This window comes from Stegostoma tigrinum, chromosome 37, assembly GCF_030684315.1.
Source record: "Stegostoma tigrinum isolate sSteTig4 chromosome 37, sSteTig4.hap1, whole genome shotgun sequence".
NCBI lineage: Eukaryota > Metazoa > Chordata > Chondrichthyes > Orectolobiformes > Stegostomatidae > Stegostoma > Stegostoma tigrinum.
In genome coordinates, this window is record NC_081390.1 from 1,653,158 (window position 1) to 1,775,053 (window position 121,896).

At 43.5% G+C, this 121,896-nt stretch overlaps 1 protein-coding gene across 3 annotated transcripts; it reads right to left on the reverse strand.

The window, feature by feature from the left end:
- Positions 1 to 11,808: 11,808 nt before the first annotated feature.
- On the reverse strand, positions 11,809 to 120,606 carry pik3ap1 (phosphoinositide-3-kinase adaptor protein 1). 3 transcript variants are annotated; one of them, XM_048563572.2, is made up of 17 exons: positions 120,196 to 120,354; positions 108,005 to 108,406; positions 73,500 to 73,669; positions 71,450 to 71,594; positions 63,185 to 63,327; positions 57,329 to 57,461; positions 56,727 to 56,923; positions 47,165 to 47,369; positions 46,660 to 46,761; positions 46,157 to 46,327; positions 32,064 to 32,147; positions 30,150 to 30,361; positions 26,018 to 26,090; positions 19,764 to 19,922; positions 18,070 to 18,140; positions 17,309 to 17,409; positions 11,809 to 14,753 (listed from the first exon to the last, which is right to left on the reverse strand). In XM_048563572.2, exons 1-17 carry the CDS (start codon positions 120,218 to 120,220, stop codon positions 14,690 to 14,692), a joined length of 2,457 nt encoding a protein of 818 aa, XP_048419529.1. In that variant the 5' UTR covers positions 120,221 to 120,354; the 3' UTR covers positions 11,809 to 14,689. The 3 variants fall into 3 exon arrangements, with proteins under 3 accessions (XP_048419529.1, XP_048419531.1, XP_048419530.1); XM_048563574.2 differs by lacking the exon at positions 108,005 to 108,406 and having other exon boundaries at positions 120,196 to 120,606; XM_048563573.2 differs by lacking the exon at positions 19,764 to 19,922 and having other exon boundaries at positions 120,196 to 120,606.
- Positions 120,607 to 121,896: the final 1,290 nt, after the last annotated feature.

Consider the following 121,896-nt stretch of genomic DNA (forward strand, 5'->3'; position numbering starts at 1 on the left):
ATGTCCCTTTTTATCTGACATCCAAGGCTTTCTGATTGAATCCAGTTAACAGCCCGAATGAGGGAACTCAGATTCTATCAGGTCCAGCTGACTGACCTTGTTACAATCACCACAGAGTTGACCTTCACAGATTGATGACCTTGCATCGAGGCTGGAAAAGGTTAGAGATGTTGTTGGTTTTAACCATATATCATCAGATGAAGGGTCTAGCCCGGAAATGCCGGCTTTTGTGCTCCTAAGATGCTGCTTGGCCTGTTGTGTTCATCCAGCTCTACACCTTGTTATCTTGTACACTCATTTCAGACCGGTGAACATTCTTTGAATTGCTTCCAATGCATTTAAATCATTTCTTAAATAAGGGGGCCGATACTGTGCTCAGTACTCCAAATATAGCTTCCTTATTGTTTGGCTTTTTCTCCATTTGCTGCCTTTCTACTTGTTTAAAATATATTACAGTACCTTTTCCCAGTCTTTATCCAGTCCAGAAAAATTGAAATATTGGCCAGAATACCTGGTTGGCCTGGCTGGACAGCGGCCTGTTAAAATTCCATGGCCGCCTTTCCAGTTGCCTGCCCCAATAATGACCATAACCTAACAGGCAAGGCCTTGGACAACCCATCTACCTTCATGCTAATGGAGGCCCACATTTGGTCAACTGAGGGACTCTTATCTGTAATTTTTCAGCTTGTGGGAGGATTTTGGCAATGTGCAGGAGGAATGTATAAGGTAGGCATGGGGATCTTGGGTAGAAAATGGGCCCTTTTACTGACTTGAGGCTTCCTAATCAAAGTCCATCTGCCAGCCCTGTACCAGACCCAACTCCATATGTCTCCTTTCCCCTGGCTGTGCAGTCTGAAGTGTCTCAGCAGTGTCCCCTCCTCAACAACCTTTGTCCACATTGCAAACATGACCCCACTGTAACCTGTGACCCATATTTGGTGATTGGCACCTGGGTGTCCTTCTTGAAGACAATCCGCAGTTCCAGCTGTGGCCACTGCTCACGATGGCGCTGCTGGTTCAATCTGACTATCCAGTCGCTCCTGGAGATAGGATGCCCTCCCACGTTATTATTCAGAATGGTAAATGGCTGTGGGGTGGCCCACAAAGTAAGACAAGTTTAACTGTGAAATTTTCAGCATTGGGTCAGGAAAACCAACGCTAAAGTATTCCTGTCTATTAACTCTGTTTCCCTCACTAGCCCTCTTGTATATTTGCAGAATTTTCTGTTTTAATGCCAGCAGCGCAGGGTTTTTGCCTTTGTGCGGAGGAATCTTTATTAAGATATCTGCCACGTTGCGTTTATGGCCTTGATTTGAATTGGGAAGTGGGTGGGGATTGTATGTTGAGTCAGGAGCCAGCTCCCCACAGAGAAGTCACAGCGTGAGAGCTGGTCTTTATGAACTGCTTGTGGCAAAGATGCAACCTTTGCTAAGTACTCTCAGCAAATTCTAATCTCAGCCTTGCATGCTGTTTTAACAGGGTTAGGGCATTGAAACTGCAGCCTTTATCCCTGACAGAATTGCTGATGGTCTCTAGCCAATTTGCAATTCATAGGCAGAAGACTGTAATCTACAGGAGTAGAAATAGGCCATTCAGCCCATCAAGTCTACTCTGCTATTCAGTGAAATTGAGGGTGACCTGATAATGTTCAACTCCACTTTTCTGCATTTTCCCCACTATCCTTGATTCCCTAACTACCTCAGTCTTGAATGTACTTACTGATCCAACCCCTACAGAGCTCTGCAATAAGAAATTCCACAGATTCACTACCCTCCGAGGGAAAACATTACATTATATCTCAGTTTGAAATGGGTGATCCCTTATTCTGAGATTATGCCCTCTGGTCCTAGACTCTACCACAAGAGGAATCAACCTTTCCACATATCCTCTGTAAGCCCCCTAAGAATCTTGTATGTTTCATAACTTTAAAATGTTTAGTGGGTGCTGTCTGCAGTGGGCATATGTTTTTTAACACTAACACATGGGAACTTTTGGCAGCCCTGATGCTTGGTCTGTCTGTGTGAAAGAATGACGGGACTAAACAAGCTAGAAGCAGTAGTTCATCCATTTACTGGTCCAGGAGCTTTTGTGTTTTCCAACCATTAACGTTGTCCACATAACAACGGAAGACCATTTTGATTCTTTATACAAAGGCAATCAGGACAAGTTAACACGACTTATTCAGATGATGAAGAATATAAAGATTGAGCTCATAACCTACACATATAGTAATCACTCAGGTCCAGTAATCCTTCAGATTCTGAAGGATCACCAGAAGTATTAACTCCACTTTCTCTCCACAGGTGTTGTCAGACCAAAACAGCAATTCTATTTCATTTCAGGTTTGAGGCATCTTCAGTTCTTTGTTTCATCCATTCCCTCAAGTCCATGATATTTCAGTTCATTCAATGATATCTTTAAGATGATTTCAATAGCATGAATAGCGATTTCAATGATACATTTATAGTCATCAAATCACCAGAGTTTTTAAAGCATGGAAAGAGGCCTTTGGCCCTAATGCCTGACCCAGTCATGAAGCACCTATCTAGGCACTGGACAGGGGTAAGTCAATGGTTAGTAGGAACTGCAGATGCTGGAGAATCTGAGATAACAAGGTGTACAGCTGGATGAACACAGCAGGCCAAGCAGCATCGGAGGAGCAGGAAAGCTGACATTTTGGGCCTTGACCCTTCTTCAGGCCCAAAACATCAGCTTTCCTGCTTCTCTGATGCTGCTTGGCCTGCTGCATTCATCCAGCTCTACACCTTGTTATCCCGATAAGTCAATAGATATTGTTTATATGGACTTCCAGAAGGCCATCTGGACACTGGAGCCCATGGAATGGAAGTGCAGGTTACTGACGTGGATAGGAAATTGGATGAATGGCAGGAATAATGAGTAAGTACTCAAATTGGCAGGACATGACTAGTGGTGTCCTGCAGGGATCTGTTTTGGGGTGTCAGTTATTCATAAGGATTTGGATAATGGAAAAAAAAAGTCAAATATCAAAAAGGTCAACATTGTAGACAATGTTGATGACAGCATAAAATTCCAATAGGATATTGATATGTGTGAATGGGCACAGCTTTTGCAGATAGACTTTAATATAAGCATGTGCAAGGTTATCTATTTTGGACTGAAGAAATTATAGATCAGGGTATTTTTAAGAGGGCACAAAGTTAAAAACCATGGATTGGATTTGGTTGGAGGCACGGGGTCAGGACCATAGCTCTTTTAAATGCCACAAATAGGTGCAGAAAATAGTCCAGGTGGCTAAAGGAATGCTGGCGTTTATACGTAACAGGCTGAATGTTATGCTGCATTTGTATAACCCCTTACTGGACCCCACTTAGAGTACTGTGAGCAAAACTGGGCAGCTCCCTTTAGGAAGGATTTGCGGGCCATAGAAGGAGTTCAACACAGGTTTACAAGGATGGTACCTCGGCTTAAAGGGGTGATCTAATCAAGGTCTTCAGGGTATTAACAGGGAAAGACAGAGTAGATAAAAACAAAATATTTCCACTGGTTGAAGATTTTAAAACCAGGGGCCATGGTCTATGATTTAGGGCCGTGCAATACCGGAGAGGAGTTATAAAGCACTTCTACATGCTAACAGTAGGGGCGGTTTGGAACTCTTTTCCTCAAATGGTGGTCAATGCCAAATTCAACTGTTAAATTTAAATCTGAGATAGACAAGTTTTTATTAATCAACGATATCAAGGGATATGGGCCCAAGACAGGCATACGGCTCATGGACACAGACCAACCGTGACCTTTTTGAATGGCAGAGTGGGTTTGAGGGGCTGAATGGCCTACTCCTTTTCCTATCATTCTTATTTTCCTATGTATCCTAATCCCATTTTCCAGCACTTGATCATACCCTTGTATCCCACACGCCTTCAAGTGATCATCTGAGGTGGGGGTGTGCAGCACTGCCTAATACAAATTAGGACCTCATGGTGATTGCCTCTGGCATATTCTGTTTGTAATTTAATTTTCCATCAGGCACAGTGTTTTGTTTTGGTATTACTGGAGAGGTACACCTGCTGGATTTTTCTCATTATCTTTCGCCTGAGAGCTGTCAAGATAAATCATACACGTCTTGAATATGGTCTATTTTTTTTTCACTATAAGGATAATTAATTTTATACTGAAGAACATCATTAAAAAGTTCCCCTGAAACTACATTTTTATGTTCCTCCTAAGAAAGTTAATTTAGTCACTGAAAGTTTTGTCACTCAATCAAGCCATTCACAACTGAGTTGTCTTTGCCTTAAGCCAATACTGCTCCAGGAGCATCAGGTCCGGAGTATGTCCAGATGCACATTCACTGTCCCTGAGGCTGCTCACTTTGTATCACTAGGGAGGACAACAGCACTCCTTCACCTACATCTACACATGGTAGGTCCTCAAAAGCAGATCCCTGGTGTAGTGACTAAGATCTCCCTCATCATAGACTCATTCTAGATTGGCATCTAATCTCTTAATCCTCCTAAATTTCTTGGTCTACATGATACCAGGGCCTTTCACCAAAACTTACTTGCTTACACAGCCTTTGTAGTAATTAACCATTGATGGTAGGCAACGGCCTAGTGGTATTATCACTCATCTATTAATTCAGAGATCCAGGTAATGTTCTGGGAATCTGGGCTGGAATTCTGCCATAGTAGATGGTGTAATTTGAAATTTAACTAAATATCTGGAATGACAGTCAATGGCAACCATGAAAACATTATTGATTGTTGGAAAAACTCATCTGATTCATTAGTATCCTTTAAGGAAGAAAATCTGTGACCTTTACCTCGTTGTAGAGTCATACAGCATGGAAACGGAACCTTTGGTCCAACCAGTCCATGATTCAAAACCCATAGCAATATGGTTGACTCTTAACTGCCGTTAGGGATGGGTGATAAATGCTGGCCTAGACAGTGATGCCCCCATCTTGTGAAGGAGTAAAACCAAAATTACCAATACAAACCATTGCTTTCATCACCAACTGCAGTCCCCTCTCAAAGCCTGAATCTCACATCAAGAAAATCTGAACTTCTGGCTGGAAGTCCAAATATGGCTCATTTGAATTCAACATGAGAAGGACGATGCTGTAGTGTGTTTGCAATAGTCACACAATATCTGATGTAGTATAGATACATCTGTCCACAGATTGTGATAATCAGACTCATTCTCACTTCTTGGCTCAAGTAAAATCAATGCCTTCCTATTCCCCCTGAATGTCCTTCCGGGTACTTTAACAATATGAGATCTCAATTTCTCTGCTGACTGCCCCCTAATCAGATTTGCTGCCCTGGGTTTAAGGTTGACAGAGTTTTCACCCTGTGTCTAGAGTTGTACTTCCTCAGCTGTTTTTATGCTATGGTTTTTCTTTGGCTTTACCTTTTTGTGGTCTTGAGTGGTTGTGAGTGGTTTGAGGTTGTGTTCTAAAACTGATACCTCTGCATTTAACATCCACCCTATTCACAGCTCAGCAAGCAAGTATCCATTATTCAAAGGTGTTGGCCTGTAACTGAGTTGAGCACATTCTCAGATGGAGTTCTTGAGCCATGGAGTCATACAGCATGGAAGCAGACCCTTCGGTGCAACTAATTCCATGCTGACCATGCTCCCAAACTAAACTAGTCCCACCTGCCTGCACTTGGCCCATATCCCGCCCAACCTTTGTTATTTATTAATTTATCCAAATGTCCTATAAATGTTGTAATTGTACCTACATCCACTACTTCCTCTGGTAGTTCATTCCACACACGAACCAATCTCTGTTGAAAAAAGGTTCTCCTCTTACCTTAAAAGTATGCCCCCTAGTTTTGAACACCCCCACCCTAAGGAGAAGACTCCTGTCATTCCCCTTATAGATATGGTCACCCCTTAAACTCCTACACTCCAGTGAAAAAAAAGTGTCAGCCTTTCCAGTCTATTTTTCCATCTCAAACCTTCCATTCCCAGAAACATCTTGGAAAATCTTTTCTGAACCCTCTCCATTTAACAATAATAACAGAACAAACGGAACAGAACAGTTATAAACCATCAGCTACGTCACAGTCTTGACTGCTCTTTCAACATCTCCATTCGACTGAGGATGGAATGGAGATCTTGGCACCTGGTCAATGCCTGACTCAAAACAGAACTTCCTGAAATCCTTGATAATGGGAACTGCAGATGCTGGAGAATCCAAGATAACAAAGTGTAGAGCTGGATGAACACAGCAGGCCAAGCAGCATCTCAGGAGCACCAAAGCTGACGTTTTGGGCCTAGACCCTTCATCAGAGAGGGGGATGGGGAGAGGGAACTGGAATAAATAGGGAGAGAGGGGGAGGTGGACCGAAGATGGAGAGAAAACGAGATAGGTAAAGAGGAGAGTCTAATGATGACTGTGAATCCATTGTCGATTGTTGGAAAAGCCCATCTGGTTCACTAATGTCTTTTACGGAAGGAAACTACCATCCTTACTTGGTCTGGCCTCCATGTGACTCCAGACCCACAGCAATGTGGTTGACTCTGAAATGCCCTCTGGGCAATTAGGGATGGGCAATAAATGCTGCCTGGCCAGTGATGCCCTCATCCCGTGAATGAATGAAGAAAAAAAAATCACTAAGTTCCTATTCCATGCTCTGTCCCTGAAATCTGCTGCTGTTGAATGAAGCCTTGACACTTCAATCAATTTTGAATAAATATCAAGTAGCTCTAAATACTTCCTTCCCCTAGAATCAAATAAATTGGTGGCTAGCCTATCCCATGATTTTTCCGTAAGTGTCAGTGAAACACCTGGTCACCACACTGAGTGTTGTGGTCTTGCTCTAAACTTTGTGATACCTGGATATCTCCCAGGGAGGGTTCCTCTTTGCATTGATGATGGTATAGCAACCCCATGGTTGCACACCAATGTACGTTCCACTATTGTCCACCAAGTGGTGTTCCTGCTCTTGGTAGCTGTTCATCACTCGGTCTGCTGGTCTACATTTTGACAACCTTTCCAGATGTAGTCTTCTGCCCTTTGTGTACTTTGTCAGAATGAGGCCTCTGTTGCTGGTAAAGTGTTGGTTATTGCTTTGGAATAAAATTCTACTTCTTCTACATGAATAAAATTTCTCCTATTCTGATTGATCTACTGTGCCTTGTCTGGTACACAGACTGTTCCATTAACCTACATCATCAGCCTGTAGTGGGTCAATCATAGTATCATAGAATCCCTACAGTGTGGAAACAGGGCCTTTGGCCCAACAAGTCCGCACCAACACTCAGAGCATCCTACCCAGACCCATCCCCCCAGTCAACACATCCCTGAACACTACAGGCAATTTATCATGGCCAATCCATCTAGCCTGCACGTCTTTGGATTGTGGGAGGAAACCCATGCAGGCACAGGGATAATGTGCAAATTCCACACAGACAATCGCTCGAGGGTGGAATCAAACCCGGGTTCCTGGTGCTGTGAGGCAGCAGTGCTAACCACTGAGCCACCATGACGCCTTAGAGTCAGCCGTGATGATATGGAAGAGCACATCAGTTACTTTAGGACTACTCCTGCAAGGGGAATGGCTTTTTGGAAAACTGGGAGTGGACAAAGCTGGAGGCCACGGGCATGGGACAATGGAGAAGGAACAGAAGAGCAGGACCTAAGTAAGAAGTTTCAGATACTGGCTAGAAAACCAGGAAAGGGATTTGGAGCATGCATGTAATTGCTGCATACCTCACCAGACAAAATGACAGCATCCTGAGTTAGAGATGCCTCCTGGTGGGAGATAGAGAGAGAGGGCAACAGCTACAAATTGCCCTTCTGAAGAAGGGCCAAGGCCCGAAACGGCAGCTTTCCTGCTCCTCTGATGCTGCTTGGCCTGCTGTGTTCACCCAGCTCCAGACCTTGTATCTTTGCTACAAATTGGAATGGAGTTCCAGACTGGTGTGTCAGCATTGGAGAGCCATGAATCATACAGATTAGTGCTGCTGGCAAATGGGAACTGATAGCAGAGTGCGTGAACTCCCTCCCAGCTGAGGGAACCTAAGGTGAACAACTTGGGTAAAACTCCCTATGTTCAAGAGACTGCAGTAAGTGTGAGGCAAATGCTGTTAAGCAGTCACAGGAAGTTTGCAATAGGTGCTTCTCCACATCAACTTGTTCTTCAGCTGATCAGGAGTTATACTCCACAACAACCAGCTCTCTGATGAAGGGTCTAGGCCTGAAACGTCAGCTTTTGTGCTCCTGAGATGCTGCTTGGCCTGTTGTGTTCATCCAGCTTCACACTTTGTTATCTTGGATTCTCCAGCATCTGCAGTTCTCATTATGTCTGATCCTGATGAGGCAATTTGTTCTTCAGCTGAACGTTCATTGTGAATAGTTTATTCCTCTCAGTTAGACACGTCCATTAATGTTTCCAAAGATTCATTGCCAATGGAATAAAGCATCCTCTCGCTCATGCAGGGCAAAGTGAAAGACAGCGTTTGAAAAAGCTGCCCTGTTGGCAGTTGCTGGCAAAATATGCAGTAACCATATAGACAGTGATGGGTCCCAAACCATGGTCAGCGTTGAACTAACTTGCCAGGGAAGCAAACCTGTTTGGTGTTGCGTTATATTAGAGAATTATTCTCGGGCTTATCTGGGTTTGTCTTTGGAATTAAGAAGTAACTTTTCAGATCTTTGCTTTGATTGTTCATGAGTGTTCCACCCTTGAGCGACTGTGTGGAGTTTGCACATTCTCCCTGTGTCTGTGTGGGTTTCCTCAGGGTGCTCCAGTTTCCTCCCATGGTCCAAAGATGTGCAGTTTAGGTGGATTGACCATGTTAAATTGCCCTGCAGTGTCCAGGGATGTTTAGGTTAGACATAGGGGAATGAGTTAAAGTGGGATGCTCTTTGGAGGGGTGATGTGGACTTGTTGGGCTGAATGGCCTGTTCCCACACTTTAGGGATTCTAATAAATTTAAGGTGCTATGAAGGGTCTACAGGTTGTAAAAAGCACTCTACAAATGCCACATCTTTTCTTTCATGGAGCCACCTGTTGCCTGGACTGGGCGGATATAGGAAGTTCCAATCCTGGATGTGTAGAGGCAGCGAGGGAGCTTGAGAGGGTTGTCCTGTGATGATATGCTCAATAATCTGAAGTGGCTTGACAGTTTAGTTCAATGGGTGTGGGCTGTGTGGGGCAGAGACTCTCCACCCACAGGCTAGAAAGCTCCCCTCTCCTCCTCTCCAGCAGGAATCTCAGTCTCTTTAAAAAGTTTACCCTGCAGTAAGTGGTCTATTCAACATATTTTACTTTGTTGTAGACTTTCCTATAAAGGGGAAGTATTCTCTCAACATTTAGTGTCAATTCCCTTAAGAATCCTATACGTTTCCATGAGATCACCTCATTCTTCTAAACCCCGATGAGAACAGTCATAGAGTTATACAGCACGGAAACAGGCCCTTCGGCCTGACTCGCTCATGCCAACCAGGTTTGATAAGCAAGTTCAGTTTTTCTAGGTATGGCCTATATCCCTCTGATCATTTCCTATTCACATGCTGGTCCGAATGTCTCTTAAATGTTGTAATTGTATTTGCCCCTACCACATCATCTGGCATTCGGCATTTATAGAAAGGCTTTATAGAAGGCCTGAATGATATTTGAGAGAGGAGCTGAGGGGGTTTATAGGCAGGCTGAGGGATACACAACGAGAGGCTGAGGAGCACAGGGTAAGTAAGAGTTGAGAGAGCTGAAGACTGATAGTGGTCAAACGAAGTGGAAAATACGCAGGACCCCAACCAAGAGGAGCAGGGGCAGAGATCAGGTGAAAGGAAACCTTGGAGAAATTTAAAGACAGGTGTGAGGTTTTGAATTTCTTATGTTGAGAAAGAAGGAGCCAGTCTCAATTGACTGTAAGAGGTGCTTTATTTTTCTTTATTTGTTCTTAGGTTGTGGAAATCCCTGGCAGAATGGGGTTATATTGGATGATTCTGTTATCCTTGTCTACCCAGTCAATGAAAGTAGGCAGGCAGTTGCAGCAAACCTCTTCATTGCAAGAGGATTTGAACTCAAAAGTAAGGATGATTTATTGCAAACATCATCTGGAGTACTGCACACAGTTTTGTTCTCCCTATTTAAGAAAGGACATATTCACCATAGAGGAAGTGCAGCAGAGGTTCTCTTGGCTTATTCAAGGGATCGCAGGACTCTCCTATCTATAAAGAAAGGTTAGTCCGACTGGGTCTGTATTCACTTGAAGGATGAGAGCAGATCTGATTGAAACGTATAAAATTCTAAGAGAGCTCGACAGACTAGTTGCAGGGAGGATGCTTCCCCTGGTTGCGGAGCCTTGGACCAGGGGACAGTCTCAGGATGTGGGATGGCCCATTTAGTATTGAGATGATAAAATTTGTCTGCACTCAGAGGGTAGTGAACCTGTGGAATGCCACATGGCAAAAGGCTTTGGAGGCCAAGTCACTGAATACATTCAAGGAACCGGTATGATTTTTTTAGATTTTCAAGGCATTGAGGTATGAGGAGAAATTAAGAATATGGTATGAAGATTGAGGATCATCCATGATGATAGTGAATGGTGGAGTAGTTGGGAGGGATTAATGACCTACTCCTGCCCTGAGAAGTTGTTGGTGAGCTGACTTCCTGAACTGCTGCAGTGCTGGGCCATTGGTAACCCCCATAGTGATACCAAAGGACTGATTAGGATGTGTTTGCAGTGTTTATGGAGAACTGGAGGCCAGTGAGATGCACATGAATAAAAGTGCCTGAAGTGTGGGTGAAAATGCTAGTGGCGGAGTGGCCAAGGTAGGGTATATCACAGAGATAGAAAGACGAAAACCTAGTGATACAGAAACTGGATACAGTTTCTGTGTAATCCATGTGAGTTAGCTTGAGCAAACTATTGGAGATGGGCCGTGGGAGGAATAAGATTGATGGGCTGAATGGCCTGGTCTGTCCTTTCTTATTTTAGCAAAAGCTATTATTAAAAATAACTTTCTCCTAAACTTATACTGTTGAATTCAAGAGAAAAAGTTTGCTTACTGACAGCTTTCAAATGAGGTCAGGAATGGATTTAGGAAGATTTTTATACAATACAAGTCTTATTCAGGGAATAAACTTGCACTGCTACAAGGTTACCCATGAGGACATGATGAATCTTCCAACTACAAACCCTGAATGTCTACTGTTATTGAGCAGGAATGAACACACACTGTTTCTTGATTAAAACAAAACGTGCAGATACTGGAGATCTGAACTCCTGGAAACAGGCAACATCTTCACCTTTAACAATGCAGTGTACAGGCATTCCTGGAGGTTTTATTACATGGTATTGATCATGTGACACCCAAACATGTGTGACCCAATCATATGCCATCTGATCACTTCACTTTTACAAAAACTATTGCATTGACCCTAAAAACATATACACAAGGAGCAGGAGCAGGCCATTCAGCCCCCTGCATCTACTTCATTATTTAGTAAGATCATGGCTGGTCTAACCGTAATCTCAAATCTGGCTCTCCCTGATAACCAGCACTATATTCAAAGACACACTCACTGTTCAGTTGTACTGAGACACCTAAATTTATATGTTTCTAAATTAAAGCATTCACTCAGTCCTATTACTGAAAGATACAAGATACTTCAGCTTCTCTAAGTAGAATCAGTTGCACAATCTCATTTAAGCCTGGATACAATTTAGAATATGATCAGTAAATTAATGTCAGATATTAAATGTGAAATCCAAGAGATTAATAATTTCCTTACTTAACAAACTTGCAGTTACACTCCATTTTTTTAATGTTCTCACCAAAAGGATTGCTAGGTACAGACACGTGGATTTTAATTTACTAAGACTGTGACTCTTGTTTTTGTGATTTAACACAAAGTCTGACATGGTATTTTAATAATTATTTAATATTGGTTTACAGAACAATGACCAAGCACAATACCTTATACTTAAAGTGTCAAAATTCTTCAGACTACACATAAAAATGATTAATAAAGATTAAAGTGCACGGTGATGGGCCTCAGCTTCAAGATTAGTTTGATCATTGCAGCAGACAGCTGATCTAAATCATTGATCAGCAAGTCATCTTGTAAAAATGTCAAAACAACTTCGCAAGATGATAAGAATTTCTGGGATTGGAAGCAAGGCTAAACTTCATTCACCAGACCAGCTTCAGAGTTCACCACTTGATCACTTGCCAAATGTCCTCTTTGAATCCTGATTATCTTCTGATCATCCAGACTGTGAGGTGTACACTTTACCACTCCGTTCACAACCAACTCCTGAGTTTCTTTCCATCTCATGTCTCTCTTCTTCCTCACATGAAGATTCCAACTTTCCAATGAACAAAGGACGACACAAATGAGGCAAACTCACGCAATGTCTGCAGCAAGTTCACATGAAGACAATATTCTTCTGGGGTTTGAGAGACGCACTTTGTTTTGTAAAGGAAGCCTTACACTGTGACTAAAATTCTTCATCTCACCAAGCACCAAATTCACAGATAAAACTCACAACGTCCAGAGAGGTTTAAGTTTCAGAACTTCATTGTGAACTTTCCAAACACAATTGTATTTAAACAGAAAAACGTTATTCCGGCTACAGTTAAAAAAAAATTGCAGTGGATTGGAATGTGAATAATTGCAGCTGATCAAAGTGCAAGTTTATACTTTGTCATGGATTTGAAACAGGCATCAAACAATTCAGCTTCAGCTGTGAGATTTTCAGCAGAATTTAAATTGGCCATTGCCACCCATTTTGTTAGGACCACACAGGTGGCAGGATACTCCCAAACATGACCAGTTACTAACTCGGGAACAATATTACAGCCCCAGGTGAAACTGAGCTTCAACCAGCAATGACTCAAATACATTATCCACTCACACTAACTCACTGACACACTCATTCATACTGACACCAGCACACTCACTCACTGTCCTCATAACTTGCACATTGACCTTCCCATTTGATTTTTTTTTTGCACCCCATTCACTCTCTTCACTGTTGACGCTCATTAACTGCATCTACTAGATGCACTGCAGCTACTCACCATGGCTCCTCCGATGACATTTCCAAGCCTGTGACAACTACCACCTAATGAGTTAAGGGAAGCACAGGACGGGACACAAACACTTGCAAATCCACTTCCAAGTCACTTACTATCCTGACCTGGAAATACATTGCTGTTTTTTTTCAGTGTTGCTGAGTTAAAGTCCTGAAACTCACTTCCTAATGGCACGGTCAGTCTACTTACAACTCAGGCGCTGCAGCAGTTCAAGTAGCAGCTGAGCGCCACTTTTCCCAGGACATTTAGGAATAGGCAATAAAGGGGTCGGTCCAGCAAGAGGTACCCACATCATAGGGATAAAAAAAACTTCAAACAATGGCATACTCACACAGACATACTCAGACATATTCCCCACACTGACACTCTTCACACTCACACATACTGGCACTCACTCACACTATCACACAACACACACTCTCACTCACAAGACCTCACACTTTCTCAGGCACATTCTCCTTAAGCACTGGACAGTATGGCCCAGAGCTGGTTATAAATGCTACAACAACAGCAATTCTAAAGTGTTCACGGGGATCCCAACTCTACCACTAGACCCCCAAAATAGGATGGGAGGGATTAAAACCACCCAGGGACAAGGAAGCTCTGAGAGTGGGGCAGAAGATGGGAATGGTCTCATCCACATTGCTCTCTATTGTCATTTTGTTCCTCTGTTGAAAGCTCTTGTCTGAGGATTTTAGATATTAGAGATTCCCTTTGTTTCCAGGCAGACAGAGAATACTGACTGCAATTCCTTTAGGTTCAAAAGCACTATACCCTGATACTCCCTGCTGAATTTATGGGATTGAAGACTTAATTGTTCTAATTTTAAACAGAGGCAGGCAGAAACCCTGACCAATTGCATTCTGCAAAATCATTCAGATAATCTTCAGCTGTAATTTAAATTGGTGAAGCATTGAACATGATCCTCAAACAGTCTGAAGTGCACTCTTTAAGAAGATTTGTTCTTTATCTGCTCTGAACTTGATTTATTTAATTGGTCATTGATTTGAGGTATGGATGAATTTTGTCCCTGATTATCCCATTTAAAAAAAATTAATTCATGGGACATGGGCATCACTGACTGGGCCAACATGTATGGCCCATCCCTAATTGCCCAGAGGGCAGTTAAGAATCAACCACATTGCTGAGAGTCTGGACTCACATGTAGGCCAGACCAGGTAAGGGCAGCAGTTTCCTTGCTTAAAGGACATTAGTGAATCAAATGGGTTTTTCCAACAATTGGCAAAGATTTCATGGTCATCCAGATTTTTTTATTGAATTCAAAATCCGCCATCTGCCATGGTGGGATTCGAACCTGGTTCTGTGGAAGCATTACCTGGGTCTTTGAAATAACAGTCTAGTAATAACACCAATATCTGTTTCATGTCAAAACAGTTAGCTACCATTTCAGGATTGGCAGCTAGATGGTGCTCACCATTTACAACATCAAATAAATAGATTGGCGGGCTAATTCACAGCAAAACCACACTGGGATGTACCATCAAAAAAAAACAAAAACCGCAGCAGACATTGAGCTTAGAAGCTTGGAATTTAACAATGCCTCTGGTCTCCCTCCAAGTGGTCGAAAGGTTCTGTTAAAATGGCGCATTATTGAAAGAGGAGCAGATTCCCCCAGTGCCTGAAATGTGACTATCGACCTCTAGGTGGCACAGGTGGAGCAGGAGTGACTTTCGCCGGAGCCTGGGTTGGGATTCTGAAACATAAAGAGCAGGTTAATTACAATACTGCTGACAATACTCATGTTGCCATACTCTGCCCAGCAACAATAGTGTCCTTCCTATTCAGTCATTCCTCATTCCCCATTCCACTAGCACCCCACTCCACCCATTGTGACTGGTTCTCCACCTCCATAGTATCTTCATGCTCATGATCAGTTTATTTTATTCCATTATATCACCTGCAAGGCCAGCACTTGTTGCCCGTCCCTATGTGAGATTTGTTTTTCGATCAGATTCCCTACAGTGTGGAAACAGGCCCTTCGGCCCAACAAGTCCACACCGCCCCTTGAAGCATCCCACCCAGATCCATCCCACTATAACCCACACACCCCTGAACACTACATGCAATTTAGCAAGGCCAATCCACCTAGCCTGCACATCTTTGGACTGTGGGAGGAAACCGGAGCACCCAGAGGAAACCCACGCAGACACGGGGAGAATGTGCAAACTCCACACAGACAGTTACCCGAGGCTGGAATCGAACCCTGGTGCTGTGTGGCTGCAGTGCTAACCACTGAGCCACCATTCCCATATTGTACCCATGCTCCTGAGATGCTGCTTGGCCTGCTGTGTTCATCCAGCTCCAAACTTTGTTACCTTGTATTATGATTCTCTTTACCACTCTTAACTCACTGCACCTGAAAAAGGGGCTGAACTCCAAAAGCTTGTGATTGCAAACAAACCTGTTATCTTGGATTCTACAACATCTGCAATTCCCATTATCACTGTTGGACTGTAGCCTGGATAACAAAATGTGGGGCTGGATGAACACAGCAGGCCAAGCAGCATCTTAGGAGCACAAAAGCTGACGTTTCAGGCCTAGACCCTTCATCAGAAAAGGGGGATGGGGAGAGGATTCTGAAATAAATACGGAGAAGGGGGAGGCGGACTTAAGATAGACAGAGGAGAAAATAGGTGCTGAGGAGAGTATGGGTGGGGAGGTGGAGAGGGGAAAGGTCAGTCCGGGTAGGACGGACAGGTCAAGGGGGCAGGATGAAGTTAGTAGGTAGGAAATGGAGGTGTGGCTTGAGGTGGGAGGATGGGATAGGTGAGAGGAAGAACAGGTTAGGCAGGCGGGGACGCAAGGCTGAAGAGACCACAAGTGAGTTGCAGTGGGAGAGAGAGATCTCCTGAGGTTGGTTCGGAGGGTGGAGGGTAACTTCTTCAGGGTAGGCATCCTGGAAGAGGCTTCACAGTGAAGTTATAGCCTGGGATCGTGTGATTCTTCACTCTTTAGCAACTCACTCACAAGCGCTTGATGTTTACTATATTGCATTTCCATTCAATCATTCATAAAACTGGGTTAAACTAAATTAAACATTCTTTCCAACCCATTACTGGTTCTTTACACCTTTCAATTTTTACTGACCCTATGCTGCAAGCAATGTCCAGACCTGTTTCTTATCAAAGGCTACCCCTGAATAAGTGTTAATATTTTAATGTGCACAGAACAATGCCATCCCCACCTTCCAATGCCACTCAAAACTATGGAAAACTTGTAATATTAATTAGATCTTAGCAGCTGTCTCTCGGGACCTGAATAGATTGCAGAACATTGAACAGTTTCCTCCACCAGTATGTGCTTTTTAAATACATATTAAAGAGAGCCGCTACCCCTTTAAGAAAATTACAATCAAAACAGCATTTCCATGAAACTGCATGAATGAATGTGTAAGAACTGTCAAAACCAATGACAGTAAATGAAATCTCATATCCAGCTGCAAGAGATCAGATTAGTATCCTCTGTACTCTTATTTAGTACAATATAATTTCTTACTTATTTAGATCATGTAGGTCTAGTATTTTTACTAACATTAAAGACAAATTATGCAAACTCAGACCGGACAGACATTCTAATCCCATCAGGAGTAACAGCCAGCATTTAGCAAGTGCTTTAATCATTTCCTGCCTCCCCAGGACTGATATTACGAAAGCTTGTGTATCACAGATACAACTATGGGATGCCATAATGCTAAAATTTTAATGGAGGTAGAAACGGTGCATAAAATGGGCTGTAAAACTGTGTCTGGACCCTGTCATAAGCCTTGAATTGTGCTACTGCAGATACTCAATAAAGAGGCTATTTTCACCAGTCACTGATCTTGATTGTTTTGAACATGATTCCACACCTAATTACTCTTGAACTTGTCAGGGTCATTTCAAAGGGCAATTAAGAGTCAACTACATTGCTGTGGGTCTGGAATCACATGTAGGCCAGACCAGTTAAGGACTGCAAATTTCCCTTCCCTGAAGGGTAATTTTTATAACAGTTTTCAGTTCGAGTAATTTTCTCCCCCTGGTTTCACCACCTGCCCGTGTTGGGATTTTGACCTACATCCCAAGTTATGTAGTCTGGGTCGCTGGCTCAATGACATTACCAGTACACCACACCACCACCCCTCTACAGGCCTTTCCAATCATGCAATGGTTTGCCCAGAGGGTCCAGGAACCCTCAGGCTTTAGAAGAAGTGGTTGGGAATTGAAGGACACAACACTAGCTGGTTTTCACAGGCAGTTAAAGGTGACGTACCTGGGAGGTATGCGAGGTGGAATTCGAGGAGGTGGTAAACTGGGTGGACAGTGTCGGCTCAAAGGCCTGCTCACGGGCCCACAGTCCACTGCCTCATTGTCCTGAAGGAGGTGGAAACAGGAAAAGACAGAGAGAGAAAATAAAGTCACAATTTGCAAAAGAGACCTGGTGAAACCAGGTGTGTTATACTATCAACAGTTCCATCCTAACTTGGGGAACATGATAGGATTCTCCCAATCTCCTAGATTGTGGAAGCACCATTCCAGCACATTTGCACAGTCCTTGTGTTACTGACATCTAATTTTTAGAAAATTCATTCATGGGATGTGGTGGTCACTGGCTGGACACTAAGCAGTCCAAGAATGCAGTTCACCATTACCTTCAAAAGCACAACTAGAGATTGGCAATAAAACGCTGCGATACTCACAAATCAATATGAAAAGAATTGGACTGAGCAGCTTGCTAAGCCATTTCAGACAGAAGTTAAGAATCGACCGTACTGCAGTGAGTATGAAGTTACACGTAGGTCAGATCAGGTAAGAATGACAGATTTCCTTCCCTAAAGGACACTAACAACCTGGTTGGGTTTTTACAACAATCAAATGTGGTCACCATTTGGCTTTTAAATTCCAGGTTTTCTTTTAAATTAAAATTTTATCATTAGCCATGGTGGGATTTGAACTCGGGTCCCACAGCATTAGCCTGGGGCTCTGGATTATTAGCCTGGTGCATTTCATCATCACAGTCCCATATTGAATTACCTCATTATCCCCCTCCGCTCCACTGCTTAAACTCAGAATGCTCCGTGTACTTGACCGACTACTGAGACTACCTGAGGAGAGAGAAGACAGACTGATTTAGGGAAGGACACAGCATCTGATTGCACGTTTACATTTTTAAAAAATCAGAGCTCAACTCTGTCAAAACTGTTTGTGGAGTTAACAATGGGCTGTGAAAACTGCTAGTAATTGCAACTATGAATTTATATCAGTTAAACAAAGGGAGAAGATTAGTTAACAAAGTGTGGGGCTGGACGAACACAGCAGGCCAAGCAGCATCTTAGGAGCACAAAAGCTGACGTTTTGGGCCTATACCCTTCAGTGTTCATCCAGCCCCACACTTTGTTATCTTGGATTCTCCAGCATCTGCAGTTCCCATTATCTCTGAGAAGATTAGTTTCTGCATGCTCTCCAGAACTGAATTAACTTCACCTCCTATATCAGAGCACTGTACATTGGGATCCAGGAAAGGAGGACTGATTTCTGACCATAGCGAGAACTGCAGACACTGGAGTCAGAGATAACAAAGTGTGGAGCTGGACGGACACAGCAGAAGAAGAGTCTCAATCCGAAACGTCAGCTTTCCTGTTCCTCCGATGCCTTCTGGCCAGCTGTGTTCCTCCAGCTCCACACTTTGTTATCTCTGATTTCTGACAGGTTGCTTTGTTCATCAACCCTGATCAGCGGGAGGGGTTAGAAACTTAAATCAGCAATTTTCCCAGAGGAAAGAGAATTACAGAAAGACAATGATGGCAGGAGGTAACCAAGTTGGATCTGGCTGTTTTCTAGTCTGCTCGAGTTGTTGTTGGTTGCACCTTTTTCAGATCATTCGCGATATCATGGCCTTCCCATTTTTAACCTCTTTCTGCACATTCAGCTATGCCTTTCATTCACAGTTTTCATTCCTGTTTATAAAGCAGGTGGTTGTAAAATAATACTTCAATCTGCAAGATTATCTGTCTCTTTTGGTAAAAAGGAAGTTTGGGAGTACGTTTGTACAGGGGAGAAAAATAGCCAGGCTGTGGGGTAAGAGCAGGCAATTGAGATTAATTGGATCTATCTTTGGAAGACCTTCCCACTATATTTGATAATTCTATGTTTAAAATAAAGAAATAACTAAGAACAAGGAAAAGAAAATGAAAGAGGGTGTATGAGAAAAGGTGGCACAATTCATGATGGGCTGAATCATTTTCTGTATCGTGTCATTGCGTGAGTACTCGTGTGATGAATTTAGCATCTATCTTCTGAAGGATGAGCAGATGAATTTGGAGCCATTAATAAATTAAAATTTAACTAATATATTATGAATACATTAACAATGTAGGCCACTCGGTCCTTCAAGCCAATTCTGACATTCAGTAAAATCATAACTAATCTGATTACTCCACGTTCTTTGGAAGTCTCTACGCCAAAGGGCTGTGAAAGCTCAATCATTGAACAGGTTCAAGTCAGAAATCAATGGGTTTCTGGAGACTAACAGCAGTAGGGGATATGGAAGATAGTGTGGCTGACCAGCCATGATTGAGTGGAAGGGTTGGCTCAATGGCCTATGTTTGTTCCTGTGTTCCTAGCCAGCGAAAACCTTTAACCCTCTTGTTTATCCAGATTCCATCTACTTCTGTCTAAAAGGTATGTGATCAAATCTGACATATATTATGCCACAATCGTGGACATACTTGCTGTGCTAGATGTGCTTCCTGTTTTCCACATCCCCCGCTGTATCCCTTCTCGTGATGTGCAAGGTGGAATGAATCTGGAATTCTCTTCATAAACTCCAAACTCTGCACTCTCTGGAATTTGGTCATTTGATCGAGCAGGAAGTGTGATCTCCAATTCTGGGCAACAATTACAACAGGTACATTTTAAAACATTGATTTCATGGTGATCCTCTGCTCCTGAATAAAGACACTTTATTTAATAATAAAATCAAGCAGATATTGACTCAGGTAAACATTAATCCTTCACTGGCAGATAAAGGAAAATGTCACGATTATGCATCCATAATATGATTGCACATTTAAACAGGCTAGTCACTGTTCATTGAGAGTTAGAAAAATAGGAAATTGGTGTGCCTGATGTTTTATAATAAACTGAAAATGAGGGACATTTCTTTCTGGAAATGTGAAACTGATTTTCCTCTTTTTAAAGAAGATTTTCTCAGGATGTTGCCGTCAATCATTTATTGTCTGTCCCTAGTTGCCCCTGATGCGGTGGTGGTGAGCTGCCTTCTTGAACTGCTGCAGCCTTTGCGCTGTAGGTAGACCCTTAGAGAGGGAATTCCAGGATTTTGACCCCAGTGGCAGTGAAGCAACAGCAATATATTTCCAAGATAGGATGGTCAGTGGCTTGGAGGAGAACTCACAGGTGGTGAGTTGCCTTATCTTTACTGTCTTTGTCCTCCAAGATGGCAGTGGTTATGGATTCAGAAGGTGCGTTCACAGCAGTCTTAGTGAATTCCTGGAGTGCATCTTGTAGATGGTACACATGGCTGCTAGTGAGTGTTGGTGGCTGAGGGAATGGATATGTGTGGATATAATGCCCAATCAGGCAAGCTACTTTATCTTGGATGGTGCTGAGCTTCTTGAGTGTTGCTGGACTTGTGATTTACATGAGGATTGCATGAATTTGGAGTAGAAGTAAGTCAACCTGGCCTTTGAGCCACTTTGAGCCAAGATTTCCTCCTCATTCCTGTCTTATTTATGAACTGTGTCCTTTAGTTCTGGTCTCCCACAGGAGAGGAATATCAGCATCCATCCTATCAAGTCCCCTCTTTCATAAAGACCACTTCTCATTCTTCTAAACTGTAACGGTTCCAGTGCAACAGAGGTTCACTAAATTGATCCTATAGATGGACTGAGGAGAGATTGAGTAAAATCGGCCTACATTCCCCGGAATTTTGAAAATGAGAGGTGTTACCACTGAAATATACAAAATTCTTAACAGTCTTGAATAAAGTTGATGCTGGGAGGACTGTTTCAGAATAGGCAGTTAGCCATTCAGGACTGAGATGAGGATAGGTTCCTTTATTCAAAGAGTTAAAGATCTTTGGAATTATCCAGTGCAGAGAGATGTGGATGTCAGTAATGAACTATATCCAAGACAGAAGTTAATTGAGTTTTAGATACTAAGGCAATTCAGAAATATGGGAATGCATATGGATATGTTATATTTATGATATAAAAGGAGGTGGAGTTAAGACAGACGATTAGCCTTCATTGTATTGAATGCTAGAGCAGGCCTGGTTTACCCCTATCTCTACTGAAGCTCTTATGAGCTCGAGGCTGCTTCCTGTGCTTTAGATTTTGTAGGGCAGCTCATTGCATTTAACATTCATTAGATGCATCGTTGAGGTTTCTCTTGTTTTTTTATCTGCACATTTGTTGGCAGTGCGATTTGATAGCAGCCTAGCAAGTACAACAGGATATTCAGGACCTTGGTAAAGAATTTGACAAACACCTGTCTCTAAGTGGGTTTGACGAATTGGGAAATAAGCAGTGGAAGGACTGAGGAGGGTACACAGAGGGGGTGAATGTTGCCTCAAATCAGGTGCAGCAAGAAAGTTAAAACGAGGCAAAGAAAGAGTGGATTAGGAGAAAGAACAAGAAGGAGTGTCAGTGTAGAAAAACGATTTTTGAATTTTTCAGTTTTCAAATCTTCAGCAGCAATTCAAAAGCTGAAGGAATGAAATACCCCTTGAAGAATTGTCATTTCACAGGCTAAAGAAGCTGATAGGCAGTCAATTATCACACTACTAAAGGGGGAGTTTGAGCTGTTAGTTTCTACACTTTCTGTGGTGTGTTTATTGTAAAATTAATGCACAAATGCAGCAATTTCATGATACCCAGGGGGCTTGCAAGGCTAATGGTGAACTAGGGAATTTCAGCCAGAAACCTACGGCTATTGGTATTTTACAAGGTCCTTGCTGCTAGTTGCTGACTTACTCACACATTCAGAATGATGTATGCTGCTCACATCTGTTCTTTTTTAACAAGGTCTAAGCCGTTGCTGTTATAAAACGCCTCAGAGAAATAACATACAGTAGATCTGCTTTGTAGCCTGAGATGATAAATTATATTCTAAGTTGGTACTGAGGCCTTGATCTCAACTAAAAGCATGTTTTAGTCTATTGATGTGTAACTAGATTCCGTGTCCAGTTGTGAAATAAAACTGGATATGTCTGTGTCATCAAAAATGGTAAAATGTTTCTGATTACAGAGCTCATAATGATCATGTTGGAGGCCAGAATTTGGTCATGAAAGAGTGAAGTATCTTCTACCTGGGATAATGTACCCTGTACTTTGTGACTATGAACAAAAATGACTTATTTGCCTGTTTGTGGTGGGTAAAAGAAACTTGTTCATGTTTCAACATGCTGTTTACAAACCCAGCAAAATTCTTTCAGTGATAATAGTGTCCTTTCCTGTGCCCCATGCTCTGGCAGTATCACAATCAATCTCTGTTTAATTAAGAGTCTGGTGTCCAACACATCACATATGTGTCCCTGGGCTATTACACTTCTCTGATTAACCCAATTAACTGGCATCTTTCACATACTTTGTAACTCACTGTACCTCCTTTACACAACAAATCAGATCATCCTAAATACATTCAACAACTCTATAAACTATCAAACACCTCAAAACCCTTTTCCCCAATGACATGTTTGGAAAATGCAATTGTATTTAGTGTAATGGCTGTCTTGCCACAGTCATAGAGACTCTGTTGTAAAAGGGCCTTTGTGTGCAGTCAATCATTCAACACATTACTGCAATATTACAGATTTACACATTCTCTCATTCATTGCCCTTTCATGCTTCAACAACCTTGTTCCTGAACCCTCTGTTCTGTCCCAAGGATTTTTCCTTATGTTTCCCTAACTAATCAGGTCCCTCCTTGCAATCCAACCCAACCACATCAAATGAGAGGATTTACTATCTCCCTGACCTTGAGCAATGCCATGGGTGATCAATCAGTACACATCAACGGTAAAACTGCCCATTTCAGACCTGAGTAGGTCATATTTCCGTCTCAGATTCGGCAGGTAGTGAGTTTAAGGCTAATTCTAGAGGTTGAACCCATGAACTAGACTAGCTATACTGAGGGGATGCTAACTTTTTGGAGGAGCTGTGTTTTGACTGGGATATTAATCTCAAGACCCATCTGCCTGATCTGGGCTGGAAGCTTTCCCACTGACTTCACAGCAATCTTCCTTCAACTGATATCACCAGAAACATGTTAAAAAAAAGCACTTGAAGGTTAGCTAGACATTGACTTTATTCCTGTTTGTTGCATCTTGTTCTATGTAGAATTATTGCAATGCTTCGCAACTTAATATGCACCTGTTGCGATGTGTCAAAAACCTGAAGATGTTTCGCAGAGATGCAATAAACTGTTCTACAGTCAATTCTTAGAAGGTATTTCTCTTAAATGATTAAATATAAACACTAAGCAATCTCCAATGACAGAGTTAAGAGATGTTATAAATAAAGCTATTACTCATAGGCACAGCTGTGCAGTGGCAGTGTCCCTACCTCTGAGCCAGGAGGCTCAGGTTCAAAGGCCACCTAAACCAAAGATGATTAATAGTATTTCTTGATTAGAAAATAGAATTTGACACATGAGCTAGCTCTCTGAAAGCAGCAGCTCCTTAATTCCAATTCTCTACCCTCTCCCCAGATTGTTTTATTCTTTTTAAACATTTATCGATTATCTATTTAAAAATATTATTCATTCTGATTCCATGACTTTCTGGTCAGACAGTTTTAAAAATTCTTCCATGGGATGTGGGCACCAGTGACAAGCTTGCGTTGGTTCACCATCACTAATTGCCCTTGGATTGAGTGCATTTCCCTGGCCATTTCAAAGGGCAGTGAAGAGTAACCCACATTGCTGTGGTCTGAAGTCGCATGTAGTCCAGGCCAAATAAATATGGCAGATTTCCCTCTTGAAGGACAATGGAAAATGAGGTGGGATTTTTCCGACCGTCACTGATAGTTTCATGGTTGCCATTTCTGAGACTGGGTTTCAATTTGAGGTTTTAATTAAATGAGTTTAAATTCCACCAGCTGCTGGGAGGTGTGGGGGAGTTTTGAATTTGAGTCCCTAGAGCATTAGCCTGATCGCTTAGATTATGAATCTAGTCCTTTTATTGCTATACCACTTTTAACTGACATTCTACAATTCTCCCAGCATCTCTCTCCATTTTCTGGTGATGCTCTTAAAATTAAGCCCAACCCCATCTATTACCAGAGATAATGGGAACTGCAGATGCTGGAGAATCCGAAATAACAAAGTGTGGAGCTGGATGAACACAGCTGGCCAGGCAGCATCTTCGGAGCACAAAAGCTGACGTTTCGGGGGTCTCAGCCTGAAACGTCAGCTTTTTTGCTCCCATCTATTACCAGTTCTCTAACTAATGAAAATCGACGCTTGCAAATAGATTCTTAGAGGCAGACAGAGGCCATTCAGCCCAGGGACCCTCTGAAGGGCATCTCAACCAGACACACACCCCCATACCCATTCCGTGTAATCCTGCATTCCCTATGGCTAATTCACCCAGCCTGCACATCCCTGGACACTGTGGTCAATTTAGCATGGCCAATCCACCTAACCTGCACATTTTCGAACCGTGGGAGGAAATCAGAGCACCTGGAGGAAATCCATGCAGACACAAGGAAGAATGTGTAAACTTCACACACACAGTCACTCAGGGCTGGAATCAAACCCAAGTCCCTGGTGCTTGAAGAAAGCAGTGTTGACCACTGAGCCACGATGGTTCACCATTTACTTTCTCACAAATTCTCAAATTTTCACTGCTCAAAATTTGGAAAACGTTGACAGCGTCACAATCAGTGACCAAGGTCTGAAAGCCCCTCATCTTTGGGATCATTGCGTGAATCTCTCCTCTGTGCCTTTGACGAAAGGACAAGAGGGAATCTGATAGAAGCCATTGTTAAAATAATTGAGATGTATAAAATTCTAAGAGGGCTGGACAGACTAGATGCAGGGAGGATGTTTTCCCTGGGTGGGGAGTCTAGCACTGGTCTGTCTCAGGATACAGGGTAATCAATTCCAAATTGAGATAAGGAAACATTTCTTCACTCAGAGGGTGGTCAACCTGTGAAATTTGATAACCCAGAACAAATACATTTTTCAGGGGCTGCACAGCAGCACTGCAGCCTCACTGCGCCAGGGGCCTGTGTTGAATTCCATCCTCAGGTGACAGTCTGTGTGGAGTTTGCACATTCTCCCCGTGTCTGTGTGGGTTTCCTCTGGGTGCTCCAGTTTCCTGCCACAGTTCAAAGATAAATTTCCCGTAGTGTCCGGGGATGTTTAAGTTAGGTGGGTTACACATGGGAAATGCAGGGTTAGGGGAATGAGTTTGGGTGGGATGCTCTTCGGAGGGGTGGCGTGGACTTGTTGTGTCAAAAGGCCTGTTTCATTGCTGTAGGGATTCTATGAGAAGGCTGTGGAGGCTGGGTCACCGAGTATAGTCACGAAATAGAATAATTAGCTTTGGATATTAAAGGCATCAAGAGATAGGGGGAATGATTGGGAATACGGTATTGAGACAAGGGATCAGCCACCATCATATTAAATGGCAGAGCAGGTTTGAAGTGACGTATGGCCTAACACCGCTCCTAGTTTCCACGTTTCTGTGTTTTTTCACATTTGTCTCAATTGTGGCCACAATCTCAAGCATCTGATTTATCTCCTCCCCTCTATCTAGAAATTACAATCAGGCTTATTGAACTCAGATAAAACTGAGTATTTCAAAGCAGTGGATGGGTGGAACTGAGACTTCTGTTGTGATGAATACCCACCCATTCAATGTATTTCCAGTGTGTGCTTGCTGTATGAGGGAGAGGAACATTTACTTCAAATGGTTTGAAGTTTCTCACATTGATGTACAGGAATGGCTGGAGCTCACCTTGATGTTTACCAGATTTCCCTTTGAGGTTCTGTCTCCGTGTGATACTGTCCCGCAGCTTCTTTAGGTTTTCCTGACAAATAAAAAGTAACATTATATTTGTCAGTTTGCATTCTGGTGACCCTCCAGAGAGCAAGCAATGAACAGATAGAGGACTGAAAGGATTCTGCAATAGGGTTAGGGTTAGGTTTATGTGCAGACTGAATTCCAAACAGTGGAAGATTATTAGTAACATGATCTTTGGTCAGATAAACTGTTACATCTTCCACACCATTTCTGCTTTTGCTATGCTTTTTTCTTGAATTCAATGATGGGATGATTGGTGCCCAGCCCTCAATGACCCTGGTGAAGGTGATTTGGAACTATCTTTTGTTATACAATAGACAATACGCCTCCCTGTAATACACACAATTGTAGCTTGTTAGATCATTTCACAGGGTATTGCTGTGGGTCTGGAGTCACATGTAGGCCAGACTGAGTAAGGATGGCAGACTTCCTTCATGGAAGGGCATTGAATGTAAAACAGATGGATTTTTAAGACTATCAATATGTACATATTGGATGTACTGTTTAGCTACAGGAAACCAGTAAAAACACTTTCAAAGAAATTGGCTGTGAAGGTCTATATAATACTCCGAGGAGGTGCAAGACATGTTTGCAATACAAGTCTGTTTACTTGAGTCAATCCAATAGACCTTCACTATAAATGCAACTAGCACTTTGCTACCCAGGCTTCAAAGCCAGTTTGGTGTGACTGGGCTAGACTTATGAGGCTGATATGGATTGGTTTGAGCTGCCAGGGTGAGGCAGTGAGAATGGGCTGGTGAAATGTGAATAGACTCAGTTGGTCAGGAGAACATTACATATTAAAAATGTTCTTGAGAGGAATCATTTTAGAGGTTCAAGTTATCTGAAAGATGATTACTGCTGTTCAATCCACAAGCATGATCCTGAGCTTCTCGTAACCTGTCATTCTAATTCGCTGTCTTGTTTTTATGTTGATCTTGTTGTCCTTGTCTTCTGCAACGCTCAAATAAATCTCAGTAGAAGCTGGGGATCATTTTACAGCTGAGGCTGTTGCAAAGTCAGTGTAGTGGATTGGAAGGTAGGATGTTAGGACTTGATGTTTGCAAAATGGTGTTGGAGGAGGAAAGAATATGTGGTCCCTTTAAAAGATGATTTTAGTCTGCAGGCAGGAGCAGATGCACAGAGAGTTCTTGAAATTGAAACATTGTTTCAAAAGACTATACTGTTACCAGACAAAGCAATTTTTTTTACCAAGACAACAGGTTTTTGAATTTAGCCAATTAATTTAAACCAGACCCTAGATACCAAAACCCAATTAAATTTAAATCTGATAGTTTTGACAAACTAGGGCCAATCCTAGTGTAAGAAACTGATAGGTTATCAAATGTATAAAAGAAGAGGTTATTTGAAAATCAGTATGACAGCAAACTGTCATCCAAAGAGAAACTCACTGACTCTCATGGAATTCTCTAAGCTCTCAGAGTAAGCACTATTTAATAAGGTACAACTGCACACTTAGTTAACATTCCTGACACAAGAATTTGATGGAGAAAGGCGTTCCTGAATGGAAAACAGCAGAGAAGGCAAGAAAGAACATTCTGGAAGACTTATCCTGGATATAATTTTGAGAGACTTAGTTTTAATTTTTTTTCTCATTTACTTTGGTTTATATAAGGGAGAACTTGTATTTATTGCAACAGCATACCACAAGAATTTTGTTAATTCAGGAATAGTTAGTAGTTAAGGGGGAATTGTTCAGTTTGTTAGTAGTTCTGTCAATTTGTTCACTGTCAGAATTAGATAAATATATTGTTACTTGTTACTTATAAAGTGAGTATCAGGGATTTCTTTCATTTAACCTCGGCTTCGTAATAAGACACTTTACAGCTCTCTGGACTCAAGCATAATCTATTCCCATTTGTTTCCTTTTCCTTTGTTAAGTTTTGGTTCTAATCACTTTCTCACGTTTGCTTTTTGGATACCAGATGTTCTTCTGTCTTTCATTTGCACCTCCTCTGCACATCTATCTTGTTACTTATAATTTCCCATTGTGTTCACCCTTTCTCAAATTGTTCCGTTGTGTGTTTGGGGTCTAACTCGGTTTAATGTTCCAAAGTAATGTTGCTGGGATTCAAGGAGCTTCTGCCAAAGGTCCTTAGTTAAAGCTCAGTCTATACAGTCACTCTCTTCCATTGAGGTTACAGCTTCTGTTCCATTCTTCTCTGAATCATGCAACTGTTACAATAACTATATCATCATTATCATCATGTATCTGTCTGATGTTAATCCTGTCATTCTACGTAGTTTTGCTTTTGCATTCTTTTCCCCATTCTCTGCCTTTCATTTGCTTACAGTCTATTATGTTTGTAGTTATTCCCAGCTCTGATAAATGGCCATCAACCTGAACTATTAACTCTTTCTCTCACCACAGGAGCTGTCTGACCTCCTGAGCACTTTGGCATTTTTTGATTTGTTTTGGATTTTCAGCATCCACAGTATTTTATGGCAGAGATCCACCTTGATGGCATGCTTATCTTTGCTACTGATGTGATGTTGTGTTCCTGTTTGTAAACAATATATCTCAAAAATTAATGTACACATTTCAATGTGCTACACAGCTGGGGTGAGGACCAAAGAAGAGCTGGTTAGTTTTTGGAGAAAATACAGTCTGTATCATGGAATCTGTTTTTAAAAGAATTTATGACTTTTTTTTAAAGAATGCTAATAGAATCCCTACAGTGTGGCAACAGGTCATTTGGCCCAACAAGTCCACACTGCCCCACCAGAGAGCATCCCACCCAGACCCATTCCCCTATCCCTGCATCTCCCATGTCTAACCTAAACATCCCTAGGCACTATGGGCAATTTAGCATGGCCAATCCACCTAGCCTGCACATCTTTGGAGCGTGGGAGGAAACTGGAGCACCCAGAGGAAACCCACACCGACATGGGGGGAATGTGCAAACTCCACACAGACAGTTACCTGAGGCTGTAATTGAACCCAGGTCCCTGGCGCTGTGAGGCAGCAGTGCTAGCCACTGAGCCACTGTGCTGTGGTGTTCTGGTTGTTTAGTTGAGAACATTGACTGGTTTAGAATGTAATGACTTGCCTCAGCTACTGTGGTGGAATTTTGTCAGAGGTGCCAAAATTTGAGCAGAGTTTTCAGAATAGGTTATTGGGTGTTGGATTGGCCTGAGGCTTACAGAGAGAGATGGAAACTTGTTTTATAATTATGTCTTTTCTCAGCTTTATACTTACAGACTACAATCCCTTAGGAGAAAAAAGCCTCATGAAATAGTTGTGTAAACATATGAATGTTGAGGACAGTTAGGTGATTCAGCGGTTAGCGCTGTTACCTCACAGCACCATGGACCTGGGTTCAAGTCCAGCCTCAGGCAGTTGTTTGTGTGGAGTTTGCACATTCTCCCTATGACTGCATGGAATTTTTCCAGGTGCTTTGGTCTCCTCCCACAGTCCAAAGACATGCAGTTTGGGTGGATTGGCCATGCTAAATTGCCCATACCATCCAGGGATGTGCTGGCTAGGTGGGTTCGCTATGGGATAGGGTGGGCGGGTGAGTCGAGGAGGGATGCTCTTTGGAAGGTGTGGACTCAACCAGCCAAATGGCCCGATTCCACAGTATTGGTATTCTATGATGGTGGAGACATGCACTCAATTGCACTCTATTTTGACTTGTCAACACAATTTCTTGACAAGAACATGAAAATTTGGAGATGCTTTGCCTCTCTCTTTGAGTTGCTGGATCCGGTGAAATCAAATGCAGATAGACAAATAATTCAGGATATAGGGTAAATGTGGTCAATTCATGTTTGGCTAGAGGGAGAAACCTCACAGAACTGATCTCCAATAGGTCAGATAAAATAGATCAGATCCAAAGTGCAGAGGATTAAAAACAATCTTGGGAGTAACAGGCTGAGTAATTGCTCTGCTATCAAACCTTTCATTGCCTCTGATTGAGGTATTTGATTGCAGTGAATGACTACAAAGGAGGAATTTAAAGGATCAGCCCTGACCTCAGCATCAGGAACATTCTGACCCTCCTGTTGTACTGGGGGAGGACTATTTAAACAGAGAGTGAGATACCTGCTGGTACCGGAATGACTCAGATCTGCGTTTTTGGTTCAGTTGCCACTCCTTAAACTGCAGGAGAGCCTCATCCACGTTGATTATGCCTAACTTCACTTGTTCCTGCAAAGTGATGAGCTGGCGCTGCCCAGGGGTCTTCATCCCTGCAAATGGGTCATAGTCGCTGGATGGAGCTCTAGATAGTGGCTGCTTGTTGCGTGGTGGAATTGCTGGAAAAGAAATCCCGATGAGCTGGATTAAATTTGCTCATGTTACACATTATTTGATCTCCCCAAACCTGCCATCCTCCTATTTCCTCCTCCACACCCACCACCACGACTGCCCCACAATCTCACACTCTCTCATTATTTGACCCTGTCAATGGTCAATGCTACAACAGAGCCTTCTGCTGAGCTGTAAACTAACCATTCAGGCATGGCAGTCCAGCAGAGATCGAGTGGTTCTCTGGGGTTGAGGTCGGAGTTTCGAACTCTAATCCTCATCTAAACATTCCTTTTTTTCCCAAATTACCAGGAACGAGGAGTGAATTACAGGAGGGGGAGCACTGACCTCCAATTTCAGCAATGTTGGTTTGTTTATGATTTGAAGTTCCTATCAGGCTCCTCTGGATGATGCACATGGGGACTCTGTGATCACATTAATTCTGTCTTCAGTGAGCCCTTCCCTCAGAGCCATCTCACTGGGTAAAGTTGGGAAGAGGCCTGTGAGACTGACTAAGACATGTGATAGGGTTAGTTGGGGCCATTGGAGGAAGAGGGACCCTCTGAGATCCACCAGATTTTTGCTGCTGGCCCAATGGCCACACTCACAGCGACAGCCTGCACAGCTGCAAGACCCTAGCAACAGCCCTAACAACTGTCCACCCTCCCGACAAACCATGATGCTGAGGAATATCCTCCACCTGGGAAATCCCAAACAGTAAGATACAGCTTCAGCAGAAGAGAACAATCATCTTGGACTGGGATGAGGAGAAATTTCTTCACTCAGGGGTGGGCAATCTGTGGAATTTCCATGCACCCCCTTGTGGATGGTGGATCAGTGAATATGTTTGATGTTAAGATGTAAAGATTTAGGTCTTTCTGGGAATCAGGAATACAGTAATGGATAGGAAAGTGGATTTTAAGCCCACACTCATATTGAATGGTGGAGCAGGCTTGACAGTCCTGTTCCTATTTCTAGCGTTCTTACATTGCCTGAAATGGATGACTAACTGATCAGCAAATCATTGGGCCTGTGAAGAAGATTCCAGATTTCTCAAATTGTCACCTGCTTTCACTCAGGATTCACAATTCCGGTTGGACTTTACTCCAGGTGGTATCTATCACCCTCCCTCCCACTTCCCTCCAGACTCCCATGAGTGGCCATATGACCACTACACCCACTTCTATGGAATCCTGTCTTCCCAGGGATAACCTGAAAACAAACAAGTCCCAATATAATCCACTGAATGATAATTGTCATTCAAACTCCCTTTCTAATCCCATCTGAAATATTTTCATAACTAATCATTTTTCAAAGAAAATGACAAAGATCATGCACAAGATGATTTATGTCCCTAAGATTTCTCTCCTTGCTTGCCTGAAGCAGTGTTGTGGGGAGATTAGTTTATATGAATCTAAAGATTCCAAGTGAATCTTGGGATATTGGCAACCTAACTCCAGCAAGAGGCTAACATGGCCTCAGAATCTCCCATTGTTACTCCATGTCTAACAGGGCCTCAGATTGTGCAACATCTTGTCGTCTGCTTTCTTTTCTTTATACAATCCTAGCATTTTAACCACAGGATTTCTTTCACTAATCTTGCCTTTCCTTCTTATCTCTGCAACATTCACTTTTCAATGAAACTTCTAAATTCACTAGAGTAAAACCCTTCCAGCTCTGTGAGATGGGAGGAATTATTGGTTTAAATACCTGGACCAGAGGATCCACCTGCAGGACTACGCAATGCTGTAGTGTAAAGGTTCTCTGGTCTCTTCTCCTCTTTACTGCAGAACACTGAGTCAAATAGAAATATAGAATTAATATTCTTTTCAATGTGCACCTCTTCCTAGTTCTAATCTTGGAAGAGCGAATTGAAGAGGTCATGACAATGATCCAGGGCATGCCTGACCCTCCACCTTCACTGGCAGCAGGCTTTTTTCAAAAATTCATTCATTCACAGGATGTGGAAGTTGCTGGCTGGGCCAGCATTTACTGTCCATCCTTAGTTGCCCTTGAGAAGGTGGGCTGCCTTCTTGAACCGCTGCAGTCCATGTGCTGTAGAAAAATCCACAATGTTGCGAGGGAGGGATTTTAACCTCGCAATAGTGAGGAACACCAACATATTTCTAAGTCAGGATGGGGGTGGGTTGGAAGGGAATTTACAAGGGGTGGTTTTTCCAGGTGTCTGAACCCCATACTTCTAGTTGCAAGCAGTCATGGCTTTAGAATGTGCTTTCGAAGGAGCTTTGGTCAATACCTGGAGTATATTTGTCGATAGTACATACTGCTGCTACTGAGCATCTTTGGTAGACAGAGTTGTGATTGTGGGGCCAATCAAGTGTGCTGCTTTGTCCTAAAGGTGTCAAGCTTCTTGAGTGTTGGAGCTGCACCAATCCAGAAAAGTGAGGAGTATTCCATCACATTCCTGACCTGTGCCTTGTGGATGGGAGTCAGTAAGTGAGTTATTCGCTACAGGATTCCTACCCTCTGACCTGCTCTTGTCCAGTTCAGTGTCTATCAATGGTAACTCTCAGGTTATTAACTATGTAATCACCATTTCTAACCCCAACTTGGTCCCAACATCTTTCAGTGATAATGGGAACTGCACAACATATTTCGTGTTGTTCACTCTTTGTACACAATTGTCTTACAAATGTTACATAAATGCTCCTTCAAACAAGTGTGTGTTGATTACATGTCAAGTGAAATGGCAACATGTTTCCAGTTAAACAGTGAAAGTTTGTACAAATATGCTAGCATTTAACATGTTTGTGACTTGTTAGCTCATGACAGCCATTAAAATTCTTGTAGTAAATATTCTGCAACCCTCACAGTAGTCTTGTTAATTGGCATAAAGTCTGTTTTAAGTGATTGTGTATAGTTTTAGTTTCTGTGTGCTAACTGCTTGAAGCTAAACATTGAAAGTTGACAGCCTCTAATGGCAGGCAACTTTTGGATGGGGCGTCCAACCCCGCACAGGGGGAGGTGCAGCCAGGTTTCCCCATGGAGTACTGCCCACCCCCAACATTTAAGCTTCAGGGAGTGGGGTTGGAGTGTGGAGATTCCAGATCCTTGTATAATTCAGCCCTGAGAGTTGTTGGAGTGCAGAAGGAAGTCATGTGACACATCAAGTCTATGCTGGTTGTCTTTATCCAGTCTGTTAGCCCAATTCCTCCAATCCAGCCCCGTACCCCTACTTCAGATTTAGATTTTATTGTCACATGTATTCAAATACCGAAGGAGTACAGTGAAAAGTGCACAATGTCGCCATCTTAGGCACAAAGGTACCTAGGTGCAAAAAACATAAATACACAGCAGTAAAAGAAACAAAGTTAGAAAGTTAAGCATCACCTCTGTAGAATAAGTAGGTAAATAAAGAAAGAAGGCAATAGTCAACACTAAAGTACTTCTTAATGTCAACTGGGAAAATAAAGGAATAAAATTAAAAATAAAAAGATACATGTTAAAAGTAATTTATTGATATTGCAAATTGTGGAGAGCGCAACCTGGTTCTCAATTAAACAGAAGATTAGACTGATGGTATTAGATGAAGACAGGTGGGATAGAGAGTTGAGAGATATATAAATACCATTGTAGATTTGGTGAGGTGCGGGTAACCTAAGCTTATGATTGAAGTACTTTGTCTTTATGTTAGTCAACATTGGGTGGTATCATTGGGATTGGAGAAGGAGGGTGTATTAATTCGTTGATCAATTATGGACTGTCTGTCCCAAACTGCAGCAGGATCATTAACCAAATTCGATAGCTTTAAGACATTCAGATCAGATAGACGGATTATGGGGAGAATATATGGAGTACAACTTCTCAAATATAATTAGGAATACGAACAGCACATTGGTTAGGCCACTGTTGGAATACTGCGTTCAATTCTGGTCTCCCTGCTAAAGGAAGGATGTTGTGAAATTTGAAACGGTTTAGAAAAGATTTATAAGGATGTTCCCAGGGTTGGATGGTTTGAGTTATAGGGAGAGGCTGATTGTGTTGGGACTGCTTTCCTTGGACGGTCGGAGGCTGAGGCTTTATCAAAGTTTATAAAATCATGAGGGGCACATGTAGGATGAATAGCCAAAGTTTTTTCCCCAGGGTAGTGGAGTCCAAAACTAGAGGGCATGGGATCAAGATGAGAAGGGAAAAATTAAAAAAAGGGATCTAAAGGGCAACTTTTTCATGTAGTGAGAGTGGTGTGCGTATGGAATGAGCTGCTGGAGGAAGTGGTGGAGGCAGCTACAGTTACAACAGGCATCTGGATGTGTATATGAACAGGAAGGGTTTAGAGGGATTTTTTATTCATTCACGGGATAAGAACATTGCTGGCCAGGCAGCATTTATTGCCCATCCCCAATTGCCCAGAAGGCAGTTAAGACTCAACCACATTGCCGTGAGTCTGGAGACACAAGTAGGCCAGGCCAGGTAGGGATGGCAGTTTCCTTCCTTAAAGGGAATTAGTGAACCAGATGGGTTTTTCTGACAATTGACAATGGATTCACAATCATCAATAGATACTTAATTCCAGATATTTAATGACTTCGAATTCCACCGTCTGTTGTGGCAAAATTTGAGCCTGGGTCGCCAGAATGTTATCTAGGTGTCTGGACTAAAAGTCTAGCAATAATACCATTAGGCTATTGACTCCCCTATGGGCCAAATGTTGGTAAATGGGACTACATTAATTTAGGATATCTGGTAGGCATTGATGAGTTGGACCAAAGGGTCTATTTCCATGCTGTACAGCTCTTTGACTGGGTCATTGAGCTGCTCTGCCATTTAATTAGATCATGGCTGATCACTTCCTTCAGTGCCACTATCTCCAAACCTCTCAATGTCTGTTTGTTTTCAAAAACCAATCATTATCCATCTTGAACCTGTTCAATGATTGAGCTTCCATGGCCCTCCGTAATAGAGAATTCCAAAGATTCACTGCCCTCTGAGTGAAGGAATTCCCCTTTACTCCAATCTTCAATGGCCTGTTCATTGTCCTGAGGTTACGTCTCCTGGTTCTAGAGTCACTGGTTTAGGGGGAACATCTTAAACAACAAATGCATCTCTTGCCAAAGATGCCCATTTCCTACAAACAAATGTTATTTTTAAACAACTACTCTAGTGGGTGGTAGAAGCAGATTTAATGATAGCTTTCAAAAGGGAAGTGGATTAATGCTTGAAAGGGAGAATTGACAGGGTTATGGGGAAGGAGGTGGGAAGTGAGACTGGTCACATATCTCCTTCAGACGGCTATCATAGGAATGAATGGCCCTTAGAGCTGATTTCTCTGACCAAAAGTCTCTGCTTTAAAAGTGCTAACTGCTCTTGAAGTGTGATGCAATGTAAAAACAAAACCAAGTTAAAAATAGTCACTGCTAAAATAGGCCAACCATATTGCTGTACTGTACCCCTGGCCAAGGATCATTGAGCTTGTCCTTTAGCACCTACACTCCCTGGTGTGGTCAAAACAAACCAAACATCTTTCGGAAACAGGAAATTGTAGCAATGTGTGATATTTCACTGAAATAAACCTGTCGCTCATAAATTAAGGCGGAAGCATTACAAAAGTCCCTTCAGAATGAGAAAGGGAAGTAGCTGCCCTGTCAGGTGGTCATGTTGTCACACAGATGTTGACGTACATTTTTCCATTCAGGTTCTTAGAAACATAACGGTGGAAGTGGTTTCATTGGCATAATGGTCAGTAACTGGAAGGACATGATATTAAAGATAATTGGCAAAAGAACCAGAATGGCAATGAGGTTTTTACATTGCAAGTTGTGATCTGCAAGGTACTCCCTCTTAGGGCAGTGGAAGTAGATTTGTTAGTAAAGGGATTGGATAAATACTTGAAGGAGAGAATCCTGCAGGGCAACAGGAAAGAAACAGAACTGGAACTGATGCTTCCCTCTCAAGGGAGCTGGCATTTGGGTGATGGGCTTAATGCCTCTGAGCTATAAAATCTAAAGACTCTAAAGATCAGATAATTAAAGCCAAGAATTAGAGTGGAGCAGAGTGATGCATTGACACACGCGTACCTTGACAAGTCTGGAAAGCATTAAGTGAACTCGTAGCAATCAAACCCTGGGGACTTGTAAGAACATGTTGGTTGCAGTGAGTGATAATGGGAAGCGCAGATGCTGGAGAATCTAAGATAACAAAGTGTGGAGCTGGATGAACACAGCAGGCCAAACAGCATCTCAGGGGCACAAAAGCTGACGTTTTGGGCCTAGACCCTTCATCAGAGAGTCTTCATCAGAAGGATCTAGGCCCGAAACGTCAGCTTTTGTGCTCCTGAGATGCTGCTTGGCCTGCTGTGTTCATCCACCTCCACACTTCGTTGCAGTGAGAACAGGTTTGGTGATATCTGTTGGCACTGAATCCTTTGTGAACAGTGATTGTTGCTGTTGAAAAACCTGGAAAAGAGACTGAGGAATGAACCAAAGTCAATATGGGTCATATGGAGCAAGGCTAGGGGGATCTCTCACAGGAACAGGGGAGATTTCACTGTGACCCGATGCAAGTCTTTTAGATCAGAAAGGCAAAGATCATGGTAAACTGGTGAGAGGTTGAAATTGGAAGAAGAAGGAATCAGAGAATAACAACTAAAATGGCAGTGCACATAAGATAAAGAGGCAATTGTTGAACATTGAGAGGTTTTTGGCGGGAAAAACAAGCAATTTTACATAGTGAGAGACTACATAATGGTGAGGTACAGAGAGATTAGGGGATCCTTATACGTGAATCACACAAAGTTAATATGTAGGTTTAGAAAGTGATTAACAAGTGGAATGTTAGCCTTTATTTTAAAGGAGATGAAGTATAAAAGTTGGGTTAACATTTCGGGTCCTGTGACCCTCTGTCGGAACTGATAGTAGCTGGGAAAACATCGGCTTATATGCAGAAAATAGGGAGACGGATGGGGTAGAGTGTAAATGATAGGATAGAACCCGAAGAGAGAGAACAGCAGTTTGATAGACAAGGGAGTTGATAATGATCTGGCTAGAGGGTGAATAGTTGTTAATACGAACTGTTAGTGACTAAGTAATGTGTAAAGGCATGCTATGTGGTAACAAGGCCTGGTAGGGGGCAGGGACAAGAAACAGTTTAGGCCCTAAAATTATTGAACTCGATATTGATTTCTGGAGGGCTGTAGGGTCCCCAAGTGGAAAATGAGGTGGTGTTCCTCCAGCTTACATTGAGCTTCAGTGGAACACTGCAGCAAGCCAGAGACAGAGATGTTGGCCAGGGAACAGGGTGATGTGTTAAAGTGACAGGCAACAGATAGCTTGGGGTCTTTTTTGCAAGCAGAATGTAGATGTTCTGTGAAGCAGTCACCCAGTCTATGCTTTGTTTCCCCAGTGTAGAGGAGACCACGCTGTGAGCAGTGAATGCAGTAGACTAGATTCTGGGGAGTGCAGGTGAAGTGATCCCTGCAGATGGTGGACAAAGGAGGGGAGGGGAATGTGTGTCTGGTGGTGGCACCTCACTAGAGGCTGCGGAAATGGCATCTGATGATCTTCTGGATGTGGATGCTGGTGGGATGGTAGGTAAAGGCAAGGGCAACCCTATTGCTGTTGCGGGTGGGAAGACAGAGGGTGAGGGCAGAAGTGCGGGAGATGGGTCGGACCTGGTTGAGGGCCCTGTCGACCATGGAGCTGGGAATCCTCAGTTGAGGAAGAAGGTGGACATTTCGGCGGCTCTCTCGTTGAAGGTGGCCTCATCTGAACGTACAATGTTCATACATACAATGCTCTCAACTGGGTCCGATCCATCTCCCACACTTCCGACTGCTCTTCTCTCTCTTCGGGCTCTACCATATCATTTACACCCTACCCCAAACCCCTCCCTATTTTCTGTACATAAACTAACATTTTCCAGCTACCATCAGTTCTAAGGAAGGGTCACCGGACCCAAAACATTAACTCTGACTTTTTCTTCACAGATGCTGCCAAACCTGCTGAGCTTTTCTATGCAATTTCTGTTTTTGTTCCTGATTCACAGCATGTGAATTTCTTTTGGTTTCTATACAAGTTGGAGGCTGCAAATGTGTAGGCCATTGGTGAGACCACACTGAGAATATAGACTACTATTTTAGATTCTTACTTAAAAAGGGACTTACATACAATCAAGGCAGATCAAAGAAGGTTCACTTCACTGATTCCTGAGATAAAGGGTTTTGGCTAATGAGGTAAGATTGAATAAGTTTGACTGGAGTTTAGAAGATTGAGATGTTGAAACAGGGGATTTTGAGGATGGTTGACAGGATGGATGCTGAGAAGGCACATTTCCCTTCTTGGGGGAGTCTAGGGCAAAGTTTCACAAATTATTAGATAGATAAAGAGGAATTACTTCTCTCCATGATTCATAAAGTTTTGGGATTCTTGTGCCCAGAGAGCAATGGAGGGTGAGTCATTGAATATATTTAGGGCTGAGTTAGATTTTTGATTGGAAAAGGAGTCAAAGATTATTGGGGAGTGGGCAGGGGAGTCCGGAAAGTGGAACATAGAAGCAAGAATAGATCATTTGGCCCTTCAAGCCTGTTTCACCATTCAAAGACGTCGCAAATGGTCTAGTTTTGTGCTCAGCACATCTTACCTATCTGCCCCTTCACCCTCGACCTACTTGTCTGTTAAAAATATATCCACCTTCATCTTTAATAAACTCAATAACTGAGGAAAAAGCAAGGAGCTGTGGATGCTGGAAATCTGGCACTAAAACAGAAGTTGCTAGATAAACTCAGTGGGTCAGGCAGCATCTTTGGGGAGAAAGTAGACTTCACGTTTCTGAAACCTTGGCTCTGCTTTCCCTCCACAGATGCGGCTAGACCTGCCAAGTTTCTCCAGCAATTTCTAATTTGTTTCAATAACTGAGCCACCACTGATTTCTAGGGAAGAGAATTCCATACTTTAACAGAGATAACAAGGTGTGGAGCTGGATGAACACAGCAGGCCAAGCAGCATCAGAGGAGCAGGAAACCTCTCTTTCTTAATATCCTTACGTGTCCTCTTTTAATTCACATCCTCCCAAAATCGACTCTGTATAGTCCCTGTAAGACCTCCAGTGGGTGAAGGGGCAACGTGTCTAAACGTTCTTCACAAGGAAAGTCCTTCATCCCTGGACAGAATTGAATGAGCTTTCTCTGATTTACCTCTTAAACAATTATATATTTTTTTCAAATAAGGAGTCCAAAACTGTGCACAGTGTTCCAGATGTGGTCTCATCAAGGGTCTGTACAGCTGCAGGAAAACTTGTCCATGTTTATATTCCATTCCCCTTGTAACAAACAAGTGTTCCAGTCTCAACTTCTACTCTGTCATTGCAGAAGATGACAGTAAAATCTTCACAAAAATGCTAGGGAAGCAGAGTGTTTTAGGAAGGAGGAATAGAAGGACATTAGTATTAGTGAAAAAACAGCACTGGTGAAATTAGTGACACTGAAAGCTGATAAACCCCCAGGGTCAGATAATCTACATTCCAGCATACTGAAGAGGACGCCATGAAAATAGTGGATGCATTGGCTGTCGCCTTCTAATATTCTATGGATTCTGGAACAGTGCCAACAGATTCATTCGCTGCAAATGTAATCCAATCATTTGAAAAAGGAGGGAGGGAACAACCTGGAAATTACTGTCTGGTTAGCTGAACATCAGTGACCAGAACCTGTACTAGACAAGCCATATAAAATACTGTGGTTACAGAGCAGGTCTGAAGTTAGGAATCCTGCAGCAATAACCCACCTCCTGCCTGTCCACCATCTACAAGGCCACAGGTCAGGAGTGTGATGGAATACTCCCCACTTGCCTGGATGGGTGCAGCTCCAACAACATTCAAGAAGCTTGACACCGTTCAGGATAAAGCAGCCGCTTGACTGGCGCCACATCCACAAACATTCACTCGTTCCAGCACCAACACTCAGTAGCAGTAGTCTGCGCCATTTACAAGGTATACTGCAGAAATTCACCGAGGTTCCTTAGACAGCACTGTCCAAAACCAGAGCCACTTTCATCTAAAAGGACAAGGGCAGCTGATACATGGGAACACCACCCCCTGCAAGTTCCTCTCCCAGCCACTCAAATCCTGACTTGGAAATATATTACCATTCCCTCACTGGCTCTGGGTCAAAAACTCGGAACTCCCTCCCTAATTTCATTGTGGGCCAAACTTACTTCACATGGACTGCAGTGGTTCAGTGGTCAGTTCACCAGCACCTTCTCAAAGGCAACTTGGGATGGACAATAAATGTCACCACAGTCAGCAACACTTACATCTCATGAATGAGTTTTTAAAAAGTAAGGAAAATGCTACAATCCATCTTAAAAGATGTGATAAGTAGACACAATGATGATAATAATTTGACTGGGCATCATCAGCATGGTACTGTGAATGGGAAATCATGCCTGATGAACCTTGTATCAGAGATAATGGGAACTGCAGATGCTGGAGAATCTGAGATAACAAAGTGTGGAGCTGAATGAACACAGCAGGCCAAGCAGCACAAAAGCTGACGTTTCGGGCCTAGACCCTTCATCAGAAAAGGGGGATGGGGAGAGGGTTCTGAAATAAATAGGGAGAGAGGGGGGGGCAAATAGAAGATGGATAGAAGAGAAGATAAGTGGAGAGGAGACAGACGAGTTAAAGAGGTGGCGATGGAGCCTGTAGAGGTAAATGGGGCGGTACGGAGGGGACAGGTCAGTCCGGGGAGGACGGATAGGTCAAGGGGGCAGGATGAGGTTAGTAGGTAGGAAATGGAGGTGTGGTTTGAGATGGGAGGAGGGGATAGGTGACAGGAAGAACAGGTTAGGGAGGCGGGGACGAGCTGGACTGGTTTTGGGATGTAGTGGGGGGAGGGGAGATTTTGAAGCTTGTGAAATCCACATTGATACCATTGGGCTGCAGGGTTCCCAAGCGGAATATCAGTTGCTGTTCCTGCAACCTTCGAGTGGCATCATTGTGGCACTGCAGGAGGCCCATGATGGACATGTCATCCGAAGAATGGGAGGGGGAGTTAAAATGGTTCGCGACTGGCAAGTGCAGTTGTTTGTTGCGAACCGAGCGGAGGTGTTCTGCAAAGCGGTCCCCAAGCCTCCGCTTGGTTTCCCCAATGTAGAGGAAGCCACATCGGGTACAGTGGATACATTATACCACATTGGCGGATGTGCACGTAAACATCTGTTTGATGTGGAAGGTCTTCTTGGGGCCTGGGATAGGGGTGAGGGAGGAGGTGTGGGGGCAAGTGTAGCACTTCCTGTGGTTGCAGGGGAAGGTGCTGGGTGTGCTGGGGTTGGAGGGGAGTGTGGATCGGACAAGGGAGTCGCAGAGAGAGTGGTCTCTCTAGAACGCAGGCAAGGGTGGAGATGGAAAAATGTCTTTGGTGGTGGGGTCGGATTGCAGTGGCGGAAGTGTCGGAGGATGACGTGTTGTATCCAGATGTTGGTGGGGTTGTATGTGAGGACGAGGGGGATTCTCTTTTGGCGGTTATTATGGGGACGGGGTGTGAGGGATGAGTTGCAGGAAATGCGGGAGACATGGTCGAGGGCGTTCTCGGCCACTGCGGCGGGGGGGAAGTGGAGCTTCAAAATCTCCCCTTCCCCCACTGCATCCCAAAACCAGTCCAGTTCGTCCCCGCTTCCTAACCTGTTCTTCCTCTCAACTATCCCCTCCTCCCACCTCAAGCCGCACCTCCATTTCCTACCTACTAACCTCATCCCGCTCCGTTGACCTGTTCTCCACCAGACGCTGGGTAGAAAAATGAAAGCTCATGGGATAGGTGGTGATGTGCAGACATAGTGTAATTATTGGTTAATAGGCAGAAAACAAAATCTCGGAATAAATGTGTCTTTTTCACATTGGTAAGCTGTGACTAGTGGAGCACTCTAGGATCAGTGGGGAAACTAACATTTTGTCATTGACTTTGTTTAGCTTAATAGTGTGATTATAATTAAAATGTAGGATTCTATTATTCTTGGCAGTAGCTAATGTAGGTTGTATTACTTTACCAACACGCTTAGCTTCACCTGAAAGAAAAGATCCATGGGAAAGTGAACAGAGTGAAGGCAGTAACTTGCCAAAGAGCTGCAGATCACGGAAATTTGAAGCAAAATCAGAAATTGCTGAAGAAATTCAATAGATCTGGAAGCAAGCTTGGATCAGAAAACAGAGCTAATGTTTAGGGGAACATAGAACATAGAACATAGAACATAGAACATTACAGCACAGTACAGGCCCTTCGGCCCTCGATGTTGTGCCGACCTGTCATACCAATCTCAAGCCCATCTAACCTACACTATTCCATGTACGTCCATATGCTTATCCAATGATGACTTAAATGTACCTAAAGTTGGCAAATCTACTACCATTGCAGGCAAAGCGTTCCATTCCCTTACTACTCTCTGAGTAAAGAAACTACCTCTGACATCTGTCCCATATCTTTCACCCCTCAATTTAAAGCTATCAAGTTTCCTCTAAGAATTAAGTCAAATGCTACCTCATTAACTGATGGTTATCCTACTAAAATTTCAAACTAATTCCCCATTAAAAACAAGATATAATTTTCTCTTTGAATAGAACTTAACATTGTGATTACTACTTCTATCTGAGTTGAATTGCATACCTCATTCTTCAGTAAACTACTACATATTTTAGAATTTATATTGCTTCACTTATCGTCTTTTGTGTAGCTGATGTGAAAACCCAACTCTGTACTCCAGAGTACATTTCTGAAGGTGTAGACCAGATTGTAATAATACTTAGGGTGTTATAATGTTTTATGCACGTTAAAAAAGCTATCCAGATGATGCTAATATGCTCAGTGGCTCTTGTCCTTTGGGAAGTGGTTGATCATTTACACCCACTCCAGTAATTTCATGTGTTTAGGATAATTTTCTCAATCAAAAGTCGAGGGGAATCACGAGAGATACTTCTAATCTGGGATTCACTCAAAAAGGGATGAGGATCATAATCTACTATGCAAGTAATTATATGACTGCGGCAAGGTGGACAAAATATAATATCGTCATAAAGCTCCGTAGGAAAGAATCAGTACACTCCGGCACTCGGTAATGACATTGAACTGAAGAAAGTAATCTGCAAAAATATTTGTAACTTTGTTGCAATGAAAGAATCTTAATTCCTTTTAGAAACGTAAAAGAGTACAATGTGATAGCAAGTAGTATATTTGGAATTATGTTCAATGGCATATTTAGTTATTGTGAAAGCAGTCTACTCCCAAATAAAAAACTGACAAAATTAACAATTAGGATTCCAATATATGGACCAAGCAAATTATTTGAAGGGAGTAATTAACAATAAGCCAAAACTCAAATAATATTGTTTAAACTTAAAATATTCAGATAGGATTTCAGGCAAATGATTAAATTACATTCATTAAACTTTTTAATTCAAAAAGGCTGAAAATGTTTTCTAGGCTTCTAGTTAAGCTGCTGGTCTCTATGAATCTCAGGATATTTTAACAGATTCTTTAAAAATCTACCGATTTTGGATTTATTTGACCATACTCAGCCTTCCAGAAAATTAAGTGAGATCCTACCTGGTGACATTGGATCTTGTGTCAATCAGATCATTTTCCACATCCAGGAGGCCAGGGGGAAATCTACATTCTACAGATGTCAGCCTCTTCAAGCGTAAAAGGCCAAGGGACAATGACCTTTCTTCAGAACAAGGCTTTCAGAAAGATCACCAGACCCAGAATCTTAACTCTGCTTTTTCTCTCCATAGATGTTGCCAGACCTGCTGAGTTTCTCTAAGACAGTACTCCAATGTTTTGAGTTACAGATGCAAGGCTGAGGGACCCCTGTCTAGTTCATTCCCATTTCATTTCCCAGTTCAAAGAACATGCAATCTTCAAAGCCAAAGAAGACAAATTTGATATACTCCCAAATCATTGTAACCGTGACTGTGTTTCTCAAATGCTGCATTCTAACTTGCTTTAGAAGTGATACAATTCTGGATAGCCAAAGCAAATATTTGGACGAGATGTAACCCTTGTGTTAGAGAGTGAACTACGTAACTGTATAATTATTGAGACTTTATATGGAAGAATATTTCACATCCTGTACAATTCGTTATTGTATTTTGTGATCTTCTGCACTAGGTTTTTTCCTGTGGTTTTGAAGTTATAAGGAAGCTTTTTATATTACATCTTTTGCCTTTAAATAAAAGGTCATTCAAGAGGTGAAAGTCTTGTCTTATGAGGAGTGATTGAGGAGTTTAGGCCTATACTTGTGAAGCATTAGGAGGATGAGGGGAGATCTGACTGTAGCATATAAGATGCTAAAGGAGTTGACAAAGAAGAAGTAGAAAGGATGTCCCACAAAGGGAAAACAATTTTGGAAGAGTGGCCATAGTTTTAGGATGAGGGGTGGCAGATTAGAAACAGAGATGAGGAGAAACTACTTCTCTCAAAGGGCCTATAAATCTGTGCGATTCATTACTCCAGAGTGCGATGGACACAGAGACACTGAATGAATTTAAGGAGGAGATAGTCAGATTTTTAACTAGTAATGGGTTGAAGGATTACAGGGAGTGGGTAGAAAGTGAAGTTGAGGTCAAGATGAGATCAACCGTGATAAGATTAAATGGTGAAGAAGGCTGAAGGAGTTGCTTGTGTTTCTTGTCCTTATGTTCCATAGTAATGTAAGCTCTTTCCAAGCATTGAAACACAGCAGAAACAGTCACAAACATCAGCTAACAGAATGGCCAGTCGAAAATCTGATTTACCAGGAACATTGCTAAGTAAATGAGAATTGAGACATGAACTCAAGAATATTCATATTGGATCCTGGTTGTATGATCCTCCCTTTTCCCTAACAAAGAACATTTCAATCTATCCTATCTTAGCCAAAAGTCACAAAGTGATAATAAACAGATGACAGTGAAGTTTATGGGGCCATGGATAATTGATAACTTAAGGAATCAGTCAGGAGATAGTAGGAAGTGATTTCAACGTCCATGACCCTTAAGAGCCAATTACAGAATCAGAATGTGTACCTTAAACCAACTATCATCATTGAATCCCTCCAGTGTGGAAACAGGCCCTTTGGCTCAACAAATCCACACTGACCCTCAGAGCATCCCACCTCGACCCATCCCCCTATAACCCATCTAATCTACACATCCTTGAACACTATGGGCAATCCATCTAACCTGTACATCTTTGGACTGTGGGGTGGGGGGTGGGAACCAGAGGACCTGGAGGAAACCCACTCAGACAGTTGCCCAAGGAATTGAACCCAGGTCCCTGGTGCTGTGAGGCAGCAATGTTAACCACTGAGCCGCCATGCCACCAGTTAGCAATAAGGTCCCACCTAACCTTGGCCAATAAGTATGTAATGTTGTAATTGATCATGTTCAGAGTTGTGGATGTGAAAGAGTTAAAAGTAACAGCCTTCTATGATCAGGATGTGCAAGATGGTTTTGAGTGAAACTATCCTGCTGTTAAAATTAGAAGACCCTTGAAGCACTGCAGAAAGACTAGAGACCTAGTGTCAACTTATGTTCTAAGCTGAATCAGAAGGCGAAAGCTGTAGTATTCCTATAAAATTGTTGCCCTGTTTTAATGGGTATGATTTGTAACCTAAGGACAGAGTTTGAGGAGATATGCTCAATATCTCCAGCCACCGCACTATAACAATTAACAGCTGCGGCCAAACGTACATCAGGCATCTTGATCAACCACACTGCTGCTGGCCAGGCCCTATGTTCAAGAGTTAAGACGGACTGGATGAATTTTTTCAACTGTTCCTGACTCCCACTATCCTGCCTTTCAAGAAGAGAATTCTCCTCACCTTTGGAAATGTAGGGCTTCATATCATCGACATTAGGAACAGTGTGTTGGCGAGGGACAGGGAGTGGAGGTCTGCTTGTAGTCTCTTGACGATAGTCATCATCTGGCACGGTATCATAAATGTCCGCCGCTTCCATTTCACCAGGACCATCATGGTCCACAGACTCATTCCCTGCAATATCAAACACACCCTAAATTACGCCTCAGAATCTGGGGCCAAACTCCCTGGTTTAATACAACGCTGTATTGGGTGGTGTCACTCAGGCTAGGAAGATCCCAGATCTGTGTGGGAGAATTGGCCCCAACCCATCCAGAGTACCAGCCAAAGATAGTGTTGCTGGACACCAGCCAGAGTTTCCCCATCCTCTTCATGACTGGATAAAGACAAGGCTATTTGAGACAGTGGCATCTTTCAAGGCAGAATTGGCCTATTCTTTAGGCTCAGTGGAGACAATTTTCGTTGCAGCTACCAGGAAAGGAACTGAAGCAATAAAACATGCCCACCTTGCAGGAATTTCCTTAGTATGCAATCGGTTGTGGTGCCAAAAGGATCTGGAACTCGAGTAGATGCATGGGCTGTTGCCATCAGGTTTGACATTGGCTCATCTACAAGCAAAGTTTATTGAATTATTATCCTCCAAGTCAAATTGAAACCCTTTATGGCCACAATACAATCTCTTACCGCTGACTGGCTTATCCATCAATTTAGATCTTTAATATAGATTTTGTTACAGAAAGCACAAATATTTAAATTGTCTCTTTGTGCTGCACTGCTAGAATTACACAGAAGAAAAACAGCTTATTTTTATAATTGTCTGCAGCAGCCAGTGTGCTATGTGGAGAGTGTTACTGCTTTATATGATGGCATTTATTTTGCACATCGATTGCTTTGCATTCTATGGTTCAGTTGGAATGGGTCAGGAATTAATCCTGGAATCTCTGGCATGCCAGGGGCCCAGTTTTATCCCAGGCACCCATTTGCTCAATGTGTGTTTTCACTCTGACTCACAGGTGCTGTCCATAATCCCTGTCGGAGGCAGTATTTCCATCATTGACTCATAGATGTCCTCATCACAGCCGGGGTTCAAGGTGCATTTCATCAAGATATCTTTGGACACAATTGCCATGGACTCATACAGATCTTCATTCCCTTCCCCTTCAATGTCACCGCACAGCTCCTCTTTGAGGTGAGTCTTCAACATGTCAGCTGTCTCCTAAAAGGAGCAAATGAGACAATCAGCAAGAATCTCCAAAGAGAGGGGGGACTCAAAAACAACGCTCGTAGTTGAAGTGAGAGGTGGCATGGGCGATGGCCAGGAACATTAGGGGGAGTGGAGTCAGCAAAGGGCCCTCAAAGTATCTCTGCTTCCAGGGACCATTCTCAGAGACTGGAGCCATTTAGAGACACGAAAGATCCACTTAAGGGCCAAATCAGGTTGGCATCAGAATTTTAAAAAACGAATGAACTGTGGATAATAGATATCAGAAACAAAACAGAAATTGCTGGAAAAGCTCAGCTTTGGTGAACAGAAATCAGAGTTAACATTTTGGGTCCAGTGATCCTTACTCAGAATTGATGTTACCTCGGAAAAGGTTGGTTTTTACGCAGAAGATAGGGTGGAGGGGAATGGGTAAGGAATAAATGATAGGTGGAGATAGAGCCCAAAGACAGAGAACGGTTGGACAGATAAAGGAGTGGATAATGATCACTTAGGGAGTACACCACTGTCAGGGGAGGGCACTGGGAGGGCATAGCGCTGTCAGTGGGCAGCACTGCACTGTCAGGGGCTGGCACTGGGACAGTATAGCACTGTCAGGGGCTGGCACTGGGACAGTACACCATTGTCAGGGGCTGGCACTGGGACAGTACACCACTGTCAGGGGCTGGCACTGGGACAGTACACCACTGTCAGGGGCTGGCACTGGGACAGTACCCCACTGTTGGGGCAGCACTGAGAGAGTACAGCACCGATACAGGGCAGCGCAGTACCATCGGTGGCAGAACATCATTGTCGGGAGCAGCACTGGGAGAGTATGGCATTGTCACAGGAGCAATCCTGAGTGGGCACAGCACTTTCAGAGACATTAAAAAACCATGATCGTTTTGATTTGGTAATTATCACAACGTTTTACATGAGGTATAGGAACAGAGGAGCAGAAACTCAGCCTCTCAAGCCTGCTCTATAATTCTCGACCACGGCTGAACATCTACTTCAAAACCATATTCCCATGCTCTCCCAATATTGCTTGATGCCATTAGTGTTTAGATACCTATTAATCCATCTCTTGAAATTACTGGATGATTGAATTTCCGCAGTGCTCTGGGATAAAGAATTGCAAAGATTCACCATCTGCAGAGTGATAATGTTCCTCCATGTTTCAATCTTAAATGATTTGCCTGTTCTTCTGAGACTGTGTTCCCTGGTTCACCCAGGGAAATATTCTTTCTGTGATAGCAAAGTGTGAAGCTGGATGAACGCAGCAGGCCAAGCAGCATCTCAGGAGCACAAAAGCTGACGTTTCGGGCCTAGACCCTTCATCAGAGAGGGGGATGGGGAGAGGGTTCTGGAATAAATAGGGAGAGAGGGGGAGGCGGACCGAAGATGGAGAAAAGAAGGTAGGTGGAGAGGAGAGTATAGGTGGGGAGGTAGGGAGGGGATAGGTCAGTCCAGGGAAGACGGACAGGTCAAGGAGGTGGAATGAGGTTAGTAGGTAGGAAATGGAGGTGCGGCTTGAGGTCGGAGGAAGGGATGGGTGAGAGGAAGAACAGGTTAGGGAGGCAGAGACAGGCTGGGCTGTTTTTGGGATGCAGTGGGGGCAGGGGATGAGCTGGGCTGGTTGTGTGATGCAGTAGGGGGAGGGGACGAACTGGGCTGGTTTTGGGATGCGGTGGGGGAAGGGGAGATTTTGAAGCTGGTGAAGTCCACATTGATACCATTGGGCTGCAGGGTTCCCAAGCGGAATATGAGTTGCTGTTCGCACTGGTACACCAGTTCGAACCAGTTCACAATAAGCAACTGCACCTCCCAGTTGCGAACCATTTTAACTCCCCCTCCCATTCTTCAGACAACATGTCCATCATTGGCCTCCTGCAGTGCCACAAAGATGCCACCCGAAGGTTGCAGGAACAGCAACTCATATTCCGCTTATTGTGATTGTGGTCGGATCGTGGATGATTACCATTTGAGCTGAGCTGTAATTTATGGATCTTTTATGCTGGCCTTGGATTACCACCAATTCAGTGACCAGTCAACCAGAGCAATGACCTCCAATAATGCCTGTGCAGAACTTGCTGAATATTGACAAAGACTAATGCAGTATCTGAGGAGTCACAAATGGTACTGAACATCCCCACTTCTGACCTTATGATGGAGGGAAGGTCACTGATGAAACAGCTGAAGGTGGTTGGGCCAAGGACACTACCCCCTGAAACCCACTGATTCCAGTTTTGCTCGGACCGATGGCTGATCCCAGCCAGGATTGGCACTCCCACTACTGACCTTTACAGTGGGGGCCGGGACCACTGACCTCCATGTAATACTCTGCCCCAGCAAAAATTTCCAAAAGCAGGTTGATAAAAGCTCACAGATGAGGAAATTTCAGGAATATCAATACAATACGCAGAAGTAGGGCTAAGCGTGGCTGCTGTTCCATTGATCAGATTAAGAATAATTCACTCTTATTTCTTCCCAGACCTCCTGAGTTTCTCCAGCAATTTCTGTTTTTGTTGCTGTTTCGCTGGTCCCAGTATGGGTATGTCAGGCTGAACAATCCTTTTCTTTGCTGTTAATGTCTATTCAAAAACATGGTGTTGATCGGGAGTGGGTAGCAAAGGACAGCACCCTGAGGAACTCCTGCAGAGATGTCCTGGAGCTGAGATGACTGACCTCCAACAACCACGATCATTTTCTTGAGGAAGAAACCTGAAACGTTAACTCTGATTTTTTTCTTCACAGATGCTGCCAGATCTGCTGAGCTTTTCTTGAAATTTCTGTTTTTGTTCACCATTTTCCAATGCGTCAGGTATAACTCCAACCAGAGGAGAGTCTTCCCCCTGATTCCCACTCTTCCCCCTGATTCCCACTGACCCTGGTTTTACTAAGGTTCCTTGATGCTTGCACGGTCAACTGTGGCCTTGATGTGAAGGACTGTTACTTTCACCTCACCTCTGAAATTTAGCTCCTTGTCCATGTTTGGGCTACGGCTATAATGAGGTCAGGAGCTGAGTGGCCCTGGTGGAACCCAAACTCGGCGTAACTGAGCAGGTTATTGCTGAGCGGGTGCTGCTTGATAGCGCTTTTAGTGACACCTCCCATCACTTTACTGATGATTGAGAGGAGACTGATAGGGCAGTAATTCATCGGATTGGATTTGTTCTGATTTTTGTGGAAAGGACATACCTCGGCAATTGTCCATATTGTTGGGTAGATGCCAGTATTGTAACAGTACTGGAACAGCTTGGTTAGGAGGTATGTGACGAGTTACGGAGCACACGTATTCAGCGCTATTGCCAGAATGTTGTCAGAATCCATAGTTTTTGCAATATCTAATGGCTTTGGCAATTTTTTGATATCACAGAGAGTGAATCAAATTGGCTAAGACTGGCATCACAGAGAGGATTCTGATGAAGGGTCGAGGCCCAAAACGTCAGCTTTTGTGCTCCTGAGATGCTGCTTGGCCTGCTGTGTTCATCCAGCTTCACACTTTGTTATCTTGGATTCTCCAGCATCTGCAGTTCCCATTATCTCTAGAGCCATTACTCCTCCTTTTTTGTTGTCCTGTGCATGTTCTTTGCCGTTTAGATCATTACTGTTCCACATTACTTTACTGTTAGCTATATGCCCCAGTTCCCCAAAACTCCGGCAAATTTTGACAGAGTTACTTGTTCAAATTCTTATTCATCTCATGAATGTCAACGACGACTAACAGTCAGTCCCAGGACTGGTCCCAGTGAAAAATAAGTTTTATATTCCACCAGCCTGAATGCCTGCCCCTGTACGCTCTGCTTTTTTTTTACAAAGGCACTTTCCTATCCATTTCTCCCAATATCTTCACAAACGCTACCACTTATCATGAGGTTACCGAGCGCACTGTATTATAGGTCTTCTGAAAGTGGGGAATGGAGGCCCGGGAGGAGAGATGAGAAGTTAGCAATTGAGTCCATGGGAGTGAAAGGGACTCATTGCTGGTGGTTGGAGACAGCCACTTTGGGGTGGATGTGGGGTCTAGCCTTTCCTGGTGAATGGGAAGAAGCAATAAAATGGTGAGTAGAAGTGGTTTCAAGGCAGGAGCAGCCAGTAATGGGGGAGTGTTGGTGAATGAGAAGGTAGCAGGTGCAGGCCAAGGAATCTTACCTGAAAAATCAAGGGGTGAAATGTTTTGAGCTGAGGGTTTGTCGATGTGGAATTGTCCATTGTTATAGGTACAGATTGCAACTGCATTTTAAAGGGAATGTAACGTACCTTTGAAAACGTATACACGAAAGAATGGGAGGATATGTCTTACCGACTTGATAGAATTCTTTGTGTTGATAGATGAGGGAAGGGCTGTGGATGTCATATACATGGACTTCAGTAAGGCATTTGATAAGGTTCCTCATGATAGGCTGATGACAAAGTGAAGTTGCATGGGGTCCAGGGTGTACTAGCTAGATGGATAGAGAACTGGCTGGGCAACAGGAGACACAGTTGTAGTGGAAGGGAGTTTCTCAAAATGGAGAACTGTGACCAGTGGTGTTCCACAGGGATGTATGTTGGGACCACTGTTGTTTGTGATATACATAAATGATCTGGAGGAAGGTATAGATGGTCTGATTAGCAAGTTTGCAGATGACACTAAGATTGGTGGAGTGGCAGATAGTGAGGAGGACTGTCAGAGAACGCAGCAGAACATAGATTGGAGAGTTGGGCAGAGAAATGGTAGATGGAGTTCAATCCAGGCAAATGCAAAGTGATGCATTTTGGAAGATCCAATTCAAGAGTGAACTATACGGTAAATGGAAAAGCCCTTGGGAAAACTGATGCACAGAGAGATCTGAGTGTTCAGGTCCATTGTACCCTGAAGGTGGCAACGCAGGTTGATAGAGTGGTCAAGAAGGCACACGGCATGCTTTCATTCATCGGACGGGGTATTGAGTACAAGAGTTGGCAGGTCATGTTGCAGTTGTATAGGACTTTGGCTCGACCACATTTGGAATACTGCATACATTTCTGGTCGCCACGTTACCAAAGGATGTGGATGCTTTGGAGAGGGTGTAGAGGAGGTTCACCAGGATGTTGCCGGATATGGAGGGTGGTAGCTAAGAAGAGAGGTTGAGTAGATGAGGATTATTTACATTAGAAAGACAGAGGTTGAGGGGGGACCTGATTGAGGTCTACAAAATAATGAAAGGTATAGACAGGGTGGATAGCAAGAAGCTTTTTCTCAGAGTAGGGGACTCAGTTACTAGGGGTTACGATTTCAAGGTGAGAGGGGAAAAGTTTAAGGGAGATATGCGTGGAAAGTTCTTTACCCAGGAGATGGTGGGTGCCTGGAACACGTTGCCAGTGGAGGTGGTAGAGGAGAGCACGATAGCGTCATTTATGATGTATCTAGACAGATACATGAATGGGCAGGGAGCAGAGGGATACAGATCCTTGGCAAATAGGTGACAGGTTTAGATAGAGGATCTGGATCAGTGCAGACTTGGAAGGCCAAAGGGCCTATTCCTATGCTGTAATTTTCTTTGTTCTTTGATAGAGTTATAGGAGAGAGAATCAGCAAAAGGACCAAATGGTCACTTCCACTGCTCTAATTTCAATCCTTCTGTGAAAACATCATTACTAAGATTGAGGCCAGAGAATAGTTAAGAAATGTTAGAGTTCTGAATTTAGGATGATGTGAGAAATGCCTCAAATTGAGGACTCTGTCCTCTCCATAATCTTGAGGTTTAGTTCAGGTGGGTCAGTGGGGCATGAGGTTTAGGATGAACACGGCAGGCCAAACAGCATCAGAAGAGCAGGAAAGCTCTCCCTATTTATTTCAGAACACCCTTCCTTGCCCCATTTCTGAAGAAGGGTCCAGACCCGAAACATCAGCTTTCTTGCTCCTAAGATGCTGCTTGGCCTGCTGTGTTCATTCAGCTCCACACGTTGTTATCTCAGATTCTCTAGTATCGGCAGTTTCCACTATCTCAGAAAGAAGTGGTGTTGTGTCCCTTGAAGAGCATTAAGGTGGATAAGTCCCCAGGGCCCAGTGGTAACCCATGTTATTGAGACAGGTCAGAGAAAAGATAGCTAGGACAACCTTTGAATCCTCGCTAGCCACTGGAGAGATCCCGGAGGACTGGTGAGTACCTGCTGTTGTTCTTCTGTCAAAGAAGAGAAGTAGGGATAATCCAGGAATCTATAGACTGGTGAGTCTCATCTAAGTTTTTGGAATGCTGTTGGAGAGAACTCTTAGGCATAGGATTTACACGTATTTGGAAAAGGGACAGTCAGCATGGCTTTGCCTGGGCAACTCATGTCTTTCTAACTTAAATTTTTCAAGGTGATGAAGGTGATCAATAAGGGTAGAGCAGTGGATGTTGTCTACATGGACTTTAGTAAGGCTTTCAACATAGTCACTCATTGCATGCTCATCTAGAAGGTTATGATGCGTGGGGTCTACCATTACTTGGCTGCATGGATTCAGAATTGGCTTGCCCACAGAAGTAGAGGGTAGTGGTGGAAAGTTATTTTTCTGGCTGGAGGTCTGTGACAAGTGGTGTTCTGCAGGGATCCATACTGGGACGTCTGCTGTTTGTGATATAGGCAATTGATTTAGATGAGCATGTAGATGGATGGGTTAGTAATTTTGCAAACAATAAAAAGTTTGGTGGAGTTGTGGATAGAGTAGGAGGTTGTCAAAGGATACTGTGGGATATAGATCAGTTGCAGATTTGTGTGGAGAAATGGCAGACGGCGTTTAATCCAGGTAAGTTTGAGGTGCTGCACTTTGGGAGTTCAAATGTTAAGGAAAACTATACAGTTGCCGACAGGACCCTGAACAGCATTGATGTACAGAGGGACATTAGGGTTCAAGTTCCTTGCTCCCTGAAAATGGCCACACAAGTAGACAGGGTAGAAGTTGCATGACATGCTTGACTTTATTGGTTAGGGAATTGAGTACAACAGTCAGAATGTTATGCTGCAGCTTTATAAGACTTTGGTTATGCCACATTTAGAGTATTGCATTCAGTACTGGTCATCACATCACAGGGAGGATGTGGAGGCTTTGGAGAGGGTGCAGAAGAGGTTTCCCAGGATGCCGCCTGGATCAGAGGGTATGAGCTAAAAGGAGAGGCGAGAAAAACTCGGTTTGTTTTCTCTGGAGAGGCTGAGGGGAGACTTGATAAAAATCTATACGTTTGTGAGATGTATAAATGGAGTTGATTGTCAGTATCTTTTTCCCCAGAGTTGAGTTGTCTAAAACTAGGGGCCATGCATTTAAGGTAAGAGGGGAAAAGTTCAAAGGTGATGTCAGGGGCAAGGCTTTTATACAGAGAGTGGTATGAGTCTGGAACACACTGCCAGGGATGGTGGTGGAAGCAGATAGTATCATGGGATCTTTTATGATGAATTAATAATTTCGCTCAGAAATCTATAAAGAAAATAAACTCACTGTTTCCTTCTTCTACCCTATGTAAATCCTGCCATTTTTCCTTATCCAGGGAATAATGATGACTGCAATTCGTTAGCACCTCATTCTAACCAGACAAATTCCTGGTCATCTCTGACCAATTAATGCATTTAACGAATGTGAAAGTTGAGTGTTTCAAACTGCCTTTATCTACTGTTACCATCAAGCATGAACTTGTGCTCAGTCACACATCTTGCACATGGTAAGGATATGGCCTGTCACATCTGTTCACAATTAACCCTTTAGTTGGAGCTACACAATTAACTTGCCCAAAAGAGATTTTGGCCGGTTGTGGAGAACTAGACTCAAATGTTTTGGAGATTTTGCAGGCTGACCCGAAAGGCTATTCTCTCCTTCAGTGGGGCTGTTTTGATTGTCAGCTGCCAGAGGAGGGACCTCCCTCCTGACATGGGGTCAAAAAACTCCACCTGAAGGCATTTTTTTTCCTTCTATTCATTTGTGGAATGTGGGCGTCGCTGGCTGGCCAGCATTTATTGCCTGTCCCTAGTTGCCCTTGAGAAGGTGGTGGCAAGCTGCCTTCTGGAACCACTGCAGTCCTCCTGATTTGAGTTGACCTACAATCCCATTAGGGAGGGAATTTCAGGATTTTGACCCAGAGACAGTGAAGGAACAGTGAATTATTTCCACGTCAGGATGGTGAGTGGTTTTGAGGGGAATTTGAACGTGGTGGTGTTCCCATATGTTGGCTGCCCTTGTCCTTCTGGATGCAAGGGGCCATGGGTTTGGACGGTGCTGTCTGAGGACCTTTGATGAATTTCTGTGGTGCATCTTGTACGTAGTACACACTGCTGCTACTGAGAATTGGTTTTGGAGTGAACGGATGCTTGTGGATGTGATGCCAATCAAGCGGCTGCTTTGTCCTAGATGGTGTCAAGCTTCTTGAGTGTTGTTGGGGCTGCACTCATCCAGGCAAGTGGGGAATATTCCATCACACTCTTGACTTGTGCCTTGTAGATGGTGGAGAGGCTTTGGGGAGTCAGGAGATGAGTTATTTGCTGCAGTATTTCCAGCTTCCGACCTGCTCTTGTAGCCACCATGTTTACGTGGTGAGTTCAGTTGAGTTTCTGGTCAATGATAACCCTCAGCATGTTAATAGTGGGGGGTTCAATGATGGTAACACCATTGAATGTCAAGGGGTGGTAGTTAGATTGTCTCTTATTGTTAATGGTCTGAGCCTGGCATTTGTGTGGCGTGAATATCACTTGCCATTTGTCAGCTCATGCTTGGATATTGTCCAGATCTTGCTGCATTTGAACACAGATTGCTATAGTATTTGGGGAGTCACGAATGGTGCTGAACATTGTGCAATCATCAGCGAACATTCCCACTTCTGACCTTATGATGGAGGGAAATTTTGCTGGGACCGATGGCTGATCCCAGCCAGGATTGGCACTCCCATCACTGACCATTACAGTGAGGGTTGGGGCCACTGACTTCCACGTTATACTCTGCCCCAGTAAAATTTCCAAAGATGGGTTGATAAAGGCTTACAGATGAGGAAATTATGGGAATATCGACATAATACCTAGATGTGGGGCTAAGCGTGGCTGCTGTTCCATTGATCAGATGAAGAATAATTCACTCTTATTTCTTCCCAGACCTCCTGAGTTTCTCCAGCAATTTCTGTTTTTGTTGCTGTTTCACTGGTCCCAGTATGGGTATGTCAGGCTGAACAATCCTTTTCTTTGCTGTTAGTGTCTACTCCAAAACATGGTGTTGATTGGGAGTGGGGCAGGAGGCCAATGCATAGTAGTAGTGATTCAAAACAAAGTGGACTGTTGTTAGGTGGGCTTTGTACTGAAATATTCTGACAACATGTTCATGGTAGAAAGTCTTGACCCTGACCTGAGTGAAACCCACTTACTGTGTTTGAGGAACAGAGCAATCCTTACCACATACTCATCCATGAATTGCCGCAAGTCTCCATACCCATTCTTCTCTGCCATGTTGTTTGGATAATCGCCATGTCTGTTGGCCACGCTGTAAGCTTGCAATGCTCCTGGACATTGCAGAAGTAGGGCAGTCAGGTTCTTCAAACCATACATGGCTGCAAAGTGAAGCAGGGTCGGGAGCTCTTCATCTCGCTGAGCTGTGTGCATAATAAAGGCTTCATCAGCATGCTGATACTCATTAGGCCTCCCAACATTTTCGAAGCAGACCTACAGGTCTGTCTTTCAATTTTATTCTTTCACTGAGCGTGCTTGTTGTCAGAAAGGCCAGTAAATTATATCAATAAGTAAATCAGTAAATTATATGAGCCATTAAGGCCGGGACCTCTGTACCTGGCTTCACTTCTCCGACCCTCATCCTGTGATACTAACAATAGCCGGTGGGTGGAAATGGGGGAGGGAGACTTCCGGAACTGGGTCTGGCCACTATTTTTAAAGCCCACCCAATTCCATTCCCACATGGTCAGAGGCATTAGAATCCAACTTCCAGAGTCCAACGGATCACATGGGCCATCAGGGGTCTGGGAATAACTTCAAATACTCACTCGTTGATAGATCATCCTCTTCTAACTGGTTAATTCCAAATATGTGCAATCCATTAGCTGGCATGTTTCTCCTCAGTGACTCTGTCAGTAGTTTATCCAGTGTTTCTCTGTTATACGGTACAATATGGAAAGCCTGTGGTCAGGAAACACAAAGGGATTTATACTTCTGAGATGCATCAGTGATAGAGTTAGTCAATCACAGTTGTTCCTTTTTCTTGCTCTTTTATGGAATTTGAGCATTTGTTGCCCTTGGAATCCCTATTTCACGGGTTAAAGAGTCAATCACGTTGCTATGGGCCTGGGAGTTATGTGTAGGCCAGTCCAGGTAAGAATGGGAGTTTCCTTCCCTGAAGGAAGTTAGGGAACAGATGGGTATTTACAACAATCAACATCGGTTTTATGGTCATCATTAAACCTAAATTCAAGATTTTTATTGAATTCAAATTCCATCTTCTGCCATGGCAGGATTTGAACCCTGATCCCCAGAACGTTACATGGGTTGCGGGATTAATACACTCACCATAATACTACTACTCCCCAAATGTTTTGTATTTAAGGATTATAACATTTGTCATTCGAACTGACATGCCAAATGGTGTGATGCTGGTGTGGATCAGGTTGCTGTGGTAAATTCAGAGGTTTTATAATTCAGATTTTTACAGAATCTTTGGGTTGAACGTTTCCTGCAGAAAACATGGGATCAGCCATTCATCACCCATGTCTGTTGGCCACGCTGTAACCCTGCAATGCTCCTGGACACTGCAGAAGTAGGGCAGTCAGGTTCTTCAAATCATACATGGCTGCCTTTGTCTCCATTTGAGTAAACTCATTTTCAATCCCCTGTTTGTTCCTCTTTGTTATGCTACATTGTCAAATAAACATGGAGACTGTTGGCACAAAACTGTTTAGATTTCATACTGAATCAGCTTAAAAATTTAGTCCAAAATCAGGAAGGAAACGTTGGGGTAGCGGTAACCAATGTTCCCTCAAGTGGGAGGTTCAGTGCACAACAACTGGAAAATAACTCTGTGGAGAAACAATTAGATGGAGCATAGTGGTGACATCACTGGATAAATACACCAGAGGCCCAGACTTGTGTTGTGGAGAGAAACTAGTTCAAATCCTACCATGGCAACTGATGACATCCAAATTCCGTTCTGAAATCTGGACATCTTATATCAGTAATGGTGACCACAAGAATTGCCAAAACGCAAGGAATCATTTTAAAATTAAACTTGTTGCAACCAACTGAGGGGAGTGGGCTGAAAAACCAAGCACACTCTCTCATACTTCCTCATTTGGGGGTTGCTGGTTTAAGGGATCCCAGCTGGAACCATAATAGATTGGGGAATCTTGCCCAAGGACTGGCGCTAACAAGTAATACCCAGAGTGACACCGTCTGCAATATACTCACAAACACTTCCATACAGTAAAAATTTACAAGAAAAGTCGATCGTTAGACATCATTAAGAAAGGAATTAAATCTGTTGAATGGTCAGTCATTCTTTGAGGAATGAAAGGAATGAATTCAGCCCCCAAACCTGTTTAGTTAGATCACGGCTGATATGCATCTTAACTCCATCTCCCTGTTTCTGTTCCTCATCTCTTAACACATTTGCTTAACTAAAATCCATTCAGCTCAGTTTTGAAATTTTCTACTGGATTTAGACTCAAAAGATATTGGGCTAAAGAGTTCCAGATTCTCACTACTCTTTGCATCACAGTGTTTCTTGACAACTGACAACAGTTGAACTTCACATTGAAGGTTATGTCTCATTGATCTGGACTTCCCCGACAAAGGTTCTCTCTATCTTTCCTTTTAAATAATTTCATTATCATTAGTTTTGCAACTGTATCATCCCTTCATCTTCTATACTCAACGGACATTTTCCTCAAAAGTATATTTTATTCATATTGCTTGTATAATAAATACTTGACAAATCATTTCCACTAATAGAATTAACAGCAAAATCCAACTTGGTTTTGTACGACATGTTTCTCACTTTTATTATTCAATACAACTGCGATAGCCTTAATATTTACAATATACATTCCATGTTTGATGCATAGCCCAAGGGCAAAACATTTCAAATGTAAAATTACAGAAAAGTGTGATAGAAATAAAAGTCTCTCCCTGCACCATGTTCCACTCTGAAGTGTTTCAAAGCAATTGCAGTACTCATGATCTTCACAGTGTATGTTCAAAAAGCCCAAGGGGTTCTACAGTTTCTAGTCCTTCGGTGTGTCATGGCTGGAGGCCTGATGCAGCAACCTTTCGCTACAGCACCTTTTGACATCTGCCCCATGCTTTAGTACATTCTTCAACACGTAGTCCTGCACTTTGGTCTATCTCTACCTATAATTTAGCGATTTTGGCCTGGGCCTGGTACCATCATGGTGAATGTGCGCTGTCTGTTTCCATGTCACTGAATCCATCCCACAGTACGATGCCCAGAGCCCACTGCAGTCTGACTAGAGGTGTATATTTTTATACCATAACTTCCACGCCATAGCATCCTTGTTCTTGGCTAACATTCCGGTAAACTTTTCAATTATTATTTGTGTCAGTTCACCAACATTAGTACTTGAATCTCTAAATCTCTCACCATTTTGATAATCTTCTTCTAAGGGCATACATTTCTGAGACCCAAAGTGAATGATTTCACACTTGCCCACACTGAACCATTGAGGAAGTTCTGACCAGCAAGCTCATCCTTGCTTTCAAAGATCAAAAACAATAGAGAGAAGATCGTAGAATAGTGTGGAAGCAGGCCATTCGACCCATCAAGTCCATACCAACCCTCTGAAGAACAGCCTGCCCAGGCCCATTGCCCCTATGCTATTCCTGCAAACCTGCATTTCCCATGGCTAACCCACCTAGCCTGCACATCTCTGGACACTATGAGCAATTTAGCATGGTCAATCCATCTAACTGCACATCTTTGGACAGTGGGAGGAAACGAAAGCACCTGGAAGAAACCCACACAGACACAGGGAGAATGTGCAAACTCCGCACAGACAGTTGTCGGAGGGTGGAAATGAACCCAGCTCCCTGGTGCTGTGAGGCTGCAGTGCTAACCACTGAGCCACCACGCTGCCTCAGGATGGAAGAACATCCACTGCCAAATTGAAATTAATGGAGCAAGAAATTCTAAAACTCTGAAAATACAAGTAATATGACCAGGAATTGGCCATTCAGCCAAATGAAGCCTGCTCTGTTGTTCTGTACAATCATGGCTGACTTTGAGCATCCAGTCCACTTTCCCACCCACTTGATTCCCAAAAGACCAAACATTGGTCAAGTCCAGCCTTAAGAATATTTAATAATGGTATGTTCTGAACACTTCAGAATAGACAATTCCAAAGATTCACAATACTTTGAGCTGTTTATTTCTTCTCCCATCAGGCCTAAATGATTGGTGTCTAATCCTGCCCTTTCTTGGAGGAACCATCTCTCAGCGTCTACTCTGTCAATCCCCTTCAGAATCTTTTAAATTGAAAAACTGCAGATGCTGGAAATCTACAACAAAAACAAAGGCCGTAGCAGGAATTCAGCCAAGACTGGCAGCATCATGAGAGAAAACAGAGTTAAAGTCATACTTATTATATAATATGTATAATTAGCAAAATTACTGCCCTTTTCAAATCCAAACTTTATTGTGACCCTGGGAGGAGTCAGATAAGGAAATTCAGGTCACTCTTCCCAATTGGATTTTAACACAAAACCAAAGACACCAACAGCAGTTCAGATATATAACTCGAAGGATTAACCTCCCTGTCTCTCTCAATGATCACTCAGATTAGACACTTCCTCTCTCTACTTCCTTGGCTGGTACTTCCCCTTTTGTAAGGCTACATTGCTATTTCCTTTTCTTCTCTTCCTTTATTCTAACTTCAACAGCAAGCTCCTGTAACCACAGACTCCTTCATAGAACTTCATTATCAGAGCCAGCAGACACCCAATCAGAAGTTTGTTTTTGTGCATTTCTTTCTAATTTTATATTAATGTAACAGAGTTCATTTCTGATATCCAATCTGTCTCTACTCCCAGATCCAACATAACCACAGAGTAAGGTACAGAGTAGAGGTGTCTCTGCAATGTTCCCATCAAACATTCCCAGAACAGCGACAGCATAAGGTTACGTACAAAGTAACGCTCCTCTTACACTTTAAATTAGAAGTAAAGCTCCTTCTTTACTGTTCCCCATCAAATATTCCCAGGACAGAGACAGCACCAATTTAGACATTGAGCAAAGTTCCCTCGACTGAAATTAACTTGTCCCATTATACCTTTCCAGGACAGGTATAGCACGGGGTTAGGTATAGAGAAAAGCTTCCTCTACATTATCCCCGAAGGTCAGTTACAGAACAGAGTTAGATACAGTGTATATCACCCTCTGGACTGTCCCCACCAAAGATTCCCAGCGCAGGTACTGCACAGGGTTAGATACAGAGTATATCTTCCTCTACTCTTTTAAACTAAAAGTAAAGCTCTCTCTATGCTATCCCCATCTGTCACTCCCAGGACAGGTACAGCACAGAGTCAGACACAGGGTTAATCTCCCTCTACACTTTTAAGCTGAAAGTAAAGCTACCTCTTGTTTCAAACTCAAAGTAAAGCTGACTTTACACTGTGCCCCATCAAACACTCCCAGTTCAGGTACAGCATAGGGTTAGGTACAGAGTAAAGCTTCATTTACACTATCCCCATCAAACAATCCCAGGACAGGTACAGCACAGTACAGTAAAGCTCCCTCTGCACTATCTATTTAACACTCCAGATGAAGTTGCAGCTCAGGTTAACTGGAAAGCTTCCTCTACAATGTCACAACCTCACATGACACTACTGAATCAATGTTATATCTTTTCCATGTCCCTCACTGAGTTTGTCAATCTCATTGCAAATTTGGGGAAATTTTGTTTTACATTTCAGACCCTTACAGCCACAAGATCTAAAACTGCAAACAATAGAATTAACCTAAAACCAAGGAAAGTAGGCTTATTTACACATCAGCAAGCCAATGTCTGTGGGTCAAACTACGAATACATGGTTACTTCCTTCCTCCCTTCTCGATACCAATTTGCAGATGCCAGTCTATAAATTCAACCAATCGTCGTCATTGCCCTGACTAACAACATGTTCTATCTAATCACAGTCTGTTAAACAACAGACTCAGTCGAAATAAATCTCATTGCATTCAGCTTTTACTTTTATGATAATATTCTAATGACACCACCCATTGCAATTTCTGATAAGTGAGTTAATCTTTGGACCATAAACTGATACACAGTATAAAAAGAAGCTGTTTGGCTGGGCTTTCTAATTAGCCCTGTTCCCCTGCAATTATTTAATTATTTATCCAGCTCCCTTTTGAAGTCAGTATTTCCTTCTAACAATCTTTCAAATAGTGCATTTCATTATGTAAGTACACATCATATTAAAATAAAATTCTCATCCCATCTTTTGATTGTTTTACTTTAAATCTGTGTTTTTGATTCCTCTGCCATTCAGGAACAATTTCACTTTACCTATTCTGGATGTTTTCTAATTCAACCTGTTCAGAAATATAACTACAAGCAGATGGGATTTGAACCCAGGCCTTCTGGCCCAGAAGTAGGGACATTACTATGCCGCACCAGAGTTCCTTAATCAAACTGATCAGCATTGAACCTGTCATGAATCTCCACTCAACATCCTCTACTTATCCAAATTGACACTTGCTTTGCTAAACATTCAACATAAGCCCCACACACTCCAGTCAATCTTCATTGAACCCTCTTCTTCTTGGGATAGAGCTGATTTTGGAACTTGCTGGAACCAGTTTACAGGTGCTGTAGAAATGTTAAACTACTTGCCTGGCACATAAATTCCACAGGATTGACAGCATTCCTCAGGAGGTTTTCAATTTCTTCCATGTCAGTGTAGTAAACTAGAGTTGCCGAGCTTACTTTCAAATCCCCTGAGTATATAGTGAGTGTAATCAATCCTGAAGGCATGTCTGTGAAACGTAAGGCAGAGGTGTTAGATATTCCATCATTGAAAATACCCTCACATGCTTTAACAATCAGATCAGCCATGATGTTGACAAAAGACAGAACAGATTTGAAGGGCCAAATGGCCTTTTCTGGTTCCTAACTCAAGTGCTCACATATTCAACTGACCTCTTTGCTAATCCATTGTCATTTTGAGATTTGAGTGTTTACTAATTTTGGATGAGATCACAATTCCTCTGAACCTGAATGTACTTGCTGGTCATTAATGGCAGAATCCCTTACATTTACCAAATAGATTTATTTGCATAAGAAAACAGGGCATTTTATTGGTCAGAATTGAGCAGGAATTTGGGGAGGGTGGTTAGTGGCGATACATTGGGAAGCACAGGAAGAATGTTCCGACGAGCTGGAATTGCCACGAAGATGGTAATTGTGGAGCTGCACCCACACACGGCCGTGGGCAGAGATTGGACTACTGAAAGTTCAACAGGGAGTTGGAGGGAAGTTAGCTAATGACAACAGTAGTTGCAAAGTCCAATGAAAACAATAACTCAGGAAATCTGGTGTCTGATGATGTCACAGAGTCATAAGAGATCCACAGCAAAGAAAAAGGGCCTACTGAGTCTACGATTTTTCTGAAGAAGCGTCTGGGCCCGAAACGTCAGCTTTCCTGCTCCTCTGATGCTGCTTGGCCTGCTGTGTTCATCCAGCTCTACACCTTGTTATCTCAGATTCTCCAGCATTGGCAGTTCCTACTACCTCTGTAACAATTTTAAACCCCTCTACCGAGTCTATGTTAGTTAAAAACAACTATCCAACGATTCTAATCTCATTTTCCAAAATTTAGCCTGTAACTTTGTTTACCTTGGCATCCAAGTGCACCCCTTAAATGTTAAGAGGGTGTCTGTCCCTACCATGTTTCATGCAGTGAGTTCCAGATTCCCATGATCCTCTGGATGACAAAGGTTTTTCCTCACATCTCCCCTAAACCTTCTGCCCCTTAACGTTAAATCTAGGCCTCCTTATCATTGATTCTTCCATTTAGGAGAAAAGTTTCTTCCTGTCTACCCTCATAATTAATATATCTTAGATGTCACCTTTCAGTTTCCTCTGCTCTAAGGTAAACAACACCAGTCTGTAGAAAGTGTGGAGCTGGAGGAACACAACACGCCGGGCCACATCAGAGGAACAGGAAAGCTGACGTTTTGGGTCGGACTCTTCTTCAGAAATCATTTCTTCAGAAAAGAAGGGTCCCGACCCAAAACTTAAGCTTTCCTGTTCATCTGATGCTGCCTGGCCTGCTGTGTTCTTCCAGCTCCACACTTTGTTACCTCTGACTCCAGCATCTCAGTTCTTGATTTACTGGTCTACACAAGCTCTCTTTATAACTGAAACACTTGCAGCGAGGAATGAGCTGGAATTCAGAGCTGGTTGACAGTCCCATTCCTTCTCACTTTGCCAATGTAAATCCCAGCTTGATAAAGAACAGACTGTAAGTGGTATGTCTAGTGCATGAGAAACGTAATGCAAATGGTTTCATGATATGTGCTAACGAATGAATGAAAATTTTGAAAAAAAATGAGACATTTGTTTACTTGACTTAATGTCGGTTATTCATTCCTTATTAGCGTTTTTGATTCATTCCTTTTTATGATGTGATCATCAGTCCTTTCAAAGGAGTTACAAACAAAATTGCTACCACATACATCACATTAGAAAAATGGGGAGTTAAGAGTTTAATGATGACCATGAATCCACTGTCAATTTCGGAAAAACCCATCCAGTAGGGAAGGAAACTGCTATCCTTACCCGGTCTGGCCTACATGTGACTCCAGACCCACAGCAATGTGGTTGACTCTCAACTGCCCTCTGGGCAACTAGGGATGAGCAATAAATACCGCCTAGCCAGCGATACCCTCTTCCCATGAGTGAATAAAGAAAAATGTTCTCCGACCATCAGTGGGCAGAAGGCAAAGATTGGGGATTGGTAGAAACAGGGTCTTAAATGATAAAAAAAGGACCAAATAAACATCTCTGAAAGTGAATAAACAGAATAATGTTTATAAAATAGCACTCAAACCAAGAAAAAGTTTCCACCATGGAAACTGGTGAAATTTTAAGGTACACTAACACATCTGGAATTGAGTTCTAATCTCAGTATTGGTGAGTGTAAAACAATTGTCAATTGTTGTAAAGTCCTATCAAGTTCACTGATGTCTTTTAGGGAAGGAAATTTGCTGTCCTTAATTGGTCTTGGCTGCATATGACTCCAGATCTACAGCAATGTGATTGATTCTTAACTAGTCTCTGAAATCCACTGAAGTTAGCCACTTTGTTCGAGGGCAATTAGGGATGGGCATCAAATACCAGCCCAGCAAGTGACACATACCACCCAGGGTTGATGTCGTGGGTGATTTTAACTTCCCATATATTGACTGGGACTCTCAGTGCTTGGGGCGAGGATGGGGCAGAGTTTGTACAGAGCATCCAGGAGGGCTTCTTGAAACAGGATGTAGATAATCCAACTAGGAAGGGGGCTGTACTGGACCTAGTATTGGGGAATGAGCCTGGCCAGGTGGTTGATGTCTCAGTAGGGAAGCAGCTCGGGAACAGTGATCACAATTCAGTAAATTTTAAGTACTGATGGATAAAGATCGGTGTAGTTGTCAGGTGAAGGTGCTAAATTGGGGGAAGGCTAATTACAACAATGTTAGGCAGGAACTGAAGAATGTAGATTGCAGGCAGATGTTTGAGGCCAAATCAACATCTGGCATATGGGAGACTTTCAAGTGGAAGTTGCCTGGAACTCAGGTCCAGCACGTTCCTGTAAGGATGAAGGCTAAGTGTGGCGAGTTTAGGAAATCTTGGATAACAATAGATATTGTGAGCATAATTAAAAAGAAAAAGTAGGCATTTATCCAGGCTAAGAGGCTGGGAACACACAAAGCAAAAGTGGAATACAAGGAAAATTGAAAGAAACTTAAGCAAAGAATCAGGAGGTATAAAAGGAGTCATATAAGGACATGGGCCAACAGGATTAAGGAAAATCCCAAGGCTTTTCATATATGTATAAAACGAGTGAAAGGGCAGCCAGACAGAAGGTTGGCCTATTCAAGGACAGGGAAGGGAATTTATGTGTTGAGCCAGAGGAAATGGGCGAGGTATTCAATGAGTATTTTGTGTCAATATTCACCATAGAGAAGGACTTGGTGGATGATGAGTCTGGAGAAGGGTGTGTAGATAGTTTGAGTCGTGGTGAGATCAAAAGGGAGGAGATATTGGGGGTCATAAAAAACATTAAGGTAGACAAGTCCCCAGGACCAGATGGGACATAACCCTGAATACTGAGAGAGACAAGAGAGGAAATTGTTGGGACCTTGAGGGAAATCTTTGTATCCTTACTGGTCCCAGAGGATTGGAGAATAGCCAATGTTGTTCCTTTGTTTAAGCAGGGTGCCAAAGATAATGCAGCTAATTACAGGCATGTGAGCCTTACGTCAGTGGTAGGGAAATTATTGGAGAGGATTCTTCGAGTCAAGATTTACTCCCACTTGGCAATAAGTAGGCATATTAGCGAGAGGCTTTGTGAAGGATAGGTTGTGTCTCACACACGGTTGAGTTTTTTTGAGGAAGCGACGAAGGTGATCAATGAGGGTGGGGCAGTAGATGTTGTCTACGTGGATTTCAATAAGGCCTTTGCCAAGGTCCCTCATGGCAGGCTGATCCAGAAGTTAAAGTTGCACAGGGTCAGAGGTGAGCTTGCAAGATGGATAAAAAAACTGGCTCAGTCATAGAAGACGGAGGGTAGCAGTAGAAGGATGCATTTCTGAATGGAGGGCTGTGACTATTAGCGTTCCTCAGGGGATCATTGTTGGGACGTTTGCTGTTTGTAATATACATAAATGATTTGGAGGAAAATGTAACTGGTCTGATTAGTAAGTTTTACGATGTCACAAAGGTTGGTGGAATTGTGGATAGTGATGAGGACTGTCAAAGGATACAGCAGGATACAGATCGGTTGGTGACTTCGCAGAGTTTCATCTGGAAAAATGTGAGGGAATACATTTTGGAAGGCCTAATCCAGATTGAAAATATACAGTAAATGGCAGAACCGCTATGAGTTGTTATAGGCAGAGGGATCTGGGTGTGTAGATACACAGGTCACTGGAAGTGCCATCACAGGTGGAGAAGGCAGTCAACAAGGCACATGGCCTGCTTTCCTTCATCGGCCGGGACACTGAGTTTAAAAATTGGCGGTAATGTTGTAACTTTATAGAACCTTAGTTCGGCCATATTTGCAATATTAGGTTCAGTTCTGGTCGCTACACTACCAGAACGATGTAGTGGCTTTGGAGAGGGTAAAAAAAAATTACCAGGATGCTGCCTGGTATGGAGGGCATTAGCTATGAGCAGAGACTGGAGAAACTTGGGTTGTTCTTACTGGAACTGTGGAGGTTGAGGGGCAACCTGATGGAGGTCCACAAGATTATGAAGGGCATGGATAGAGTGGACAGTCAGAAGCTTTCTCCGAGGGTGGAAGAGTCAGTTGTCAGGGCCATAGGTTTAAGGTGCAAGGGGCAAGGTTTAAAGGTGATGTGTGAGCTAAGTTTTTTATACAGAGGGTGGTGGGTGCCTGGAACTCGCTGCCCGGGGGGATAGTGGAAGCAGATATAATAGTAACTTTTAAGGGGCATCTTGACAAAATCGCGAATAGGATAGGAATAGAGGGATACGGGTCCCGGAAGGATAGGGGATTTTAGTTGCGATGGGCAGCATGTTGGAGGGCCGAAGGGTCTGTTCCTGTGTTGTAATTTCTTTTGATTAAATAAAACATAGTTTGAATGCAGCAGCTATAAATGCATTACCTGAATATCTGGAACAAGTAAGCAATGGCAACTGTCAGACTTTCAAGAAATCCTGCCGAGTAGTGAAGGTATAAACAAACAGTATGGGTTTGTGAGAGGGAATTGCTGGTGAACAATCACTTTATATTCTCTTTGAGGGCAGTAGATTGTGTAGCTGCTGTTTATAGAGTTTTATTGGAACCTCTAGAATGGGCTAAGCCCCTTATGGAACATTATTCAACGAAATCATCAGAAACTATTTGCAGAATGGGAAGCAAAAAACCCAAGATTGGTTTATGATCCATGGAGGAGCCTTAGCTGAGAAGAGGTAAATGTTGGGTATGAAATGAAGGACGTGAAGGTTCTTTTGCTCGAGGAGTACCTAAAAACAATTTACCGTTATGTCCCAGCACCCATCTTCACCCACTGTTCCAGGAAGTGGTGCTAACCCAGACGAACAGGGAGAAGGGAATTCCCTCCCAAGGGCATTGTGGATAGCAGTTCAAGAAGGCAGATCACTACAACCGTCTCACTGCAATATTTAGCTCACAAGCCAGTGGTATCCACATCCCATGAGAGAATGAGAAACAAATAAATACATTGTGGACCTGGATCCTAGTCCATGTCCTACTGCCATCTAGTTGTTGTAGGCATGGGAGGACAGACAAGTCACTTCCAATCATATGGAGAAAGAAACAAGGACGAGGTGGTAAGGCTGGCTTAGGCCTCACTGTCCATATTTTCTGCCCATTTCCATAAGAACCACGTCTGATTTTGGACAGTCTCATGGAGGAGAATCCTGACCTAAGTCTGCTGCGATTCTGAGCAAAGAACAACAAACAAGAATTGCAGGTACCAAAAATCTGAAACAAAAGCTGGACATGACAGAAAGCTGGCATGTTTAATTCACAGCCTGGCTATGGGATTTGGTTAGCCCAGTTGGACGGATGGCTGGTTTGCAATGTAGAGTGACGCCAACAGCGTGTGTTCACTTCCAGCACTGGCTGAAGTTACCATAAAGGACTCTCCTTCTCAACCTCTTTCCTCACCTGAGATTTGGTGACCCTCAGGTTAAACCACCATTAGCCCTCTCTGTCCAATGAGAGAACAGCCCTCTGGTTGGGTAAGAATGTGACAAATTTCCCTTTATGATTCTGGCTCCCTTTATTCAACTCAAAAGCAACTTATCTCTCCTCACCCAGGTGCTCCTGGACATGCTGAGTCCAGAGGACATTAAGTCAGATTGGAGTCACATGTAGTCTTGACCAGGTAAAGATTCTAGATTCTCTTCACTGGAGAGCATTTGTGATGGGATAGTCGGGTAATCTTTCTAGCAGCAAGCCTACAGCTATCATGAATTATTTATAGAATTCAATTTAATGCATTGCCAGGATACAATTGCAAACCCGCATCTTCCTCATTTACTTCACAAACCTTTCACTATCCTTTCAGAAGAATCATGAGAAAGCAATTGATGGGGGTAAATTCTGCCATCCAGGAGGGTCTTGGTTAGTTGGTGTAAAATATAAGAAATAGGGTAAGTCCCTGGGATATTGGAAAACTACACATCTGTCAGGTTGGGATCTCCATTCAGAAAAATAGGCAAAATCATCACTAAGTGGCAGAGTGCCATTTCCAAACATAGGCGTGTTCCTGATACAAAGTGGAAGCTCTCCCCTATACACTCATACCATCTCAAAATTAAAACTGCTGAATCTGGCTCTCCTGATTTTGTTTATATAAATGACATTCTGGACAGATTCAAGATAAGACAACAGAATATCACCAAAAATCACCCCTCCCTACCTCCCCACCTATACTCTCCTCTCCACCTATCTTCTTTTCTCTCCATCTTTGGTCCGCCTCCCCCTCTCTCCCGATTTATTCCAGTTCCCTCACCCCATTCCCGTCTCTGGTGAAGGGTCTAGGCCCGAAACGCCAGCTTTTGTGCTCCTGGGATGCTGCTTGGCCTGCTGTGTTCATCCAGCTTCACACTTTGTTATCTTACACTTGAAATGGAAACTGCTCTCAAGCTGGTACCGGCATGATAGGCTGAATGGCCTCCTACTGTGCTTTTATCTCCTTAAAGGCTGAGGCTCTTTATCAAAGAAGAGTTTATTCATGCAATTATCCAGGATGAACATGTATTTTTGAGACAGTATTTACAAGTTTCAATCAGACACCATTTGATCATCAGATGCCATTTCTGCCACCTCCAGCAAGATGCCATCACCACACACATATTCCCCTTCCCTCCCTTGTCTGCCTTCTGCAGGGACCGTTCCTTTCGGGACACCCTGGTCCATACTTCCTTCACCCCCAACACCTCCCCACAGCCCTACGGCACCTTCCCCTGTAACTGGTGAATGTGTAACATCTGCCTATTTGCCTCCTCCCTCCCCAGTATCCAAGGGTCCAACATACCTTCCAGGTGACGCAACACTTCACCTGCAATTCCAAGAATCTAGTCTACTGCATTCGCTGCTCACAGTGTGGTCTCCTCTGCATTTGGGAAACGAAGCGTAGATTTGGCGACCGCTTCACAGAACATCTACGTTCTGCTCACAAAAAAGACCCTGAACTACCTGTTGCCTGCCACTTCAATGCACCACCTTGCTCCCTGGCATCTCTGTCTCTGGCTTGCTACAGTGTTCCAGTGAATCCCAGTGCAAGCTGGAGGAACAACACCTCATTTTCGGCTTGGGGACCCTACGGTCCTCCAGACTCAATATTGAGTTCAATAAGTTTAGGCCTAAACTCTCCCATGTCCAGGCCCCCCACCCCACACAGCAGTCCTTGTTACCACATAGCCTGCCATTGTACACCCCCTGTTATTAGTCTCTAACAGACCCCATTAACAACTATTCACCCTCCCAGCCTGATCATTCGCAACTCCTTTGTCTGCCCAACTGTCTTTCTCTCTCTTTGGGCTCTATCCTATCGTTTACTCTATACCCCACCCACCCCCCTATTTTCTGCGTATAAAATGACGTTTTCTCAGCCAGCATCAGTTCTGAGGAAGGGTCATTGGACCTGAAACGTTAACTCTGTTTTCACCTCCACAGATGCTGCCAGACCTGCTGAGCTTTTCCAGCAACTGTGTTTTTGTTCCTGATTTACAGCATTCACAGTTCTTTTGGTTTTTACAAGTTTCAAGTCAGGAATTGGACAACAAGAGACGTGAAGGAGGAACTGGATGAAAGCAGAACAGAAATGGATCTGAGTATGAATGTAAGCTCTGTCCACTTGAGGCAAGTTTCTAGCTCTCAGAGCTGAGTCCTACCTGGTGTTTGTGCGGATAATGTGTACTCATTAACAAACACTGCTGGAACACGAACAGAAGCCTTTACACCCAATGCAAAGTCAATTTCACATTTTACTTTGGTGTCCAGTTTGACCTTCAGAATAACAAAAATCTGCTGTGGGGTCTGAAATTAAACACAGAATGATATAGAACAGTTAGCACATTGTAGCAACACTCACAAATCTTCCAATGTTTCAGAGATAGCAGGAACTGCAGATGCTGGAGAATCTGAGATAACAAGGTGTAGAGCTGGACGAACACAGCAGGCCAAGCAGCATCAGAGGAGCAGGAAAGCTGATGTTTCGAGCCTAGGCCCTTCACAAAAAGGCTTTCTGAAGAAGGGTCTAGGCCCGAAATGTCAGCTTTCCTGCTCCTCTGATGCTGCTTGGCCTGCTGTGTTCATCCAGCTCTACACCTTGTTATCTCAGAAACTTCCAATGTGTTGTTCATCAATGGGGCAATGTGCAACATTCTGTCCTGTGATATGAATTATAGTTAAAAAATACATACAACTACAATAATTAATATATAATAAAAACAAAATATTGTGGATTCTGGAAGTCTAAAATAATATTGCCAGCTTCAATAATTTGTTCTCTATCATTCTATAATCTACTTCTACTCTGCCTTCTCTCTCTCCTTAATTCTTCCTGTATGTCTCCCTCTGTATTTGGCCTGATTGTCACTGCTGGTATCTCACGGTAGCCACCACCTCCTTATGGTATGTGCTACAGAGTAAAGGTTATTTGAAGTAGTTTGCAGACACCAATCCTCCTTTTTCTGTACTGTGTCTGAGGCATGTCCAATGATCAGCAGTAGAGGATACCACCACTGGTGATTCTAAACAGAAGAGGCACTTGTCTTGTTATTAAAACAGCTTATTACATGATAGCGTCATGTATAACTACACTATCAGTCAGGGTAGTTACTCAGTTTTTTTTTAATTCAACCTGTTCTGGGATGTTATTACAGATTGCCAGAGCAGGTTAAATGTGAACCCAGGCTTCGTGGATCATGCTTATGGACACTATCATTATTTCACAAGATTTCAGGGTAATTGCTGGGATTCTGGAGAGCAGTATCCAATACGTTTGCTCCCTATAATCACTCATGTCAAATCCCTCATTCTTAACCGAAGATTGTGTCGTGTTATCAGATTGGATGGAGTGAGTACAACTTCAACATTAACTATTTCAGAACCAGTATCTTACACAATGCTCTGTCTTCCAACAATTTCCTATTTGACTTACACACACTTCTCTCAATTTGATTCAGCTACTTCTCCAGTTGCTTTCCCACTCTTTGGCCAAAACCCCTTTTGAAAGTCTACTGTCTCCTTAGACTTCTCTTTCCCTCTCTATACGGGAGGCACAGAATCTCACATTATGAGGACAGCTTATATAGAAGTGGCTTGTATTTCTGAAGTATTGAGGACTGAAGAACTGTCGATGAAATCTTCACTATGAAGTTCTTAAAGCAGACACACAGAGGGAAACTGCTTCCTCTGACAGGGAATCACAGTGGCTCAGTGGTTAACAATGCTACCTCACAGCACCAAGGACCCAGGTTCAATCCCAGCCTTTGGTGACTATCTACACGAAGTCTGCACATTCTCCTCATGTCTGCATGGGTTTCCTCTGAACACTCAGGCTTCCTCCTAAAGTCCAACGATGTGCAGTCCAGGTAAATGAGCTATGGGAAATGTAGGATTACAGGGATCTGGTTGGGATGGTCTTTGGAGGGTTGGTGTGGGCTTGATGGGCCAAATGGTCTACTTCCACACTGTAACGATTCTATGATAACAGGTTGAATAATCTACTCTTGCTCCTATTTTCCTATTTCTATATGTACTTCGTTCATTACGTTATTAGCATTAATCAATTCTTCTAAACTGAGAGCTTGTATGCACAACCGAGGCATGAAATCAGCACCAGGTTCACATGTTATGTTTCAAAGCAACTCATTTTTGGTGACACAGGAAAATACTGTATGGCAATTGAGTAAGAACAACATGACAGTCAATACCTACCCCACATTGGATCCTGTCCGGTAGAACTTTCACAGTATTTTCTTGTGGCTCTCTGAAAGTTTGGGAACATAGCTCCACAGTGGATTTTGCTATGTTATTCCGCACCTTGGCTTGAGGCTCAACTTGTTGTTCAGATTCTGTTGTGTCACAGCCCGAGTCTCTGCTGTAGCCTGATGACATAAAAAATTCCAGATGTTTGAGTAACCGTTATAAAGAGGTATAGGAGCATTACTCAGGCTTATCAAACTCCCAAGATTTGTGTTGAGTCTCTGCACTTCACTTCATCACTGACACAGCAGCAACAATCATCCGTGATTGACAGACACTCAAAAATGTAAACAATCTGAGTGTAAACTGATGCTTGTATCAGAGATAATAGGAACTGCAGATGTTGGAGAATCCGAGATAACAAAGTGCAGATGAAGGGTCTAAGCCCGAAACATCAGCTTTTTTGCTCCTAAGATGCTGCTTGGCCTGCTGTGTTCATCCAGCTCTACACTTTGTTATCTCGTAAACTGATGCTTGATCCTTTTGGGGCAGGTGTGTTTGACAGTAGAGAGTCTGTAGGCCACACTGCGTTCTGTCGAGGAGGGTGATTGACAGATTTAGGCAGGCTAGTGGAGAAGGGGTTGCTAGGTGAGTAGGTGGGGATTGAGCTGGTCACGCTCTGACCATTTCCATCCTCCCCTTCACCCCACTCTCAACTCTAAAAGAACCTGCCCATAAAGTAGGCCTAGAGAGGGGGAAAACTGAGGCTGAAAGGCAGCTGACTTCCACTTCCCAATTTCAGGTGAATTCTGCCCAGGCTTGCTCGGAGTGGTGGACCACAGTCAGCGTTAGTTAAGCTCTGCTCCTGGTCTCCATTCTGCTCCCTCCCTCCTGAGCAGAAACTGGGGCCTATCTGTCTCCTTCTAGCTCTGCTTCTTAACAGAAATGGCAAAAGACATTTTATTTTAGCCCTACTGCTTAACATTTTTTAATGTCACTTTTATTGATAACTTACTTAAGTTAACTTTTTGCTTTAGAATGGTATTTTTTGTTTTTGAAATTCATGTTTATCTTGTCACAGGCTTTTCCTTTCTGAAATGTGCTCATTGACCCCCTGTGAGTGAGAGATAATTTGCAATAGGTCTCCCTCTCTGACTCCTGCAATTTTTAAGTAACATTAAGATTAATAGGGAACTACAGCAAACAACACGGTTTATATCCATGATAATGGGAACTGCAGATGCTGGAGAATCCAAGATAATAAAATGTGAGGCTGGATGAACACAGCAGGCCCAGCAGCATCTCAGGAGCACAAAAGCCGACGTTTCGGGCCTAGATCCTTCACCAGAGACGGGGATGGGGTGAGGGTTCTGGAATAAATAGGGAGAGAGGGTGAGGCGGACCGAAGATGGAGAGAAAAGAAGATAGGTGGAGAGGAGAGTGTAGGTGGGGAGGTAGGGAGGTGATAGGTCAGTCCAGGGAAGACGAACAGGTCAAGGAGGTGGGATGAGGTTAGTAGGTAGGAGATGGAGGTGCGGCTTGGGGTGGGAGGAAGGGATGGGTGAGAGGAAGAACAGGTTAGGGAGGCAGAGACAGGTTAAGGTGGCAGGAACAGCAACTCATATTCCGCTTGGGAACCCTGCAGCCCAATGGTATCAATGTGGACTTCACCAGCTTCAAAATCTCCCCTTCCCCCACCGCATCCCAAAACCAGCCCAGTTCGTCCCCTCCCCCCACTGCACCACACAACCAGCCCAGCTCTTCCCCTCCACCCACTGCATCCCAAAACCAGTCCAACCTGTCTCTGCCTCCCTAACCTGTTCTTCCTCTCACCCATCCCTTCCTCCCACCCCAAGCCGCACCTCCATCTCCTACCTACTAACCTCATCCCACCTCCTTGACCTGTCCGTCTTCCCTGGACTGACCTATCCCCTCCCTACCTCCCCACCCATATTCTCCTCTCCACCTATCTTCTTTTCTCTCCATCTTCAGTCTGCCTCCCCCTCTCTCCCTATTTATTCCAGAACCCTCACCCCATTCCCCTCTCTGATGAAGGGTCTAGGCCTGAAACGTCAGCTTTTGTGCTCCTGAGATGCTGCTGGGCCTGCTGCTATCATCCAGCCTCACATTTTATTATCACGGTTTATATCCAGCCTGGGCTCCAACAGCAAGGCTGAACTTTGTTGCAGATGCATTAATTCCGATTTATACTAAGAACAGTTTCAAATCACCAGCTGTTAATCTATACCTGAATATGTGTATTGCGTGAAGGAAGTAATTAAATTCTAACTGGAAGTGATCATCCGTTAAACTTGGTGATCTCAATGGATCATTGTTCAAGAACAATGTTTCCACCGTCTTGTAGTTGAGTATCCATGGGTGATAGTTATGATAGCCCAGATGGTAGGGCAGCCAGACTCACAGGGAGCTGTGCTGATTGTTAAGACAGCCAGGGAACTTGTGGTCTCTCAGAAAGTTGTTCAGAATTGCTGAACTGTTACAGTGCAGAAGGAGGCCAGTCATCCCATTGTGTCTGTACTGGTTATATCATCTCGTACCAATCTCCTGCCTTTACCCCATATCCCTACCCACCTTTTCTAGCCAAATAACTATCCAATGCCCTTCTTGAATGCCTTAATTGAACCTGGCTCCACCACACTTCCCCGAAGTGCATTCCAGACTCTAACTACTTGCTGAGTGAAAAAACTTCTCAAATCACCCTCACTTTGTTTGTATGTCAATGTGCCTCATCTTTAAATCTGTGCACCTCTTTTTTTTTAACAAGGGGAACAGGTTCTCCTGATCTACACTACCGAGCCTGCTCATTATTTTGAAACCAGATCTCGACTCAACTTTCTTCTTTCAAGGCAGAACAGTTCCAACTTCTTCAACCCATTCACATGACTGATGTTCCTCATTCCTGGAACCATTCTAGTAAATCATTTCTGTACTCTCTCTATCGCATTAACATCTTTTCAATAATAGGCTGTCCACAACTGTACACAACACAACAGATGAATTCTAACAAATGTCTGGTGCAAAACAGTAATATGGGCAAATGTTGAAAACTAAATCTCTCTGATCTAGGGCTGAAGGGACTGCATTCTCTGTCCTCTCTGTCACAGGCTCAGATGAAAACAGCCTGGCTTGGGCTGTATCTGTATTGAACTTGGTGGAAAATTGGTGCCTGCAGTGAGTGCCTCGCTGTGAAGGTCAAATGACCCTCAGCTCCCACCTCCCTGGGTCAGGAGGCAGGTTCACCATTGGTAAGATGGCAACAGCACCATATCTAAATAGACACATGAACACGAGACACATGAACATGAGGATGGATACCGTGCATAGGCAATATGCAGCAGGTCCAAATAAGGTGCAGGAATTGGCGCAGGCTTGGTGGGTCGAGGGGCCTGTTTCTGTGCTGTATTGTATTATTGCAATAAAAAGGCCCTGAATGGGTCTTTATGTCTGTAAATCAACTGTTCACTTCCTTGAGGTGGGCACTTTGCCCATTGACAGTCACGCCATCACTGAAATCACAGGGATGCCAGTGTTCTATGGCTCTTTTCCATGTTACCGACCCAATCTCCAAAACAGGACTGCCTCATTTGTGGGTCAGGAAAAACAGGTAGAAACTGAAGCCTTGGGCTTGGAGCACCATAACCAATGCACCCTGTAATTTTGTTCTGGAGTGTTTGGGCTGTTTACTTAAGCGCATACTGTAAATTATTTTGCATAACTACACCCATGGGAACCTGAAGCACTGACCTCTGGCTTGCTGTGCAGTCAGGCACTCCTGAGAGTACACTAGTTATGAGGATCAAGACCACAGAGAATTAAGCTTCAGAGAGCCAGTAATAGTCTAAGCAACTATTGTGCAATGTTTGGTGGTGGGGCAGGGTAGAGAGGAGAAGCTATTAAAGAGTTCAGCCATCACTAGCCAGAGGTCAACAAATAACTTCAAACAGTGTCAGCAGATTGGATATGAATTTTGGGGAAGACTTGAAAGATCCCAATGTTGTAATAACACAGAGTGGAGCTGGAGGAACACAGCAGGTCAAGCAGCAGAGGAGGAGCAGGAAAGCTGACGTTCCGGGTCAGGGCCCTTCGCCCAGTCATTTCTGAAGAAGGGTCTAGGCCTGAAACGTCAGCTCTCCAGCTCCTCTGATGATGCCTGGCCTGCTGTATTCCTCCAGCTCCACACTGTGTTATCTCAGACTCCAGCATTGGCAGTTCTTACTATCTCACAATGTTGTAAGTTCTGAGTAACATAAGTTGGAGCATGAAAGAGAAATAGAGAAATTAAGATGGCCTTTTTCATGCCATCCATTCTCAGTCAATAGACCTGGAGAAAGTGGCTACAATCTATAAATGGAACTAAAAGAAAGCAAGGTGCAATATGATATCAATGACGCTAACCACTGTAAATAGACTTTGATTGAATTAGGTGAAATCCTGCGGAAATGAGAAAATGCTTTCAGAATCTATTTGCTGTGGCAGTTCCCCATTTTTATAATTCGTACATCTATAAACCAAGTATTTCCATCTTTCACTTTCCCAGCATTACAAACTGTTCCATCATGACAAAAGTTCCAACAGAGCAGCCATGAAAAGAGTGAGGATAGTGTGCAAAAGTTGGGAATTTGGGGACTGTGGGAATTCTGTGCAGTGGGAATTACACCTTCGTCTTACATCCAGCACTTGCATTAATTCATGTTAGTTTGAGGCAGTAGGTATCTGGATAGTTTTGCTCCAGACGTCCAACACATCTCATGCAGAAGTACAGGCTCACAGTGGGGTTGGTGTGACTAACAGTGGAAGGGGAAGAATCCAGGTGAAATAGACAATGAGAAACCACAGAAATTGATCAAATCCTACAAGTACAATGTGCGTCTTCTTTGAGAGGGTAACAATGATTGGAAAGACAACCAGAACCTGCACAATTGCACCGTACAGCAGTGGGATCAAAGAATAGGAGGAGGAGGAGGAGGAGGAGGAGGATAGTAATGCGGTGATGGTAGGGGATTCCATAAATATGGGTCCAGTAGCATCATTTCTAAGCAGGGTTGAGAATCTCACATGGCTTTTTCTCTCTTCGTGCCAGGAAGAATGACATCTTAAAACCAGTCTGAAGGGATCTTGGAGGAAGGGGGATGATTCATTATGGAAGCGACTTAGAGAAGAGTATGTTTGTGGCACATCAGGAAGCAGGGAAAATTAAGGAACAGAACCCCCAAATTTTACAAGTGGTAATATGTCGAGTTCAATGGCTCTTGTTTGGATCTCAGTTATGAAGTTACATTAGACTCAAAATGTTACCTCTGTTTCTCACTCCACAAATGCCAGCAGACCTGCTGAGTTTCTCCAGCATCCACAGTATTTTATTAAATTCACTGCATCTCAGTCACATCTCAATTAGTATCAGGATAAACAGAATAAAAAGATGAGCACGGGGGTGAAAGAGGAGTTTGCTGAAGTGTCATTCCATTCCACGGGACACTGATACTGGGACAAACAGACAGATTATAGGAACAAATTGAATGAAAGCTAAGTGGGAGGCTATGCTGTGCGATGGATACAGAGATGCTTCATTGTGATTTGGGTCAGCTGAGTAAGTGGGCAAATGCATGGCAGATTCAGAGTAATGTGGATAAATGTGAGGGTATCCATTTTGGTAGCAAAATTAAGAAGGCAAACTATTATCTGAATGGTGATAGATTTGGAAAGATGGAAAGAGGCCTGGGTGTCCTTATACACCAGTTGTTGAAAATGAGCATGCGAGTGCAGTAGGCGGTGAAGAAGGCAAATGGTACTTTGGCCTTCACAGTGAGAGGATTCGAGCACAGGAGCAGGAAGTGCTGCAATCGTATAGGGCCTCCATCATACAACACCTCGTGTGCTGTTTTGGTTTCCAGGAAAGTGCGTGAAAATGATAAGGATAGGTGGTATAATGAGATTCACGTAAATCATCATGATGTAACTGGTCATATGACTCTGACATCATTAAGAGAGACAAAGCCAGTCTAGGATGAGCATGTGAAGAGACAGAAGTCTCAGACATGGCATTTGGGAAGTATGTTTGAGAATTTACTCTGTACAATCATAAATAAAGGAATTTACTGGATGTTGAGGAACCTTATATACAATAAGAAGTAAGTAGCCTTAGGAACACCACTTGTACAGAGATCCTACAGCAGAGAGATACCCCAGACTAGGTCCCACCAACGCCTCAGACACTCAACCTCTCTCTCTCTGTGACCCAGAACTGCATGGCTACTGAGTCAGACACTTGTAGACAGAGCCTACAAAGACATGGGGCAAAACACATTCTGGGGTGACCTGAACCAGGGCAAACGGAGAGCACTGAGAAATCTGGGGTGGTTGGTCACCCTGAATAAGAGTTGGGGGAGTAGCCTTAGCAAACAAGGATGAAATCACACTGAAGGCAAGAGAGGATGTAACAAGACATAAGTAAGCTCTAGAGACTTCATTGGCTGAATTAGAAAAGGATTTAATTAGAAAAAGATTAAATTCCGTAATGGCTTCCGGTTGCAGCTGTGAAATTGTACGGTGTAAATATAACTGGAGATAAATGAGCAGCAAAGGTACAGGGGTTTTAATGGGGAATTTTAACAATCATACAGATTGGAATGTGCAGACTACCCACAGGTCAGAAAGGGGATGAATTTTTGAGCATCTCTGAGATCATTTCCTGAAGCGATATTTCCTAAATCAACAAAGGGCCGTCCCATATTCAATGCTGTGATGATCAATGAGATAGAATTACATAAGATTAGGTGAGGCTGACTTTGAAGAAGTGAGACAGAGACTGTCCACAGTGACCAGTGTGAAACTGTTAATAAATGAAACAGCTCTGCAGGTGGTGTTCCAAAAAGAATTTACAACAATCCAGGTCCAGTCTATACTCCAAAGGGGTATTATCTCCACTTGCTAAAAAGGACAGCTAATATTAGATAATGAAAGACGTAAGAGAAATCATCAAAATTTGGAAGAAAAAAGAATAAAACTGCTAAATAATCAGATCCTGGCAGAGGGGAAAGAGTCAAAGAGCAGCAAATAGTTACAAACAAGATATTAAGAGCAAAAAAGGACAATTTGCAAAAAGGTATATCAAAGTTCATGCACATTCCTTTACAATGAGATGAGTAAGGGAGGTGTTACAGACCACGCATTTTTGTCAATGATCAGACGGAAATGGTGGACACACTAACTTGCCTCAGTATTTACAGTTGAAAGATCAGTACAAGATATTCCTGGCAAGATCATGAATCAGTGTCAGTGACTCAACAAGTGTCTTGTAAACACTGATACAGAGATTAATGAGTGACAAATGCCCAGCACCCAAGGTTTCAAAGGTGAGGTTATTGCAGATGATCAGACTACAATTCCCCCAAATTTCCCTTCATTCTAGAACCATCCTCTGGAAATTGGATACTTGTACTATTACCCTGTTCTTTAAAACAAAAAGGTGGCAAAGGGAATCCACTGAATGATGGACTAGTTAATATCTATTTAGTATCTATTGTTGGGAGATCTCCTCAGAGTATCATTAAGGATAGAGTGGCTAAAGACCCAGGGAGGGGGCAGATTTGTACCAGATGTTTGAAGGTGGGTGGTGGTGAGTGGGGTAGGAAATCTCATAAAAAGCAGTGTGCGGCTGCCCAGTGGCCCCCAGATTGGCCTGGACGTGCCAGATATTTTATAAAGTAGGGTTGGGGGATCCTAACTTGTAGGACACCCTTTGGGAGATCCCCCCATCACCTGCCCATTTCCAAGGTAATAACTCGCTTTATCCCTCCCAACTCAGCTTCTCAATGGCATTCAAGAACTTCAGTTCCCTCACTGAGGACCTGCCAACCAAGCCTTGGCAGCAAGCTGCCAGCCCTCCAAATGCCCCTCTAAGGCTGGTCCTTCTCCCAAATGGCGGTGATAGTCTTCCTCCCCTTGAGCCATTTAACAGCCTCTTAAATGGTTGTGGGCTAGATGGTATGAGTGGGAATGGTGTCAGAGAAGAAAGCCCTGCCATCCAAACAACAGTGCCCTTGACGTTATTCAGCTGATCAGAGAGCTGGCATGGGAGGGCCAAAATAGATTTGTAAAGGACGGGTCTTACCTGATGGATCTGATTACATTTTTGAAGAGGCGTTTGAAATAGTGAATGGGGAATGCCCAGGGAAGTTACTTAATGGATTTCCTAAAGGCATTTGATAAAGTCCCTCAGAGAATCCAAAGTTGAAGCTCAAAGAATCTGGCTGTAGGTAGAGTGACAGGAAACAGAGAGTAGGGATAATGAGAAAGTACTCAAATTGGCAGAATGTGATGGTGTCCCTTAAGGATCTGTAGGGGTATCAACTATTCAACTTATTTATCATTGACTTAGATAATGGGATAGAAAGCAATACATGTAAATGTATCAATGGCACAGCACTGGGTGGCATTTCAAACAATCAGAAAAAAGGATGCAGCACCCGCAGCCCATTTGGCCCAACATGTTTCTACAGGCTCTTAGCGAGAGTAACTATTTCATCATTTCTCCATGGCCCTGCAAATTCTTTTCTCTTCAAATAATTGTCTGATGCCCCCTTGAAAGCCATGACTCAATCTTCCATCACGGCAAAGTGAACTGGTGATGTAATGTAACTTCTCTGGATTAGCAATCTAGAACCTTACGTGTTTGAATCCCACCATGGTACATGGTGAAAATTTTGAATTCCTTACAATCTGAAATCATGATGACTGTTTAAATAACCATCTGGTTCACAATGTCCTTTAGGGAAGAAATCAGCCACACTTACCGTGCCTGGCTTACATGTGATTCCAGACCCACAGCAGTGTGTTGGGTTCTGAAATGGTAGAGCAAGTTGCTCAGTTTCAAAGTCAATGGGCAACAAATGCTGACCATGCCAGTGATGCCCACGTCTCAAAGAACAGGAGAAATACGTGGATCAAGAAAAGCAATGGATCTCTTAACAACTCCTGAGGGACCTCATTGTACACCTTCTTCCAGCCTGGAAAACACTGTTCACCACTACCCTGTTTCCTGTCACTCAGCCCGTTACATATCCATGTTATATAAAAACTGAAAAAAGTGTGAATGCTGTAAAAGGACAAAAACAGAAACTACTGGAAAAGCTCAGCAGGTCTGGCAATGTCTGTGTAGAAAGAAATGGAGTTAACATTTTGGGTCCGGTGCCCCTTCCTCAGTTCCGAGGACTGAAATATTAACTCTGATTTTTTTTCTTCACAGATGCTGCAGACGCGCTGAGCTTTTCCAGCAACTTGTTTTTGTTCCATACCCATAAGGTCACTGAGTCTTTTTAGATTAGATTCCCTACAGTGTGGAAACAGGCCCTTCAGCCCAACAAGTCCACACTGCCCCTTACAGCATCCCACCCAGACCCATCCCCCTATAACCCACACACCCCTGCACACTTTGGCAATTTAGCCTGGCGATCCACCTAGCCTGCACATCTTTGGACTGTGGGAGGAAACCGGAGCACCTGGAGAAAACCCACACAGACACGGGGAGAACGTACAAACTCCGCACACACAGTTACCCGAGGCTGGAATCGAACCCGGGTCCCTGGCGCTGTGAGGCTGCAGTGCTAACCACTGAGCCACTGTGCCGCCCTTTTAATCCATTGGATTTGACACTGACTAGCCTAGTATACAGCCTGTTGAAAGTTCACGTACACTCTGATGAAAGGTCTCATTAAAAATCTCAAATCAAATTAGTTGAACACAATTTTCCATTTACAAACTCATGCTGGCTTTCCTTATTTGTTCAAATGACTTTTATTTTTGTTCCATCATCATTTTTAAAAGCTTTCCTATTACCGAGTTGAACCGTCTAGCCTTTCGTTACTGTCTTCATCCTCGTACCTATTTTTGAAAATGTGCAACTCTCCAGTCTCAGGCAACATTCCTGGACTGAGGAGGGCAGGAAGATTATGACCAGTACCTCTGCAATTTCCCCCACTACTTCCTTTATTATCCTTGATTGTACTTGTTGCAGTCTTGGTGACTTATATAAGTACAACCTGCCTTTCTAATACTTGCTCTTTATCAATGCTCAGTTGGTCCAGTGTCTCAACAACCTCCTCTTTCACTGTGACTTTTGCACCATCTGCTTCCTTTGTAAAGAGAGGTGTAAAGTAGTCATTTAGTTCTTCAGCCATGCCCTCTGCCTCTATGTGTAAATCCCCTTCTTGGTTACTGCAAGCAGTAGAAATAAAAGCATAAAATTATGTATGTAACAGATCAATGAAGGGGTAAGAACATGGCTAACAGGATTTCAATGACAACTGTAATCTACTGTGCTCCCAAAGGCCTAACAACTTTGGAGTCCACAAATAGAATTCATTAAAATGACATTAACAGCAGCAAAAGAATAGAAAAGGCTAATTAAAACCTATCCTTTATGTATTGAATACCAGAATACAAGGGTGAAAGTCAGGTTTCCAAAAACTCTCATTAGACCAAAGCGGGAGTCCCCTGAGGAGCTCTGCTCTTGAGAGCTGATTAAAGATATAACGGTCTTTGGGACAGCGCAACATGGGCTTATTGAACTGATACCTGATATCGTCAGATTAAGTTCCAATGTGAGATTACAAACTAGGATTATAAAGTGAAATTTGCAATGATAAAAATTATTGAGATATTGAAGGAGAATAAAAAGGATACAGAAAAATTATTTCCACTGATTAAGGAGTCTTAAACTACAGGACCAACAAGTGAAATTGGGAAACTCTTCTACACATAGAGTTTTGGAACTTTCTTCTTCAAATGAAAATCAATGAGGGATTAATTGTATTTAGAAAACTGACAAGTTCTTGTTTTATTCATTCATGGGATGTGGCCTTCACTGACTAGGCAGAGGATATGGGGCAATGGAGTTAGATCACTTCCCAGTGAAGATTACACTGAGTGGGGCAATACTCTCCAGGGCTTTAATGACCTCCTCCATTCCCTTTATTTCCAGCACACAAAGTTCCCTTTTGCTAAAAGGGAGATAATGTTGTGGATAACTTTCTTTGTTTCTTTCTCTTTATTCATTCACGGGACGAGGGAATCGCTGATGAGGTGACATTTATTACCTATCCCTAATTGCCCAGAGGCATTTAAGAGTCAACTACATTACTGTGGTCTGGAGTCACATGTAAGCCAGGCCCAGCAAGGATGGCAGCTTCCTTCCCTAAAGGACATTAGATAACCAGATGGGTTTTTCCTGACAATTGACAATGGATTCATGGTCATCATTAGACTCTTGGTTCCAGATATTTTGTTGAATTCAAATTCCACCATCTACCATGGCAGGGTTTGAACTCAGGTCCCCGGAATGGTTATCTCGGTCTCTGGATTAACAGTCCAGTGATAGTACCACTAGGCCGTCATCTCCCATTGTTATACACTAGAAGATAGACCATATTTAAACAGAATCCAAATGCAAACTTTTACATCAGAGTTGGTTTCAGTTAGCCATACTGCACAAAAGTCTCTGCACTACACCACACCTCACCCCCCACCGATTACAAGCTCCCCATATTTTTACAACCAATTTGAAATCTTCCTTCATTTATCCATCATATTCCTTCATTCTATTAGATCTTCGACCATATTAGACAATCAGAGTAACATTGTTGGACTAGTAAACCAGAGGCCCAGGTTAATGCTGAAGACAGGAATTCAATTTCCACCACAGCAGCTGAGTGGGGATTGGGAGAGTGGGCAGCCGTGTTTGAATCTAGTTAGCAAAATCTGTAATTGAAAGATGGCCTCAGTAATGGTGGCCATGAAACTATCATCAGTTCTCACTAAAACACATCTTGTTCATGACTGCCCTTTAGGGAAATAAATCTGACATTGGTGGAACTTTATCACACAAAAGATGACCACCAAACCTTCTTCTCTATCTGGGCATATCCAAGTTCGGCATCAGCTAAAGTCCAGGAAGCGTGTGCAATTGGGTGTTCCTCTCCATTAGACCATCTGTGAGCCAACACTACTATTGATGTGCCAAAGGGATCAATGCTGGGATCTCAACTGTTTATGATTAATATAGATGACTTAAATGAAGCAACTGAAGGTACAATCACCAAATTTACAGCAAAGCATTGCACGTCAGCTGACATCTTGTTTGGGATTGTGGTGTGTCAACACCTCAGCCAACGATAGATGCTTCTTCACTTCCCTAAAAGCTAATTCTTGGCTATGAGACAATTTCCAAGGCTGGCCCTTCAAAGCAAATGCAAAGGTTCCAGGATGGAGGCCAGGTTATGTCAGAGATTTCTGTAATGATTCATCAGCCCAAAGAAAGACCTAAGCTCCAACACAGACGTGGGGGCCAGGGCACCTTTGATCAGCCACACTTTATATTCCACTGGGTGTAACCTGGTCTTGTTGAGTCTGTAGCCTAAGCAGGTCACTTGGAGTGCCTGCTTTTTTTCGACCAGCAGACATCATTCCAATTAGTACAATTAAGATTGCAGCATATATGCTACGGGACCGAAGAGACATGGAATTCATTAAGTAAGGATAGCCTATTCCCTTTGTGAGCGAAACAGACAGGTTATTACATCAATCCAGCAATTTCATGCAACCTATTGTAGACATAGACTTTTTTTAAACTTCCAGATAATTAATCAAATTTAATTTCCCCAGCTGTCATGATAAGAATTAAAGATTGAAGAAGTATACAAGATTAGCTGGCTAAAAGGAACACAGAGTAAGCATAATAAAATGTGAGGCTGGATGAACACAGCAGGCCAAGCAGCATCTCAGGAGCACAAAAGCTGACGTTTCGGGCCTGGACCCTTCATCGGAGAGGGGGATGGGGAGAGGGAACTGGAATAAATAGGGAGAGAGGGGGAGGCGGACTGAAGATGGAGAGTTGCAATGGGAGAGAGATTCCCTGAGGTTGGTCCGGAGGGAGGAGGGTAACTTCTTCAGGTTAGGCATCCCTGGAAGAGGCTTCGCAGTGAGGTTAAAATAGTATCAGAGATAATGGGAACTGCAGATGCTGGAGAATTCTAAGATAATAAAATGTGAGGCTGGATGAACACAGCAGGCCAAGCAGCATCTCAGGAGCACAAAAGCTGACATTTCGGGCCTGGACCCTTCATCATAAATCATCATCATCATTTTCTAATGAAGGGTCTAGGTCTGAAACGTCAGCTCTCTGCTCCTAAGATGCTGCTTGGTCTGCTGTGTTCATCCAGCTCCACACCTTGTTATCTGCAATGTGCCAGCTGTTTTATGAGAAAGAAGACCATGAGGACTGCAGACACTGGAAACCAGAGTCAATAGACGTGAAGCTGGAAAAGCACAGCAAGTCAGACAGCTTCTGAGGAGCAGGAATGTCAACATTTCAGGCTGAAACATTGACTTTCCTGCGCCTTGGCTGCTGTCTGACACGTTGTGTTTTTCCAGCTTCACATTTTATGAGAAAAGCTAGACAGGCCGAGCCTGGAGTTGAGAAGGTTAAAAAACTTGATTGAAACATTCAAAATCCTAAATGGGTGACATTGAAAGCACAATTCCTCTGGTGTAGGAATCTAGAACTAAGGGTCATAGTTTAAAAATAAGGGACTGCTCATTTAAAAGAGAGATTAGCAGAAACCCTTTTCTCACAGAGGATCATGAGTGTTTTGAACTATCCTCCTGAAAAGCAGAGTGTTTGAATATTTTTAAGGCAGAGGTGGATAAAAGGGGGTGAAAAGTAATCAACAGTAAGCAAGTTTATGGATTGAAGTTTACAATCAGGTCAGCCATGAGCTTGTTAAATGGTACAGCAGGGTCAAGGGGCCAAATAGCCTAATCCTACTCCTTTTTCATACGTTAGCTATAGAACAATCACAGCTAAGGAGGAGGCTGTTCATTCCATTGAGCCCATGCTATCACATGGCAAGAGCAATTCAGATGATCCTACTACCTGCCCTTTCCCATAACCCTGTGTTTTTTTATTCTGCTTTTGGGCTTTTATCCAATTTCTTATTAAAAGATACAGTTGAATCTTCCTTATTGTACTTGCAATGAAAACTTTCAGTCCTTTCCACTGGCTTGATTAAACGGTTTCCCAACGTTTCTTCCTGCTATAACAGAAATTGCCAGAAAAGCTCAGCAGGTCTGGCAGCAGTTACAGAGAGAAATCAGAGTTAATGTCTCGGCTCCAATAACCCTTCCTGTTTCTGATTTACAGCATCCGCAGTTCTTTCAGTTCTTCTTCCTGCTGTGCTGGACTCTGAGGTCAGTATGGCAGTAGCTTCTGGAAACTGAGCAAAGTAGGGAAAGAGGCACGTGCCAATAACCAGTGTGTTTCACAAAATTAGTACATTCAAGTACCGTTATTTTAATCAACTAGGTTGGACATTCTATAACACAGCTCCTGGGTAAGTGGGACTTGTTGCATGTATAATAACCAGTCATTAACAGCTTGGATGCTCTTTTATTAATATCGTCATCAATTAACTGCTCTGGCTCAGAAAGTAAGCAATCATACATGTGAAGTCTCATCACTTTAGATCATGTTTTTTTTGCTGGAGAGCTAAATCAAAGTCTGATTGTCAATTAAATAATTCTATTTTAATTATGTGTGTTGCTTATTTCTCTCTCTCTCTCCCTCAAATTCTCTGTCCCTTTCTAAGGACAGAGGGAGAAAAGGGTTAGCTGTTGCATCATAAGTAGGCCAAAACTTTCCAGGAAATTTCAGGCATAGTGTTCTACGCATGTTTCTGTGTGCATGTGTGTTTGTGGAATACATCTGTGTAATATAATCATTGCACTACATACCAGGAACACATGGATTGCTTAAAGACATATTCCTCTTTTAAGAGGAATCCTGATGACACTTGGTTTCAAATAAGATTATTGGAAAGGTAGAATGAGTTTTACCTGTGGATGGTAGGCCAACAACAAGAGTGATTGGATGATTTGTAGTTGGATGATGGTAAAGTGGTATAAATCCACACGCACACACACACACACACACACACACACACACACACACACACACACACACACACACACACACACACACACACACACACACACACACACACACACTCCTTATTGTGCTGGTATATTTTATGGTCGCTGTCTTTTCTCTGACTCTCCATTCCAAGCTAATCTGGAAAGACATGGTGTCACCCAACACTCATCTGTTAAACTTGCTGCTCATACCAGTGCAGAGAGTTGATTCACAACTAAAATGTCAGAAACAAAGAACGTGTAAATTCAGATTAGTTAGGCTGACGAGGACAGACCACTTCACACAGACAGAAAGGGAAAGGATGAATCTCCGGAGCCTAGACACAGCTTCGTATGTGCTAGAAAATAAAGAAAACAAAGCATTTTCACCTTGATTGAGAGGCTGATTCATTTTACAGGGACATCCCTGACAATTTGTATGGAATTTCAAGCTCATTATTCTCTGAAAGCTAAGAAAGACAACAGATTTTGGGCTGTTGTAAATATGGAAAAAGGATACATTAAAGGAGTAATTTTTTTTAAAAATTCACTTGTGGGCCATGGATGTTGCTGGCCCAATCCTTTAAGAAGGTGGTGGTGAGCTGACCTTTTGAACTGCTGCAGTCCATGTGCTATAGACAGAACCATAATGCCATTAGGGAGGGAATTCCATGATTTTAACCCAGTGAAAATGAAGGAAAAGCAATATATTTCCAGGTTTACAGGGAACAGGTAGGGGAATAGCACTATGTGAAATGCTCATTCTGGGCGCTGGCTCTAATATGATGGGCTAAAATTCCTCCTTCTATGCTGTGACCATTTTAAGATACTGTTAGGAACAATTAAGGCCATAGAGCGTGTACAGTGTCGCCTCACAAGGTGCTAGGAATGGAGAACTTCAGTTGTGAGGAGAAGCAGGAGCTGTATAGACTGTTTCCACTGAAGAACAGCAGGGCAAGAGAAAGTGTCAAGGAGGCTTTTTTTTAATGAAGACAGCCATTAACAAGAATAAATAGGAAACATTGATTCCCTCAGGCTGAGGTGTCAGTGATGTGGATTGATCAATTTAAAATAGTCACAGAGTGAGGTAACAGACCTGAGGTAACAGGCACAGTGTGATTTTTCAGGTTCAGAAGCAGTCACATACTTGCAGCAAGATCTGGATTGATAAAAGGATAAAAGTCATGGTTAGCACTGCTACCTCACAGCGCCAGGGACCCGGGTTTGATTCCAGCCTCTGGCAATTGTCTGTGTGGCGTTTGTACATTCTCCCCGTGTCTGCGTGGGTTTCCTCTGGGTTCTCCGGTTTCCTCCCACAGTCCAAAGATGTGCAGGTTAGGGTGGATTGGCCATGCTAAATTGCTTCACAGTGTCCAGTGCTGTGCAGGTTAGGTGGGTTAGCCCTATGGAAATGCAGGATGATAGGAATAGGGTAGAGGATGTGGATCTGGTGGGGATGCACTTCGGACGGTTTTGTGGACTCGAGAGGAATGGCCTGCTTCCATACTGTACAGATTCTATGATCCCACACATTCACGCCCCAAAGTGCTATTTTGTGAATTGCTTGCCTAAGTACTGCAGGGCTCACCCTGGGTGGCACAGACAGTAGAAAAGTTGCATTCAGTGTGGTGACACAGGTTTGATTCCATGCATGCGGTGTATGAACGCGCAGTGTGAGTCGGAGCTGCAAGCCATGCTGTCAGTGACTAGATTGCAAGTGTCTTTCGGTTTGCTACAGTGCCAGCAGTAGAGCTGCTTGTTGGCATCATCTGTGCTGCATGTCAAGCCATCTATTTGACTTGGTGCCAGATTTAAACTGGCACCGGGAAAGGCATAATGCTTCCCACAGGGATTGCTACAACTTTATGGACAGCCTTTTTCACAGTCAGCAGGGAATGTTATTGGCCAGTTGTGTCCATGCACATACAATCCATCCCTCCTTCAAGTCTTCCATTATCACCTCTCTCCTGAAGAAACCCCTGACTCTAGTAATCATGTAAACTACCATCCCATCTTCAGCCTCCATTTCCTCTCGAAAGGGAGTGTGGAGGGGGCACATTCAATCGAGGCCTTCAAGTGTAATTGAATTATTATTTCTAAAGGAAGTTTACAGGGAACAGGAGGTGGAGTAGCACCAGTGAATTACTCATTCAGGGAGAAGGCTCCAATATGGTGGGCTAAATGGCCTCCTCTATGCAGCAACCAGTCTACGATTCTGTTAGAAAGAACTAAGGCCAGAGAGAGTGTACAGTGTAGCCTCACCAGATGGTAGGAATGGAAAACTCCAGTTATGAGGAGAAACGGGAGCTGCAAAGACTGTTTCCACTGAAGAACAGCAGGGCATATCCCTGTTCCCAACTTTTCTGGAATTGTGTGTTTGATTCCCTCCAGTCAGGGTAATGCCCATGCAACAGTACCAAAATGGTTCTGAGTGGAAAACTTAGAAAATAAATGTGTTGTGACTGTTACAAAGGTGACATATCCCCCTTATCCTTGTAGGCCTTTGACATGATGACCATATTACTCCTCCACTGTTGACCAGTGACCAGAAAAGACTGCATTCACATTACTCCATTTTTATCTATCTCATTGTAGCAAGACTTTTGCTTGCAACGGTTTCTCTTCCTACTCCTGTACTTGGTGACACGAAGGACCTTTCTCAAACCTGTCCTGTTTCTCGTCCAAATGCCCCTTCGGCAACATTATCTGAGGACCCAGAGATGACACCCAGTTCTACCTCAACACCATCTTGCTGATTTATCCACTGTTGCTAAATTGCCAGACTGCTTATCCAGCATCAAATACTAATGGAGTAATAGGCAGATCAAAGCTATTTTCTTCAATGTGCCCCTATCATTACCACCTTCCCTCAATAAACTTCATTACCTAGCTATTCACTCCTATTTCTCTCACACTCTTTGCTCACTGTTTGAGAATGAACCAGATCTCAAAATCTCAGTGTTGTAATTTGATCCCAAGATGGCTTTCCAGCCACATCTCTGTGCCTGTAGCAAGATCAGCTATTCTCTCTTCTGTAATATCACTGATCTCTGTCCCTGCCTGAATTCATCTGCTACCAAAATTTGTTACGTCTACAGTTAACTATTTAATTGCACTCCTGGCTGGCCTCCCCACTATCAGTATCCAGAACATAAACACTGTCCGAAATCCTGCTGTCCATTGCACCAGCAGCCATTCACCTGTCACCTCTACCCACATTAGTTCTCAGTTAAACAATGTCTCAAGTTTATAATTCCCATCCTTGTTTTAGAATCCCTCCACGGTCTTTCTCTTGCCTATCTCTATAACCTTCTTCAACCTTTCAGAGAGCTATGTGCTCCTCCAATTCTGGTTCCTTGCGTAGCCCTGATTATAATCACTTCGCTATAGGTGACTGGGTCTTCAGCTGCCTAGGGCCCAGGCTCTGGAATTCCATCCCTAAACCTCTCACTCTCTGCACCTCACTATCCTTTATTATGAAACTCCTTAAAACCTACTTCTCTGACCGAGCTTTGGAGATCAACCCAATTTTTTGTGTTGAAAGTTTTTGAACCACGTGCTACCTCAGAAAGATGCTAAATAAATGCAAGTTGGTGTTGTTGCTGATTAGGCTGATTGTAAGTGAAATTTACCTTGGGCAGTAGTGAATCAACAGCTTATTGTTTACCTCACCCATTTTTCTCTTCCAGTTCAGAATTTATATAGTTTTTATTCATACAGTGCTCTAAACAACCATTCAAAGCACCTTACATCAAAAGATCCATCAATTCCCATAAAAAAAATCTGAGGAAATGAAAGGTTGCAGCAGGACCAGCGTCTGAGTGTAAGGACAAAATAACTGACAGAATTCCCTATCTTTTACCAGGTGAGGAAATAGGAGCATTTAAGATTGGACTAGCTTATATTTACAAATGAAAGCTTAAAAAAACCTCACATTTCCACAGTGACTTCAGGACATTCACCAGCAGTTCACAGCCAAATGATTATTTTTGTTCCCCCGTGGAAACTTCACAAACAAGCAGCCATTTTGAACATGTCAAGTTTTCATTAATGACTATGCCAATGTGACCAGAGAATTTGTATTTAGGTGTTGCTTGAGATAAATAGTGGCTATGTCCCTGGGGAGAACTCTTGTTCAAGTTCTGATAGTGTATTCACATCTTTTCTGTCCAACTAATATGGAGCCCTAGTTCAAAGTACGATCCAAAAGGTCATACCTCTGAGACTGCTGCACTAGGAAAGTCCACCTTAGATGCTATAGCCTCTGGAGTAGAGCTAGAATCTAGAACCTTCTAATTCAGAAGCGAGACTGAAACTCGTTAAGCCAAGCCAGCGTTTTGGTGAGAGAAAACACTTAGATGAGGTGTGGGAAACATGTGCTTAACTGAACATCTCAGTTCTGTCTACAGGCATGACCATGAGCTCACTGTGGCTGACCGCTTACACCTTGTCCTTTCAATCTCATTCTGACCGTTCCACATTTAGACGTATATCTGGTTCCAATAAAGCTCAATTAAAGTTTCAAAGCAAGAGAGAGCATAATTTCCAATGTTGGTTGATCGTGACAGTGTGATCAAGTGTCTGTTATACAGCCCTCTGCAGTCCATCTTCTCTCTGATGTGAATCACTAACTTTACAAGTTTCTTTTAGATTTTTCTAATCAACCTGCTCAGAGATGTTATGACATACCTCTGGAGCAGGTGGGTCTTCAACCCAGACCTCCTAGCTCAAAGGAAATGGCCTGGTGGTATTATCACTAGACTATTAATCCAGAGATCCAGATGATCTTCTGGGAATCTAGGTTTCCATGGCAGATGGTGGAATTTGAATTCAATAGAAATCTGGGATTAAGGTTCTAATGACGACCATGAATCCAACGCCAATTTTTGGAAAAACCCATGTGGTTCACCAACATCCTTTCAGGAAGGAAACTGCCATCATTACCCTGTCTGGCCTACAGGAGACTCTAGACCCATAGCAATGTGGTTGGCTCTTAACTGTCCTCGGGGTAATTAGGGATAGACAATAAATACTGGCCTAGCCAGCAATGTCTACATTCTGTGAATGAATAAAAAAAAGCAGATCAGGACATTATCACTGCACAAGAATCCACTTTTATGGGTTTTAATTCCACTACCCTACACATATGAAGCAAGTGCTCTACCATTTGAGCTAACTGCCCCACACATTAATCTGCATTACTAGTCCAGTGACAGTGTCACTCCCTTCTGCCCTCTGCTGCTTACACAGCAGATGGTGCTAACAATGTGGATTCTCCAGACTCATGCCATCCCCGAGTGAAAATACTTCTGCCTGACTTCCTTCTTCATCTTCTACCTCTTCTCTTAACTCAATTCCACTAGTGGAAAAAGCATTATCCACCCTGTCCATGCCCTTCTAATTCTTATACTCTATAACGTCTCCTGTCAACCTTTGTTGCTCCAAAGCAAACCTCAGCTTATCCAATCCAGCCCTGGCAACATCCTGGTAAATCTCCACTACACTCTCTCCATTAGACCCTAAGAGAAATGAACAGGAGTAGGCCATTTGGCCCCTCAAGCCTGCTCAGCCAATCAATAGGATCATGGGTGATCCGAAATTCCTCACATCCACTTTCCTGTTCTTTTCCCATAGCCCTTAACTTCCCTGCTGACCAAGAATCGAATCTATCTCAGCCTTAAGCATATACACGAAATCTGCCCCCACAGCTGTCTCTGACAGGGAGAACCCTGTGAGAGAAGAAATTCCACCGCTTCTCAGTCTTAAATTGGTGCCCCTTTATTCTGAAACTGTGCCCTAGTCCTAGTCTCTCCCAGGAATGGAAATATCCTCTCAGCATTTACCCTGTCAAGGCCCTTAAGAAACCTATATGTTTCAGTGAGATCATGTCTCCTTCTCAACTCCAGCGAATACAGTTCTAACCTGTTTAACTTTTGCCCATAAGACAATTCCTCCGTAGGAGGGCCCTTCTGAGGAGCAGTCACTGGACCCTAAATGTTAACTCTGATTTTTCTTCACAGATGCTGCCAGACTTGCTCAGCTTTTCCAGCACTTTCTGTTTTTGTTCCTGATTTACAGCATCCGCAATTTTTCAGTTTTTGTCATCCTGGTGAACATTCCCTGAACTGTCTCCAATGAAATAGTATCTTTCCTTAAATAAGGTGACCAAAACTGCTCACTTTACTCCAGATATAATTTCACCAGCAGCTTGTACAGATCCAGTACTGTCAAATGCAATCATATTCTTCTTATAATGAGTGACCAGGGACTGCATGCAATGCTCCAGTTGTGGCCTCATCAATGTTGCATACATTTTAAAGCAATGTAGGGGCTTCTGGAGATGGCTGTGAGGATGAGGTATCTGGGGTCTGGATATTCAGTCAGTAAACAGTTCTGGCAGGTCCTGGGTGGGGACCTGAAGGCAACTGTCATTTCTTGTTAAACATGGATCCTCTATGTCTGCCTGACACTTCCTGTTTTCAGTTTCAAAAGGGGATGTAATTTATAACAGCTTGTATTTTCTATTTTTGCCTTGTACCATTTTAGCAATGATGGCAGTGGGAGGGTGGTGATTTTTGGATTGGGATGGGAGGTACGATAGTGGAGTCAGGCATATAAAAATGCGTCAAGGCTTTAGAGATGAAGAGCAGAAGAGAACGGTGAGATGAGAAGAGAGACAGATAAAATTGTAGGAAAAGATACAGAATGCACTGGGTCTGTGCCTGGATGAGTTACAGCCCCATGAGGGGCATGTTGTGGGATATTTTTACGTTTTAGTAGTTTGGAGTGTGGTAAGAAGTAGGAGGGACTCCAAATCTTTCTGGTGCTCAAGCCCCTTCAATGTCTTAGTCCAGCTTTTTTCTTTACTTTGGTGACCAGATCAAAGTTTTCCAATAATGGAGAACCTTTCTGTTCATTCACAAACACCCATTAGAAAATCTGCCTGTTGCTCAACAAGTACTTCTTCAAAAATATTGCAGAATTGATCTTTTCAGTGGGAAGCTCAGAGATGACAGAATTGCTTACTTGTGACTTTTATGAGGAAACATTCATTTCAATGACTCAGCTCTGAATCTATACTGAAGGCTGTCCCACTCTGTGTCAATCCCTCAGTAAAGTTGACCTGGGGATTCCTCAGTTTTCTCCCCTCTTCGAAGATGGGAAATTTCACTGGGGACAGTCCCACACTGCCTTTGGTCACACATGGGTCATATAATGAGTGTTGAAAATAGTTACATCTTTATCATGCCTTTCATAAGCTTAGGACATTTCAAAACGTGGCATGCGTTCTCTCATATCTCAGGACAGGCAGGGCAGACAGATCTCCAATTTAACATCTCATCCTAAAAATGGCACGTTTCATAGTGTGATACTTCATTGGTACTGCACTGAACCATTAGTGGTAATTAAAAACAAAGTTGCTGGAAAGGCTCAGAAGGTCTGGCAGCATCTGTGAAAGAAAAAAAACAGAGTTAATGTTTCAGGTCCGGTGACCCTTCCTCAGAACTGATGGTGGCTGGGAAAACGTCAGTTTATATGCAGAAAAAAGGAAGGGGGATGGGGTAGGGAGTAAATGATGGGATGGAGCCTAAAGTGAGAGAAGAGCAGTTGGACAAAGAGTTGATAACAATCAGGCTGAGAGGGTGAACAGATGTTAAGGGGAACTATTAGTGACTAATAACAGGTAGTGTGTAATGGCAGATATAACAAGGTGCAGAGCTGGATGAACAGGCCAAGCAGCATCAGAGAAGCAGGAAAGCTGATGTTTTGGGCCTAGACCCTTCTTCGGAAATGGGGGAGAGGAAGAAGGTTCTGAAATAAATAGGGAGAGGGGGGAGGCAGATAGAAGATGGATAGAGGAGAAAATAGGTGGAGGGGAGACAGACAGGTCAAAGAGGCGGGGATGGACCCAATAAAGGTGAGTGTAGGTGGGGAGATAGGGAGGGAATAGCTCAGTCCAGGGAGGACGGACAGGTTAACAGGACGTGATGAGGTTAGTAGGTAGGAAATGGGAGTGGTGCTTGGGGTGGGAGGAGGGGATAGGTGGGAGGAAGGACAGGCTAGGGAGGCAGGGGCGAGCTGGGCTGGTATTGGGATGCGGTAGGGGGAGGGGAGTTTTGAAGCTAGTGAAATCCACAATGATACCATTGGGCTGCAGGCCGATTTCAAGCGGAACATGAGGTGCTGTTCCTGCAACCTTCGGGTGGCATCGTTGTTGCACTGCAGGAGGCCCAGGATGGACATGTCGTCTGAGGAATGGGAGGGGGAGTTGAAATGGTTCGCGACTGGGAGGTGCAGTTGTTTAGTGTAAACCAAATAGATTCCCTACAGTGTGGAAACAGGCCCGTTGGCCCAACAAGTCCACATCGCTCCTTGCAGCATCCCACCCAGACCCAACCCCCTATAACCCACACACCCCTGAACACTACGGGCAATTTAGCACGGCCAATCCACCTAACCTGCACATCTTTGGACTGTGGGAGGAAACCGGAGCACCCGGAGGAAACCCACGCAGACATGGAGAGAATGTGCAAACTCCACACAGACTCCACACAGTAGGTGTTCTGCAAAGTGGTCTCCAAGCCTCCGCTTGATTTCCCCGATGTAGAGGAGGCCACAACGGGAACAGTGGATGCAGTATACCACACTGAGAGATGTGCAGGTGAACATCTGCTTGATGTGGAAAGTCTTCTTGGGGCCTGGGATGGGGTGAGGGAGGAGGTGTGGGGGCAAGTGTAGCACTTCCTGCAGTTGCAGGGAAAAGTGGCAGATGTGGTGGGGCTGGAGGGGAGTGTGGAGCAGACAAGGTGTCCCAGAGAGAGTGGTCCCTCCAGAAAGCAGATAAGGGTGGGGAGGGAAAAACGTCTTTGGTGGTGGTGTCGGATTGCAGATAGTAGAAGTGTCAGAGGATGATATGTTGGATCCGGAGGTTGGTGGGGTAGTACGTGAAGATGAGGGGTTGTTATTGAGGGGAAGGGGTGTGAGGGATGAGTTGCGGGAAATGTGGGAGACACGGTCAAGGGAGTTCCAAACACTAAGGGGGGAAGTTGCTGTCTTTGAAAAATAAGAACATCTGAGATGTACCGGGGTGGAATGCCTCATCCTGGGAAGAGATGCAGCGGAGGCGAAGGAATTGGGAATTGGGGATGGCATTTTTGCAGGAAGGTGGGTGGGAGGAGGTGTATTCTAGGTATCTGAGGGAGTCGGTGGGCTTGAAATGGATATCGGTTTCTAGGTGGTTGCCAGAGATGGAGATAGAGAGGTCCACGAAGGAGAGAGAGGTATTGGAGATGGTCCAGGTGAACTTAAGTTGGGAGATCCTGGACCAAGGGGGAGAAAATGGAATCGAGATGTAATGACAGGCTACGTGTAACATGTAATGGCAGGCTATGTGTAACAAGGCCTGGTGTGTGGGGTAGGGGGGTGGACATGGGAGAGTTTAGGTCCTAAAATTATTGAACTCAATTTTGAATTCAATAATTTTGGGCCTACTCTCCCATGTCCCAGCCCTCTACCCCACACACCAGGCCTTGTTACCACACAGCTTGCCATTACATACTACGTATTGTTAGTCACAAATAGTCCCCGTTAACAACTATTCACCCTCCCAGCCTGATCGTTAGCAACTCCTTTGTCTGTCCAACTGTTCTTCTCTCTCTTTAGGCTCTATCCTATCGTTTACTCCCTACCCCATCTGCCTCCCCTTTTTTCTGCATATAAACTGATGTTTTCCCAGTTACCATCAGTTCTGAGGAAGGGTCACCGGACCCAAAATGTTAACTCTGTTTTGTCTTTCACAGATACTGTCAGACCTGCTGAGCTTTCCCAGCAACTTTGTTTCTGTTCCTGATTTACAGCATCCGCAGTTCTTGCAGTTTTCATTAGTGGCGATTACCTGCTCACAATTCTGGAATGGGACTTTGAACACAGATACTTTTTCATCAAAAAGACAGTTCTCACATTGTGCCAAGGCTAACATCTGGGGAAGATGCTTGACAATGCAAGCTATCACTTTACTCAACTTTGGCACTATCTACAGTCTGGTGGGGTCACCTACAGCAGGCACGGCCTCTCCTTTCCCCCAAAGCCAATTATCTCATTCCATTTAGGGTCCAGGCCTGAAATGTCAGCTTTTGTGCTCCTGAGATGCTGCTTGGCTTGCTGTGTTCATCCAGCTTCACACTTTGTTATCTCATTCCATTTGCCTCCTGTGTTGGAGGTAACAATCTTGGCACAGGCTGGAGAACAAACCAGGGACCTGCCTGTCTGTATGTCACCTGTGTATATTACTTACCAGACCCTGTTGCCTCAAAGTGAACAAAGGACCTGGAGGAGAGACACAAAGATATGAAGCAGATCCCTATTCCTGAATTAATACGTAACATTCCTTCTATGTATTCATTTTAGGCGCTCCGATTTGTGGCATATAAACTACTCCGCCTTTCTCTTGTTCTTTGAAACATGAAAACAAATGAAACCTTTGAAACATCTATCTTTTTAAACATGCTCTAGGTTAGCCTTCTCTACCTTTTGCTTGATGTCCAATTTTCCCTTACAGTTCTGTAACACACTATAGTATGGTTTACTGTGTTAAAGATGCTACTTAAAAGTAAGTTTTTATTTTATTCGTTCATGAAAACTGGGTGTGACTGGTTAGTCAAGAATCTGTTTCTCTGTCCTAATCATCCTTGTAGTTGTGAGTTGCCTTCTTAATTCATAGGATCCCTACAGTGTGGAAACAGGCCCTTCGGCCCAACAAGTCTGCATTGACTCTCAGAGCATCCCACCCAGACCCCTCCCCTTATAACCAAACTAATCTACAAATCCCCTCAACACAATGAGCAATTTTTCATGGCAATCCACCTAACCTGCACATCTTTGGACTGTGAGAGGAAACCGGAGAACCTGGAGGAAACCCATGTAGACAATGTGCAAACTCCACACAGACAGTCGCCCAAGTGTGGAATCGAACCTAGGTCCCTGGCACTGTGAGGCAGCAGTGTTAACCACTGAACCACCATGCCACTGTGATTCTTGACTGCGTCTATTTGATGCAGGTTATACCGATAATTCTGTTAGGAAACGAGCACTGGCATTTTGACCCAGCAACTTTGAAAGAACAGTGATATATTTCCAAGTCAGTATGTTGAATGGCTTATAGGGGAAGTTGAAGATAGTGGTGTTCCCATACAACTCTTGCTTTTGTCTTTCTAAATGATAGAGGTCACAGGATTAGAAGGTACAGTTTAAGGAGACATAGTGAGTAGTTGCAACACATCTTGCAGATGGTACAAACTGGAGCTACAGATTGTCAGTGGTGGAGAGAGTGAATGTTTGTGAATGTGGTACCAATCAAGCAGGACGCTTTATCCTGGATGCATTGAGCTTCTTGAGCACTGTTAGAGCTGTACTCATCCAGACAAGTGAGGAGCATTCCAAGGCATTATTGACTTTTGCCTTGTCGATAGTAGACAGACTTTGGGAAGTCAGGAGATTAGTTATTCACTGCTGACTTACTCTTGTCACCATATTTATATGGTTAGTCAAGTTCAGTCTCAGATCAATGGCAACCTCCAGGAATTTGATAGTGGGATTAAGCCTTGAATATCCAGGAGCAATGACCTGATTCTCTCTTATTGGAGATGGCCATTGCCTAGCATTTGCGTGGCAGGAATGCTATTTTTGGGGTTTCAGCCCAAACCTGGATATTGTTCAGGTCTTGCTGCATTTGAACATGGATCATTTCAATATCTGACGAGTTACAAATGGTGTTGAATCATTGGCAAACATCCCCACTTCTGACCTTATAATGGAGGGAACAAGGTTGATAAAGCAGCTGAAGATGGTTGGGCCGAGGACACTACCCTAAGGAATTCCTGCAGAGATGTCCTGGAGCTGAGAGGACTGATGTCCAACAACAACCATCATCCCATGTCCTGGATATGACTGTAACCAGCGGAAATATTTCCTCCTTCCCTTTGCCAGTTTTGCTTTGGCACCTTGATGCCAAACTTGGTCAAATGTGGCCAAGATTTCAAAGGCTGTCACTCTTGCTTCACCTTTAGAAATCAATTCTTTCATCCATGTTTGGGCAAAACCTGTAATGAGTGAAGACGCTGAGAGACCCAAGCTGAGTCCAGTGACTGAAGAGATTATTACTAAAGAAGGACCTTTTCATCGCACTGTTGATGATTGGCTCCCTCATTCCCATCATGGTACAAGTTCTTCAATTAAAGGCATGGTCTCAGTCTATCACATACTTTGACTCTATGGTTCTGTGCTTTTCCAATTGCAACTGGACATATTCTGGGATGTTTTATCGCATGATCTGCCATCTTTGGACACTTCCATCATTATCTATTCTTCCCATAGCCCATTGATAAGTAAATGGTGTCAATATTCATCTCCTAAGCATCAGCTGAAATGTTTTATTTCCCATCTCCTACAATTTTGTGACTAACAAGGGAAGCAGAGCAAGAAATGGTAAAAAAAAGTTAAAATTATTTCATGCTCCTGTCCTTGCCCATCATGGTTGCTTGATGGTGAGATGCAGAGATTAATTATTAATTCCTGGAGATTTCAGGAGTGCTGCCAGCAGTATCACTACTTCAAAGTGACGAAGGTTTCTACAATTATTTTTAATGCGGGGTGTACTGAAGAGTTACAGCACTGCTTATATATAGCGGTGGAAGAAAACTTCTCCAAATATAACTGCCACAAGCCCTGAAGCAGTTTGAAAACAGAACCACAGACCTATAGCTCATTCACAGAATGCCCCCATATCTTTTTTGTCTGAGTATAAATTTGCATATAAGATGCACATGTGCTTGACAAAGATCTGGGTATTTTTGGCCACCGTCAGCACTTGTGTATCTTTTTACGATGTTATTTTAGTGCATGTTTGTAACATCAGTTAAGAGTCAACAGCTCAACATATCCTGTGTAATACAGGCTTCCTCTTTCAAAAACTGTCCAACTTATATCTCACTAACTGAAACTGTGGTTGGCTTAGAAAGAAGTGTGTTCTGCACAGGCACTAATGCCTCTCATTTCTGGTGAGCTCTGCAGTACTTAATTTTCAAGCCTGCAAAAACTTTCCACATTCACCAATTACACATCCTTGTTTGTCTACCACTGTTCTCAGCTTTCACTCTGTCTCAGCTCTTACATTGGCTTCGCCCCCCCCCAGCTAAGTGGTCACTCTAATTATGGCAAACTTCACTCCACATTACATGATGCTGAGGAAAAAATGACTCTCATCAGCCTGAAATCTTCAGATTCATGGGGCAGTGCAGTGGTTCAGTGGTTAGCACTGTTGCCTCACAACACCAGAGATCCGGTGACTGTGCGGAGTTTGCACATTCTCCCCATGTCTGTGTCGATTTCCTTCCACTGGCCAAAGATGCATAGGTTAGGTGGGTTGGCCATGCTAAGTTGTCTGGAGTGCCCAGGAATGTGCAGGCTAGGTAGATTAGTCACATAACTATGGTGTTATGGGCATGGGGTTGGGTTTGGGCAGGATGTTGATTGAAGGGTCAGTGCAGGCTTAATGGGCCAAATGACCTCTTTCTGCACGAAGGGATTCTATGTTTCATGGCTCTCATAGCCACAGGAACCTGCAGCATTGACTGCCTCTATCGTCTGAAAGACAGAAGCTATCAATTGTGCAGTATCTTAAGGCTACTCGGATGTGTGTCTAATGGTTCCTTCTGCAGTGTTAAATTCCACAAAATATTTTCACGTATTTACGTATTTCCTTGTATTTACGATCATCCATAAGCATTTTGCGCCTCTAGTTCCTAATTTATCTGTCTGCTTTGCTCACAATCTTTATGTTCCGTATTTTGTTGACAGTATCATTTAATCTCTTCTGAATAAGACATACTTTTCTGTTTCTTACACATCAGTTGGTACTGAGTATTGACAAGCAATCAAAGCACAGACACTTTGCTTCTATCTAGTCGATTCTTCTGCAAGCTTCAATTTCTAAAAGGGAAGACGAATCTAAATTAATACTCATTTCGTCCATCGTGGTTTTGATCTATAGTGGTTTTGGGAAGTGAACCACATTGTAACTTCGAGTATCGCCTGTTCAAGTTTACTTTTCTAATTACACTACAGATCTTAAATCTCAGATCTTTAGGGATAGAACAGTGTTATATCCCATTAGTTTAGCTCATAGTCCTCAAAATGAGCTCTAAAGTCTATTTCGTAACTCCACTGTTATGACTAAGATTCAGAGAGTGTGATATTTCACTCTTGCAGTTGATTAGCCAGCCAAGCCTCTTTTCTCTATCTCAATAACAAAATACCTTGGATGCTGGAGATCTGAAATAAAAAAGAAAGTGAATGAGAAACTCAGCATGTTTGGCATGGAGATAGAGAAACAAAGTTAATGTTTTGAGTTCAATTGTATTTAAAATGTTAACGCTCTTCTTTCTCCACAGGTTCTGCCAGACCAGCTGAGTTTCTCCAGTAGGGTCCCCGCTTAAATCGTCTGCGGGAAGTGTACCCACCTCCAGCTCCTTGAAAACCGCGTTAGGGAACTGGAGCTGGAGCTGGAGCTGGATGAACTTTGGATTATTCAGGAGGCCGAGGGGGTAATTGGGAGGAGTTACTGGGAGGTAGTCACCCCTCAGGTACAGAAAAAGGTAGATGGTTTAGGGATCCCCTGTGGTTGTTCCCCTCAAATAACAAGTGTACCATTTGGATACTGTTGTTGGTGGGGGGGAAGACTTACCAGGGGTAAGCCATGGGGTACAGGTCTCTGGCACAGAATCTGTCCCTGTTGCTCAGAAGCGAAGGGGGAGTGGAAGAGAGCATTAGTCATTGGGAACTCTGTCGTTAGGGAGACAGATAGGAGGTTCTGTGGGAACGAGAGAGACTCGCGGTTGGTGTGTTGCCTCCCAGGTGCCAGGGTCTGTGATGTCTCAGAGAGTGTTTTCAGGATCCTTAAGGGGGAGGGGAAGCAGCCCCAAGTCATGGTTCACGTAGGCACCAACGACATAGGTAGGAAAAGGGATGGGGAATGTAAGGCAGAAATTCAGGGAGCTGGGGTGGAATTTAGAGCCAGAACAAACAGTTGTTATCTCTGGTTTGTTACCCATGCCACGTACTAGCAAGGCAGGGATTAGGGAGAGAGAGCAGTTGAACACGTGGCTACAGGGATGGTGCAGGAGGGAGGGGTTCAGATACCTTGATCCTGCCCTTCTATAATGTTGGTCTTTCGAACTATTTCAGTTATTGTCACTCCACAGTTAGAGTCTGTGCTTTCAACTACAGAAGACTGAACCTCTGGAATACACTCTCTAAAACCCTCTGCCTCACACTTTCCTCTTTAAAGTCATTCCTGCAGATCTACTGCTTTGAGCAAGTTTTTTGGTTTGTCTTCCCTGATATTTCCTTATGTGGCTCGATGACTAATTTTGTCTGACAATGCTCCAGCGAATCACTTTGAAACATTTATTACATTAAAGGAATTAAATAAATGCAAGTTGTTGAATTTGTTTCATTTTATCAAAATCCCTGATAATTTTGAAAACTTCTATTCAATTTCCCATTAATCTTAAGGAAAACAACAACACCTTCTCTAGTTTCCCTGTGTAACTGAAGACTCTCAATCCTGGGATAATGGGAGCTGCAGATGCTGGAGAATCCAAGGTAACAAAGTGTGAAGCTGGATGAACACTGCAGGCCAAGCAGCATTTTAGGAGCACAAAAGCTTTTTTAAAATTTTTTTTTACGTTTCAGGCCTAGACCCTTCATCAGAGAGGGGGATGGGGGGAGAGGGTTCTGAAATAAATAGGGAGAGAGGGGGAGGCGGACCGAAGATGGATAGAGGAGAAGTTGCTTGGCCTGCTGTGTTCATCCAGCTTCACACTCTCGTTCCCTGCAATGTTCTGGAAAACAGTGCCCTCTCCAAGGTCCTGGAATTTTTTCCAAATTTACAATACAGGAGAAGGCCTCGGCTCTGAACCAGCATGTGTCAGTAGCAACTCTCCAGGATGTTGTGATAAATCTCGTCAATCCACAAACATTTTGTGTCCAACCACAATCACAAATAATAGACCAGTCTTAAAAATACTTGAGCACACAGATTATGTCACAAAATACAGAAGAGAGGTTAAGACCAAAACACTGAATGCTTTCAAGGAGTTAGATGTAGTTCTTAGGGTTAAAAGGGTCCATGGGTATGGGGAGAAAGCAAGAACAGGGGACTGACTTAGATGATCAGCCATGGTCAGATTAAATGACAGAGCAGGCTCAAAGAGTGGAATGGCCTACTCCTGGTCCTATTTTCTATGTTTAACACCGGATCAACAATCTGCACCTGGTTGTCTCAGAGTATTAAAGCTCCATTAAAATTGCAATGGGGGCAGCCCATATTTGGGGTGTGTTAAGTGTAGTTGGGACATTCACAGCAAGTGATCCTGGTTAAATCAGCAACACACTTCCCATTTGTGTTTTGTTCTTATACAGCTGAGTTCACAGGTCTGGGCTGCACAAGTCTGGCAGTTTGCAAACATTCATTTCCTTGTGATTTACTCAGGATTTCAAAGAAATTCTTTCATTGAGAGTGGGCAAAGCTGGCTAGTCCAGCATTAGCTGGCCAATCCAAATCGCAACTTCGTGAAGGTGAGCTGCTTTCAAGAGCCACCGTAGCCCTTGGGGTATGGATAAACCCTCAATGTCATTAGGAAGAAGTTCCAAGATTTTGACCCAAAGATACCAAAGGAGCGATGATATATTTCCCAATCAGGATGGTGATTGGCTTGGAGGGGAACTTGGAAGTGTTGGTGTTCCCATGTATCTGCTGCCCTTGTCTTTATCCATGGGTTTGGAAACTCCTGTCTCAAGCACCTTAATAAATTTCTGCAGTGCATCTTGTAGACAGTACAAACTTCTGCTACTGAGTGTCAGTAGTGTCAAGCTTCTTGAGCATTGTTGGAGCTGAAACCATCCAGGCAAGTGGGTAGTATCCCAACACACTCCTGACTTGTGCCTTTGTTGGTGGTGGACAAGCTTGGGGAGTCATGGGGTAAATTACTTGCTTCAAAATTCCCAGCCTCTGACCAGACCACCAACAAGACAGCAGTACTGCAAGAAGACCTTTCCAGTCAAGGAAATTCAAATAACCAAAGCCAGTCATATCTACTGAGGAGTGGGAGCAATACAAAAGATAGGGATAGGGGCTGGTAGGTGACAAATTGTAAATGTGAATCAATATCAAGCGCTGAGCTGTGCTCTAAGAGAGAAGAGCAGACCAGTTACAGAGGCGGAATTCTTATCCAACGAGCTTAAGAATTTCAGCACTCAAGCTCCCAGATCTGCTCTGCAGCAAATTTAATAGCATTCTGCATATGAATAAACTACACCATTGGCAACGATTAAACATCTTGATTTTGAATAAATTATGTTGATTTCACCTAGTGATTTTTTTTCAGCTTGTGCCTTGCTAACTGGAATGATCTACGCAAAATCCCATGTCTCTGCCCTTACTCTATAATCCCCTTCTACTTTCCCACCTCAAATATTTATGCAATTTTTGTTTTCAAAAGGAAGTGTTCCAGTCTCCACCACAATAGCCCTTTTTTGGAAAATTATTAATTGTTGCACAGAGAAAGCCAGAAACAGGAAAAGATCATACAGCCCCTTGAGTTTGTTCTTCCACCAACTTATATCATGGCTGATCTGCACCTTGACTTCATTTATCCTCCTTGGTTCTGTAACCCTTTATACCTTACCTAATCCCAATAATACATCAACCTCAGTTTGTACTCTCAGTTGCACGTGATTTTTGAAGGGACCTCAGACTACAGGAGTAGATTTAGACGATTTGGCCTCAAGACCATGTGGCAGTATTCAACATGATCATGGCTGATCCACGACCTAAATCCATACAGCCACCTTTACACTTAATCAACACCATAAAAAAAATTGTCTGGCCGTTATCACATTGTGGGAGCTTAATGTGTACACAGTGGCTGCCTTGTTTATTCCATTACTACAGTGGCTACATTTCCAAAGTGCCTCATCGGCTGTAAAGTGCTTTGAGAGGCCCTGACATAGGATAAACATCGGATTTTTTTAATACCTTAGTACTTTCAGGTCATCAAATTAAGGTGAAGAATTGATGTAACATCTGTTGCCGTTTGCAGAAGAGAATTCTAAACATCTCCCACCCTTTACCTGCAGAAGCATTTGCTAATTTCACTTCTGAAAGTTCTACAGGGTCTAGTTTTTTTTTGAAAATATTGCTTAGTCTTTGACTCCATAACCAACAGAAATATTTCTTCCTAAATACCCGCCTATTTGCTCCCACAATAACTTGCAAATTTTGAATATCTCCTTCAAGATCTCAAGGCAGGGAAGTAAAACTCCAATTGTGCAATCACCCCTCAAAATCTAACCATTCAAATTCAGGTTTTACTTTGGTAATATCCATCCTGCACTCACACCAAGTGCTACTTGTCCTTCTCAAGATCTGATGCCCAGAAATGAACATAGTGCAACAACTGCAGACTAACCACAGCTTTATGCAGTATGAACAAACTCTTATCCCATTGTATTCCAGTCCCTGGAGATCTGCAGAGATGGTGGTACATTGGTAATGTCACTGGGCTGATAGTCCAGAGGTACAGGCTAATGCAGCTGGCGGAATTTAAATTGGATTAATAAAATTCAGATTAGAGAGCTATTCTCAGTGATGGCAACCATGAAACAATCATTCATTGTCATAAAACTCATCTGGTTCAGTAACCTGCCATCCCTAGCTGGTCTGGCCTATATGTGACTCCAGACCCATGGCATTGCAGTTGAATCTTAACTGCCTTCTGAAAGGGTTGAGCAAGCACCTCAGTTCAAGGGCCATTACAAATGACAACACCTTCCGGTCGCCAGCTATTTTAACTCCCCCTCCCACTCCCTGGGTGACATTTCCATCCTGGGCCTCCTCCAGTGTCACAATGATGCCACTGGAGGAGCAATTCCTCATATTCTGCCTTGGGAGCCTACAGCCCAATGGCCTAAAGAGTTTTAAAATCTCTCCACCCCCGGCCTCATCCCATGTCCAACCCTCCCTCTCATCCCAACCTCCTTGACCTGACACAACTTGTCCATCTTCTCGCCCACCTATCTGCCCCACCCATCCCACTGATCACTCCCCACCACTCCCTACCTGCATCTACCTATTACCATCCCACCTACCTTCCCCAGCCACACCACCTCCCCATTTCTGAAGAAGCGTCCCAACCCGAAATGTCAACTTTCCTGCTCCTCTGATGCTGCTTGGCCTGCTGCTTTCTCCAGCTCCATACTGTGTTGTCTCTACATGATATAATACATTTTTTTTAACAATTCTAAATAGGTCCGAGCAAAATGTAAAGAAGTTAACATAGCTGTTGCTAATTCTATCCTCCTTGTACTCATATACATTTGAGATTCTGTTTGGTGTAGTATCACAAAGGGTAAAGCAACTTCATTATAAATGTTGCTCCTGTAATAAGTGACCAGCCAATTTCAGGTTTGAAACTTACTCTTATTGATGGCTTCTTCCACAACTGAGATAAAAACAGTTGGCTCATCGTCACATGATACTTGTTTCCACTTCTGCCAGTCTTTGAACAAGTTCTGTAGTTCTGTAGTTTCTGTCACTCCACAAAATAGCAGGACCACTTTGTGTCCGGGGTGTAGTGCCCTCTGCAGTCCCTGCTCCAGCTTGGGCAGTGCCAACAACTCCACAAGCTGTGGCGACAGTAGAACCAAGAGACACTTACATCTCCTAAACTGGCTGTAATCCCGGCTTGAAAACAAAGTGTGCTCGCTTACTGTGTATGGCAGAATTTTAAAGGCTGATGTGAGCAAGCTTTCCAGGTAAACGCTCCATTCGATTGCATCCTCTCCATAGAGAATTGTAACTTCAGATCTGGCCTCTTTTCCTTGAAGAGAAATTAACCATTATTAATAATTCCATGAGAAAAAACTTTCATTTTTCAGCCTGAGTTAATATTTCTAAGAAGGAAATTAGGCTATATTCCTTCAAGGAGGGATATGCAGCTCTTCCATGCCTTTAATGGAAATGGTGGGAATTTTCTCCACTGAGAGTAAGTGGTATCACAACACATCCCATTCTAACGTGAGATCCCTCAAGTAGATTTGGTGAATACTAGCTTTCTGAGGGTGGCATGGTGGCTCAGTGGTTAGCACTGTTGCCTCACAGCGCCAGGGACCCAGGTTCGATTCCAGCCTCGGGCGACTGTCTGTGCGGAGTTTGCACATTCTCCCCGTGTCTGCATGGGTTTTCTTTGGGTGCTTCGGTTTCCTCCCACAGTCCAAAGATGTGCTGGTTAGGTGGAATGGCTGTGGTAAATGCACCGGTACAGGATAGGGTAGCGATGTGGGTTTGGGGGTATGCTCTTTGGAGGGTTAGTGTAGACCCGATGAGCTGAATGGCCTACTTTCACACTGTAGGTGTTATGGAATGTGGCAGAAGGAAACTGACCATGGCTGACTATAACCTTCAACTCCAACAGCTCTCCGACCAGTTACAGAGTGGGATTGTGCCAGTCCAGTTCGAGCCTTATGTATCCAGTTATAGTCAGGCTTCTCTTCCCAATCCAGCACTGTAACCTCTGGAAACCATATCCTGGAATCCCTCCAATTTTTCATCTACACACTGTCCCTCTGTAACATCACCCAAAACGATCCATTTATACCTGTACTTTGAGATGCCTTCACCACCACTTCTCACTCATTCTTTTTCCAGTCCTGTCCTGTTCATGTGTCAAACTGCCAGCTGCATAAATCTCCTCTGACCAAATACTGGGAAGTTTGAAGCGACTGTCTTAGTCCTTGATACGAACTCCATTACCAGGCAGCCGAACATATCCCTTTCTTGGCAACATGCCAAGGCTGAACCAGGCTGTTCGCAAATTTAGACCATATTTGACCTTGAGATGAGCTTCATATCACATATTGATGCCACTGCTAAGATTGTCCACTTCCACCTCCATAACATTATCCAACTCCTCACCTGCCTCCGCTCATCTGGTACTGAAACTCTCATTCCTGCCTTTGTTACTTCAATACTATTTTAACACATTCCTGGTTTGCCCCCCCCCCCCCCCATATTTTACCCACTGTAGAAGCAAGTTTTTCACAATTTTGCTGCTTCCATCCTATCTTGATCCATGACCCATGTATTTAGAAGCCTTGTGTTCACTGCATTACATTTTGTTTTCTTTATTCATTCATGAGATGAGGGCATTGCTGGCCAGGCAGCATTTATGATCCATCCCTAATTGCCAGGAGGCAGTTAAAAGTCAACCACATTACTGTGGGTCCGGAGTCACATGTAGGGCAGGCTGGGTAAGGATGTTGATTTCCTTCCCTAAAGGACATTACTTAATCAACTGGGATTTCCTGATAATTGACAAAGCATTCATTGTTATCATTAGGCTCTTAATTACGATTTTTTTTAAGTGAATTCAAATTCTACCAACTGCTGTGGTGGGATTCAAATCCGAGTCCCCAGAAGATTATCTGGGTCTCTGGATTAATAGTCTCCTAATAATACCACTAGACCATTGTCTTCCCCTGCTTAACCACAACTTGGTTTGAAAAATCCTGTCTTTGTTTACAGTGCCTGATTCCACCTTTAGTCTGCTGTGCAGTGTCTGACCACAGGCAAGGTGACAATAATTCTCACTATTGATAACAAAGTGTGAAGCTGGATGAACACAGCAGGCCAAGCAGCATCGCAGGAGCACAAAAGCTGACGTTTCGGGCCTAGAACCTTCATCAGAGAGGGTTTTGGGGAGAGCATTCTGAAATAAATAGGGAGAGAGGGGGAGGTGGACCGAAGATGGATAGAGGAGAAGATAAGTGGAGAGGAGAGTATAGGTGGGGAGGTAGGGAGGGGGTAGGTCAGTCCAGGGAGGACGGACAGGTCAAGGGGGCAGGATGAGGTTAGACGGTAGGAAATGGAAGTGTGGCTTGAGGTGGGAGGAGGGGATAGGTGAGAGGAAGAACAGGTTAGGGAGGCGGGGACAAGCTGGGCTGGTATTGGGATGCAGTGGGCGGAGGGGAGATTTTGAAGCTTGTGAAGTCCACATTGATACCATTGGGCAGCAGGGTTCCCAAGCGGAATATGGGTTGCTGTTCCTGCAACCTTCAGGTGGCATCATTGTGGCACTGCAGGAGGTCCAGGATGGACATGTCGTCTAAGGAATGGAAGGGGAGTTAAAATGGTTTGCGACTGGGAGGTGCATTTGTTTAGTCCGAACCGAGCGGTCCCCAAGCCTCCACTTGGTTTCCCCAATGTAGAGGAAGCCACAACGGGTAAAGTGGATGCAGTATACAACATTGGCAGACGTGCAGGTGAACAACTGCTTGATATGAAAAGTCATTTTGGGGCCCGGGATGTGGGTGAGGGAGGAGGTGTGGGCCAAGTATAGCACTTCCTGCAGTTGCAGGGGAAGGTGCCGGGTCTGGTGGGGTTGGAGGGGAGTGTGGAGCAGACAAGGGACTCGCGGAGAGAGTGGTCTCTCCGGAAGGCAGACAAGGATGGGGATGGAAAAATGTTTTGGGTGGTGGGGTTAGATTGTAGATGGCGGATGTGTTGTATTCGGAGGTTGGTGGGGTGGTGTGTGAGAACGAGGGGGATTCTGTTTGGGCGGTTGTTGCGGGGGCGGGGTGTGAGGGATGTGTTGTGGAAATGCAGGAGACATGGTCGAGGGCGTTCTCCACCACTGCGGGGGGAAGTTGCCAAGTGGAGGCTTGGGGACCGCTTTGCAGAACACCTCCACTCGGTTCACAATAAACAACTGCACCTCCCAGTCGTGAACCATTTTAACCCCCCTCCCATTCCTCAGATGACATGTCCATCCTGGGTCTCCTGCAGTGCCATAATGATGCCACCCGAAGGTTGCAGGAACAGCAACTCATATTCCGCTTGGGAACCCTGCTGCCCAATGGTATCAATGTGGACTTCACAAGCTTCAAAATCTCCCCTTCCCCGACAGCATCCCAAAACCAGCCCAGCTTGTCCCCGGCTCCCTAACCTGTTCTTCCTCTCACCTATCCCCTCCTCCTACCTCAAACCGCACCTCCATTTCCTACCTACTAACCTTATCCCACCTCCTTGACCTGCCCGTCCTCCCCAGACTGACCTATCCCCTCCCTACCTCCCCACCTGTACTCTCCTCTCCACCTATCTTCTCCTCTATCCATCTTCGGTCCACCTCCCCCTCTCTCCCTATTTATTTCAGAACCCTGTCCCCATCCCCCTCTCTGATGAAGGGTCTAGGTCCGAAACATCAGCTTTTGTGCTCCTAAGATGCTGCTTGGCCTGCTGTGTTCATCCAGCTCCACACTTTGTTATCTCAGATTCTCCAGCATCTGCAGTTCCCATTATCTCTGATCACAATAATTCTCACTATTTCTGCTTTAGGGAAAAGTAAATGAGCCAGGTTTTCTGCTGCATACCACAATCAATTGGACTCTGCTGGTAGGACCACGATGTGATTGCTGATAGGTACTGGAAGGAGCACAGTGTGATGGTTTCTGATGGAAGGACCATACAGTGTGATGGTTTTGGATTGGAGGACTGCACTGTGTGATGGTCTCTGCTGGGAGGACCGCACAGTGTGACGCTCTCTGCTGGGAGGACCCCACAGTGTGATGGTCTCTGCTGGGATGACCCCACAGTGTGATGGTCTCTGCTGGGAGGACCCCACAATGTATTATCAATTTGGCATTAATTCCATGTTCAATGCTGGAGAATCCAAGGCTAAGATTAATTTCTTTTAAACTCATTCATGTGATGCAGGTGTCACTGGCCAGGCCAGCATTTATTAGCCATCTCTAACCATCCAGAAGTGTCTACCACATTGCTGAGGGTCTGTAGGCCAGACCAAGTAAGGATGGCTGTTTCCTTCCCTAAAGGGCATTAGTGAACCAGATGGATTTTTCTGACAATCGACAAAGGTTTCATGGCCGTCGTTGGAGTCTTAATTGTGGAGCTTTTATTGGAATAGAATTCTACCGTCTGTCATGGCAGAATTCAAACCTGGGTCCCCAGAAGATTACCAGGAATCTCTGAATAAATAGTCAAGCAACAATATAACTAGGCCGTTAGATCCCCTTACGCAGAGAATGCTGAGAAATGCAACCATTCTGATGGATACTCAGAATGCTGAATGATAGCATGGTACTCTGCCTGTTGCATCGGGAGACACCTTTATTCAAAGTAAAGTAAATTTATAAAAAATAAATTTTACCAATAACAATTTCCTGACAGCGTCATGCTATGAAAGTTAGTTCCTAATTTTCGGTGTTGCATCTTGTGCTTTCATTTTTCACTGTGATGTTAATGACAAGAATAAAATGCAAAGTCCCATAGAGGTTTCTAAACTTTTCTAAGTAACTCTTTTGACCTGAATGAATGGCATGTGACTGTGGCCCTTGGGATTTAAACCTTTTGTGAGTGCCATGTGTGAGTGAGCACGGGATCACAATTTAGCACCACCTCCTCAACTTCCAGCCCTGCTGAGGACTGAAGTGAGAAATAGAAACTTTTCCTGTACAAGGTGAACATCTGACATGAAATTGATGGTTATGAGACCACACAGAGGGCCCATAACTCTGCTTTTAAGTGTACTGTGCCTGATTTGGCAGAGCCTAGTAGTAAAAATGTCTGCATTGCATTTGCTCACAGTCATAGAATCATACAGCCCCACAGTACAGAAAAAGGCCCATCAGCCCATCATGTCCATGCCATTCAAAAAACAACTACCTAACTATTCAACTCCCATTTCCAACAATTGGCCCTTTGTAAGCTTAGGCATCATAAATGTGCATCTAAATACTTTTTAAATGTTATAAGTGTTTCTTCCTCTACCACTCTTACCGGCCTTGCTTTGGTAAATTCAAAAGCAAGCCTCAACAATTTTTTGTCAGGGACGCCAGTTATACGTCAGGCTGATGTTGAGGGAAAGCAGATCCTCATTCAGAGTTTTGACTTGTCTGGCGTTGGCTGTCAGGCACACCCTCTTAATATCAATGTTGCAGTGACCATGGCTGTAGCCACAGCAATAGTGGGAAATGTGGGGAAAAAAGAAATGCTAACATTCACTGAGTGCAAATTGAACCAGATTTGTTCCTAGGATAGCAGGACTGACCTTTAAAGAGAGATTGGTCAATCTAGGCCTGTGTTCTGCAACATTTCAAAGGAGATCTCATGGAAACCTTCAAAATACTTAGAGGGAAGGACAGGGTGAATGCAGGTAAAGCATTACCCCTGGCTGAAGAGTCCAGAACCAAGGGGTACATTTTAAAAATAAGGAAGGTGCTTTAGAACTTCAATGAGGAGAATTCTTTGTACTCCAAGCTTGGTGAATCTTTGTAATTCTCTACCACAGAGAGCTGTGGAAGCTCAGTCTCTGGATATATTTAAAGTAGGCACTGATAGATTTCTGATTCCAAATGGTGTAAAGGCTTTTGGGGATAGAATGGGTCAAAGGTATTTGATCATTCATGATCATATTAACTGACAGTGCAGGCTTGATGGGCCAAATGGCCTTTTCCTGTTCCTATGATCCTATACTGATCCTTTCTATCTAATGGTGTTCTATCTATTCAATGATGAAAATATAAGCCTACCCTTTACATCAAAAGGTCTTGGATTCAAAGCCCCTCTGTAAACACGAGCACCAAACCCAGGCCAATCCTCCTAGTGCAATCTTTTGTAAACAAGGGCTCCATCTGACCTCTTATCCAGGTGGCTATTAAAGATCCTATGGCATTATTTTCGGATATTGTCCCGGGTGCCCTAGCCCATGTTGGTCCCTCAACCCAGACACAGTAACTGGTTGCAGCTCCAACAGTGACTCCACTTCAAAACTATTTCGTTGGCTCCTAGGTGTTTTGCACGCTCTGCGGCAACAAAAGACACAACATAAATGCTCGGTCTTTCTTTGAAGTTAATTCTGAACTGTTAAAGACTCCTGCTAGCGTTGTCAAGTTTTCAAATTCTGAACAGATTTTGCTGAAACTGACAGCTAGGATGTTGAGTTACAACCAATCCTTCCAGACTACAAGGTTTGTTATGTAAATAATGTATGGGAAAGCTTTTAGCCTGCAAAGGTTGCAACAATATTTCTGAAGTAGCCATACCTCTCTCCATACATCTCACCAAAACCAACAGCAGCTGAATCATTCATAAACTGCACTTTCTCTGATAGAGACTCCTTCCTGACCAAGATAGTCCTTCTATTAGTAGAATGCACAATGTTAAGTCTGTTTAAAACCACTTACAAGTCAAGCAACCCTTTTTAACATTTTAAAAGTCATTACTGGAATGCAGTTACTTAATGCATCTCCTTCAGAATCATTGATTCAATTGAGTCCCATTTACACTGTATTCAAAGAAAACAAAAATCATGACAAAATTTGAGATGATAATGTGTAGAGCTGGATGAACACAACAGGCCAATCAGCATCAGAGGAGCAGGAAAGCTAACGTTTTGGGTCTGGACCCTTCTTCAGAAATGGGTTTTGAAATGGGTTTCAGAAATGACCCCATTTCTGAAGAAGGGTCTAGGCCCGAAACGACAGCTTTCCTGCTCCTCTGATGCTGCTTGGCCTGCTGTGTTCATCCAGCTTTACACCTTGTTATCTCAGATTCTCCAACTTTGGCAGTTCCCACTATCTCAGGAGAAAGTTTATTTTCATTTACTGAACCACAACTTGACTGCTTCCAAAGTGGATTTCAGGGAAACCATCAATTAATTTCAGAACAAATATCTGTTTCTGATCAGATGTCAACATATTTCACTGAAGAGTTTTTGTGATGAATCTGCTCAATTTGATATGTTCTGTTGCATGTTTTAACATGAGTTCAAATGCTCAATTACTGATTAAGATTATAGTAATAAATACACACCAGGTTCTGCTACCCAATGTGAACACCACTCAAACATGCTGATTGTCACCAATTTCTATTTATTGACCACTTTAAATTTCTATCGCTCTCTGTCTCACTTCGACATCTCTGTTCACGTTCTCTTGCAATCTTCCAGTCATGTTCATGGAACAGCATATTTCACTCTCCAGGCTTCTGAGATTATTACTGAGTTAAACAACTTTAGATCTTGACCCCTGTTTGCAGTATCACGAACAGCAATTTGATTGATGGGGAATGGTTGCCTCAGGGCCCTTGGCAGTGTTAGGGATTGGTTATAGTTAGGTGGGTGAGCATGGCCTGGTGCTAGGCATGGTCCTTCTCGAGCAGTACACAGTATAGGAGAGCGTAGTGCACCTATGTTCTCTTGTCACCTTCTATGGTCAGGTTAATCCTCTTTTTGTTGGATTTTCTCAATTTCCCTCCCCCACTGATATTCTGTTGTTGCCATTCACACCTCGTCTAGTATAACAAGGTGTACAGCTGTGAACACAGCAGGCCAAGCAGCATTACAGGAGCAGGAAAGCTGACATTTTGGGCATAGACCTATCCGTCCTACCTGGACTGACCTATACCCCCCAACTCCACACCCACACTCACCTTTACTGGCTCCATCCCTGCGTCTTTGACCTGTATGTCTGGTCTCCACCGATTTTCTCCTCTATCCATCTTCTATCCGCCTCCCCCTCTCCCTACTTCTTTCAGAACCCCCTTCCCCTTCCCCATTTCTGAAGAAGGGTCTAGGCCTGAAACGTCAGCTTTCCTGCTCTTCTGATGCTGCTTGGCCTGCTGTGTTCATCCAGCTCTACACCTTGTTATCTCAGATTCTCCAACATCTCTCACGCCTCCTCTAGTCCCAGTTTTTGTTTTATTTTAACTGCATTTGACCTTTGCAATCGTCCCTTCTGTCATTTGCTTACCCGCTCACCCCTGCCTTTCAGATTATCAGGTTGGTCCTTTGGCTGTCCACAGTCCCTCTGCTTTCTATTTGTATAAAAGCTGACAATCAGTTCTGCTGAAAGGTCACTGACCTGAAACCATAGTTCTGCTTATCTCTCCACAGCTGCTGCCACACCACTGAATCACTGAATAGGTAGAGCACAGGAGGAGGCTATTTGGCCCCTTGTGTTTGTACCAACTTCCCGAATGAGAATTGCACTATGTCCCATTCTGTTGCCTTCTCCCTGTAACCTGCACATTGCCCCTTTTCAAATATCAAACTTCTTTATGAAAGTGACGATTGAACCTGTTCCCATCATACTTTCTGGCAGTGCCTTCCAGACCTGAATCACACATTGCGTTAAAAGGCTTCCCCTTGTGTCACCATTGCTTCTTGGACCAATCACTGTAAATCGCTATCCTATTATTCCTGATCTTTCTATCAATGGAAACATACTTTCCCTTTCTACCTTGTCCACATCCTTCATGACTCTGATCTGTGTCAAATGTCTTCTGTGCCCTCTTTTCCTCATAATCCTAATTTCTTCAAACTATCTCCATAAAGTTTCTCATAGATAACAAAGTGTGGAGCTGGATGAACACAGCAGGCCAAGCAGCATCTTAGGAGCACAAAAGCTGATGTTTCGGGCCTAGACCCTTCATCAGAGAGGGGGATGGGGAGAGGGAACTGGAATAAATAGGGAGAGAGGGGGAGGCGGACCGAAGATGGAGGGAAAAGAAGATAGGTAGTGAGGAGAGTATAGGTGGGGAGGTAGGGAGGGGATAGGTCAGTCCAGGGAAGATGGACAGGTCAAGGAGTTGGGATGAGGTTAGTAGGTAGGAAATGGAGGTGCGGCTTGAGGTGGGAGGAAGGGATAGGTGAGAGGAAGAACAGGTTAGGGAAGCGGAGACAGGCTGGCTGGTTTTGGGATGCAGTGGGGGGAGGGGACGAGCTCGGCTGGTTGTGTGATGCAGTGGGGGGAGGGGAAGAACTGGGTTGGTTGAGGGATGCAGTTGGGGAGGGGGAGATTTTGAAGCTTGCGAAGTCCACATTGATACCATTAGGCTGCAGGGTTCCAAGCGGAATATGAGTTGCTGTTCTTGCAACCTTCGGGTGGCATCATTGTGGCACTGCAGGAGGCCCATGATGGACATGTCATCCGAAGAATGGGAGGGGGAGTTAAAATTGTTGGAAAAACCCATCTGATTCACTAATGCCCTTTAGGGAAGGAAATCTGCCATCCTTACCTGATCTTCCCTGCATGTGATGCCAGACACACAGCAATGTGGTTATGTCTTATTTGCCTTCTGATATTATGGGTGGGCAATAAATTCTGGCACAACAGGCACACCCAGTAAACAAATATTAAAAAAAAGTGTCCTTGATACAGTTAGGATCAGCCATGTTCTTGAATTGCTATGTACTCTATACTTCATTAATCTTTCTCTCAATCTACCCTCCCCACTCTCAATGACACATAGATACTTTGACCCTTTGGAATTACACTCATTATCTGGTAGTGTGTGGCCAAGTTCTACCTATCAATATGAATCAATTCATTGATTTTTCATTTGCCAATTGTCTGCCTGTACTACCTGTTGAGGTGCTTTTGAGGGTCAATACTATCCTGGTTACCATTCACAATCCATCTGAGTGTCATATCATCTGCAAATTCTGAAGTGGTGCCGTTTAACCAAAGTCTTGGCCATTTATTGATCAGGAAAAGCAAGGTTACGAACACTGACCCCTTGGCAGCTCCACAACAAACCTTCCAATAGTTTGACAAATATCCATTAATGTCACACTGAGCATTCTCGACACTTTTGTTTAGCTTTTTATCGGAGGTCCTCCTCTGTCGATGGAGAATGGTTTGCCCAGAGGATGCTTTGTGAAAGATGGGGGTGGAGGGGGGAGGTGGAGCAGAATGGTGGGGGAACAAAAAGTCACAATGGACACTCTGCCTTACCCTTCTGTAATCAGAGCCTGCTGGTAAAGGACAGGGCCAGTTCAATCATCAGGAAAACTGGGCTGCAATGGCAAGATTCAGTCATGGGGGAAGTGGCAATAAAAAGTGGAACCAGCTACTCATTAAAATCCATAAGTAAGCAGCCAGGCTTCGGCTCTAAGACTGAAACTCTACATCCGCTGATATGCAGCCATACAGATGAACAAACAATCCAATTTCAGTAGTAACTTAACCAAATCTTTCCCAGAATTTCCTTATTTACTTCATTCTGTTTAGACAGCAGTTTCATGAACCCACGACTGTAAAACTGTAAATTAGTTCATAACATCAGAACCTCATTTAAACCAGCCCATTCTATCAAAATAATTATTGATTTTGTAAGCTGCATATTAAATCATCTAAAACTGACAGAACGCAGAGCATAACATCAATTACATGCTACAGTTTCAATCTCCTCCCATACAAATCCTTAAGAAATGAATAATCACAATGTACAATTAGTTTTGCTTTTCTCAAGCAAAACAAAGCTGTCTTTATATATGTATATATTTTAAACTAAAGCTGCTTGTAGTTAACCTTCATGCTCACGTTACGGCAAAACTCTAGAGCAGGTGAGACTTCAGCCCAGGCGCCCTGGCTCACAGGTGGGGACATTACCACTGTGTCACACACAGCTGATATTCATGTTAACTGGCAAAATCAATTTTGCAAAGTTATTTGAGGGGACGTGGTGGTTGGGGACGATCACCGTGCGCCTGATATTCTTGTAGGGTCTGCAAAGGGACACATTGGAAACATGAAAAGCTGCGTGTTTTTAACTTCAGTATCTGGATCTGTCCCGAGTTTATAGCATTTTGTGTTGAATTCGCGAGGTTCTCCTTAAAATGAAATTACCGTGCATTTTTGAATTTTTTTTTGAAACAGCAATGACAAATTTACTGGCTGGAATGTGAAATCGCCGCTCTATCAGAAACACGCGAGTATCCATGTTGGGTGGAGGATGGGACTTGTAGGTATGTTTCCACGCCCTGGGGGCATACATTCCAAACAGAGTTTAGGCGGCGCTGATCAAAGGCCAGCACCAGCCGAATATTCCCGGGAGAGGGAATTTTGGGACACACACAGCACGTCCTCCCCAAACAACAATCTAATTAATGTGAGTTTGACCCCTGCAACTTTCACAACACAGTCCCAATGGATGAACTACCGAGAGAGGCAGGAGGGGGTCAATAGAGGTGGGGACTGCAGTGGCAAAAAAAATCCGCCTTGTGGTCCATTTAATGTAACAGAAAGTTTAAATAAACTGCAAAGTCCTGCTGGAAGGATAACTTCGTGATTGGTGACGGGGTAATTTAGCAAATGCTGTCAGTCTTTGTATACGGTCAGCCACGCTACCACCTCCCCACTTCACACTCACACACATTACTCCATTCAATGCCCATCATTGCGTTAAGATCAAAGAGATCATTTTCCTGTTTGCCCCATCTCTGTTCACTTGGTAAAAGTTTAAACTGAATTGATTCCTTTACCAAAAGAATGGCAGAGTCCCCAGGATCTCTTTCTGTCAGATCTGATCAGAAGCTTGGTTTAACATTTGCCCCGTGAAGGAAAAAAAAGCGAGTTTGAAAAGATTTTGTTCTTCGTTCCTTCCCGGGTTTTGGAGATCAGGAAGAGGAAAGCTGACTTTAGAGAATATGAAGTTATTTGGTCCGTACTCCGGACCGGGAGTATTACTAAGACCAGAAGGCAGCTGGTATTTCTTGCGAAGTGCCCTGATGAGGACAGGACGGGATGTTTGGACAGACTGGGTCATGTTGGGGTAAAGGTGGGGAGGCAGAGAGAGAGAGAGAGAAATGTTTACCTGCTGCTGCTGCTGCTGCGGACATGGTTCCCGGACTCAGTCTGAAACGCCGCCGAGTTCTCACCGCCTGAGCCGGAGCATCACAGCCTCGGGCACCGCCTTCGCCCCCGCAGGCTGCTCCAGCCGCTTCGGATCCCGGAATCAAACCCCGTCCTTTAGGCACAGCGCGGAGTCCAGCTCACTCCCAGAGCACGGTCAGCTTCAAGCCTCGGGTCAGCTCCGCTCCCAGTTTCCTGCTTCTCGACTCAAGCGCCGTGTCACTTCCTCATACTCCGAATATCACAGTGTCTCCTCATCAGCTCAATCCCAGCCACAACACAGGCTCAGATGTCAGCTAGACAGAGAGATACCTGTCACAGATATAGACACACACCTGTTAGAGACAGAGACACACGCACGTCAGAGGCACACACGTCAGAGACCACACAACAGTGATAGAAACACATATCAGGGCAGGGACGCACACATGGAAGCACATACGTGACAGATACTCAGATGTCAAACACAGAAACAGAGACACACATAATAGAGACACACACTTGTCAGAGACAGAGACACACATGTTAGAGACAGAAACACATCAGGACAGGGACACACGTGGAAGCACATACATGACAGACACACATTTCAAACACAGAAACAGAGATACATGTCAGAGACACACACATAACAGAGACAGACACATATGGCAGAAACAGTGACTTGCATGTTGGAGCCAAATACACACAGATCAGGAGCAGACATATTCATGTGAGAGGCAGAGACATACACCTTACATATTAGACACTAACACATATATAGTATGTTAGAATCAAGCACATGCATATCAGTTTCACAGGGACAAATGTTACATATTACAATTAAACACATGAATGGTAGAACCAGATGTATGTTTGTCACATGTTGGCATTTGTTTTACAAGTGGAGCCACACCTGTTACAAATGCAGACATATACAATGTTTCATATTTGTGTGTTTCATAAGGCCTCATTACACACATATTACAGCCTGTAGACATATTTCAGGTGCAGTTATAAAATATTCCATTTACACTTCAGTATTCTGTGACTGTGCTTGCACAGTTCACTGCATCTTTGCTTTTAGAAACAATTCAACTGAAGTGGAACAGTGCATGAAATAATTGAGTTTAAAATGAATTATGCGTTGTAAATTGACCCCTAGCCATCAGATTCTACTTCAGGAGATCAGCTTTACCATCTACATCAGCAGACCCTTTTCTCCAGATAGCTTAGTGCCCACACTTTATTTTGTTGATCCCCAGAGACCATGGTCCCCAAAGACACCATGGCCCATCTAATTATACCTTTTCTTGTATTGTGTCTTTCAGACATTTTTGCCCTGTTTCACTTCTATACCACCAACCTCGACAGCCCACTCCCACACACCCACCCTGGCACTGCCATTGAAACCAGTTCTCTTTTCGTCAAATTGCAAGCATGCAATGCTGAAAAATATAATCCATGCTGAAGTTACTATAGTGGCTGTCTGTGTGGGAGAAGCATGGTATCTACTGAGGTATCCTGACAAATTCAGGATGGCATTAATTAAAATAAAAATATTATACAACCCTGCGAAGAACAGATGTTGGCTAGAAGATTGGACAAATGTTAGAAAGAAACCATGAATCACTAAAATGGTAATGAGAGAGAAATTAGAATATGAGGGAAAGCTAGCTAGATA

Bases quoted from the DNA above. Each gene is read 5' to 3' on its own strand.
- pik3ap1 (XM_048563572.2), bottom strand. From the start codon at position 120,220: ATGTCCGCAGCAGCAGCAGCAGCAG. The intron at 63,328-71,449 runs GTAGGACTCAGC...TACGTTTCACAG, and splicing joins ATTATCCGCACAAACACCAG to ACATGCCTTCAGGATTGATT. The intron at 57,462-63,184 runs GCAAGTAGTTTA...TCCTGACCACAG, and splicing joins CTGTGGAATTTATGTGCCAG to GCTTTCCATATTGTACCGTA.